At 46.0% G+C, this 127,315-nt stretch overlaps 2 protein-coding genes across 7 annotated transcripts; both read right to left on the bottom strand.

Annotated features, from left to right (window-relative positions):
* Nucleotides 1–11,166: 11,166 nt before the first annotated feature.
* Nucleotides 11,167–80,542, bottom strand: FAM107A (family with sequence similarity 107 member A). Of its 5 annotated transcripts, none has more exons than XM_053378393.1 (5): nt 80,401–80,542; nt 51,293–51,356; nt 22,670–22,844; nt 15,598–15,754; nt 11,167–13,468 (listed from the first exon to the last, which is right to left on the bottom strand). In XM_053378393.1, exons 3-5 carry the CDS (start codon nt 22,837–22,839, stop codon nt 13,361–13,363), a joined length of 435 nt encoding a protein of 144 aa, XP_053234368.1. In that variant the 5' UTR covers nt 22,840–22,844; nt 51,293–51,356; nt 80,401–80,542; the 3' UTR covers nt 11,167–13,360. The 5 variants fall into 5 exon arrangements, with proteins under 5 accessions (XP_053234368.1, XP_053234370.1, XP_053234365.1 ...); XM_053378395.1 differs by having other exon boundaries at nt 51,293–51,352; XM_053378390.1 differs by lacking the exon at nt 80,401–80,542 and adding an exon at nt 79,739–80,018.
* Nucleotides 80,543–86,316: 5,774 nt separating this feature from the next.
* Nucleotides 86,317–124,913, bottom strand: FAM3D (FAM3 metabolism regulating signaling molecule D). 2 transcript variants are annotated; one of them, XM_053378372.1, is made up of 10 exons: nt 124,773–124,913; nt 104,307–104,377; nt 101,580–101,690; nt 99,900–99,920; nt 99,354–99,477; nt 97,851–97,909; nt 91,744–91,794; nt 90,244–90,328; nt 89,422–89,548; nt 86,317–86,844 (listed from the first exon to the last, which is right to left on the bottom strand). In XM_053378372.1, exons 2-10 carry the CDS (start codon nt 104,317–104,319, stop codon nt 86,755–86,757), a joined length of 681 nt encoding a protein of 226 aa, XP_053234347.1. In that variant the 5' UTR covers nt 104,320–104,377; nt 124,773–124,913; the 3' UTR covers nt 86,317–86,754. The 2 variants fall into 2 exon arrangements, with proteins under 2 accessions (XP_053234347.1, XP_053234345.1); XM_053378370.1 differs by lacking the exons at nt 104,307–104,377; nt 124,773–124,913 and having other exon boundaries at nt 101,580–101,952.
* Nucleotides 124,914–127,315: the final 2,402 nt, after the last annotated feature.

Below are 127,315 nucleotides of genomic sequence, written 5' to 3'. Positions count from 1 at the left end.
GAAAAAAACTGGATGTACATTTCCAAAATATAAGATAAAAAACAAATAAAATAAAACCTACATACAACAACAGTGTTTTGTGTTGTGTAGGCTCCTATGATGTAATTAATAGGCCCTGCCTGCTAGCCTGCTCCCTAAAATATCACTAGTTTGCTTATTTCTGTATATAGGGTGCCTACATTCTGCATGAGCAAATGGCTTCAGATACCTGTTAGGTCCATAAATTACCATATAGCATATATTCAACACAAAAAACAGCGTCAATTTGTTGTTGACAAAGGACAGCTGGACGTACAAAGGGCCCCATTACCTTCAGTAGCTTAGGGCCTCATCAAACCTAAATCCGGCCCTGGCTCTCACCTGGGGCCACGTGTTGAGATTCCTGGACTAGTTGACCCTCGAGGGACCCTTCCAACTACAATTTTTAAATTTTTTAAATATTAAGAATACTGTACGAATAATAAAGAGACATCACCTTGCCAACAAAGGTCCTTATAGTTAAAGCTATGGTTTTCCCAGTACTGTAGTGATGTACGGAAGTGAGAGCTGGACCATAAAGAAGGCTGATCTCCGAAGAATTGATGCTTTTGAATTATGGTGCTGGAGGAGACTCTTGAGAGTCCCATGGACTGCAAGAAGATCAAACCTATCCATTCTTAAGGAAATCAGCCCTGAGTGCTCACTGGAAGGACAGATCCTGAAGCTGAGGCTCCAATACCTTGGCCACCTCATGAGAAGAGAAGACTCCCTGGAAAAGATCCTGATGTTGGGAAAGATGGAGGGCACAAGGAGAAGGGGACGACAGAGGACAAGGTGGTTGGATAGTGTTCGCGAAGCTACCAGCATGAGATTGACCAAACTGCGGGAGGCAGTGGAAGACAGGAGTGCCTGGCGTGCTCTGGTCCATGGGGTCACAAAGAGTTGGACACGACTAAACAACTAAACAACAACAACGAATAATAAGAATAATTTATTATTTATACCCTGTCCATCTGGCTGGGTTTCCCCAGCCACTCTTGCCGGCTCCCAACAGAATATCAAAAATACGAAAAAACATCAAACATTAAGAACTTTCATTACCTCCACTATTTATTATTATTATTATTAATAATAATAATCCACACCCACCTTTCCACTGCAAAAGTGGTGCTCAGGGCAGCTTGCAGCAGTTTTTTAAAAAACAAAACAAAACTTTTCCCTATATGGGAATGAGCACCACCAGGGCGACTCACGAGACCCAGAAGGTAATAGAAGGACTTGCAGAGAAAGGCACATTTGATGAAATTCGTGGTTTCCATTTATCTCATATATAAAAAGAGGCAAAAGGATCCTCGTTGCACCTGAGGCACAAGAAGGTTTCTGGAGAGGATTTGTGAATTTGTGATTTGCTTATGCAAAACCATGGATGCATTATTGCACCAAATTAAGCTGTACCATTGCTGTTGTAATCTGCAGACTGGAGTCTAGTTCTGTTTTCCTATTAAACCCCTTTTTACTGAAAAACACATTTTTTAAAAAAAATTAAAAATTACGCGTTGCTGAAGAGTTTCTTTTTAAATCAGTCTCCTGTTGGATTCATCCGTGTTTTTTTTTAAAAAAGTGGTTTTTATTGGGTTTGTGTGTGCGTTTGGATTCATCCATTCTCTGCTCACTTCAAAAGACGAGAGGGTGATGTTCCTTTGAGGTTTTAAGTTGCACTATGAAAACAATATAGCATCAACAGCGGTTCAAAACATATACCTCAGCAGCTGCAGTGTGTGAAATTGCACCTTAGGTTATTGTCCTTGGGGAAAAGACTATATAGCTCAGTGATTTACCACTGTTTTTCACAGAACTGCCCCGCCACCGCCCCAAATCAACTGCTGGCTTCTTCGAGTTGGGCTGGAAACAGATTGGCCAGATTTTTCTTTTAAAAGGAGTTATATTCCAAGCATCAAGGAAGAAGACTGCCCACATAAATTACAGCTCCTCTACAGCACAAAAAAGTACAACAGCAATCCTAAGATTCCATCGTACAATGGGAGGAAATTTCATTCCTGCTACAATTAAACTATTTGTTGCAAAACCAACAGCACAAATACTATACGGCGCACCACTCGTCTCCCTCTCTAATCTAGACCCATATGAAAAGATACAATCAGGTTTCCTTAGATCACTCCTGCAAACACCTAAATGCGTCCCAAACGCCGCCCTACGACTGGAAGCGGGCTTATACAGCATCAAAGCCAAAGTATGGATAAGAACCTTATGCACTTGGCTAAGACTTAACAACTCGCCAGTTGGACTACTTTCCCTGATGCTTCTTGACAAATTCCAATCTAGTTGGTTGAAGGGCACTCTCAGAAAACTGGCCACATATGGTCTCTCCCCAGAGTATTTATTAAGTTTAGAAAGGGGAAGGGCCAAGAACATAATCAAAGAAAGACTCAGGGACATTGAAGCCCAAAATGACTTTAATCAACTTCCGATAACTTATAAACTTCTATACAACCCCCAAAGGCCCCATCTAGCAAACTATCTCAAAGTTCTAGACAACGCTAAACACCGATGGGCATTTTCCAGGGCCCACTTTAACGCTCTCCCTTCAGCTCTTCTAGAGGGAAGATACAATAAAATACCGATCGAACAAAGATTATGCCCCTGTAACAGCAATGAAATCGAAACCATTGGGCATGTCATCTTATACTGCCCATTATATCGAGACTCAAGAAAAGAGCTGATCGAACCGATTCTGAGGAAAATACCTCGTAGTACAGACGACACCTATATCAGACACCTCTTAGCTGACAAAGAGCCTGAAATTAACAGGTCCGTGGCAAAGTACTGTTACATTGCAACAAGAATAAGACAAGCAATGATGTCAACAACAGAGTTCAAATTGTAAACATCGAAGGAACGATAATAAACAGTAGCGACACCTGAATTGAATTTTTAAAACTCTAATAGTCGAAACCTGGTCATAAATATAAGCACCAATCCTGTGAATTGGCCATATTTCTACTGTTATTTGTAGCACAATACTACTTTTAATGTCATATTTTTATAAATTGCTTCCTGGTCACTGACCGTATTAAAGATATTTGATTTTAAAAGGGCCAAGGATCTTTCACCTAATAGGTGCTGAATAGGAATGGGGAATGCTTTTCATCCCGAGGGCCTCATTCCTATGTAGGCAATGTCTGGAAGGCCATATGAGCAGAGCCAGAATCAAAATATTTCCTTCAAAGGCTGGACTAGGTTACTTTTAAGGTCCCTTCCGACTCTAGGATTGATCAACATGAGGAGCAGGTAAAGTATTTGGACTGTTCCGCAATTGCATCCCACCAGAATCTTGGAAGAACTAGGCCTTCAATTATTATAGGGTGGGCACCAGGCAAATATTCTTGGCGAGGGCATTCTGCAATAAGAGAAAGCCCTGTCCTCTAGTGGCCTCCCATCTCATATCTGAAATGCGGCCTTCGCTGCTGCTGCTGCTGCTGATAATAATAATTGTAATAGTAATTGTAATAATTTTATTATTTATACCCCGTCCATCTGGCTAGGTTTTCCCAGCCACTCTGGGGGGCTCCCAACAGAACACTAAGAACAGAATAAAACTTCAAACATTAAAAACTTCCCTAAACAGGGCTGCCTTCAGATGTCTTCTAAAAGTCAGATAGTTGTTTATTTCCTTGACATCTGATGGGAGGGCTTATTGCATCCCCATGTTAGGAAAAAGATGCACTGATTTTTTTGCCTGTCGTGCAGTTGCTCCAGAGACTCAGCTCGGGGAGAGAGGGGGTTAAAGAAAGGTAATAACAGTTTTGGACTTTGGGCATGTGGCTGCTTTATCAGCCCCGAAACTGGAACAGCAGCATTGTGCTGAAGTTCCTTAACAGCGTGGAGGTTTATTGCTGGGTAGCTCAGTCAGAAGAGCATGAGGAACTTAATCTCAGGGTCATGGGTTCAAGCATTGCAGGGGGTTGGACTAGATGACCCTCGGGTCCCTCCCAACCCTACAATTCTCTGATTCAGTTTCACATTGATATACCTGCCACATTTTCTTCTCAAGGAGCTCAAAGTGGCGTACATGATTCTCCTGCTCCCCATTTCATCCTTGCAACAACCGGGTGAGGCAGGTTAGGCCGAGAGAGGTATGTATGGCCCAACATTCCCCGGTGATCTTCATAGCTGAGTGAGGATTCGAACCCAGGTTTCCCAACACTCTAATCACTACACCACACTGGCTGACAAAGGAAGGCTGACAAACACTGTAAATTCCTGCTAGTTTCCCTAAGACCGGTTTATACAAATTTGATGGCCCTTCAGCGACACCCACTTTCGCAAGGCCTTCGTTTCCCCTTAGGCACAGTTTCAACACAAAGGGAAGGGGAACATTCCTCCTTTCTTGAGACAATTTTTTTCTACACGGGTAATCTAACCCACTTCATAAGAAGGCAAAGGATTGATCCTGTTTTATAACTGGATTTGGATGAAGGCAAGTGGAAACAAATGCCCTTTAATTATCAGGCTCAGCAAGGACAGAAAGCGTGGTTAATAGTTTCTGAACTCTTCTCTGCTCATAGCACCATAACTTTCACCTGTTAAAAACCTGCTATAAAATCTTTATGAACCAGCTTAAATGGAAGTTGCTTCTAGGCAAGTGGTTTCCAAACTACCCCCACCAGGATGACTTGAAGATCGCTAAGGGTCTTGCTAGACCACTTAGCAATTCTTCTGCCTGCTGTAGCCACTATAATGCACGGTGCTAGTTGCCACATGATTTTTAATGGCATTTTTATTGCTTCTTTTATTATATCTTGCATTTCATTGTAGAATTCAAATTGCAATACAATGTAAGAAATAAAAGAAGCAATAAAAACACAGTTAAAAACCAATACACATATTTAATGTGATGGATGTGCCATCAACCTGCCTTCAACTGCAAATCCAGAAACACGCTGCACTGGCCAATAATCAATAATCAGCATCTGCGGATTTTCTTGGGTGTGTGTTGTACTGGGGATAGATACTGGGTTAGACGCAGAAATCGTTTGACGTGGACTGTATTTTTAAAACACCGTGATGCCGTACTACTTTAATATCCTTCTCCTCCTCCACCATCAACACCTTAATGCTGAGATTAAGGTAAATCCTTTATTGTGTTTTCTGCAAGGATTGTCCAGGTGTTTCTCAGATTAGGCTGAAGACATTCCATCTCTCCACCCTCTTAAGCTGGTTGCAGGAATTGCAGTTTCCCAAGCAAAATGACAGTTCACTTCTGAGTTATGCAGGCCAAATATATTGGGGTATGCATAGCAACACTCAACTTCCCTGGCCATTGGCCATGCTCGCTGGAGCAGGTGGGAGGTGTGGTTCACCGACATCTGGAGGGCCAAAGGTTCCCCATACCTGGACCGGGGATGAATTTACATGCGTATTTTGGAGCAAGGGTGGGAAACATGCCACCCTTGGGATACTGATGGACTACAATGCCCATCATCCATGCTCACTGGCCACACTGGCAATAGGACAGTAGACCGACAACATATGTAGGCCCGCAGGTTTCTCAACCCTGAGCTAGAGTAATCTTTGAACTACTTCTTCTCAGAATATTGTATAAAAGCACCCCCCAGTGGTGAAATTATGTTTCTGAGCCTGCAGTAGGTAGATATTGGATGTAAGTTAACATATTTACTAGTACCGTATTTTTTGCTCTACAAGACTCACTTTTTCCCTCCTAAAAAGTGGGGGGAAATGTGTGTGCGTCTTATGGAGCGAATGCAGGCTGCGCAGCTATCCCAGAAGCCAGAACAGCAAGAGGGATTGCTGCTTTCACTGCGCAGCGATCTCTCTTGCTGTTCTGGCTTCTGAGATTCAGAATATTTTTTTTCTTGTTTCCCTCCTGCAAAAACTAGGTGCGTTTTGTGGTCTGGTGTGTCTTATACTTATAGAGCGAAAAATACGGTATATTCTGTGCCATTTTTGAGCATGGTGCTTTGCAGGGCACCAGAGCAGCAGAGGGTAAATGACTGGGTTGAGAGTTAATTAAAAAAGATTTGATTGGGGGGGGGGCAGGCTGCACCCTAACCCTTTGGGAATCTTTCTTTCTCTTTTTTGGTATTACTCTCTATGGCATGGGTCATAAACCACTTTGAGGTGTTTGTTTGTTTTACAATCAAGCAGTGTATAAATTTTAGGTAAAGGTAAAGGGACCCCTGACCATTAGGTCCAGTCACGGACGACTCTGGGGTTGCGGCGCTCATCTCGCTTTATTAGCCGAGGGAGCCGGCGTACAGCTTCCGGGTCATGTGGGCAGCATGACTAAGCCGCTTCTGGTGAACCAGAGCAGCGCACGGAAATGCCATTTACCTTCCCGCTGGAGCGGTATCTATTTATTTACTTGCACTTTGACGTGCTTTCGAACTGCTAGGTTGGCAGGAGCTGGGACCGAGCAACGGGAGCTCACCCCGTCGCAGGGATTCGAACCGCCGACCTTCTGATTGGCAAGCCCTAGGCTCAGTGGTTTAACCCACAGCGCCACCCGGAAACAATAAAACAACAAATAGGGGAGCAGCTGTCTTGTATTGTTGTCTATGACAGATTTCCAAATGTGATTGTAGGTCCGAAGAATAAGGGTATTTTTGGGTCAAGTCAAGAAGTTAGGACAGGGAAGTTAAGAGAGCTGGGAATTGTGTGCATGTGTGAACTGGTGGTCGGGTGGGAAGTTATAGTTCATTGAGATTAGTGCAGTGAATATATATATAAAGTTACTCAGTCCCTTCGAGCTAATGGGATCTGCTTGTGAAATAATTGAAACATCCCAGTGCCATTATAAAGTTGAGGGGGGTGGTAGGAGCAAACTGACAACTGAAGTAAGGATGAGGTAATTTTGAGGGCTGAGGCGGTTAGGCTCAGAGAGATCACTGATGAAGGAGGGGAAGAATATTGCAATATTGTGCAGGCTTAACTTAGAAGTAAGCCTTTCAGAAGGAAGGGAGTCAGGTAAGTTATGTGTCTGTGTCTGTTTCTCAGACTCATTCAACAGGGTGGAAATATTGTAGGGCTATTTTATCACTACTGCACCAGAGCTAGCCTGAACACCAGCTAGTGCCACAAAGTGTAAACAGAAGGTGGGAGAATCTTGTGGGGTTTTTTTAGCCAATCCAGACAGAGAGAGAGAGCAGGAAATCCTGACAAGGGGAATACTTTTGTCCATTATTGATCCTGGCTCCTACCTTTGGAAGATGGCTCCCAGTTCCGGACCAGATTTGTCTATGCCTGTAAATTATATATAATGGGATTTAAATTCCTCCTCCCTTAGAAAATGATAGGTTATTTCTGGCAGCATCATAGCTGTCAAATTACAGATTTGAAAATAAGGGACCAGCAGCCTCGAAAATAAGGGATCAGCAGCCAAAATAAGGGATTTTAGACAACCAGCTGAAATACGAAGTTAAAAGGGACCAGATAATTTTGGAGAGCAGCGCCGGTTTTTAGCCCTTCGTTTCCAGAGGTTGCTGCTCAAGACACCAGCTGATGAAACACTGCAATTAAATAACTACAAGCAGCAACCACTTTTCGCGCAAAACGAAGTCCAAGCTACGGAGATGCTGCTGCAGTTCTGTATCTTTTCTCTCGTGCTCCATCTGAAGCTCTCAGTTCCATCAGGCGGGGCGGGAGGAAGAGGGGGGGGGGAAATAGCGCCTGAAGTAAACCCGCAGATCAGAAAACCATCTATGCTATTCTACCACTACAGATCTATGGGAGAAGCGCTTGCGGTCCTTCCTCCGCTTTCCCCCTCTATGGTTAGCCCTTGGAACACCTGCCCGCGCCTCTGCCTCCTCCTTGTCCTCCTCTCTCTGAACTGCTTTCTCTATGGTTGCCCTCGCTCTCCTCTCAAGGCTCCTTAGCAATTCATAGGCCGCGCCAGGCTTCCCATCTCATCCTGGTCCTTCGGCGGCGCAGCTGCAGTACAGCCTAGTGGGAGCGGTGGTGGGCAGAGGGGAGGCCCCAGCAGAGATGCTCAGTTCGGCGGCTGCGAGGAGTTATGACGACCGCAGTGCCTGGAGACAGCCAGCCAGGACGTTTATCTGCAGCGGTGACCAAGGGAGGAGTGCAGAGAGAAGGAACACCATGGTGCATCTGCAGCACCACAACCGGACGCCTTCATCTGCCCCAGCTGCAACAAAATATGTCTCTCCCTTATCGATCTTTATAGCCACAGCAGACGTTGCAACCTTCCAACGGTTCAACTCACCCCTCCATTGTCTCCCGGGACAGATGGATGCAAACCAATGTGTTTAGTGGTTTAAACATTTTTGTCAGGCTCAGTCTAGATCAAAGCCTTGTGCAACTTCATGCTGAAGCGCTGCGAATGTAACTATACATGTATTAACTGTTATGTACTGAAGTTCTCACCCTGGGCCAGCAGGGTGATACTGTAGATAGTTTTCACTCAGGTCCACATATGCAAATAAGGGATTGAAAGTGACGTTCAGTGATTGGATAGTTACGGGAAATGGTTACTGTTGCGTTGTAGTGGAGCTCTATATAAGCAGGCTGGCTGAACCCTTCAGTTCAGTTCTGTTCTGGCCTGTGAATAACTTAACATTAACTACAGCTGCACTTGCTGTGAATAACTTAACATTAACTACAGCTGCACTTGCTATAGCCACTAGAAGACAGTAGACCCGAAGCAGTTCTGGCAGCAGCGACACTAGAACTTGTCCTTGGTGCAAGAGTGCAAAACAAACCATGATCCTGGGTTTGGATGCTGTGCTAAGCTAGTTCCTTTGTGGTTCATTTATCTGCTCATGTGAAGGTGGGTTGAAGTGGGAGGGCTTGGGCTGTGGGCATCGATATGCAACTCGTACACAGGGCAGGCTTGCCTGGGGATGTCGAAACCTCTTTGCTCCAGGGCAGGATTTGCTTTTGTCTTCTTTGCTGACACAAGGTGTTCTATGGATAATTGGCATCCTTGCCAAATGGCTGTTATGAAATGAGGCCGGATGGAGCAAGGATCGCCAACGCTCCCAGGTGTTCATGGGACCCCGTATTTTTCGCTCTATAAGACGCACCAGACCACAAGACGCACCTAGTTTTTGGAGGAGGAAAACAAGAAAAAAAATATTCTGAATCTCAGAAGCCAGAACAGCAAGAGGGATCGCTGCGCAGTGAAAGCAGCAATCCCTCTTGCTGTTCTGGCTTCTGGGATAGCTGCGCAGCCTGCATTCGCTCCATAAGAGGCACACACATTTCTCCTTACTTTTTAGGAGGGAAAAAGTGAGTCTTATGGAGCAAAAAATACGGTAAGTATCTCAGCCACAGGGGGAATATTGTGAACAACGAACGGGTGAGACACATCAAAGGATTTGCCCTCCCAAAATTAATAATGGGGAACTGAATCTCACGACCTTATTCTCCTTTTGAGATTCTGCATCGTTCAAAGATTCTAAATATCACCAGCATCATTATTAATGCATTTGTATCCTATCTTGCTTCTGAAAAGCAAGGTGGAAGCACCCAGGCACTCTTTTATCCAGATGTTGGCCAAACCCAGACCTGCTGCTGCGTTCCAGACAGCTGGCTGCATTATACATCCTTGGATTGTGAAGCGCTCTAATAGATTTCACGATTTCCACTGAAATAGCGAAGATGGCATTGCTTTGTGAATTCTTTGCAGGGCTGGGGCCTTGGAAGTAGCTTCACAATGTTGCTGACCTGAACCTCACCCATAAGTCACTAGAGGCTAGTATACCTGACCAGAGTAATGAGGGCAGCTGTTTGCCTGGGTTTAGCATCTTTCCAGTGACAGTATATGGGTTCCCTCGAGGAATGATCTTTGGGCTCAAGCTCAAGCTACATTAGTAAAAGAAAAAGAAGTTATAAATGCGTTTTAACACTTTGACACCAGATGGTGCTGTAGAGCTGAAATAAGAACTATGAAATTTTCCATTGCGAGCTTTAAAATTGTTTTCTCCAGAGCATTTTCAGAGCTTTTTTAAAAAAAGCTGTGTAGATGCAGCCTCTCTTTCTGCCTCACACACAGAAACAGAAAGGGAATTAGACAAAGGCTGCTTTTACACCACACATTGAAAGCCACTTTCCAAGCAAAATTCAAAGTGTTGGTGCTGACCTTTAAAGCCCTAAACGGCCTCAGTCCAGTACACCGGAAGGAGTGTCTCCACCCCCATCGTTCAGCCCGGACACTGAAGTCCAGTGCCGAGGGCCTTCTGGTGGTTCCCTCACTGCGAGAAGCCAAGTTACAGGGAACCAGGAAGAGGGTCTTCTTGGTAGTGGCACCTGCCCTGTGGAACGCCCTCCCACCAGATGTCAAAGAGAAAAACAACTACCAGACTTTTAGAAGGCATCTGAAGGCAGCCCTGCTTAGGGAAGCTTTTAATGTTTAATAGGCTATTGTATTTTAATATGTTGCTGGAAGCCGCCCAGAGTGGCTGGGGAAACCCAGCCAGATGGGCGGGGTATAAATTATTATTATTATTATTACTATTATTACTTTTTAAAAAATTGTGGCTTTTCCGCACAGAATTCTGGGAGCTGTAGTTTGTTAAGCTGTTGTTGGTTAGAGTTGGTTAGGAGCCCCTCTTCCCCTCACAGAGGCTACAGTTCTCAGATTTCCTCTTGAAGATGCATTGATTATTAAACCACTCCAGTAATTGCAGCTCTGTGAGGGGCACAGGGGCCCTGCTGCATAGAAACTAGCCAACTATATGAAGATAAAAGCTACATTTTTGCTCTGTCCACTTTCTTTTCTGATTGTGTCCACTGCCAGCAGAACATTGCCCAGAGAGGAATGTGGCTCCTGGTCTCCCTCTCTATGCTTTCTTTCTCCCTAGATGGGTCCTGGGTGGAGATCCCAGTGTGCAACTCTTAATTAAAAGGTGGTCACCTGGGGGGAAGACCACGAAAGTTGAAGCACCCGCCTTGATTAAGCCTGAAGTTGTAGATTTAAAAAATCATCCGTTCCTTAGAAAAACGAAATCAGTTTATTTTGGCTGCCGGCTGTTTTCATTCATAGAATATCTAGCAAAATATACAATTACTCATCAATTCAGGTTTTGTTCTGGTTTTTTTTTCTTGATAAAATGTTCTCTCCCCAAGAAAGCAATGGTGGCAGTTAAGTTGTTAATATGAACATGTGCGATAATATACACGCAGCAGGTACACAGATATCACTATGTTTATATAGCACAGTATACCTAAGTAGGGTACAGAATGAGTTTCTTTGGGGTAAAAATAAGAACAATATGCGCTTTCGAGGAAAAGTAACAGACATTTTGGGAAGCACAATTTCCAGTACCTCTGTATAGGCTGAATTCTGACTCGTATAGTACAAGATCCCTAGGTGCTGTTAAAACACCGCCCAAGAAAGATCTCTGCATAGCCTTCAGACATGGTTCCCCTGGCTAGTTCCAGAACATTTGGAATGGCGAGCCCCAGTGTTCACACACGCAAATTCCTAATATCTACCAGGAGGTTGTATTATGGATTAATTGGTCCCAAGCCAAGCCTTCCTGTGTGAAGGCACTTTGAGGCTCTCTTTGAACCAACTTCTCATTACTATTCTAAATTTTTCCGTGGGGGAAATATTTCTCAACTTTTGTTTCTTGCTTTAAGAAGAATTCCCCACCCAATTCACGTTGTACCACTGAGGGGGAAAGGAACTCCGATCTGACAGCTGGAAGGGACCTACTTTTTTAAAACAAAGAAATAAAGATAAGGGAATTACTTTTATGTGCAATAGAACTGCTCCTTCTTCATGCAGTGCAGTTAAGCCATGAAGCTCCCTCACACGGGAGTCAGCAACAGCCACTAACTCAGAAGCTTTTAAAAGAGGATCCAGCAGATTCATGGTGAAGGCTACAAGCCACAATAGCTATCTGTCTCCACGGTCTGAGGCAGTACGGCTCCTGAAAATCTGTGGTGGGGAAACCACAGGAGAGGAGAGCGCTCTTGAACTCGGGTCCTGCATCTGGTTGGCCACTGTGAGAACAGGGCGCTGGACTAGGTAGGGCAGACATGGCTAAACTTGGCCCTCCAGCTGTTTTGGGACTACAAATCCCATCATCCGTAGCTAACAGGACCAATGGTCAGGGATGATGGGAACTGTAGTCCCCAAACAGCTGGAGGGCCAAGTTTGGCCATGCCTGAGTTAGGCCATTGACCTGAGTCCACACACAAGCCTCTGTGTGGCCCCATCACCCTCTCTATGCAGCTGATGTGATTCTTATTAGGCCACCACTTCCTGTCTCTCTGAGACCGCCATTTTCTTCCTCCATATACTGAAAGCAACGCATTTGTAGGCATGGTTTCTTATTGCTTCCACACAGCTCCTAAAGGCCCCTTCTGGAATACGATCCCTGCTCCCCATGTCAGAGCACGAGGGTTGAGAAGTTTTTGCATCCGACCGCATGATATAACCCAGGCCTCCTCTTTCCGTAGTAACATGTTAAGTTGCAGAAAGAAACGCGAGTGCTATTTTACGACTGAATCTAAGAGACGACCAATACGTCCTCATAGACACAAAGAGACACCACATGCCCCCCCCCGCCCCATCTCAGTGGTGCAATACATAGGAGGCTTGCCTTATCGTGAGTCAGACCATTGGCTTGTCACTCAGTACTGTCAACACAGGCCAGCCGTGGCTTTCTGAGGTTTCAAGTGGGGGGTTTGACCTCGGAGCTTTTCACGAACTTCAAGTGAAGTACGGAAACTCACACGCTTATTGACATGGTTGCGTTTTCTGGGCGGGTGTTGCTTCGACACAGCAGAAAGCGACAAAAGCGTAGCTGAGTGAGCTCTAGCGGTTAGCTGGCACTGATAGCCTCTTCCCTTTTTCGTTTCTTTCGTTTTTGGCCCCGTTCTCTGGGTTTCCAACAAGCTACTCCAAAAATTAGCTTGACCGAGCCTGAAATTTATTACAACCATTAGTTTCTGCTGCTGAGCGTCTTGAAGCCCTGGCATTGATATGGCGGCCTAGTCTTCATAGACCATCGCCCACACATTGCATCTCCAAGGTTTAAGCCCAGAGCTAACAAGGGATGGGATAGGGCATCAACATTGCCTGTTTACTCGAGAGGAAGGCTCAGGCCATTATTATTACTCCCCACCCAAACGCTTCTACTAGCATAGCATCACAAACTTTCCCAGCCCCCCCCACACCGATGTTATTCCTTCCTAGATGTACAGCAAAAGCCCATGGTGGGGAGTTTCTAAAGGAGCAAGCGTTAATAAACAGTAAGCAGCCCCAAAGACGTAACTGTGAATGTCCACCATATAAGAAGATGTCAGCATGTAGGTATTCAAGCGAGCAGAGAAGGTCCTCCTCTTCCATTCTGGTCTCAGCTGCTCCCATCTGCTAGGCGACCTTCTCCGCCCCAGTTAGCGTTGATGTCCTCCTCAGGTTCTCTTTTACTTTAATAAACTCTGGCGCGTTTTCTTCTTGCTTCTCTTGTTCCCTCTCCAACTGATGGGAGAAGAAAGGAAGGATATATACATGAATAAAACTGTGTACGTGTTTGTGTGTGGAGAGAGGGGGGGGAGGGGAGGGGAGGGAGACCTCAGGCTGGGATGGTGGAAATGCAGCCCTCCATGTCTCTCCATCAGGCCCCCAGCACTCTCTCTATTATTATCTATTTAAAGATATTTTAATCCTACTCTTCATCCGAAAAAGATTTGCAGATCAGCATACCTTAAAAAGCAGAGACATCACCTTGCTGACAAAGGTCCGTATAGTTAAAGCTATGGTTTTCCCAGTAGTGATGTATGGAAGTGAGAACTGGACCATAAAGAAGGCTGTTCGCTGAAGAATGGATGCTTTTGAATTATGGCGCTGGTGTAGACTCTTGAGAGTCCCATGGATTGCAAGAAGATCAAACCTATCCATTCTGAAGGAAATCAGCCCTGAGTGCTCACTGGAAAGATTGAGGGAACAAGGAGAAGGGGACGACAGAGGACGAGATGGTTGGACAGTGTTCTTGAAGCGACCAACATGAGTTTGACCAAACTGTGGGAGGCAGTGGAAGTCAGGAGTGCCTGGCGTGCTCTGGTCCACGGGGTCACTGTACAAGCAGGCTACATTCCAGTGGAGGTTTCTACAAACAGGAGGTTCATTGGTGGGGAGTGGGGGATGGTTTTGCAGGGGTGGCCCTCCTTGCCACCCTATGCCAAAATAATCCCCTTCTCTGGTTTGAGAAAGGCAGGATGTAGAATGAGAAGGAAGGCTAATTAGCAGCACGAACCTCCTTGGAATGTTGCCACACTTTTAGCGGGGGAAACATAGGAAGTCTCCTTAAACGGACTCAGACCCATTGGTCCACCTTGCTTAGTACTGTATACGCTCACTGGCAGCCCCTCTCCAGCCCAGCGGTCAGACTAGGGTCTCTTTCTGCCCTACCTGGAGATGCCAGGGACTGACCATTGGACCTTCTGCAAGTATAGCAGATGCTGTACCGCTAAGGTACGGGGAGAATGCATTTTGATCTCCTCCCATTCAAAGTCCTGCTGTTGCACCATCTACCCCCCCCCTTTTCTAATGAAAGGCAGCTGCGAAAAGCTTTAAGTGGAGGGGGAAAAAGGGATGCTCGGATCATGTATTTTGCCTGTCTAGCAAATAGCTTTAATCGCAAATAAGCCAGAATAATTAGGAAATTGCTGAAATCAGGTTGAGTTGAGACAATAGTAATTAATAATCATAATAACCAGGAGGCTTTAAAATAAAATAAAAGGAGTTAAGAACTCTTAATTAAATGCTTGAGGAGGAGAGTGTTTCGTTTAAATTGTATTGGGGTATGTTTTTTTTTAAAAAACACACACAAAAAAAGCGCTTAATTACAGCAGATTTCCAGCTAAGCTCACGCTACGCGTCTTCTAGGCCGTGGAACATCCACTAAGCGATGTCTGCAATTACCAGCTAGCGTGAGAGAAGGGAGCAGCCTGTGTTAATGAAAACAAGAAGGATGAACATGGCAGCATGTTGATAATTGTGCCTTCAAGAGATGTGTGTGGCGCTCTGCCGAAAATTTAATTAAGATCTCTATCCGGTAAGAGTGCAACGCGCAATGTTTTGGTTGCTTTCCCTGTTTCGCCAGGCTGGTTGAAAAATTTTGAAATCCTGAACTGGTGTTTACAAGCTTAGAGCTCTCAGTGACTTCAAGGGGATTGAAGAGCTTGTAAGTGGTGTTAAAATCTGGGGATTAAACCAGGATAGAAAAACAGCTGCTCTGCTGCTGGGGCAGGAGGCTTAGGCGGCCTGGTGGCTGCAATCCCATTACGGACGGCAGAACCTGGATCAAAAGGGTTTATCCAGATCATCAGGTGAAAGCTTGAGGCATATTCCTGTGAGTTTTGAGCAAAGGTAAATTGCATGATGTCAAGTCAAGGACTGGGGAGTAGGGGTGCCCTTTGCCAATGGTATGAAGCTCGACAGCAGCGCTGCGCATAAAAACTCACAGATCTTTCCCCTAACCTACCAATGCAGAGTTGTTTGTGAAAAGACTGAAGAGCACCATGTGACTGTTAAGAATAAGTACAGGGTGGATTTCTCTGCACTTCTGATGTGGTTTATTGCAACAAGATTTCAGAACTGAGTCCTACCTGGTCCAGCTTCTGTTGCCTCTTCAGGAGCTCTTGCTCGAAGGGAGATTTCAACTTCTTCGCCTCTTCCTCTTCTTTCCTCTGCCTGATCAGCTGGTTCCGCCGCCGATGCTCCAGAACTCGCTGCAGTTCTGGTTTGCTCTCGACTCCCAAGCCTCTGTGAAATGAGGAGGGAAAAGGGCCAGGTTAATTAAGGCTGAGCTGCCAAGTGCATATGATTGTATCCTGTGGGGAAACAAACAGGGCAACCCTGCTCAAAAGTAATCCCCAGAATTCAATGGTGCTTGCTACGAGAAAAGTGGCCAAAGAATTGCATCCTTGTGTTGCAATCCTATACATGTCTACTGCTAATAAGGACATCCCAGTGAGTTGAATGGGACTTACTCCCAGGTAGGTGTGTAAAGGACTGCCTTTTGAAAAACTACTTAGGTATAGTGATTATGGACAAAGGTGCCCCAGCTATGGAATCATTTCCATAAAGAGAGTCGCCTGATGCCCACATTGCTGCCCTTCAGGTGCCGAACTAACATTTTTATTTACCCAGAAATTTAAGAAAACATTTCTTCCCTTTGCTGATTATGCAGCTGTCTCCAACCTGCTGCTTTAGTTCAGGTCTGTGTTTTATTATACAGAGGTACCTTGGGTTAAGTACTTAATTTGTTCTGGAGGTCCGTTCTTAACCTGAAACTGTTCTTAACCTGAAGCACCACTTTAGCTAATGGGGCCTCCTGCTGCTGCTGCGCCGCCAGAGCATGATTACTGTTCTCATCCTGAAGCAAAGTTCTTAACCTGAGGTACTATTTCTGGGTTAGCAGAGTCTGTAATCTGAAGCGTATGTAACCTGAGGTACCACTGTATTTTCTTTTGTGCAGCACGCGGTCTGAAATCGAAGATGATGAGAGGCAACTTATCTATCTGTGTCTTAGAATTTCAACAGGTGTTGCTTAAAGGTGCTACAAAAACCTGTCCTTTTTACCATTTGGCCACCCTAAAAAAATAAGAGGGGGGAGGAATGGTGGCAGGTTAGTGGTGTGGTCAACCATGTGCTGTGCCTTCCTCTCAGCCAAGGATATGACAGGAGGTGTCTGGTGGCGTCTTCCTGAGTAGCCAAGTCAGGCTGACTGGGCACAGGAACAGTTCCATTGGCCAGAAAGAAAGTGATGGGAATTTGTGGTGCTGGCAGGGCAGGGGGTTAAGACTGAAGGTACCATTTCCCCACCAAGTGGAATAAGCAGGAGCCCCCACCCCCAAGACAGAGGAGGGCTGGCTTGCCACTTTTTAGAGTAAGCAAGGCAATGCACATGGCAATCTAAAGGGCATCCCCCAACCCCATAAGACTGCTAAATTCATAGTCTAAAAATGACCCAGCTGCAGCATGGATGGGAAGGAGAAGGGGACTCTGTGTTGGCCACCAGGCAAGGGCTTTTTCCACCTGCCTTGCCCCACACTTCAGCCCTCAGAGATTTCAGAAGGAAGTTGCTACCACAACCATTATGTGAATCTGCTTTTTGATGAACTGAGTAGAAGACTATGAGTCATAGGGAGGTGGGGGGAGAGAGAGGGAGAGGGAGAGAGAGAGAGTGAATTCAGCAGTGCTTAATTTGTTTTTTGCTTGTTTGGTTGCTAATATTGTTGTTAGTATTGTTAATACAGTGGCACCTCGGGTTACAGATGCTTCAGGTTACAGACTCCGCTAACCCAGAAATAGTACCTCGGCTTAAGAACTTTGCTTCAGGATGAGAACAGAAATCGCGGGGTGCCAGCGCAGTGGCAGCAGGAGGCCCCATTAGCTAAAGTGCTACCTCAGGTTAAGACCAGTTTCAGGTTAAGAACGGACCTCCAGAACGAATTAAGTTCTTAACCCGAGGTACCACTGTACTGTTTTGTGGATTGTAAGCACTTTGTGAACTTTATAATATGGCTTTTCTCGTGGTTGGGTTGTTATCTATTTTTTAAAAGTTGTTTTGTTAATGTTTTATAGGAGGTGGCCACTTTATTGATGACTTGGTAATTTGTATATCATCTGTGTTGCAATTGTGATGTTCTGCTATTTTGTTATTTATCGTATGTAAGCTGCTTTGGGACTCATGAGAGTTAAAAGCGGCATAGAAATATAAGAAATGAATGAATGGGAAAAGGAAAGTTACAGACTCCTGGAGGTCCCACTTTATGACAATGAAAAATATTTGAGAATATTTGATCAGTGAGGCAACTTTATGTATGACAAATCATGCATCAGCGCAAAAGCTTTATCCAAAATTATTCCCTGCCCCGCTGCTCTCTGTGATCAACTGGGTGTACCCTTAAAATTGTATGGAAAAAGTGTAAAAAGAAAATGTTTTAATTAAGCATAACATTTCAAAGTTTGACCAACTTTAAAAAATAATAATAAATCTCAGCCACTGCTTTACCATCCACCAGCAGGGGGAGTAATTCAACCAATAATCTTACACTAGAATACCTCTGGCAGTTTTTGCTGCAAATAGTTCCTGCACAAATTGATCTGCCCTTAAGTTCAGTACTGTAAGCAGTGGCCATTGCCCACCATACTGACTTGAGCAAAGTTGGGTCAGGATTCAGTGGCTGTTAATGTGGCATAAGAGTGCTATAATTGCATGGTGCGGATGTGTGGCCTTAGTCAGTGTGGTGTGTTTGAATGGGTTTTTTTCCCCTCTAATGCTACTGTTTACATTCTTTGACCTTTTGGTCACCCTGTTCAGATGACGTCCCTTGCAGCTTATCAAGATCTTGACTGTTTTTAACAACAACAACAAACATCAAATGAATTGGCAGAGAGCTTGGAGAACATGGTCAATCATGTCTGGACTGGATGGACCAATGGTCTCTCTGTATAAGGCAACATCTGCACCCTATAGTTGTGCCTCCTCCCCACTCCACAACTAACCCTGGGGATTGTGGTTTGTTCCCTAGGAATATGAGTTGACTGTTAAACCACTGCAACTCTGTGAGGCAAACAGGCAAACTCCCAGCACCCTTAACAAACGACAGATGCCAGGATTTTTCGGAGGAAGCCCTGACTGATATGATACGGTTTTAAAAGTATAGTGTAGATGGGAGTCTTAGAGAGACCCCCTTCTATGTCCAAGCTTGTGAAATAAATATATACAGTGGTACCTTGGTTTTCAAACGCCTTGGTACTCAAATGCCTTGGTTCTCAAACACAAAAAACTCGGAAGTAAGTGTTCTGGTTTTTGAACATTTTTTGGAAGCCAAACGTCTGATGCGGCTGTTGTTTCTGGGGCACCTGCACCAGTCAGAAGCTGTGCCTTGGTTTTTGAACATTTTGGACGTCAAACGGACTTCCGGAATGGATTAAGTTTGGTGCTTTTGTTTTTGCTATTTATTTTGCGTTTTTGTTTTTGAGGCTTTTTCGGTTAATTTGTTTTTGTGACTGTGTGGAACCCAGTTCAGCTACCGTTTGACTGATTGTGTGACTGTGGAAATGGATAAAAGCCCCCCCATCCAAACAGTGACTACCATCAGTACAGGTAAGGGGGGGAAATTGTAATTTTTATCATCTACAATACTGTCTTATTTATTTTATAGTACAGCACATTGATTATGGCTTTCATTTTATGGATCAATGGTCTCGCTAGATAGTAAAATTCATGTTAAATTGCTGTTTTAGGGGTTGTTTTTAAAAGTCTGGAATGGATTAATCCGCTTTGCATTACTTTCTATGGAAAGCGCGCCTTGGTTTTGGAACGCTTCGGTTTTGGAACGGACTTCCGGAACGGATTAAGTTTGAGAACCAAGGTACCACTGTACAGCTAAAAGCAAGTGCTGAGGACCCACAGAAGAGGAGAGCAAAAATCTGGTCCTAAGTAGAGGGCACTCAATAACTTAATTTGGATTTTCAACCTGGAGATAGGGATCAGATCCTGGAGCAGGGGGACCAGGACCTGCAAATTCCTTCAGAACTGGTATGTTGCCTGCTGAGGCAACTGCAGATCTCCAAGATCTCTGCTGTATTTAGATGGGCACTAAACATGCTTCAGGCCTGAGACTGTTTCGAAGATGTTGCGACAATTAAACTGGTATTAAAACCAATACACTTCCAGCACAGGTAGGTATTAAGATTGTGAAGGTGATGAATTCTGTGCCAGATCCTAATCTTATCAGATGGATACACACAGCAGGAGACACACAGCATGGAATAAAAGGAGCTCCCAGCTCCACAGGTAAGCATGCTGGTTGTTAACTGCTGCCATTATTATCTGGTTTGGGGGGCTGTCTTAAATGTATCTACAGAGGAACATAGGAAGCTTCCTTAAACTGAGCCAGGCCATTGGTCCATCATCTACAGGGCTGTCTTAAGCATATGCGGTGCCGGGGTGCAAAGATCCACCTGGCACCCCCCCCCCAAGTTCCCCAGTCCCAGGCACGCAGGAGGGTGGAGCCGGCCGGCCGCCTCAGTATCTCGCTGGCTCGGTTGCCCCCGAACTCGTGGTGCAGAGTTTGAGCCCACCGCTGTGCTCCAACCGACGGGCGGGCTCTTCCCTGGACTCAACTTTTGGGCCCTGGACTCTCAGCCTGGTGCCCCTGAGACATAGCTGTCAACCGTCCCTTATTTGGCGGGAAAGTCCCTTATCCCAGTGCCATGTCCCGCTGCTGTCCCTGATTGATGATGTCCCTTAAATTTCCTGGGTTTCAAAGGAAGCAGCTCCTCTCCCTCCCTCCATGCGGCCAGGGAGGCTCCAACTGTGTTGCTTGGCTGCGTTGCTCACCCAATAAGGAGTCTAAGAATGACTGTGGGGGGTGGAGCTTGCATGCCTTGTGCTGATCAAATCGGCCTCGTTGCCTGGGGACTCGCCTTTGCTCAGCACTTCCCAGCGGAGAGGTGACGGTGGTTTTCCTTGCTGCATCCCCTTTGCCGGGTTGCTGCGCTGTGGGAACCACCGCTTCAGGCTTCGTTTGGCTGCCAGCTGAGCTTTTTGCCTTTGGCTTGGAGGGGCTCAGAAGTTGAACATACCTGTGCCCTGAAAATCCCTTATTTTGGCTGCTGATCCCTTAGTTTCGAGGCTGCTGGTCCCTTATTTTCAAATCTGTAAGTTGACAGCTATGCCTTGAGAGTCCGGCGCCCGGGTGCCCTGCACCCCTAGTGCCTATGGGTAAGACGGCCCTGATAATCTAGCTCAATACTTTGCCTACATTGACTGCCAGCAGCTCTCCAGAGTTTTAGGCAGGAATGTCAGGGACCGAACCAGGAATCTTCTGCATTCAAAGCAGACCCACTATCTCTGAGCTACAGCTCTTTTCTAGCCACCCACCACAAATGATTGTTCTTGTTATAAGCCAGCTAGGGAAGGTGGTATTGTTTTTTTGCCCTGAAAGGTGGAATACAAATTTATAAATGGACGAATGCATGCATAAATACATATGCTAATGATCCAATCTGAACAGCTCACTCCATAGCCTAACTGCCCCCTGCCTGCCCTTTTCAAACAAGATTCATGCTTCATAAAACAAACAATGCTAGTGGATGTGGCTTGGAAGCGGACAGGATATTTACCAGCTCTTCTGCTTCCTTTTATCTAGGAGGACCTTTACAAGCAACCCTGTCTTCCTTTCATCTATAAATATATGTACCTCTTCGGAGAGTTTGGGGAAATCTCGGGCGGGAGCTGACGTTCTTCTGGCTCTATTGACGCTGCAAGAACCCAAGGCGAGATTATGAAATGTGACCTGAATCGTGTGCAAGCTTCTCCTCTGGTGTAGGAGTGCGTGTCCACTCAGGCTTTATGATTTTAAATAATGATTTATTTATTTTTTTAAAAGAGAAACAAAAGAGCTACGGACATTGTAGTACGATGGACCAGCAGGTGAATGTTAAAAGGGGGGGAACGAAAGAGTAAAGATGGATAAATTTTAAAAGGAAAGGCCTGCCTGTGCTAATCGGAATAGTTGTGGAGACATTCACATTGATTCCAGGGCTAGAATTCCAGAATCTGGCATGGATTATCAGAAGCCTGGCCGGTCCATCAATTTCCCCATCGTGCTCCATGACTAGCAGGGGCAGACCAGGGTCTGTGGAGGAGCCACTTGCTACCTGATCCTTTAAAGTGGGGGAGCCAGGGAATTTCTTCATATAAACATTATAAAGCACATGCCCTACTGCTCAGCTATGGTCTACTACCCTAATTGCTCCCGATATACCTGAAGGAGCTTCCCCACCCCCATCGTTCTGCCCAGACGCTGAGTTCCAGCACCGAGGGCCTTCTGGCGGTTCCCTCATTGCGAGAAGTGAGGTTACAGGGAACCAGACAGAGGGCCTTCTCGGTAGTGGCACCCACCCTGTGGAACGCCCTCCCATCAGATGTCAAAGAGATAAACAACTACCTGACATTTAGAAGACGTCTGAAGGCAGCCCTGTTCAGGGAAGTTTTTAATGTGTGACATTTTAATGTATTTTTAATCTTTGTTGGAAGCCACCCAGAGTGGCTGGGGAGACCCAGCCAGACGGGCGGGGTACAAATTATTATTATTATTATTAATAATAATAATAATAATAATAATAATAACTGTTCAAAATGACTATATAGCTCTGTTCTAGCACGGATGTGGGTGCGTGGAGGCTTCTGTGCTTAAAATGTCAGCTTTCTTTTTCATTCAACAGAGCAACTTCCTAGTCATCATGGCTTGTGGGGGAAAAAGCTACAAAAGGTGCCATTTCCCAATGAGGCTCATGCTAATTAGAGGGAAGGATCTATTTGCTTCACACCAATCCCTGCCCTTTATTATGACTCCTGGCCTCTATTCTGCAATTGTTATTTTTTTACAAAAAAAATTAAGGCTCTAAGAAGGACTCTTAAAATCTATTCCCCTACCCCAACCCCCAGCTCACAGGCCAAAGGCCTGGAGGGGGAAAAAATCCATAGTCTGGGATGTGGAAGGACATGGCATATTCCAGTTTTCACAAGTGGAATAAACTATGCAGGTCAGCGGTACAATTGTGCATAGACACGGGACCTGCTTCTTCTTCCTAGTTCATAATTCTACTCACTTTGAGGTTAGGGTGCAGTAAACAGCTGTGCTGGATCTTTTTCCTCACCTCTTGTGATTCATAAGCAGCTCCCTGTGAAGTTCTTGATGGCTTTTCGAGGCCCTTACAGGGTTGAGCAGCTTTTTAGGTTTGATAATGTCAGGGTTTCCGTCAATGTAATCTGGATGAGTCATGATATTCCCAATATCTGGCCTCTCTCTCTGTATTTCAGTATACATAGATGCTAGGAGGGGGAAAGAGGGGGAGAAGAGAAAGAAAGAAAGAAGGCCTCTGGATTATTATTATTTTTTCTTCTTCCAGATATATACCGTATATATGAATCATCTCAAGTCTGTGCCCTTCCGGATTACAAAGACTACCTGAGCAATGTCATTTCATGACAGTAAGTAGGCAGTTTGCACTGGACCTCTTGCATGGCGTTTGAGCTGAGCTCTCTAAGCTTTTGGAGGACTAACTCATGTTTTGACTCTGTGTGTGGAGAGTTCCACACAGATCCCCTCACCTCTTGAAAGAATGTGCCGGAACTCACTACAAACGCCTCCCTTGTTCTCTTATAATGGCAATGGCGTCCACCTGAGAGGTGCCAGAACTGAGTTCTGGCTGAAAAAAAAAGCTCTCTCTCTTTCTCCCTCTGTTTGTGTGTGTGTGATTTATAATTGCTGTGTATCCTGGCATTGCAGGGATGTGGGTGGTGCTGTGGTCTAAACCAGTGTTTCCCAACCTTGGGCCTCCAGCTGTTTTTGGACTACAACTCCCATCATCCCTTGCTAGCAAGACCAGTGGTCAGGGATGATGGGAATTGTAGTTCAAAAACAGCTGGAGGCCCAAGGTTGGGAAACACTGGTCTAAACCACTGAGCCTAGGGCTTGCCGATCAGAAGGTCGGCGGTTTGAATCCCTGCAATGGGGTCAGCTCCCGTTGCTCGGTCCCTGCTCCTGCCAACCTAGCAGTTCGAAAGCCGCCAGTGTGAGTAGATAAATAGGTACCGCTCCGGCGGGAAGGTAAACGGCGTTTTCATGCGCTGCTCTGGTTCGCCAGAAGTGGTTTAGTCATGCTGGCCACATGACCCGGAAGCTGTACGCCGGCTCCCTCGGCCAATAAAGCAAGATGAGCGCCCCAACCCCAGAGTCGGCCACAACTGGACCTAATGGTCAGGGGTCCCTTTACCTTTATCCTGGCATTGCACACATGAGCCACACTGCTCACCAACCATCCCTGCGCATAGAGCTCCACAACCCCCGCCCCCATACAAGGGGGATGGGAATCCTGATTGGTCCAGGATTCCCCCTTGCATGGAAGAGATTCATCCGTGGCTACTAGCCATGATGGCTATGTTCCACTGTCAGAGGTAATGCACTGGGCCCCACATCCCTAGAGCTGGTCGGCAATGTGGGTGCTGCAGGAGTGGGTCTGGCAGGCTCAACGCCACTCTCTTCCTCAATGCATGAGTGGTGGTCCTTTGAGTGACCCTCCAGCAAGGTAGGCAACGATATGGTACCCTGCAAATGCCGGGGCTACAACTCCTAGGGTTGCCTTCTTTCAAAAAGTAAAAAACCAGGACACCCTGAAAGTTGTTGAGCTCTTCATTAGTAAGACCCCAGAATTGTTGAGCTTAAAACACCCCGAAATTGTTGAGCTTTCTGGAAATTCCCCCTGGATGTCACTTCCGCCTTTGAAATCTTGGCAATGTCTGGAAAAATCCGGATGTATTTCAGCCCCAACGACTCCCATCATCCTTGACCATTGGGCCGTGCTGCCTAAAATATTCAGCTTGAACTCCATTTCCCCCCACCTTTCTGCCCCATTCCTCCACTTCTGTGACTGTCTACGCCCTGCATGCCAGAGTGATATTGCCGGACTTGTACCAAACACTGAAAATATCAGAGTTTGAGCAGAGAGGAAGAAGCAGGGCAGCGTTAAGTGAATTACGACCTGATAAAACCCATATACGTAAAAAACAGAATTCACAGTGTTGAAGCGGCTTCCTGCTGCATTGCATGCTAACTGGGCTAGTGTCCCACCGGGGTGGGGCAGGGGGGGGGTCAAGGGAAGGGGAGAAAAACAGATCACAACTGATTACATCAGCATAATTGGGGCGAAAAGTTCAATGCTGCAATTAAACGCTGCAGGGTAGCGGATCCAGCCGCTCCGTGCACCAAATTGTTTTGCAGCAGTCACAAACCCCATTCGGCTAGCAGGGAAAGAGAGGCTGGCTAGTTTTGTCTAGCTTGGCCACCGTTGTTGAGACAAAGACCTGCGGCTCACCCCGACCTCTTACGAAACAAGAAACACCTGCTACACTCAGGAAAGTGCAGCTCCCTATCTAAGAATGATCCTTGTTGGAACAGTTCCTTCCTTTGTACAACTTTTTCAGTAAAAGTGTGTGTGGTTTTTAAATGCTTCTTCCACAGCTTTGGAAGCAAGAATCTTAGGGTGCTTCCAGAATCCAGACTGTCACTATTTTCAGGTGGGGTTCAGTCACACGTCAGCAAATTTGGGTTGACTGGGAGGTTTTTGCACAGCAAACTAATTTCCCCAAAAGGCTGGGTTACGTTTCATTTTTGCGATAAGCAAAGCGATGGGGAAATGAACTTGCTTTGGTGCAGCGGTGTCTAACATCTCCACCAGTAAGTCAGAATGGATGCTCAATGAATAGCCAACTTCATCTGAACTCCATGCCAAAACAGTTCAGGATGAATGTTCAATGAACAGGTCACCTGGAAGCTTCCTTGCAGGCTATATGGCAATACTACAAGCCAGGTAGTGGAGGGAGAGCTGTGGGGCCAGGACATAGGAGATCCTTGAGCGAGACCTACATTGGCTCCCAGTATGTTTCTGAGCACAATTCAAAATGTTGGTGCTGACCTTTAAAGCCCTAAACCAGGCTTCCTCAACCTCGGCCCTCCAGATGTTTGGAGACTACAATTCACATCATCCCTGACCACTGGTCCTACTAGCTAGGGACCATGGGACTTGTAGGCCAAAAACATCTGGAGGAAGCCTGCCCTAAACAGCCTCGGCCCAGTATACCTGCAGGAGCGTCTCCATCACCATCGTTCTGCCCAAACACTGAGATCCAGTGCCAAGGGCCTTCTGGTGGTTCCCTCACTGTGAGAAGCGAAGTTACCGGGAACGAGGCAGAGGGCTTTCTTCGTGGTGGCGCCCGCCCTGTGGAACGCCCTCCCATCAGATGTCAATGAAATAAACAACTACCTGACTTTGAGAAGACATCTGAAGTCAGCACTGTATAGGGAAGTTTTTAATGTTTGATGTTGTATGGTGTTTTTAATATTCTGTTGGGAGCCGCTCAGAGTGGCTGGCGAAACTCAGCCAGATGGGTGGGGTATAAATAATAAATTATTATTATTAACGAGACCTTGCTTTCTCCATTATGTTGCTATCTCCAGCCTGAGTTTCTCATCTGTAAGATGGTCATAAGATTGACCTGTTGGGTGTTTGCAGTTTAGTAGCGCAGAGAGCTTGCTGGGGAGACCATGCATTAAAAAAAATAAAGGACTCAAAAATAACTTAAACTAGATTTTAATAAGAAAAACAAAAACTCCTTTTACACTAAATACATTAACAACCAAACCAGACCCAACCACCAACCCATCCCCCAGGGTAATGGGAGAGCTAGGTGCTGCTCCTTATATACTACACCCAAATGCTGACACACCTTAATCAAATACAACTCAGCAGCACCTGCTATGCTTCACAGCTGTAAAGCTGGGTCTCGTTATCTTACTCTGGCCCTTGCTCTGGCCCCTTAAAGACATACACATCGGGTGCAACAATGATGAACCTTTACATTTAAATAAACCATTCAACATTTCCCCTGCGGTTCATCATTGTGGAACAAAAACATAAAGCATATTTTGTACATGTCTTTCATGTGTAACCTTTGGAAGTGCTTTAGTAAAAATGTCCGCAATTTGATTGTCACCTGGAACATATTCAAATACAATCATTTCGTCAGCAATTAGTTTCTTTACAAACTGTAAACGTAACCTTAAGACTCTAGTGCGCTGCGTATTGGTCTCTGAACACAGGATAGCAAGTCCGCTCTGGGAATCAAGGTAAACTTTTACTGGTAGTGTTACTTGCATCTGTAGGTCTGCAAATACTTGCAGATACCATTCTACATCACGAGTGGCCTGAACGCATGCACATAATTCACTCTCTGTTGTGGAGAGACAAATAATGGTTTGTGTCTGGGACTTCCATTCAAATGGACAACCGTTATAACAAAACACCATACCAGACACACCCCTGCAATTATTTTGTTCCACTGCATGAGATGCATCGCAGAAAATTTCAAAACCTTTGTCAATACATGTTGTAAACTGCAACCTATAGTGTTTGGTGTGTTTAAGGTACATTACCACTCTCTTAAGAGCAGAGAAACATTGCATAGTGGACTCTTCCACATTGTGATGCATCTTTTAACAAAAGCTTAACTGTTTCATATTTTACGCTTGGTGAGTAACACAAATCATAATCTTCACCTGGAATTTGTTGAAAACCCCTAGCAACTAGTCTTGCTTTGTACCTTACAACTTCATTTTTGTCATTCATTTTAACTCTATAAACCCATTTTGAATCAATAAGTCTCATATCTGGGGTTTGTGGTACAAGAGACCAAGTGTTATGCTCTTTTAAAGAAGCTATCTCAGAGTTCATAGCTTTATACCAATTTGCAGCTTGTTGCTTAGGTAATTTCTGAACATCATTGTAGCTTTTTGGCTCAAAAACTGCCTTATTGGCATACACAGTATTAAAATGTTCATCTGCAAAACGTTGTGGCTTCTGCCTCTTTCTATCTGAACGTCTCAGTCCGGAAGGAGAGTCAGACTCCTCAGACTTAATGGGACTAAGTGAACCACTAGTTTCAGGTTGTAAATCATTGTCAGATTGAAGAGATGCCTGTAGGCTAAGCTCACGGTCAGAAAACTCAAGAGAATCTAACCTCCCCTCGGGCCCCTTTAACTTTAAATCATCAAACAAATCAGATTCAACAGACTTTTTGTCTTTTTCCATTAATTCAGAAGCACCATTTCCTGCTGCTGCTGCTGCTTCTTCCTCTTCTTCCTCAGTATTATCTATACCATCAGTATCTTGGAAGACAGCAACTCCATTCCAATTTACAGTTTGTATCATGCTTCTGGTAATATGAAATTTGCCAGTTGCTGGTATGTAAATTCTGTACGCCCCCTGCTGGTAGCCCATTAATTTTCCCTGGACACTACGTTCACCCAATTTCTGCTTAGCGGGATAATGCATAATTACATCTGAACCCCAAATGCGTAGGTATTTCAGATTAGGGCGTTTTTTAAACAGCTTCTCATAGGGGGTGACATCTAAACCAGAATGATAACTGCGATTTCTAACATAACAAAACGCATTAAGCGCTTCAGCCCAAAAGTCTTTGGGCAGATTAGCATCGTGCAGATACGTTTTAACCCCTGCCTGTTGGTCACGCTGCACAACTTCAACAAGCCCATTTTGCCATGGACTTCGGGGGCAAGATAACTCATGAGTAGTCCCCTGCGCTTCCAGGAATTTCTCAAAATCCTCAGAAACAAATTCCCCGCCCCGGTCAGAAAACAGGTTCTTAATTGATTTGTTAAAGTGCGTTTTTACCCAGTTGCAAAAAACTTTGTACTTCTCAAATGCTTGGGACTTCTCAGCTATTGCATAAGTCCAACAATATCTACTATACTGGTCTATCAGAGTAAGCCAGTACTTAGAACCTCCTAATGATGGTGGGAGTGGCCCAACTAAATCACAATGTACACGCTCAAATGGCTCAGTTACTTTCCTATCTGAGCATCTACCCTTGCGTGCAACCTTAATCTTATTCTTGCAACACGATAGACATTGCATAAAGAATTTACATGGTTTTAAGTTGAGGCCATTAACAATATTCTTTGTCTTAATTACATCAGCAAAATTCAGGTGTCCCAGAATTCTGTGTGCCTCATGGACACACCCGGAATGAGGCCTTACATTCCTCAACCCCTGGCTTGACTGTGCTGCTCTGCAGTTTATAGGCAATTGTGAGTAGGTGCGAAAATACAGTCTATATAAACCATCAGATTCCCGGGCATACAATAGACGTTTGTTCCCATCGAAAAACTCACACATTGACTTTAAGAAACGCACAGTTATGCCTTGACGAGCAAAACACCTTACTGATAATAAATTGTCCACTGACGGGCAGTAAATGCAGTTCGCTATCGTAATGTTTAAAGAGTCAAGTTTAACAGTACCCCTGCCAAGCGACTGCAAGACTTGTGAATTGGCTAAATGTACATTACCAATTTCCTCTTCGAAAGAAATAAACAAGCTTCGATCATTGCAAACGTGCTGAGATGCTCCTGAGTCCACAACAAAAGACTTCCACTTGGCACGTTTAAGTCTTTTACGATCTGTTGTCCTAGCATGGAAAACTTGCGGCTCGTTTCTGTCTCTACTATACAATGTCGGCTGCTGGGCTGACGACCGTGACTGACGAACAGAAACAGGCTTGGGAGTACTTTGCTTTCTTTTGGATCTGCAGTCCTTTGCAAAATGTCCTTGTTTATTGCAGAACCAACAACGCTTTGCAGCTTTAAATGCAGTTGTATCACCACAGGTTTGCATATGGCGTTCCTCATTCTTTCTGGAAATAGGAGTGCTTATGGCACAAGCCTCCCTTCTGTCCAACTCGCCCATTAATCTTGCCGTCACCCCTTCCACAGTTAATTGTGCTGGTGGAATGGCAGATATCTGGCTAGCTATACCATCAAAGTCCTCATTAAGGGAACATAGAATGATAAAAACAAACTGAATATCAGGTATGTCCATGTCCCTTCGAATTAATTCGCCGCGTATTGCCTCCAGACGTCTCAAGTGTGCTGCCAAATCACCACCAGGCTGCAACTTCGTCTGGTACAACTGCTTGAAAAACGTCAATGCAGATGCTGACTCTTTTCTAACATGCACTGCTGCAAGACTGTCCCACATTTCTTTGGCAGTTTTCTTATTTCTTATATGGACTACTTGCTGGTCGCTGACTGCCAAATTAATTATCGCCCTGGCTTTTGCATCTCCTTTCGACCAAGCATTAGTCACAGGGTCAGGAGGGTCATCAGTTACATAGGTCCATACTTCTCTAGAGGTCAAAAGCGCCTCCACCCGAAAAGACCATAAACTATAGTTCTCATCTGTTAGCTGTGGGAAGACCAGAGCCTTCTCAGCTTCAGGAACCCGGTCAACCATTCTGGAACTCTTCCAGACCCACAGAACTACGCTAACAGGAGAAGGAGTTTTCAAACCTTTCTCAGAGTCCAAAAATATGCAGTCATCCACTCAGCAGCTGGGCCCATAACCAAAGATGTTGGGTGTTTGCAGTTTAGTAGCGCAGAGAGCTTGCTGGGGAGACCATGCATTAAAAAAAATAAAGGACTCAAAAATAACTTAAACTAGGTTTTAATAAGAAAAACAAAAACTCCTTTTACACTAAATACATTAACAACCAAACCAGACCCAACCACCAACCCATCCCCCAGGGTAATGGGAGAGCTAGGTGCTGCTCCTTATATACTACACCCAAATGCTGACACACCTTAATCAAATACAACTCAGCAGCACCTGCTATGCTTCACAGCTGTAAAGCTGGGTCTCGTTATCTTACTCTGGCCCTTGCTCTGGCCCCTTAAAGACATACACATCGGGTGCAACAATGATGAACCTTTACATTTAAATAAACCATTCAACATGACCTACCCCACAAGTTTTGATAATGATTGCAAAATGACTACCAACTTGCCAGCAATGGTCCTGGATGGTTAGAGTGTGGTGCTGATAATGTCAAAGTTGCTGGTTCAATTCCACATAAAGGGAATATTCCTGCATTGCAGAGGTTTGGACTAGATGATCCTCAGAGTCGCTTCCAACTCTATGATTCTAAGGGAAGGATATTTCCATCATGGGTGAGGTGAGATCAAGCAGCTCAGTCCCACTTTCTTCACTCAGAGGATTTTGTTGGGAGCTGCTACAAAACCAGGGAAGAACCTAGAGCCTGTTCATTGCCAGATTGATACAGTGGTACCTCGGGTTACAGACACTTCAGGTTACAGACTCCGCTAACCCAGAAATAGTACCTCGGGTTAAGAACTTTACCTCAGGATGAGAACAGAAATCATGCGGCGGCAGCGGGAGGCCCCATTAGCTGAAGTGGTGCCTCAGGTTAAGAACAGTTTCAGGTTCAGAACGGACCTCCAGAACGAATTAAGTATCACTGTATGTGGTTAAAACATTTATATCCCACCTTTGTTTCAAGGAAAAGGTGACACACATGGTCAGAGCATCAGCAAAAGGTCCCAGGTCTAGTCCTTGGCACCTCCAGGTGGGGTTGAGAGAGACACCTGTCTGCAACCCTGCAGAGCCTCTGCCAGCCAGTGTAGACAATACTGGGGTAGGTGGACTAATGGTCTGACTCAGCATAAGGCAGCTCCCTATGTTCCCAAGTCTCTCCCCCCTCACTTCCATCCTCATGCCCACCCTGAGGTAGATTGGGTTGAGATGTGTGATAGGCCCAAAGTCGTTCAGTGAGCTTCATGGCTGAGTAGGGATCTGGACCAAGTTTCTGCCAGTCAGAAACTACACCACACTGCCTCTCTAGTTTATGAAAGTTCCTTTGCCACATAAAATGCTCTTGCTGAAGTCATACACTGGCTTTGATATCCAATGGTTGTTGACTCCCCCCAAAAACTCTCCACTTGTCACATTGAAATGAATTTTTTGAAACGTTGGAGGCAGGGGAAGAAAGAAACAACCTTGAAAACCTATTTAATTTGCCCTCTAAAGTAAAGGAAAATGAGAAGCTGGAGAGCCTTTTGTTTTGCGATCCCTCGGCCTTTGTGACAAACAAGTGTTCCCACTTGGATATTTGAGTGTAAAATGAGAGGAGCAGGGAGACGCCAGTTCCTGGGCAATCTGTCAGGAGAAAGGAACAGCCTCTGGTTGTTATTCATCCCTCTCACTCTTACGTAAACCCTGAGCTCCTCACTGAAGAGGACTGGACTTTGTTATTGCAACGAGAGGCTGAATTAATTTGACGACATCCCAGAATGTTCGAAACCAAAGAAATCGATGGCAATGAGTGGACAGGAAGGTATCTCAAGACTGGGGTCGGGAGCTCCTCCTTGCTCTGGCCAAAAACGGAAACAAAAGACTTGTTCACACGTTACACTGAACGCAGGCACAAGCCGTCTGTACACATGTACAAGGGCTTGTGTGAAAGAGTGCACACTTTTCAACACTTGCTGAAAGCAACTCCTGTGCTCTTTGCATGCTGCTTCCCAAACATCTGACAGACGGCTGGCAAATCTCCTTGGTCTATGGTTCGTAAGTGCCCGAAAACCAAGGCACTGCCAGGCACTTGGGAAGAGCCGAGCAAGGGGCTTTGATGGGACAATCACCTGCCAATATCGTGATGACATCAAGTGATTGACAGGTGGATTGTCCTGCCCATCTGCCAGAGTTGGCCTATGGGGGGTGGGGCAGATAAGGATCAGGCTTGCTGGACTAAAGAAGTTTCCCACCCCGGCCTATGAGAATAACAGTGGCTTTTGTCTTGTGCAGCAGTACCAAGGCTGGCTCAAGACATTTTGCCGCCTGTGGCCAAAGGCAAGATGGCGGCCTTCCTCCTATTCCATGTGCAGAAGCTGACTGGACGGCCGGTTGAATCTTATTTCAATGCTGGTAACAGGACAGCATATCTCCCACCATACCTGAGGGCAGCAGGCTGGCTTAGAGGGTGCAGACAGTCTGCGTGGGAAACACAGACCTGTCCCCCAACACCCTCCACACTGCCCTGCTCCCCAACATCTGCTGCCTGAGTAGCCACCTCATCCTGCCCAATAGTAGGGCCGGGACTGAGCAGCACGCAGAGCACGGTGCACTTGCAAACATTACCAGGTGCCTGGCTTGACAGAGAGCAGAATCTTGACCCGGAGACAGCTCAGAAGGATTGCCAGAAAGATTGTATGGATCAGTGCAGAGCACAGAGTGACTGAAGCATGAACATACTTCAACACGCCGAGTGAGTTTCAGACAAATATTTACAAAAAGGAGAGGTATAGCAGGTTTTTGCTGGACCTCACCTTGCAGAAACATGAACTTCGTAAGGAAGGTTCTCTCTGGAAACAAAGGGAACAGTTTCTGAAAATTGACGTGGCAAAGCTAACAGGACACATAGTACTCAATAACTAGGATCTTGGCATTTTTTTGTAGTCATCAACATTTTGAATCTTACACCTGGATCCGGAACTTCCTCCGGATAGCTTCTGCCCTTAACCACAAGGCAACATCATTAGGCCATGGAGTAGTGGGGCGTTTTGAAGTGCAGAAGCTCATTATGACGTCCCCAAGGAGAGTCCAGAAATGCCGCCAGCTCTGTAGGTCTACTGTATGTATATGTACACACATACACCAAAGAGTAGCAGTACACAATAATACCCCATTTATTAGGATCAGCGTGGCTGTAATCCTATGCACAACTCCCTTGAAGTCAGCTTCACTGATTTCAGTGACAGTTCAGCTTGCAAACATACTGAGCTTCGGCACACGACCTTCGGGCTGATAAAATGCAACGTTTAGCTTTAGAATGCAAATGATCTTGCAAAGAAACAGTTAGCATGAAGTAGGAACGCCCAACAAAGAAAAGGGAAGCTGCGTCCAATCTCTGCTTGATTATTTTCCTCTTTCTCTGATTTCCCCTCTTCTGATCACTTACCGACAAACTTGAAAACCTTGTTGTTCCCTCGTTCACTTTTGCTTTTCAAAAGGAGCAACGTTATTCCTGCTACAGAACTTTTCAGCGTACAAAGCATTCTGCAGTTTTGGGTGGAATCTACACACACGTTAAAAACATTGTGAAAATGCTTTTTTTTTTAATAAAAAAAACCATTTTGAAAAATTAATTGAATTTGCTATAGCTCACATTCGTCATCTGGTGTCACAATTGTATATTGCACTTTACGACGCATTCAAAACGTTTCATTTGCAGCTGTATAGCCGAGTCCCTTATTTCCTAATATAACAGCACTACCATCCTTTTCACCAATGAATGTTAAGTCCAATAACAGATATATCAGTGATCATGGTCTCTTGGACCAAGATGGCAGCAACACCTTCTTGTTACACACCTGTCTCCTAAGAGCAAAATCAGGGCAGCTGGCGATGCTGATCTCTATGCCGAAAGATGGCCAAGCCCATTGCAGTTCAAACTAGTCTTAAGACCACATCTGACAGAATTAGATTAGTCACACTGGCAATCATTTACAATCTGTTTGGGGTATTTGGTAATGTTTTAGACTCCATGGCAACTGGAGGAGAAGCGGGGGTGGGGTGGGAAGCATTTTAAAATGGGAACGATCTCTGCTAGGGAAGGAATATCTGAGAAGGAGGGTCAGACTAATACAGATTGATGCAGGTCGATACAGGGGTAGGTGATCTTTTAGGTAACCTGGTCCCAAAGCTGTTCAGGGCTTTTTATTTGTTAGCAACAAGGCCTGGAAAATGGCCCAATAGCTGATTGGCAGCCAATGCAGTTCTCTCAGCACATGTGCACATCCAAGTGCTCTGGTCAAGAACCACTCAGTGTGCCCAAGTCTTTGGGGAAATCCAACCTGTGCTGAGTTTTCAGCAAAATCAGACCATGGCAAGGCAGTTGAACACTGCCTATATAGGTAAAAATGGTAAAAGACGCCTGGATGGTTAAATCCAATCAAAGGCAACTATGGGGTTGTGGCGTTCATCTTGCTTTTCAGGCCGAGGGAGCTGGTGTTTGTCCACAGACAGCTTTCCAGGTCATGTGGCCAGCAGGACTAAACCGCTTCTGACACAATGGAACACTGTGACAGAAACCAGAGTGCATAGAAACGCCGTTTATCATCCCGCCACAGTGGTACCTACGTATCTACTTGCACTGGTGTGCTTTCAAACTGCTAGGTTGGCAGGAGCTGGGACAGAGCAAAGGGAGCTCACTCCGTCGCAGGGATTTGAACTGCCGACCTTGCGATCAGCAAGCCCAAGAGGCTCAGTGGTTTAGACCACAGTGCCACCCACGTCCCGACATATTTATATACTGAGGCATTAGAAGGGTTGTGCTCAAACCCAACGCACGAGTGATGATGTCACAGGAACTGCTTCTCCACAGTTGTGAGGAACAGCCCAGGATGCTATGCTGCTAATGGCAGACTGGCAGTACATAATTAATTTTTTTTAAAAAAAATTAAAAAATCAGAACCTATTTTTTTCCAGCCTTCTAAAAAGAAGCATCACGCTAAAAAGGCCACTTCCATGTTTTGTGGCAAGATAAAAATAGGCTGCATAAAGAAGCATTGTCATTTGCTAAAAGCTGTTGCCTATTAATTCTATTAAGTGAGCGCAAGTTCTTGCGCTTTGACAGAGGATGAAAAATGTTCCCTAAGCAAATTTTCTACATCATTCTTTTTTTAAAGGAATAAATACAATTTTTATTAAATTTTCTGTTTTACAATTTCAGATAAATTTTTTACATACTTAAGATATCAATGACCTCGCTTCTTCTCTTTCCATGGTTCATTTTGCATATCTTATATCCTTGGATATTTTACAAAAACTATACCAATTGGTTTTCCATTATTACACAGCTTATTTACACTGTTGAATTTATTTTAATGCTGCCAGCGTTTTCAGCTGTACACAATTATTTCCCATATATTCAATAAACGTTTTCCAATCTTCTTTAAACGTATGCTCTTCTTGTTCTCTTATTCTGCAAGTTGTGCGTATTCTGTCAACTTGAAGTTGCCATTCTTCTTTAGTTGGGACCTCGCTCATTTTCCATTTGGGGGCTACTGAAACACGGGCCGCAGTTGTTGCATACATAAATAACCTTTTTCTGATACCTGGGAATTTAATTCTTGATCTCCTAACTCTTTCATATCCATCAATAGATGTTTTTTATCCAAGCTAAAAGCACCACTTCTTTAAATCTTTCTTAATTAGGAGGACGATCAATTCCTCTGATACTTTCAGCTATTAAACCATACCGCCTACAGCTCTGCTAATATCTTTAGAAATGTGTTGCTGACCAGGATTTTGCACTGTGGTACGAAGGTAGCTTCAACACTAACCTTTTCTCTGGAAGTGCTATACTTACTCAACTTTTTTTACGGAGAATCCAGAACACATCATGGCTGTCAAATTGCATTTCCACTGCTTTAGGAGCACAGGATGCTGTCTTATGTCATACTGCCGTTTTCACCATTTCATCCATTGTCTCTCATGCTGACATTTTTTAGGGAAGACTTTTCTTTAGTTAAAAGCTTGGTTTCTGCTCCTTTAATTGTTTCCTGTTCAGCATAGCTGGGCGATAAGTGACTAATTGCTCCTTAATGAGGCAGGTTCTGTTCACTGCATGGAGAAGCTTTAACTGCTGGCTTTCTTTTATTACATTTTGTTTTCTTTCTTTTGTAGCAAAATTATATTGTTTTAGCTACCTAAGAAAAGGGGAAAATGGAAGATGATGTAGTCAAAGCTCTACCGCAGTGGAGGAGCTTATTAATTAAGAGGTACTTAATCATTATTCCTCACAGTCATACTGAACAAGAAGCTACGGAATGGCAAGAAGCTACAAAGAGGAAGCTATTAATTAATTTTTCAGGGGACCTTGGCTGAACAGAGCTGATTTGTGACTGAACAATACTGAAGGGTTTTGGCCACAGCGCAGGGTGTTGCTGGGTAACTCAGCGCTATATGCTGTGTTGCCTGAAGCCACTATTTAAATTAGCGCTAAACTAAAGTAATTGGACAGTGGTTTTTTTATGCCTTCAGGAGGGCGCAGCAAAAGTAGCCCTCAAAGGCGAAATTCTAACGTTGGAGGGAGTGAATTACCATATTGGAGAGAGTGGATTTACCACATCAGATGAAGCAACAGACTATTTCACAGTTTTTCTTACTTAAAAAAAAGCTGCAACCAAAATAAGTAGCCAGGGCTGTGGTACTCCTCATTGCCTAGTGCAAACAGTGCTATGATAGAGCATCTTCCTCATTATTTGTAAGAAGAGAAAGAAAGGGAAAAGGACTTCCCCGCTGAGAGGCGATACACCACCACTGGACAAAAATCAAGACCATTTTATTTGATTTAACTTAAATTGGAAGTTGGTCCCCTTAATATCTTGTTGCACAACCTTGTCAATGAACTTCTTGAATGCAGTCCGTTAATTTTTAGTTTATTTTCATGTTTCCAGTAGTCCCTGTCCCTCCACTGATATCCTGTATACTAGGGATGGGGAACCGTCATCCCACAGGCTGGTCCTGACCCAAGAATAGGTCCAATTTTGCCTGCAAGGCCATCTCCCCCAAACCACACCCACCTGACCACCAGCTGACATCACTGGTCAGTTTATGGGTGGGAGGTCAGGGTTAGTCCTGCATTAGCTGCATACCATGTTCCCAGCAGGAAACAGCCAAGGCAGCAGAATTTCACCCCTACTCATTGGCGTTAAAGCTCTTTGCAAAAGCACTCTTTGAAACAGTTCTGCTTTAAGCAAGTGGGTAGGTGGGTGACAAGAGAGAAGAAAGGAGCCTTCTCTCCCCCACCATCAGTACCTGCCTGCTCTCTTAAAGGAGAAGCCTGGGGCTGCTTCAAATACCATTTTTGCTAAGGCCTTTAAGACAACTCCCCATGCTCCTGTTTCAGTCTCTGGAGGCTGAAAAGGGCATGCGGATGCTGTTGTAAAGCCCTTTGCAATAGTGCTTTCTGAAACAGCCGCCCCAGTTCTCCTTTAACAGCAAACTGAAGCTCTCAGGTTACTTTCCAGAGAAAGGGGCATTACTTCAAGTACAGAGACAATATACGTCCCCGAGAAGTGAGACTTGGAATCTTTTCTCCTTGACTAACACAGTTGGTGTTTCCAAGAAGCTGACATTACAGTGGGCTATTAAACAAAAGTAGCATTTTGCCTGCCAAAGTACAGATATTAAATACAAAAGGGTTTCCATGCCAACTTGAACTCTCCCTCCTCCTTTTCAAGGTTTCGGTGACCAAATCTGATATTTTCCGAACTCTGTCAAAAAAGCCTTGTCCAAATAAAATGGATTTTAGAAATAATGCCTTAAAAAGAGAGAGAAAGAGAGAGAGAATGAAGGACAGTGCCTCACCTCCTCTTGAAAAGCAGGAATACCAAGCACTGTGGAGATTTTGAAGGTGTAGAAGAATATCCCTATTTTACAAGTCTGCTGAAGCCCAACTCAGTTACAGTACAATTGGGAATGGCTGACTTACAGCACAATCCTAAGTAACCATGTATACTTAGAAGTAAATCCCATTGAATTCAATGGAGCTTATTCCTAATTGGTTTAGTTAGCAGCTCAGTCTCACACTCCATGGTATGGGTAGATCAGGATCTACTGATTGATCTCTAAAGGATTTGCAGCAGATTAGCAAATTGGATTGTCTAAATATCAACCACCTCGGGCCCTATCAGGAGAGGCCCTCTTGGTGGTGGTGCCTCAAGTTACGGCCTGGATGGATTTCCTCTGCGACAGGGTCTTCTTGGCAGTGGCTCCAAGTGGTTTTTAAAAACATTCCTGTTTACCCAGGCATCTGACGGCTGATAGACACAGGCCATGGCAACCGTGAAATTCGTAACGGTGGGGGTATGTGATTGTTTCTAAACGTTCATAGATGTTCTAAATATTTTAAATATGTTTTATTTTAACTATACACTGTTTTAATTGCCTTCAGCTCTGAAGTTTGCCAGCCTGGGATCCTTTGACGGAAATTTAATGAATGAATAAAGGAAGATGGCCAAAATGAAAAAGGGCAGCTCCCCCCCCCCTTTTTAAATTAAGATGGTGAGGATTTCATTCTGGTCCGTCACCCAAGCCTTGCCCTCTCTGGCCAATGATTGGCAAACCTGAATTCCAGTTGATGGCGGGCTGTCCTGCCCTCCTTTGTGGCCGGTTGGGGGAATTCCCAAACAGACAGGCCTAGGATGGAGAGGCCTTTTCCCCCAAGGAGCCAAGGCCCTTACATAACGGGCTGCAACTGGGTATGAGGCCAGTTTGATAGTAAAATCAAATTTTGAGTATGTGGTCAGAGGTGGGACCCTGGTCCTTAATTCTACATTTTGTGGTCAGGTAAGTGGGTTACTGGGGGGGGGGGGCTGGTGATAAAAACCCATATGATTTTGTGGGCACCAAGTGCATCTGTACTCTTATGACATGTTTTCAAGTCTGCAAACAGGATACACATTCCACTGTGTCAAAAAGCCAAATGCCAAGAGATAGTTTTCATGCGGCTGAGGAGTGGCTGATAATTTATTTCATTTCCATTCCGCAAGCTGACACAAAAGAGGCAAAACTTCACAGCACACAATCCCCCCCATTGTTTCTGAAGGTTCTGCTTTGCAGTTTCCACAGTGCAAGCCAATGTGCTTTGTACAATGGGGCCTACGGCCTAGTAAAACGTGTTTAGGATTGCAGCCTTATTGTATTCGCAGATCAGCAAAGAAGAGAGTCGGATTTCTGAAAGATTAGGGCTACGGTGGTTTGCCAGATGAAGAGTCGATTAATCCCCTTGCTTTTAAAGTTACCATAATGCCCAAACCTCAAGATTAATGCCTTTTTGAGAATACTGAAGGCGAGAAATGTGAAATATCCTGCAATCTAGGCAACCTCCCGCCCAGCCTCATTGTTAGATTGAACCTGGGTACGAACCATACTTTTAAGCACATTTAAAGCGCATCTCCACAAAGTATCCTGGGAACTGTAGTTTTTTAAGGGTGTTGGGAATTATAGCTCCGGGAGGACTACAGTTCCCAGTATTTTTTGGGGAGAGACCATGTGCTCTAAAGGTAGGGTGTGTATGCCGCCAGAGACATACTTTACGTTCTGTGCTTGATTTAGTGCCTCAGTAACACACCTGTCTTAGGCATGCTAATAGAAATGCACCACAGCCTTCTTCAAACTGGTACCCTCCAGATTTCGTTGAACTTCAACTCCCATCCAGAGCCGTCTTAAGCATATGCGGCGCCGGGGCGCAAAGATCTGCCCGGCGCCCCTAGGTTGCTATTCGCCTGCTGCTCCCCACCCCCCCGCTGCATGGCGGTTGTTTCGGCTACAAACACAGCGCCCGGAGCGTCATGTAACGTTGTGGGCACTGCGCGACACATCCTGTTGCGTGCGCCAAGCTGCGGGTTCCTTTGCTGGCTTTTCCGCTGTCTGCGCATGCTCCCAGCGCCACCCAACGTGGGATGCCAGCGCAGAATGCAAGTGGCAGTGGAGGAAAGATCTCTGGACGGGATCCGCATGCTCCTATTCATTGGGATTTTTTGCTGCCGTCGGCACTGTTGGCGTGCGGCAGATCCTGTCTGGAGATGTTTCCTCTGCTGCCACTTGCATTCTCACGCTGGCACCCCACATTGGGTGGCGCTGGGAGAGTGTGCCGACAGCGGAAAAGCCAGGAAGGAACCCACAGCTTGGCGCATGCAACAGGATGCATCACACAGTGCCCAGAACGTTACACAGTGCTCCGGGCGCGGCGTTTAAACAGTTAGCTGCCATGCAGCTGGGGCAAGAGCCAAGCAGAGCCCGTCGGAGTGCCGCAGGCTCTTCTGCTGTGGGAGGCTCGACGTGAGTTCAGGGGCAAGTGTTGGAGTCCAGGAAAGAGCCGCCTGCAGCAGAAGAGCCTGCGGTGCTCTGACGGGCTCAGCTCCACTCGGCCGTGGGCAGCTTTTCCCTGGACTCCAACACTCGGCCCCGGACTCTCAGCCTGGCGCCTGGATGCCGTGCACCCCTAGCACCAACGGTTAAGACGCCCCTGCTCCCAGCATGGCCAATGCTCAGGAATGATAGGAATTGTAGTCCCTGGAGGGCACCAGTGGACCTTTTAAAGCAAAGGCTGAAGATAAGTAACAGCTTTTCTTTACCTCAGACGGCGAATGTGCTGGACAGTGGAACTAACGCACACCACAGGCCAAGACATTCTGCTGCAGCCTCCTTTCCTTGACCCTGTTCTTCCCCCACTTCTGCTTATCACCACATTATCTGATTAGGGCTGCCACCTGAAGGTCTTAACATGATCTTAACATACAGAGGAAAAGGGACAATTTCCCCACATCATTAAAAGTAGTAAAACAAACAAACAAAGACAATAAAAGCCCCATCCCTGGGGTGACCTGGCAGATATCCCTTGATCTGCATGGCGAGCCACTTATACCTGAAGAAGCATCTCCACCCCCATTGTTCATCCCAGAGACTGAGGTCCAGCTCTGAGGGCCTTCTGGCGGTTCCCTCACTATGAGAGAAGCAAAGCTACAGGGAACCAGGCAGAGGGCCTTCTTGGTAGTGGCACCCGCCTTGTGGAACACCCTCCCATCAGATGTCAAGGAAATAAACAACTATCTGACTTTTAGAAGACATTTGAAGGCAGCCCTGTTTAGGGAAGTTTTTAATGTGTGACATTTTAATGTATTTTTAATCTTTGTTGGAAGCTGCCCAGAGTGGCTGGGGAATCCCAGCCAGATGGATGGGGTACCAATAAATTATTATTACTATTATTATTATTATTAACGTGGAAATATTTTATACAGACTGTGTGGCTCAGTGGTACAGCATTTGCCTTGCATGAAAAAGGTTCAGTCCCTGGCATCTCCAGGTGAGGAAGTCTGGGGAAATCCTGGCTGGATCCCTGGAAAGCTGCCAAATAATAATAATAATAATAATAATAATAATAATAATAATAATAATAATTTATTGGTACCCCGTCCATCTGGCTGAGTTTCCCCAGCCACTCTGGGCAGCTTCCAATCAAGTGTTAAAAACAATACAGCATTAAATATTAAAAACTTCCCTAAACAGGGCTGCCTTCAGATGTCTTTTAAAGAGAAGATAGCTGTTTATTTCCTTCACATCTGAAGGGAGGGTGTTCCACAGGGCGGGTGACTACCGAGAAGGCCCTCTGCCTGGTTCCCTGTAACCTCACTTCTTGCAGCGAGGGAACCGCCAGGAGGCCCTCGGCGCTGGACCTCAGTGTCCAGGCTGAATGTTGGGGGTGGAGACGCTCCTTCAGGTATGCCCACTGCCAGTCAGCGTGGGCAATACTGAGCTATAAGGCAACATCCAACGTTGCCCTGTTTCCTTCAAATTAATGTACGGAATTTGCTGCTGGTGGTGACTAGCTTGGATGGCTATAAAGGGGGATAAGACACATGAGTGGTGGTAGAGGAGGAAGATGGGTCTATCGGTGGTTGTCAGTCGCGGCGGCAAAATGGAACCTCCATTTTCAGAGTTAGTATATCACTCAGTGGGAAGCAACGGCCGGCAAGAGCTTGAGCGCTTCCCAGCGGTATCTAATTGGCAACCGTGTGGGGAACTGTACGGTGGAATTGATGGGCCTTTCGTATGATCCAGAAATGGGGCCCTTTTCAGTCTCTTAATTAGGCTGCCTGCAATGGACGCAACCTTTGCAACCAGACCTCTGGCAGCTGGATGTCCTGTGGTCCTGTTTTGGAAACGGAGATATAGAAGATCGCAGGGCTGTGCTGGAGAGAGGCAGGGAGCTGGTAGGAGGTTTGGAACATGGGTGGGGAACCGTTGTATTCTGCGAGCACAAGAACCTGTGAACACGGAGGAGTTTGCAAATGCTCAAAAGTTACGAAAAGTTAGGCATCAGGTGAAAATACTGCTTTTCATGCAGGGCCTTGGCTGGTTAAATCATATATGGCCTTTTAAATGTGTTTGTGGGTGGGGGTTCTTGTTATTATGCTATGCATTTTGTATATTTGTTTTTTATGTTGTAAACTGTCCTGTGATCTTCAGAAGAAAGGCGGTATACGAATTTAATAAATAATAATGATGATGATGAACAGAGTTGCAACATGGAGTTTTTGTCCCCAGTAAATTTTGCAAATTAAGAACACTTGCATAAATTTACTTCTTTTGTTTACTTACCTTGTTGCACAGCCAACATTTTGAGCTTTTTTATTTATTTTGAAAAGCAATGGGATGACTGGATGGGGACTGAGGTAATTTGCCACTATAACATATGGGGAGAGTTTGTAAAGGGTGCTCGGAGCTGTAGCTCTGCAAGGGATAAACTACAGCTCCCATGATTCTTTGAAGGGGGGAGATACATGTGCTTTAAATGTACCTTGTATACTCAGCCTGATAAAGGACTAGGAGAAACAGTTAATGCCTTGTCTCCTAAGGTACATTCCTACTCTAGTTTTGGAGTATTTGCTAATCAAATACAGTTGGTACCTCGGGTTACATACGCTTCAGGTTACATATGCTTCAGGTTACAGACTCCACTAACCCAGAAATAGTACCTCGGGTTAAGAACTTTGCTTCAGGATGAGAACAGAAATCGCGCGGCGGCAGCAGGAGGCCCCATTAGCTAAAGTGGTGCTTCAGGTTAAGAACAGTTTCAGGTTAAGAACGGACCTCCGGAACGAATTAAGTACTTAACCCGAGGTACCACTGTACCATGCACAACATTTCTTTGCAGTCATTGAGGTCTAGGACCTTGATTCTTTTTCTTTAAAAAATAAATAAAACCAAAGCTTTGATTTTCAGGACAGATACTGAATGAGGAACCAGATTCCACGCTTGTGAACTGAGCTACATGGACTCCAGGCCAAAGCTTTACGTGCTTTTCAGTGTGTACAGAAGAGTTCCTACATGCATAGGTTTCCCTGACCACTTCAATTCTAGGGCAGCCCTGTGCAAGTACATTCACTCCTCTTCCTAATTCCCTGAATAAGGAATTTCTTGTAGGCATGGAGTCGCATGAGTTTGGGGATTAGGTAGGCTGATGCAAACCTTGGTGACCCTTAATTCTTTTCAACCAATTGTCTCTGCAATTAATTGCCTATCCAATCATCTCCAAACTTCTCGCACGATATGCCCATTTAAGCCAACAGTGACTCTGAGCTATTCCTTTAATCACAGAGCTTTTGCTTCAGCAGCTTGTGGGAGTTTGGCTAGCGCAGAGATTCCCACACCATGGCTGTTATCTGCCAGCAAAAAAACTGAGCATAACTTTTGACGGGACACCATTTGCTCTCCCGTCACTCACCCGAATGTCAGGCGATGCCCTTTTTTTTCAGGAACAAAAGCTCCCGAAGGAAGGGCCGAGCCCCCTTTGTGTGGTCCGCATGTGAAACATTAAATAATTAACCACATCTAATTTGCCCGTATTCATAATGCAGCAAGGCGTCTGGAAGCTGAGGCTGACTTCATCTTGGGTCATCGTCCTTACTTCTTATCAGATCTCGAGGTAAAGGAAGATTAAACCCTATTGCACACGCACCTGGCTAAACCAGGTTTTGCACATGGGAACCCACCCTTAGCTAATACAGGTGCAATCCAACTTCCTATTTCTCTGGGAAAAGAAAGGTCTAAAAGACTGCAGTCATATAAACACGCCAAGTTACATATTTCTCCTTCCCCTGATGAGTTAACACAGCGAATCATTTTAAATGCCTCTCTGAAATGTCAAGCATGCTACTGTTCACCAAAACCACTCCAGTAGCCAGCAATATTTTTCTAAAAATATAATTGCAAAGAAGCAGTGCAGCAATATTGATTCCCCACCTCTAAAGAGTATAAAACGAATCTCTCCAGTCCTGCTGATACGATATACTCAAGATGAAGAAATACTATGTAATCTTAATGATCAAAACAACTATTTACTTTTGCTAAGCAGCAACGGGTGTCCGGGAACAATACAAAAACTACCGATTTGCATCACCACGTCATCGTTAATTAGATAATTAACTAGACACCTCGCAGAAACAGGGTTCACTCCCTCAGCCCCAGCTGAACGCAGAGCAAATTGTCACAGAAAGTTCAGCAAGGGTTTATTTGCTGGAAATCTTCCAGAAAGAAAGAAAGAAAGAAAGAAAGAAAGAAAGAAAGAAAGAAAATATCTTTCTAAATGCAATTAGCCTGATAAGTTTTCAAGTTGTGTAATGCTACAACTATGCACAGTGAAATCTTCTGCAGCTGAGAAAGATTTAAAAGAATCTGCCACCAAAATCGGACATCTCAGGATAGCAAAATTCAGTGGACGACGAGAAACAAAAGGGGGACCCATTCGTAGACAAGAGGGATTCTGCAATCCAAGAGAGAAATTCCTAGGCAGTGTGAGAGCTACAATCCCTGTTGTCAAAGAAAATAGGTGTGGGTGTGTGCCTGCTCTGCTACAAACCCAGTGTCATATAGATATCTTGCACTGTGCTGCTCAGAAAGCACCCTCATGTTTGCACTTACCTGACTTGACTAGCATTGCTCTGTAAAGTCCAGTCGCCCCAGGTGGGATCCTCACCTGGTCTTCCATCCTCTGGCTCATTATTCAGGTCTTGGTCGCTCTCTCTCCCTCAGCTCCCTGGCACTGCCTTAAGCCTCTCCCTCTTTCCCGCACCTCGGCATGTTTCTAAGCGTGCATGACTTTTTGGCAGTATACTGCTAAGCTCTTTCACTTCTGCAAAGACCTTTTCAGAGGCAACGAGAATAAGCGGTCACGTGACCCTGCGAGCGGCTCTATAGTTGCGGCCCTCCCCTGCTGACAAGCACATTCTGCTCTAACAAAAACCATTTCCCTCAGATCCTGTGATATATTACATTACTTACTGTGCAAAAAAAGAGAAAGCACATCAGCCCACACCTCTTAAGACTCCCCTTTGCACTATGTTTGTTGTCCATGCTGTGAACTTTGTCAGTGCCTTCAGTGCTAAAAAAAAATATTTTGTGTTTATTATTTCAGGAAATACACGCACATATTGGGAGATGGAAAGTAAATTAGCAAGTGGGCAGCGTGGTGCGAAACAATGAGTTATAGAAGCCAGCTTTCAAGGAGCTGAGGAGTTGCTAGAATGGCAATTTAGACAGGAACGTTGGCAACTTTCCTCCTACGCCTGGAATAGCAGATGCCAGTGTCAGAATTAGCACCCAGGTCACAGAGGAGAGAGAGAGAGAGAGAGAGAGAGAGAGAGAGAGAGAGAGAGATCAAGTTGTTGGGTAAAGCCATAGGAGCACATGAAGTTTACCTCATCCTGACTCAGGCCACTGACCCATCTAAACTCACTATTGTCTACACTGAGTGACAGCGGCTGTGTAGGGCTCCAAATAGTGGGAGCTGCTCCCAGCCCAACCTGGAGATGCTGGGGTATAAATAAATAAGGGACATTCTGCACGCAAAACAGGTGCTTTGGCATTGAACCGCAGTCCTTTCCAGCGTTTCTCAAACCCCAACTATGGTTGGACTACCACTCCCATCATCCCTAGCTAGCAGGGCCAGCAGTCAGGGATGATGGGAGTTGTAGCTCCACAACTGCTAGGGACCCAGTTTGAGAAACACTGGAAGCTGATGGTTCCCTACAGTCCTCAGTCAAAATACTAAGTGATGATGAGTCCTTGTTTATGGGTCACAGCCCGCTCACCACTGAGGAGGAGTGCTGCTAGGTGCTTAAAAGAGTTTGGGTATACACAGGACCTTAACACAATGTGACACGTGATAATTTATATTTATATGTGCAAATATATAAATGGGGGAGGGACAAACTCTGGCTGCCAAGGCTTACTGTGAATTATTATGTGCTGACAGAATTTTCCAGGTCTGGTGTCCTGGATTGGGCCCTCTGCTCTACATGCAACCCTTTGGCAAGAACTGCTGCCTCATGTGCCCATTAAAGATAAAACAAGTGCCTCTGGGCATATTAAGATGGCATTGTGTAGCGTGTCTGGTCCCCCATAAGCAAAGTTCATTATTTTTTAAAAAAAAAAACTTAACTTTTCTGGTTATTCTTTTCTGCAAGCTGCTCTGGGTACTTTATAGGAGAAGGGCAGGGTATAAATGCTAATTAATGACCAAGAACAATAACAACAGGTGAGGAAAGTGGTGGGCTGATGCTAGGTCCCAATCACTGAGGTAATTGGGCAGGGTAGGGCCTTTCCTTATGTAAAGGTAAAGGGACCCCTGACCATTAGGTCCAGTCGTGACCGACTCTGGGGTTGCGGCGCTCATCTCGCTTTACTGGCTGAGGGAGCCGGCGTACAGCTTCCGGGTCATGTGGCCAGCATGACTAAGCCGCTTCTGGCGAACCAGAGCAGCACACGGAAACGCCGTTTACCTTTCCGCCAGAGCGGTACCTATTTATCTACTTGCACTTTGACGTGCTTTCGAACTGCTAGGTTGGCAGGAGCAGGGACCAAGCAACGGGAGCTCACCCTGTCGCGGGGATTCAAACCGCCAACCTTCTGATCAGCAAGTCCTAGGCTCTGTGGTTTAACCCAAAGTGCCACCCACGTCCCAGGGCCTTTCCTTAGGGTTGCCATAAATCCAGGTTTTCCCAGACATGGCCTCTTTTGGGGGCCCATCATGCCCCTCTGGGCGGATTTTTGTATTTTACGTTAAATAACATTTTTTATTTTTGGGGCAACGCTGGGTCTGGTGATGACTCCGCGGGCCTCCAGGCCTTGCACGGGCCTCTGGCCTCCGATCGTCTGGAGACGCAGTGTCTCATGAGCAGGAGAGCAAAGACAGCAAAGGTAAGAGAGGGGAGGAGGGGGCAAGCAGGCAGGCGAGGAAGGGGTCAGAGGCAGGGAGGGGGCAAGCGACGGAGATGCAGGATGGTGGGGTGTGTGCGTGCCCCAGATGTGTCCAGGTTTTTGCGCCTTGGAATATGGCAACCCCGCTTTTCTGCCTTAGCTCCTGTTGGGTCACATGTTGTACAGGGTACATATTCCAGGTTCCTCCCAAACTTTCACCGTTTAGTAGCAATAGTAAGCAATGTAACTTACAACTAGGGATGGATTAATCGATCGATTTTGGTTTCTCTCAGTTTCCTATTTCTCCTGTTTTTTAAGTTCCAATCACCACATTTCCACACCCGTCTGCATTTTGTTTGTTCCTTACGGTCCACGTGAAAATTCATCAGCATCTTGTGTGGATTTCTCCTAGTACACATTTTTTGAGTGGTGTCTTTAGGATTCATGGTTTATTTATTTATATATGGTTTATATGCAACATGAGGCTACAATGGAGGGGCTTGCAGCACTAACACCCCAAGAAGGCTTTGCTTCTCCCATAGCCATATGTGCCAGTTTGTGAGGTCACACATGTTCAATGGGTCTCCCCAATGTTGGGCGCAACCTTGTGCCTCCGGGTGCTAGCAATGACTTACATAGCCCTCTGTATCTTCCTGTGTTGCTTCTTAGCTTGAACAGTAGCTTAGCATCATGGTCTGGACCAATGACTACCCTCCACTTAACCTGAAAAGAAGTGTGTTAACAGCTGCTGCAAAGGTGCTGCATTGCAGAGTGGAAGTGAGATGAGCTGAATAAGGATCTTTTTATCATGTTCTCTGTTAATTTACGCCTACGAGTGAAGATGACGCTTTGCAATACCTCACATGCCATGTGAATGGCCAAGGGACATTTAAAGATCAGCTCCTACACGGAAGCATCCTTCATTCCCCCTTCACTGACAAAAACATTTGGAAGCTGCAACTGGCACAAAGTTTAGCTGCCATCGTTCTTACGAGAGTGAAGCCATCGTTCCCCAGCTGGTGGCCTCCAGATATTGCTGGACTACAGTGCATCATCCATTACTGTATTATTATTATTATTATTATTATTATTATACCCCGCCCATCTGGCTGGGTTTCCCCAGCCACTCTGGGCGGCTCCCAACCGAAAATTAAAAACACAATACAGCATTAAACATTAAAAACTAGGGCTGCCTTCAGATGTTTTTTAAAAGTAAGATAGTTGCTTATTGCCGTGACATCTGATGGGAGGGCATTCCACAGGGCGGGTGCCACTACCAGGAAGGCCCTCTGCATGGTTCCCTGTAACCTTACTTCTCGCAGCAAGGGAACCACCAGAAGGCCCTCGGCGCTGGACCTCAGTGCCCGGGCTGAACAATGGGGGTGGAGACACTCATTCAGGTATACTGGGCTGAGGCCATTTAGGGCTTTAAAGGTCAGCACCAACACTTGGAATTGTGCTCGGAAACGTACTGGGAGGCAATGTAGGTCTTTCAGGACCGGTGTTATATGGTCTCAGCGGCTGCTCCCAGTCACCAGTTGCAGTTTCCGAGTCACCTTCAAAGGTAGCTCCATGTAGAGCGCATTGAAGTAGTCCAAGCGGGAGATAACTAGAGAACAAACCACTCTGGCGAGTCAGCCTGTTGGTCATGTTGGCTGGGGCTTTTCCAGGGTCTTCTCTTCTCATGAGGTGGCCAAAGTATTGGAGCCTCAGCTTCAGGATCTGTCCTTTCAGGGAGTACTCAGGGCTGATTTCCTTCAGAATGGATAGGTTTGATCTTCTTGCAGTCCATGGGACTCTCAAGTGTCTCCTCCAGCACCATAATTCAAAAGCATCAATTATTCAGCGATCAACCTTCTTTATGGTCCAGCTCTCACTTCCATACATCACTACTGGGAAAACCATAGCTTTAAATATACGGACCTTTGTTGGCAAGGTGATGTCTCTGCTTTTTACGATGCTGTCTAGGTTTGTCATTGCTAGTCCCAAAGCCTAGTTAGTGCTTTCCCAGCTTTGAAAAGGAGATGTGAGGGCTCTAGGGCCCCACCAGAGCCTTATACCTCCTACCCAATGCTAGGTGCCGTGCTTAGATGGCTTTGGGAAGGCAGTTCCAGGGCTGGGGGCGGCGTGTCAAATTTTGCCCTCGCTCCCACCCACTGCACAACAAGGCAGGCTTCAGCCTGCGGGTTCTGTGTTAAAGTATTCTTGTGGCCTACTTGATATGAAAAGTTGGGCTTCCCTGTTCTAGAAAACACTGAACACCATTTGTATTTCAAGTTTTGTTTTTTTGAAAAAAGATAAAATGTGGATTTCTTACTGTGGCTTTATTGTTGTTGACATTACTTTTATGTGTGTGTGCAAGCCTCATTGATCATTCCAAGAAAAGCAGTGAAATGTCTTAAAATAAACAGAAGCATTTGTTGGCAGAGTGAGGTCATGATACTACAAGGTTCAAGAAACTCCCCAATGGACTTCCAGCACCAGAGCTCAACATTTAATGTTCCGCAGCGAAAGTCAGTAGTTGCCTATGAAGAGATGACACCGTCTTTTCCAAGTTGGACCAATGTTCCATTGCATGCTCTGACATGCAGCAGCTCCAGGGTTTCAGGCAGTTCACAGCACCTGAGACCTGAGAACTTTTCCAGGGAACCTGGGACCTTCTGCATGCAGCCAGCCTTTTCAGATAGAATGCGAGTTTATTCTCGCACTAATTGGCGGTGAGGCACTTCTGTATCGATCAGCTTGTTGCATCACTGGGGATTAAACCACTGCCGGCGTTTCTGTGTTTGCCTCTACGTTGAAAGAAACAGAAAATGAAAATGTTGCCTATCATACATCATGGAGGACTTTGACTTCGGAAAGGTTGCTCTGCTGCGGTTGCTTGCACTCTGCCCTGAAGCCGAACGCCAGAAGATTCAGTGCAGATAAAAGACAGCACATCTTCATGCACAGCACCTAGTTAAACTATGGAACTTGTTTCCACAGGAGGCAATGATAGCCACCAACCTAAGGTAAAGGCACCCCTGACCATTAGGTCCAGTCGCGGACGACTCTGGGGTTGCGGCGCTCATCTCGCTTTATTGGCCGAGGGAGCCGGTGTACAGCTTCTGGGTCATGTGGCCAGCATGACTAAGCCGCTTCTGGCGAACCAGAGCAGCTCATGGAAACACCGTTTACCTTCCCACTTTGTATGGATCACTGGTATAAGAAAGGAAGGGCAAATGGGTGGGTCTCCCTCCCTCGCCTGGCTGGTAGTGAGAAAGACAAAAGGCAGTGTGAAAGAGACAGCTGAACTGGAAGCAGGCCGCAGGCAGAAGCGTAAGAAGGGAGACATGCTTGATTGTTGCTTGAATCCAAGATTGTGGCTATGGGAGAAGCAGGGTCTTCTTGGGGTGTTAATGCTGTGAGCCCCTCCACTGTAGGCTCAGGTTCTGTTATGTACTAACCTTGGATCCTAGAACAATAGGCAAGTAAGGCAAGTAAGATCCTAGAATGCAACAAGCTTAAGTTAACCAGCCTATTAGGCTGGTAGGATCGTAGAATGCAACATCCGATTGGCCTGCACGAAAAGACCAATCAGGCTCCAGGAGGGAAGCAGAATCAGCCAATCGGACGGGACTCATTGTGTAAATAATGTATATAAAAGCCTGAGGTTTAGGGGGCAATTCAATCACTGTTTTACAAGCTGCAATAAAGAGCATGAAATCACTACAGGACTCCGAGTATATTTCAGGTTGCATATAGGTATAAATAAACCAGATATTCCAAAGACACCACAGTCTCTGCTGTCCCTCATTCCAAGGAGACCAATCCCTGGGTACACGTCTGGAACCCCCGGAATCTTGCACCGTTAGGAGATTGGGGTGGCGTTCAGCATTATGTTCTCAAACCTTGGCAAGGCCGCTCCTAGTCAGGGTTGACAATGCTCAGCTAGATGGAACAATGGTCTGGCTCAGTATAACACTACATCCAAAGTTCTGGAGGGGGCGGGACACTTAATGTGAAGAAAAAGTCTCAGAAATTTTGGCCGAGCTACAGAAGCAGTCCCCATCACCTGGGCTCATAGCTATCTCAAACACTCACCTGAGCCATTGATAACATGATTCCCGTTTTCCTTGTGACACTTGGGCTGGAGGGAGTATTCTTTCTAGGAAAAAGGGAAAGAATTTGTTTATTGTTTAAGTTACATTTATTTAAACCTTTGAATTGTAGCCTACTCCTTGTATTGTTATGGTAAGAGCTTGATCCAAATGTTATAGGATGTTCTTGCTAGATCTAAGAATTTTGGGGGGATGTAATGGGGAGGTGGGGAAAAGAAAGCTACCTAAAAGACCATATCCCTTCAAATGAGTTTGCCTTGGTAGGCACACTTGGCAGGGACAAGGAACAGGGCCTTCTCGGTGGCTGCTCGCAGATTTAGAACTCCCTCCCTAGAGATGCTAGACTGGCTCCCTCCTTGTTGCCCTTGCACCAGGCTTTTGAGAACTAGCTGCTTTTAATGAAAGGACTGGTGCCATGCTGTTTTGTATGGTTTTAATGTTTTTTATGGTTTTAAACTATATGTATATAGTTTTAAGTTTATCAATGTTTAATTGTTTTTTTAATGATTGCTTTTTTGTGTTTTATTATTCTAAATCAGGCTCTAACATCTGCAGGGCCATGTAGGGCTTTACAGGGCTTTCATTCAAGTAAATCAAAAGTTGAAACCCTAATTCAGGAGTAGTGAGTATAGTGATCTCCAGCTGTTGGACTTCTACTCTCAACAGCCCCAGCTAGCATTACTGATGCTGGCAGAGGCTGATGGGAACTGTGGTTCAACAACATCTGGAGATCACAACACTGATTATCCCTGCCCTAAGGTATACAAATGATGTATCTGCTCTGCTAAGTGTGAATTCCGAGTTGTGAATAGAAGTTATGCACCTGAGTTAAAGTGCACTAGTAAACATGTTGACTCAGAGGTTGCACTCTGGTCGGTGAGGTTTAGTCTCCTATGGGTGAGTTGAGAATCACAGCTTCATAGTGCAATCCTATGCATGTTTGCTCAGAAGTACATCTTGCAGCGTTCAACGGGGCTTGCTGCCTAGCAGGTTTGTTTAGGACTGCAGCTTTTATTTTTGCAAAAATTCCCTGGCATGGAACCAAAATATTAGGGAGAAGCTTGCAGCTGGTTTGCCGTCATGTATACCGACAACAAACTCATTTCCCATGTGCGTTTCATTTTTTTTTACTTAAAAGTCTTCATATACCTCTTAATATTCTTTTTTTAAAAAACAAACAGCTAAGCAAGCAATTTACTAGTGAAAAACAAAACTGAAAACCAGTAAAACAGCAATATAGATACACATTTGAAATATATAAAAGTCAGAGGAATCAAACATGTACAGAAACATCTAACCTTAAGGGGCAGGGAAAGCCTGGGCCCAATGAGATGGCCAAAACAACACCATCCACACACAAGAAAAGTATTTGGGAATTAGAGAAATCTTGGGAGGAAAGAAAATTCAAGGGGGGAACTTTCCCAACAGCCCAATGGGGAATCAGCATGTCCAGAAGTCACAGAACATGTGTGTGTCTCTGTGGAGGAAGAGGAACAGAAAACAGGGATGGTGGAATAGCAGAATGGAATGGAGTGATCTGAAAAAAGGGACTGAGCTGGCTGAGAGGAAACAAACAGGCATACTCCACACTGCAGTATTTTGTTGTAGGCCCAACTTCTTGTACTAAGAAGTCTTTGCTTAACCCAAAACTAGTGTACTATCAAATGGAGGGCTTTCTATTTATAATGTGTGTGGTGGTGTGTGTGTGTGTCCCCCTGTAAATGTGATTATTGGGGTGTGGAGATGGCGTGAACAATATCTGTATCTCACCAGATGTGTTGGTCACCCACAGCCCCCGTCAGTAACATGAGAAAGAGGAAGCTTTAATTCTCATCCTTCCATACACTGGATTAATTCTACTTATTTACACGGGATAACCACTTCAAAGCGAGGAATGTTACCTCGACCCATTTAACCCCGAGCAGAGAGTTTAACAGGGGTGGGTTCCACCAGTTTTTTTTTCAGAAGTTGTGCGAGCTAAGACCCCAATTTGGCACCTAAATTAGGAAAATAATCCCAACCTATGCTCTTAAAGGCTTCTGCACAAAAAGCCTTTGTGTTTCTCCAGGGCTCCCTGAAGGTTACTGTGTGTCAGCGCTGCTGGTTGCTAGGTGATATTTATCTGGTGCTGCTCCTTCGGACAATGCTTTTCATAGTCAGAGGACTTCTCCTTCCTGCGATAGCACTTGAGAGACTGGGATTCTTGCACTTGATATCTTGAGACGCTGTAACATGAATACTGCTTGGTCCCAAGATGGCAGCCGCAGCAACCTTGGCCAAACTCCCCTCCACCCTTTCTCCTTGCTGATTTGCCAGGCATGGAACGTTCCATAAAAGTTTCTTTTCAAATCGGAGGAATTATGTGAGCTAACGTCACAGGCGCAGAGTGCTCTTCTTATCTGGTGATACGAAGGGAACTCATAGGTAACTTCCGCGTGAGGGAACACACAACGGAAAGGCAGTGTGGTGCATTGGTTAAGAGCAGGGGTAGGCAACCTAAGGCCTGTGGGCTGGATGCGGCCCAATCACCTCCTCAATCTGGCCCACGGATGGTCGGGGAATCAGCATGTTTTTACATGAGCAGAATGTGTCCTTTTATTTAAAATGCACCTCTGGGTTATTTGTGGGGCCTGCCTGGTGTTTTTACATGAGCAGAATATGTGCTTTTATTTAAAATGCATCTCTGGGTTATTTGTGGGGCACAGGAATTCGTTCAATTATTTTTTTCAAAATATAGTCCGGCCCACCACATGGTCTGAGGGACAGTGGACTGGCCCACAGCTGAAAAAGGTTGCTGACCCCTGGTTAAGAGTGTCAGACTGGGACCTGGGTTCAAATCCCCACTCAGGGACCTTGTGCCAGTCACTCTCTCTTAGCCAAACCTACCTCACGCAGGGTTGTTGTGAGGACAAAATGGGGGGGGAGAACCATTTACACTACCCTGAGCTACTTGGAGGACAAATGTGGTGTTATAAATGTGATAAGCAAATGGGTAGGCCTGGTCCTCGACAGTTGCGGAGCTCTGGAAGACAGTTCCTAGCTTGTTTCAACACTCGACCACCTCCTCTCTCCCTCTTTATTCCCCCCCATACTTTCTCACTGCTCCTTCAAGCCTGAGGCCTCTCCTTCTGAGGCTGGATTAAGTACGGCTGGAACTAACTGCACGGCCTGGGAATATACCCCCTGCCCACCGGAAACACCTGTAAAAGGAACTAGAAAGCAGAGGTTGGCATTTGGGCGATGCCCACCTATGCACTGCCATAAAATAACTCTCTTTTTCTGATGCTTCGCTAAAAACTGAGAGCCCCAATTTGCGTAAATTCTGTGTGTGCTAGTATAGAATTAAATGTAGAAATTATTACTATAATTCAAATCAAAATGCAGTGTATGTCACCATAGTGGGGAAGACTAGGTGACTGCGCTGACCGCTGTCCAGGTGCTAAGTGGTAATTGGTTGCTTTAGCATCTCTGTCTTCCTTCTTATGGTCCTTTGATTGATATTTGGACTAGACAGAGCTTCAAATAGAGGACTCCCCTCTCTAACGTAGGCTCATGGCCATCCTAGGTCAGACACTCTGCTATTGCAGAGTGGCATTATATTCCACTCCACTATTCTTACGAGGAACTTAAGGTCTATTCTTTTTAATCTAGTAAGTTTCATGGTAGAGGGGAGGTTTCAACTTGGGCTCCCCATTCCTAGTCCAACACTCTAACCACTATGCTACCTTGTCTCTATATAAGGTATAATGCTGAATCTGCCCAGATTGTTTTCTCCATGGTTTTGCCTTGCTCCTGCCTCTTCTGTGAGCTCCTTCTTGATCCTGCAATTCCTTTGTGTCTTTACTTGCTCCCTGCCTGTTTGCTTCTACTTAGTTAGTTAAAACATTCCTATCCAATCCCTTTCAATTCAAAATTTCCAGGGTCAGTAACTATTTTTTTGTCAGAGTGGTATTTTGAGAAGGACGTGGATGCTGATGGGCCAACACCCCAAGTCTCACTCACTCCTGCAGAGTTTATTATCCATAGCTGTCAACTTTTCCCTTTCCTTGCGAGGAATCCTATTCGGAATAAGGGGATTTCCCTTAAAAAAAGGGAAACGTTGACAGCTATGTTATTATCTACTCTCCTCCTGACAGTCCCAGGACGGAAGCACATGTACATCAAAATAAAAATTAAAAATCAAGCGAGTACCATTGTAAAAATCTGCAATGAAACACCAGATTATTAAAACACCACAAGGCCAACTGCATCAGAAGTAGTGGTTAAGAGTGGTGGACTCGTAATCTGGTGAACTGGGTTCACGTCTCCGCTCCTCCACATGCAGCTGCTGGGTGACCTTGGGCTAGTCACACTTCTCTGAAGTCTCACAGCCTCACTCATCTCACAGAGTGTTTGTTGTGGGAGAGGAAGGGAAAGGAGATTGTGAACCGCTTTGAGATTCTTTCGGGTAGTGATAAAGTGGGATATCAAATCCAAACTCTTCAAACAATACACTCTCATTCCATCCGTGCACCTGAACCCTCCCCAAAGGCCTGGGCAGAAAGGTGTGTCCTCATTTGTAGGTGAAGCAGAAGCAGTGTTGTGGTAAGACACATCTCAGAAGACACATCCATTGCTACACTGCCTCTACTTCAATATCCCCTCTTTTGTTTTTAATGACAGCCAGTGCTTTTTTTCTGGGGGTACGCATGCCCCTAAACATTTTATGAATCTAAGTTTGGCTTCATTGAGGGGCAGTATTTCAATATGAGTAGGAAAATGAGAATACCCCTAAACATTTGATTTTTTTAAGGAAAAACAGCACTGATGACAGCAACTGGAGTCGATGCAGCAACACTTAGTGGGTAGGGGGTGGATTTGGCCCCAAGGTCTCCTAGTTCCTGACTAGGGATATTTGTGATATAAAAAACGAACTCCAAATACTGTGACAAAGCAGATGCACGCTTTCCCTTCGTTCAGACTTTATCTTTCTGCCCACAAGTAGAATGCAGGGTCTCACTTAGCTCGTTGAATAATGCTTGTTGGCTAAAAGGCACACTGCGTCCTGCTTCTGTCCCTGTATCTATATTAAATATCTCAGCACAATGAGAACAGCTGCTTCCGTGGAGGAGGAGATCTCACGACCGTTTCCTTATTATCTGTTTCAGACCACATATTGAAAGGAAATATACACATTGCTTGCAAAAAGCACACACACAAACGCCTTTCTGCAACATAGAAACTGATCTTGTTTATGTAAATGAAGGTCACATCCACACCATTAACACTTCCCCCAAAGAACTTTGGGAACCACTAGCATATCCTCCAACATTTCTTCAATGAAAATTTGTTGTCGCTTTGTCATGTCTGACTCTTCGTGACCTCATGGACCAGAGCACGCCAGGCACTGCTGTCTTCCACTGCTTTCCGCAGTTTGGTCAAACTCATGCTGGTAGCTTTGAGAACACTGTCCAACTATCTCGTCCTCTGTCGTCCCCTTCTTGTGCCCTCCATCTTTCCCAACATCAAGGTCTTTTCCAGGGAGTCTTCTCTTCTCATGAGGTGGCCAAAGTATTGGAGCCTCAGCTTCAGGATCTATCCTTCCAGTGAGCACTCAGGGCTGATTTCCTTAAGAATGGATAGGTTTGATCTTCTTGCAGTCCATGGGACCCTCAAGAGTCTCCTCCAGCACCATAATTCAAAAGCATCAATTCTTCGGCAATCAGCCTTCTTTATGGTCCAGCTCTCACTTCCATACATCACTACTGGGGAAACCATGGCTTTAACAATACGGACCTTTGTCAGCAAGGTGATGTATCTGCTCTTTAAGATGCTGTCAATGAAAATAGGGATGTTCTGTTGAACAACGACAATTTTATTATTCAAACCCCACCCATCTGACTGGGTTGCCCAAACCACTCTGGGCGACTTCCAACATACTAAAAAAAAAAAAAACCAAACAAAACCCCATCAAACATTTCCCCACACAGGGTTGCCTTCAGATGTATTCTAATGGTTGTACTTCATCTCCTTGGCTCAGGGGTCACATAACTCCACACCCTCCAACATTTCTCCAATGAAAATAGGGACGTCCTAAGGAAAAGCGGGACATTCTGGGGATTTCAACTAAAACTCCATCTCTTAGACAAATCGAAAGGGAGCCCCATCCTTGTTTACATCTGGTTATAGATCCATTTTTATTCTGCAATTAAGTAATCAGTTAATTATCCAAACTAATTAAACCAATTGGTATTTACATCTCTGGTATGTATTACTGCAAAGCTAGGACTAATAGGTGGAATCGTATCTTACCAATTCTTAAACAGCTGGTTACTAAAGTGGCCGTGTGTGGCCTACTTAGGAGATTCTTCTGTTTGAAGGGCTGCCTGGTCCAATTCTGGTTTAAAGGCAAAATAAACACCAGAAGTGAAGTTGCCCATCAACAGTTATGCACCAGGGCAACTGAGCAGGCACACAGGCCATTCAGTCACAGTCTTCCCCACTATAGTGGAATATACTGAACTGGTATCTGAATTACTGTATGACGAGGTTTGTGTTCAGTATTCGGCAAAAACTACACAATGGAGGTGCCAGCTGTGGGGAGGGAACTGCTACCTCAGACCTACTGAAATTAATAGACACGACAAACTAAGATTCATCAGTTTTAGTGGGTTTACTCTGAGTAGGAGTGAGCTCAATACAACCCTGGGAGTATAGGATTGCTAGCCATTCTAGGGGGAAAGATGTTCTGCTGAGTCCTCCTGCTCAATGCCCCTGCCTTTGCCTTGTGGTCAAAGAAATGAAATATAAACCAAATCCACCCCCCTCACACACACACTGCTGCAAGCTTGCTTGGGAGGTATGGATGGCTTGCTTGGCTTCCTGAGAGAGAGAAGATACCACGACAAAGGACCTTTCAAACAAAGGCTTTCTGGTTGATTTAATAATTTGTATGTAGAAAAATGAGGGGGGCAGAGAATATTTAGGAGGAGCTAGGCCCCCTAGCTCCCCTGTGAAGGCGCTTCTCTGAGTGCTCCTGCTGCCACAAGTGAGGTGGGTGATATCTGAGGAAAGGGACTTCTTAGTTTTGGCGCCCTGTTAATGAAATTCTGCCCCCTGGAAGACTTGCCTGATGCAGGTGAAGGTCTTACTTTATCAGGCTTTTAAACTGTTAAAACTAATGATTTTATTGCTGCAAATTACCGTATTTTTCGCTCTGTAAGATGCACCCAACCATAAAATGCACCTAGTTTTAGAGGAGGAGAACAAGAAAAAAAATATTCTCTCCCTCTCTGCGCATCGCCTCTCCAGCAAAGCGGGAGGAGAAATGGAAGGGGCCCCTTCCATTTCTCCCCCCGCTTTGCGCAGCCCCTTCAGTGAAGGACCTAAGTGTGGCTATCCCGCTGCGATCAAGAGGCTTTGCGTGGCTGTCGCAGCTTCAGAGATAGCTGCGCAGCCTGCATTCGCTCCATAAGACACACACACATTCCCCCTTACTTTTTAGGAGGAGAAAAGTGTGTCTTATAGAGAGAAAAATACGGTGGTGGTAGTAGTAGTAGTAGTACCCTGACCATCTCACTGGGTTGGCCCAGCCACTCTGGGTGGCTTCCAACAAATATAAAAGCATCTATCTATCTATCATCTATCTATCTATCATCTATCTATCTATCTATCATCTATCTATCTATCTATCTATCTATCTATCTATCTATCTATCTATCTATCTATCTATCATCTATCTATCTATCTATCTATCTATCTATCTATCTATCTATCTATCTATCTATCTATCTATCTATCTATCATCTATCATCTATCTATCTATCATCTATCTATCTATATATCATCTATCTATATCTATCTATCTATCTATCATCTATCATCTATCTATCTATCTATCATCTATCTATCTATCTATCTATCTATCATCTATCTATCTATCTATCTATCTATCTATCTATCTATCTATCTATCTATCTATATCTATATCTATCTATCTATCTAATCTATCTATCTATCTATCTATCTATCTATCTATCTATCTATCTATCATCTATCTATCTATCATCTATCTATCATCTATCTATCTATCTATCTATCTATCTATCTATCTATCTATCATCTATCTATCTATATCTGTCTGTCTGTCTGTCTGTCTGTCTGTCTGTGTATCTATCATCTATCTATCTAATCTCTATTTTTTATCTTGTGTGCCGCATAAATGTGGAAGGGTGGCATAGATTTTTTAAAAAATACTAACAGGGCTGACCTATGGCAGAGCTACTAAAGCACAGGGAAAATGGTGTGTGCAGGGAGCACTTGGCCATTTTATGATTCACTTCTATCAAATCGATCTTGCGACTTGTTTTTCTGAGAGCTAACATTTCAAATTTCCTGTGGAGAGAAATACAGCATGACGTGAGGTGGCGTGACACCACCGAGTCATCTGGTTAAAACCGTTGCACTGAATCATAGCCGGCTCGTCTTTCTCAGGAGCAAGTTAATTAACTAGCATCAAATCAGGATATTACACTGAATCTAATAAAATATACTCCTAGGATATGTGTGTTCTGCGCGTGTGAAAGTGTATTGAATGTATTTCCTGCTAAGGGGAGATGAACAAGATCTTATGTTTGAGGTAGATATTTTAACCTCCCAGCTTTTGTGCTTGGAAATTGACTTATTATATAATGGTAACCATTGGAGCATTTTATTAGAGGTGAGCCTCTTCCTACTTTAATGGTTAGTGAACTCTTTCCAGGCTTAATTCAAGATTACGGGGTGGTTTTTTTTACAGCACGATCCTGTCCACGTTTACTCTGAAATTGTACCTAAATGGCAGAATTACTCCTTAGTCAGTGTGCTTCGGATCCACGACCCTAAGTAATCTGGGACCAAATATATAAGCCTGCCTGTCCAACTGTTGAGGCTTAGTGTTTTGTCTCCCTGCCACCTGCAATGTGGCAAGTGTGCATGAAAGACAGGGCCAGCCCTACATTTAGGCAGAGTGAGGCAACTGCCTCAGGCAGCAGATGCCAGGGGAGGTAGCCGTATCCCTACCATTTCTCCTGTATAGCTCAGTGGTAGAACACCTGCTTCATAGAATCAAAGAATCACAAAGGTCACCTAATCCAGCCCCTTGCAATGCAGGAATCTCAACTAAAGTATCCATGAGAGATGGCCACCCAACCTTTGCTTAAAATCCTCCAAGGAAGGAAAGTACACAACCTCCTGAGGGAGTCCATTCCACTCTCAAACAGCTCGTACTATCAGAAAGTCCTTCCTGATGTTTAGTCAGAATCTCCTTTTTTTGGTAACTTGAAGCCATTGGTTCGAGTCCAAGCAAGCTTGCTCAATCTTCCATGTGACAGCTCTTAAGATACTTGAAGATGGCTATCACATCTCCTGTGAGTCTCCTCTTATGAAAGCTAAACATACCCAGCTCCTTCAGCCGTTCCTCATAAGGCTTGGTTTTCCAGACCCTTGATCATATTGGTTGACCTCCTCTGCACACGGGAGGAGGCAGAGGGTCCCATATTCAATTTCCAGGTGTGGCTGGGAATTTCCCCTGTCTGAAATAATGAAGAGCCGCAGCCAATCAGTGTTGACAATACTGAGTTAGGAGGTCCAATGGTCTGACTTGGTATAATACAGCTTCCTAAGTTCCTATCAGGTGTAAGGAATATTGTACCAGCAAACTTTTCAGTAGCTCATGTTCCTTTGCCAGCAAATTGTGTGTATGCGTCTCTCTCTCTCTCTCTCTCTCTCTCTCTCTCTCTCTCTCTCTGTGTGTGTGTGTGTTTTGAGAGTTTTATAAGCATCTCTAGATTTGTTTTTGCTTTCTGAAATTTGCTGAAATTTCATTTCAGTTCTGTTTTGGTAGTGGATCAGCAGAAGCACACGCTTGGCAACATTTCTCTCCATGTGTCTTTTCCCTGCCACTACATTTTTGCCAGTGGCAATATGTGCATTCCACACAGGTTCCTTGCTTTATGGCTCTCCTGAAAGAGAGCATGCCATGCCATTGTCAAAGCTTTATGCCTGCTCTGCTCTCCTACGCTAAGTATTAATCATATGGTAATTGTCCCACACCTGGCTAGCGTAGAGTCACCTTTCAACGGAATGAATGCCACCAGTAATCTCTGGTTGCATTCTTGCTTTGATTGAGGCGGTTTCGATGAAGCCAGCTGCCAGCCCGCACATAATCTAAGTACCAATAATGCGAACTTAATTGCTCCATGGCAGGAGTGCCTCTGAATAGATCCAGGTCTGCATAAAATAATGTTGCCATCACTCTGTATATTATGCTGTTCCAAATCTGATCTCATGAACTGGGGCGAGACTGCAGTGATTAAGAAATCTTAAGATGTATAAACACAGCAATCCTATACATGCCTACAGTGGTACCTCGGGTTACATACGTTTCAGGTTACATATGCTTCAGGTTACACACTCCGCTAACCCAGAAATAGTGCTTCAGGTTAAGAACTTTGCTTCAGGATAAGAACAGAAATCGGGCTCCGGCGGCGCGGCAGCAGCAGGAGGCCCCGTTAGCTAAAGTGGTGCTTCAGATTAAGAACAGTTTCAGGTTAAGAACAGACCTCCGGAACGAATTAAGTACTTAACCCGAGGTACCACTGTACTAAGTAAGTCCTATTTTGTTCAATAGGACTTATTTCTGGATTGGTGGGTGTAGGATTGCACCTTAAATTACCAGTCAGAAAGAGATTTAAGATACAATCCTAAATTAAGGTTACCAGACGTCCCCGTTTCCCGGGGACAGTCCCCGGATTTACACATCAGTCCCCATACAAAATCCATTGAAATTGAAAAGTGTCCCTGATTCATTGAAAAAAATCTGGTAACCTTATCCTAAATCCACATACCTTGAAGAAAGCCCAATTGAATTCAATAGGATTTATGAGTAAACATGACTGGGATTGCACTGCAAAGGTTGCAATCCTTTGCATACTTACATGGGCGGAAGACTCTTTAAACTCAGTGGCACTTACTCCTAAGTAGACCTCTACAGGATTACTCCACATCGTGGACTATTTCTGCGAGCAGCAAAATCATTAATAGTGGGGCATTTAGCTGAATACTCTTGGGTGAGGAGGTGGAATTTTCCAACAGCTTTTCCTCAGAAAAAACCTCTTTTGAAAAAAATTCAGCTCACTTAACACTGAATGAAATTCTAATGTTGGTTCATGCTGGTTGATTGAAAGAAGGAGTGGGAGGAGGGGCTGGAAACTGGTAGGAGCAGTGGGGACAAACCCATTGCTTCCTTCAATGATTTAAAAATAATATTGAACATTACTAAAAACTGGATCCTCATTGTGTCCAAAATTAATGGATGAAGAAATGTGGAAAGCCATTTTGCAGAATATAGTGAGAACAGGATGTTGGGTCTGATCCAAGAGAGCTCTTATGTTCCCACCCCCTTATATTCTCCTGGGCAGGACTTGAATTTTCCTTCAGCAGCAACTCGACAAAAGTTCCACCACCCTCAGAAGTACAGCCTGGGAGACAGACAGCTTTCTCTGTGGCACCCCATAAATTGTGGCATTCCCTCCTCACAGATCCACATCTAGCATTTTCACTGCACAGCTTCTGCCACATGCTGAAGACACACCTCTTTACCCTGACCTTTGGCAGTTAAAATATTTTGAGTTTCTTCTGGGGACCCATTAATTTTGCTGTATTTACAATGTTCCGTTTTGGTAGGAACACACCGCACTTGTTTTCGTAACTATGTATTATATCACTGGGACCTTATGGTGAAGGGCCAGCGAGAAAGCTTATAAATAAATAAAAGGGAACACTCTTTTCCAAAAATTTGTCAGAAAATATATCCTGATTAATTTTGGCTTAGTCGGATTTGAAAGAAATCAAGGATGTTTCTCTCTCGATATCAGGTCTTGGATGATTTCCCAGAATGCACTGCTAGACAGGGCCACAGAGGAGACAAGCGTCTCATGGGTGTCAGGCTAAGAACATGTGAAGTCCGTTACGTGAGTCTCCTCACCCGAGAATTGGCAAGCGGCTCTGAAGCACTCTAAAATACAAGGGCTATTATGCTGCTGTCACTGGCTTCAAAGGAGGTCATTTTTGGTGGCGATTTTTAAGCCAGAGGAGCCATCAGTCTTTGGCAGCAAGATCTGTCAGCTGGTGCTTAGCCAAAAGGCTAAGATCATTGACTGCTGTCTCTCACTCAGCTTCTTTAAGTTCCCTTCAGCTTTATAAAGAATGGCAAGCGAATGGTTTCATGTCACAGCAAAGATAAGGATGAGGCATCCTGAGCACACAGGATGGGGGTGGCAAAAGAAGAGAGATGAGAACGATGCTAATGGAAAGGAAGGCAGCTCAAAGCATAGAAAGCAAAGAAGGGCAGGCAACAGCCTTGGCTTCCCAGCAGGGCTCACTGTTTCTAGGGTGTGCTGTCCACAGTGAGCTAGGCCCCAAACTAGACAACACAATAAAGCAGAGTCTTTAACCTCCCCATCCCCAAGTGCTACAGGTTGTTTGGGTACCAGCTCCAAAATGGATTCCCATCAAATTGTGTTAAATGTAAGACTAAGAGTCTTGCTGGATCAGACCTGCATCCTGCTCCCAAAGTGGTCACCCAGATGTCTTTAGGAAACCCACAAGCAGGACCTGAATGCTATAGGTCCTGTATACCTGAAGGAGCGTCTCCACCCCCATCGCTCAGCCCGGACACTGAGATCCAGCGCCAAGGGCCTCCTGGCAGTTCCCTCATTGCGAGAAGTGAGGTTACAGGGAACCAGACAGAGGGCCTTCTCGGTACAGTGGTACCTCAGATTAAGTACTTAATTCGTTCCGGAGGTCCGTACTTAACCTGAAACTGTTCTTAACCTGAACCAACTTAAGGCCTTTATATCTGTTGCCATCAAGCAGAGAGGATTCTTTAAGATGGAGATACAGTGGTACCTCGGGTTAAGAACTTAATTTGTTCTGGAGGTCCATTCTTAACCTGAAACTGTTCTTAACCTGAGGTTCCACTTTAGCTAATGGGGCCTCCCACTACCACCACACCACCACCGCACAATTTCTGTTCTCATCCTGAAGCAAAGTTCTTAACCTGAAGCACTATTTCTGGGTTAGCGGAGTCTGCAACCTGAAGCGTATGTAACCTGAGGTAACACTGTAGCGGCGCCCACCCTGTGGAACACCCTCCCTTCAGATGTGAAGGAAATAAGCAGCTATCCTATCTTTAAAAGACATCTGAAGGCAACCCTGTTCAGGGAAGTTTTTAATATTTAATGCTGTACTGTTTTTAACATTTGATTGGGAGCCGCCCAGATTTTTTATTATTATTATTATTATTATTATTATTATTATTATTGGAAGCTGCCCTACAACAGTTTCTGGCAACTGGAGTTCAGAATCATGCTGTGTTGAGCAATGGCAGTAGACCCTAGCCATTGTGACAAGTAGCCATTGATAGCCTTTTCCATGAATTTCTCTAATCCAAGTGGATGGCCATCAGCACCTTTAAAGTATGCTTGTTTTTTCGGTTTCTGGTTTTAAGGTATTCATTCTAGACGAGAGGTTGCCATTTGTGGCACCTTGAATACAATGGCATCTTTGAGATCTTCCCCCTGGTGCCCACAAAGCCAATATTATCATTATCATCACCATCACTGAAGGCAAAATAAAAGTGGTTGGTTTTCTGCCCCTTCCAGTCCTTGTCTTTAGGCCCATGGCTTTCTTCCTTCACCATAAGGACATCAGAAGAGGCTGTTGGATGAGGCCAATGGCCCATCTGGTCCAGCATCATGTTCTCACGGTTGCTGGTAGGAACCAGATGCCTGTGAGAAACCCGCAAGCGGGAACTGAGCACAAGAGCCCTCTCCACCATAGTCCAGCAACTAGTATTCAGAAGTTTTACTTCTTTCGACTGTGGAGGCAAAGCACAGCATGTTCTTATCCTTTACTAGACTGGTGACTGGGAGTGGCCGCTGAGACCATATTACACCGATCCTGGAAGACCTACATTGGCTCCAAGTATGTTTCCGAGCACAATTCAAAGTGCTGGTGCTGACCTTTAAAGCCCTAAACAGCCTTGGCCCAGTATACCTGAAGGAGCATCTCCACCTCCATCGTTCAGCCCAGACACTGAGGTCCAGCTCCGAGGGCCTTCTGGCAGTTCCCTCACTGTGAGAAGTGAGGTTACAGGGAACCAGGCAGAGGGCCTTCTCAGTAGTGGCGCCGGCCCTGTGGAACACCCTCCCATCAGATATCAAGGAAATAAACAACCACCTGACTTTTAGAAGACATCAGAAGGCAGCCCTGTTTAGGGAAGTTTTTAATGTTTGATGTTTTATTGTGTTTTTAATATTCTGTTGGGAGCCACCCAAAGGGGCTAGGGAAACCCAGCCAGATGGATGGGGTATAAATAAATAAAATCATCATCATCATCATCATCATCATCATCATCTTATCACAGAGTTTAATTCAATATGAAAAGTAATTTTGCAGAGTACAGTTCTCTGAGAAAACGGTAGGAAAGTTTCACCTTCCCCACAATAATTTGCAGTGAAACCCATCTACCCCCCCAGCCCCCATTTCACTGTCCTGCATGTAGCATGAAGAGTTTGGGGGGGGACCGGTTTTGCTCTTCCATGTATTGTCTTAGTTTTCTTCACATTGACTTATAGCCCCAGAACTCAAAGATTTTTCTGCTCATCCCTTTGTCAGCTTGCCAAAGTGTCTTCTGTTTTGTCCTTCCTGTCTCCAGCTTCGCAGGCAAAGAAGTGTAAAGTGAGGCATCTGCTTATTTTTTGAGTAAGACAGAAATATTATATTACCTTTATTCCCTGACCTCAACACACAATAGTTTTCAACTAGTATCATATGACACAATGCTCTTCAGAGCCATGAGTGCTTGTTGTTGTAATGTTGCATTATCTATCTTTGAGAGAAAGAAAAAATTCCTAATTTCTATGCTGGGAAGTAACTGGACAAGTTCAAGAGAGGACAAGCTGGGAATAGTCCTACAAAGTTTCTGGCTGAGCTTTGCAAAATGAACAACAACCCTGATGGGTTTTTAATAGCAGGGAAGTTATGATTTCATATTGACACCAGGCACAATGCCTCATTAACAGGCTTTATCACAGTGTCCTGTTACCATGGTGTCATGGCAGGCTCCATGACAAACGGCCAAGTGGTCCCATCGCCAGTTTATCCTCTTTCGCTGTTCATGTTGGTTGCCAGACCAGCAGAATACAAGTATTTGGGGTGTTAGTTTGGCAAAAGTTGACTAAAGCACACTGCACAGTGAAAGAAAAGGGGTATATCTGCCCATGGTCTGTGGTTTGTATAAACATCACCTGGAAAAGAAGAGGCTGAGAGGAGATATGAGAGCCAACTTCAAAGATCTGAAGGGCTGTCACATGGAAGATGGAGCAAGCACTCCCTGGTCTCTGTTTCAGCCAGTTGCATTACAGTGGTACCTTGGGTTAAGTACTTAATTCGTTCTGGAGGTCTGTTCTTAACCTGAAACTGTTCTTAACCTGAAGCACCACTTTAGCTAATGGGGCTTCCTGCTGCCACCGTGCCGCCGCTGCATGATTTCTGTTCTCACGCTGAAGCAAAGTTCTTAACCCGAGGTAATATTTCTAGGTTAGCAGAGTCTGTAACCTGAAGCGTATGTAACCTGAGGTACCACTGTATTTGCAAGCATGCCTTACTACAATCAGTGGGACTTGCTCCCATCCATGTAAATGTGTATAGGATCACAGCTTAAGAGTATACATTCTTGCTTTGTGAATTTAAAACATGCTTGTGTGTCACATGGGACGTGTTTCTCGATACCTGTATCCTTCTGGTCACGGCCAGACCCGAAGGCCGGGATAGTCTTCAGACTAAACTTCCCTCCTTGGTAATGACATGGTGTAACTCCTCCTCCTGACTGGGATTACTGGGATTCCATCTTGCACAGACCCAAGGATTCCTCTGGGATGGGGCACCAACACCTTTTATCATGTTAACAGCCTCTATCCCAGCTGAGGCCCTGGCCTGGAAAGGGAGCTTAGCCTGCGTTTTTCCACTGGCCTGGAATCTTCCCTCCAATATGCCAAATGCTATCTAAATACTACTGTTCATTAAGGTCTACTGTTCGCTAACGGACTTTGGTACCCTAGATCTATAACAACATTACTATTATTATTTATTGCATTCCGATACTGCCCTCCATCTAAGGATCGCAGGGCACTTTACAATATGCGTAGGGTATAAAGGCCTAGCTAATCAGTGACCCCGAGAATGTGCTCTTGCTCCAAACAGTAAACAGACCAAAGTCCATCAATCCAACATTCTTTGCAAGGACCCCAGCACACTAGGTTGGCTGCTGCTCACCTCTGATATATGGCTTGTTAATTACTGCTTTTGCCTATCAGGGCACTCCTATTTAAGCTTCAGGGGGAGGGAAAAGTGAAAGAGGTCCTCTTTGCCTGCTTGACGCTTCAGCAGTTTAGTTGTTAATAACCTGATCTACAGGTAGGTGTAGAAATGTGCAACAGCTGCACATTTCACAATAGGACGTCCCTATTTTCATTGGAGAAATGTTGGAATGTATAACACTGCCATTTGGGCTACCTCTTTGGCCTACAAAGGTTCCCTCAGAATTATAGTTCCAGATAACTGCCGTACAAAGTAAGCGTATTTCTGTCAGTTTGGGGGGCTTATGTGTGACTCCAGAAAGTCCCATAAGGCTCTCTTCTGTTTCTATACCTGAGGGATTCCCAGCTAGTTGACACGTTTTACAGCATGGGTCTGCAAACTAAGGCCCGTGGGCCGGATCAGTCCCAAATGCCTTCTGGATCCAGCCTGTGGACGGTCTGGGAATCTCCGCGTGGATTGCCAGCGTGCACGCTCTTTCCCTCTCCCTCTCACGGCAGTGGCGCCAGTGCTTCCTCCCTTCCTCCTCCTGGCTTCTCCCCGCCCTGCCTAGAGGAGGAAGGGGACTGGGCTTTGTTGGTGCCAACAGCAGCAGTGCTCGAGCGGCCACCATTTTAAGCGGCCGCACTCCGGAGCCCTTTTGTGCACCGCTCACTGTCCCGCCGCCACCGCCAGCCCCTGCCGCTTGCAAGACACAGGTAAGCAGCCACCAGGGCTCGTGGTGCTCTTGCATCACCCCCCCCAAATATAGTCCGGCCCCCCACAAAGTCTGAGGGACAGTGGACCGGCCCCCTGCTGAAAAAGTTTGCTGACCCCTGTTTTACAGCCTCTGCAGCTGGCCACACCAGTGGACATATAGAAACAATAACATTATTGCACTGCCACCTGCTGGTCACACAGCCAGCCAGCTGGCCCTCAGAAGTAGCAGTGGATAAATGATTAAACTTTTTGTTTCATGCCTGCCATAGAGACCATTAGTGGAGCTGGGCTCGCACAGTGAGGCTTTTGTCTCTCCTTTTCCCCACAGCAGGACTTTGTGCACCCTGAATAGCAATTCTGGAGGAACTGGGAACCCTCTGGAACTGCAAGGGGCTACTTCTACAGGGAAGGGGGATCAGCAGAAATCTGAGATACATTATTCAAAATGGGAAATGTAAGCAGCTTGGATTTATTTGCGTATGAGAAACCACAGGGTGAAGTCAAACTGCTACAATAGCAGTGCTGGAGTGACCTCCCTGGGGCACAAGCCTGGGCACTGTGTATGGAGGTCCTGGGCTGCCCAGCTGACAAGACCCTCCTGTCAGCCTCATTGACGTGGTCCGAAGGAAAGCAGAGAAACACATTTGGCACCTGCTTGGCTTCAGGAATTGCCGGTAGGAGGTGTACACAGTGGCGTAGCGTGGGTTGTCAGCACCCGGGGCAAGGCAAGTAATTTGCGCCCCCTAACCCGTGGATTTGCGCCCCCTAACCCTACAAATCTATGCCTATGAATGATGGTCCCTCTCTCTCTCTCTCTTTCTCATATTCCAATTGATTCCCATTTCCGCCGATCGATCCCCGAAGCTCTCACCCAGCGAAATTCGTGCGTAATTACGCTTCGCCATCCCTAATCTTGCCGCTTCCACCGGGAAATCATGATGGTGCGTTTCTCCTCTCCAAACTTTCCCCGGCCCTTTGCCGGCCGGCACAGCCCTTTTCGCTACGAGCTCCCCTCCTTCTCTGCCCGCTTCCAACCCCACCTCCCCGTCCAGCCTCCCTACCTCCTGAAAAAAGGTGCCGGCGCCGAGCAGGACACCCCCAGCGGCCATCGGAGAGAGGCGGGGCCGAGGGAGGCGAGCCAATGGGCGAGGCGGGGCAGGTGGCCACGGGGGCGGGCGCTGCCGCAGTCCTCGGGTGGGCAAGGTAGGAGCAGGCGGAGGCTGGCCGGCCGCTCTGACAATAGGGGCGGGCCGAGGGCACGACGCGGCTGGGCCCTCTGGACTCGCGCCCCCCCAGATGTTGCGCCCGGTGCGGCCGGCACCCCTGGCACCCCCCACGCTACGCCACTGGGTGTACAAGGTGCTATTTGACCGTCTTAGGGATTCCACTCTGGATTTGTGTAGGGCTTACTGTACTCCTTAGCAGGACTGTCTTAAGCATATCCGGCGCCATGGTTCAAATATCCCCCCCCCCCATTTCCCAGAGTTGTCGACCTTTCCCCAAGCCTCTGTGGGGATCGCTCTCCTCGCACGGAGGCATGGGAAGGAAGCTGCACGCCTGCCAGCCATATAGTTGGCAGGGCGCAGCTTCTATCCTAAGCCTCTACCAGGAGCGCTCTCCTCTCACGGAGGCTTGGGAGGCAAGCTGCATACCCGCCAGCCATATGGTTGACGGGGCACAGCTGGCGGGTGTGCAGGGAAAGGGGAGGCTGCCGGCAAAGCCATGCAGCTCCCCTACTCGCTGGGGCGCCCCTGAGAAGCCAGCACCCCGGCGCAATGCGTCAGTAAGCCCAATAGGAAAGACGGCTCTGCTCCTTAGCCCTTTCTCCTTCTGAAGACATCCCACAATGCAGCAGAGGTTTAAGAGCAGAGTTTCCCTTCTCCTAGATGGGCTACCTTCCCACAGTGATGAGCCCCATCTGCCCCTCACTTCCATCTAAAAACACGTGCAGAAACTGCCTTCTAGGACCCACTCTTGGTCTCGTCTGCTCAGTCCACCTGAAACTGTCTTCGTAAGGAAGGGAAGCCCACTTGTTGTTCTTTAGTCATTTAGTCGTGTCCGACTCTCCGTGACCCCATGGACCAGAGCACGCCAGGCACTCTTGTCGTCCACTGCCTCCCGCAGTTTGGTCAAACTCATGCTGGTAGCTTCGAGAACACTATCCAACCATCTCGTCCTCTGTCGTCCCCTTCTCCTTGCACCCTCCATCTTTTCTGGTCTTTTCCAGGGAGTCTTCTCTTCTCATGAGGTGGCCAAAGTATTGGAGCCTCAGCTTCACGATCTGTCCTTCCAGTGAGCACTCAGGGCTGATTTCCATCAGAATGGATAGGTTTGATCTTGTTGCAGTCCATGGGACTCTCAAGAGTCTCCTCCAGCACCAGAATTCAAAAGCATCAATTCTTCGGCGATCAGCCTTCTTTATGGTCCAGCTCTCACTTCCATACATCACTACTGGGAAAACATCACTAGGTAAAGGTAAAGGGACCCCTGACCATTAGGTCCAGTCGTGACCGACTCTGGGGTTGCGGCGCTCATCTCGCTTTATTGGCCAAGGGAGCCGGCATACAGCTTCCAGGTCATGTGGCCAGCATGACTAAGCCGCTTCTGGCGAACCAGAGCAGCGCACGAAAATGCCGTTTACCTTCCCACCGGAGCAGTACCTATTTATCTACTTGCACTTTTTGGTGTGCTTTCGAACTCCTAGGTTGGCAGGAGCAGGGATCGAGCAATGGGAGCTCACCCCATCGTGGGGATTTGAACCGCCGACCTTCTGATTGGCAAGTCCTAAGCTCTGTGGTTTAACCCACAGCGCCACCCGCGTCCCTACTAGTGCACTATTATTGTGTTACAGTATCCACCCATGACCCCTGCCCCTACAAAGTTACCACTCCGGAGCGGTCCTAAGTCCATGCCAGCATTCATTAAACAGTGCCACACAGAACTTCCAAGTGATACACCATGTGTGCCTCTCTTCTCCTATAACTTTCTAGAGGAAAACACAAAATGGAGCTCTCACTCTGGCTGGCAGCAAGTACTGGACCAGGCCCCTTTGCAGCCTAAAACCTCTGGGCGCATGCCCACATTGCCCAGCTCCTGGTTCAGCCTCTAACAGTTGCTATGCCACAGCAATAATATCTCCACCGTGCCAAATGCTCCTCAGAAACCAAGCAGGTCTGCACAAGTTGAAAATCAGTTCTGAGCCCACCTTCCTGCCCCACTGGCAGAGCTCTTTCCCCATTGTTCGCCTTTGCTTTCCACATGAGAAATGTATAAAAGTAAGTTAAGAGAAGGGCATGTGAATGGCTTAGCCTTTTAAGCGACGGCACCTCTGTCCCTTTCTCTTTAAAGTAGATGCCGTCCCAGGCCCTGGAACTCTGGCACAAACACATGACCCAGCTGCCTAAGTAGCTGGCATTACATGCTAATCCCCTGGAAACATTGAGGGTTCTCCTTTGCCTGCTCCTCTGAATGAAAAGAGGCCTTTCCCTTTCATGCTCTAAAGCTGCCCTCTGTTTGGCAGGCCACAAACACTGATCTCTTGTCTGCTTTTCCTACCCCTACCTACTTCTTTTTACCCATTACAAATTGAGGAACATGCATTCTTGTAGTTGGGATGAAAAATGTTCAACTAGGGTTGCCATATTTCAAAAAGGACTCCCCGAAAGTTGTTGAGTTTTGTTTTTTTACAAAAACGCAAAAAACAAAACAAAAACATTTCCGTCTTTTGGAAATTCCTCCCAGACTCATTTAGGGTGACCAATTCCCCCGCTCCCACAATTAAATATGATGTTCAGAAATGATAAAGAGGAACAGCAGATCTTCCAAGTGAAGTGTCTCTATTTTCCAGTCAAAGTCCCAGATTTACAGAAGCTGTCCTGATTTCTGATTTGTTCCCAGAATGTCCCCCTTTTCCTTAGGACATCCCTATTTTCATCTGCGAAATGTTAGTGGATATGGAAAGCTAAAGGTAAAGGACCCCTGACAGTTAAGTCCAGTTGCAAACAACTCTGGGGTTGCGGTGCTCATCTCGCTTTACTGGCCAAGGGAGCCGACATTTGTCCACAGACTATTTTTCGGGGTCATGTGGCCAGCATGACTAAGCCGCTCCTGGCGAAACCAGAGCAGTGCACGGAAATGCCGTTTACCTTCCCGCAACAGCGGTACCTATTTATCTGCTTGCACTTTGATGTGCTTTCGAACTGCTAGGTTGGCAGGAGCAGGGACCGAGCAACGGGAGCTCACCCCATCGCAGGGAATCGAACCGCCAACCTTCTGATCGGCCAGCCCTAGGCTCAGTGGTTTACACCACAGCGCCACCCGCATCCCTAGTGGATATGGTTGTTGTTTAGTCGTTTAGTCGTGTCCGACTCTTCGTGACCCCATGGACCAGAGCACACCAGGCACTCCTGTCTTCCACTGCCTCCCACTGTTTGGTCAGTGGATATGGTAGGATGTCCCTATTTTCATTTGATAAACGTTGAAAAGTATTGAGTTATGAGACCCACAAGCCATATGAAGGCTGTATAGGAAAGTTTTAAAATGTTTAATGTTTAATCATGTTTTTATATATGTCTTATATATATGTTTTATATATGCATGTATATGTATATGTTTTATACATCCCTATTTTCATCAGAGAAATGTTGGAGGGTATGGGATAGGGTGCTGTATGACCGAGAATAAGCAGGAGAAATGAAGCACAAAATCCCACCGCCTCTGACCATTGTGCTAAACCAGCTGGGGATGATGGGAGTTGTAGTCTGACAACATCTAGGGACCCAAGGGTGAAGAACACTGACTTCAAGAAAATAGCACTGGAGTGAGTGTGGTGAAAGAAGTTAGGGTTGGATGAATCTGTTAGGGCTTACTCCCAAGTAAGTGTGCATAGGATTGCATTTTAAGATACATAGATATGAGAGAGTTTAGTGTGCTGTGCTATCTTAAATGGCTAATGCAGCATCTAATTCTCTGTTATTGATCCCCAGATCCATACCCTACTCCACAAATTATATAGTTCTCCGTGGAAGGGGAGAATGACTACAAAACAGTTTCAGTATGTATGAGGGTGAAACTTGTGGATATTGCTACACGCACCACAATCTCAGAGCAGTGATATGTTTCTGGGGTTCCAGCATCTACCATGGAACTGATTTTATTATAAAGTCACTGGTGACTGAAGTTACTGCACAGTTCCAGAAAAGAAGCATCATCTGCTTATTAACAATGCTTCCTTGACAACATGCTGATATGTCTAGATTAAGCTGGTAAAGTTGATCCAGAAAACAAAATATTAGTTAAATAACAATATTAAAGATGAGAGTTACAAATTGCAATATAAATAAGAATATAATAAACATAAGAAATGACAAACACTGGTGGAGGGAAGTAGGTGTAACATTTATGTTTGTATTTTTGTGTTGTCGGTATTTGAATGGTTGTAGTTGTAATGTTGTGTGTGCATTGTATATAATAAAATATTTTTAAAAAACAAAACAATGCTTCCTTGATCTCCTGCCCAGTGGCCACATGAACTGCAGAGCATGACGATAGCCTTAGATTTTTATGTATAGGGGAAGAAATGTTGCACACACCCAGCAAGAATATCTCCCTCCCCCTTCCCTTCAGCAGCAGTGTTCAACACCTTGCAAGCCTCTTCTTCAGGGGTTGAAGCCTACATATTCCATTTCACCTGTGCAAGAGTGAACATCTGCCCCCCTTAAAGCAAACAAACCGAAAAGGAGTGAGAAGCAGTACAAATATTACCCGAGTCTCTTCTCCATAGTCTTCCCTCTATCCCAATCAGCTTATATGTCAATTGTAATTGAAAAAAGAATTTGCAGGGACTTCGCACAAGGGCTAAGGCACTTGATGCACTGAGAGAACATGAAGGTCCTTGACAGGTAAACAGTATTAAGAAAGAACGAAGACACCAGACAATGGGATTAGGTCAGATCGGGATGGCAGGCCGTCCTAATAGGCTTTTGTTTAAAATAACTCTCTCCTTCAAAGTGAAAAAAGGAGGGAAGCTGAATAAAGATAAGGGACTAGTAAGAGATTTTTTAACACAGAGAGATCAAAGGCATTCTCAATCCATGTGGAGCTGCACCCAGGATACATCACTATTCAGGGAAGGTAATAATAATAATAATAATAATAATAATAATAATAATAATAATAATAAATTTTATTTATATCCCGCCCTCCCCAGCCGAAGCTGGGCTCAGGGCGGCTAACAACAATAAAACAATACAAAAGTACAACACAAACAACACTCTAAAATCATTCATTATAAATTAATTAAATTCAAGCCACTGGCCACCATTGGGCCAGAGCTCCGCGAAGATTGCCGAGGGAGGCAGTCAGGCTGTGCCCTGGCCAAAGGCCTGGCGGAACAGCTCTGTCTTGCAGGCCCTGCGGAAAGATGTCAAGTCCCGCAGGGCCCTAGTCTCTTGTGACAGAGTGTTCCACCAGGTCGGAGCCACAGCCGAAAAAGCCCTGGCTCTAGTTGAGGCCAGCCTAACTTCTCTGTGGCCTGGGACCTTCAAGATGTTTTTATTTGAAGACCGTAAGTTTCTCTGTGGGGCATACCAGGAGAGGCGGTCCCGTAGGTACGAGGGTCCTAGGCCGTATAGGGCTTTAAAGGTTAAAACCAGCACCTTAAACCTGATCCTGTACTCCACCGGGAGCCAGTGCAGTTGATATAGCACCGGATGAATGTGATCTCGCAGCGAAGACCCCGTAAGGAGTCTCGCTGCAGCATTCTGCACCCGCTGGAGTTTCTGGGTCAGTCTTAAGGGCAGCCCCACGTAGAGCGAGTTACAATAATCCAGTCTGGAGGTGACCGTCGCGTGGATCACAGTGGCTAGGTCAGGGCGAGAGAGGTAAGGAGCCAACTGCTTAGCTTAGCGGAGATGGAAAAATGCCGCCTTTGTTATAGCTGCAATCTGCGCCTCCATGGAAAGGGAGGTGTCGAAGATTACACCCAAACTCTTAACGGACAGTGCTGGCACTAACTGCGCCCCCGCAAGAGATGGGAGTTGCCCCCCCAATCCCATATCGTCCCGTCCCAGCCACAGGACCTCTGTCTTCGAAGGATTTAGCTTCAACCGGCTCCCACGTAACCATCCAGCCACAGCTTCCAGACATCTGGTCAGTGTGTCTGGGGCCGAGTCAGGATGGCCATCCATCAACAGATAGAGTTGGGTGTCATCGGCATACTGATGGCAACCCAGCCCAAAACTCCGGACAAGCTGGGCGAGGGGGCGCATAAAGATGTTGAAAAGCATTGGGGAGAGTATCGCACCCTGAGGTACTCCACACACCAAGGAGTGGCGCGATGACAATTCCCCCCTAAGCACCACCCTCTGTCCCCGACCAGAGAGAAACGAGCGCAGCCATTGAAGGACTGTGCCCTGGATCCCCACGTCGGCAAGGCGGTGGTCCAGAAGTTCATGATCGACCATGTCAAAAGCTGCTGACAGATCTAGAAGAATCAGCAGCCCCGACCCGCCTCGATCCAGCTGTCTACGAAGATCATCTGTTAGGGCAACCAGAGCTGTCTCGGTCCCATGACCAGCGCGGAAGCCAGACTGGAATGGATCCAGAGCCGATGTTTCATCCAGAAACCCACCAAGCTGTTCAGCAACCGCTCTCTCAATCACCTTACCCAGAAACGGAAGATTCGAAACCGGGCGGTAATTGGATAGATCTAAAGGATCTAATGATGTTTTCTTTAAGAGCGGGCGCACCACTGCCTCCTTCAGTTCCCCTGGGAATGTCCCCGTGCCAAGGGACAAATTGATGATATCCCCCAGGAGGGCCCGCACCTCGTCTGGACACGCTCTAATCAGCCAAGACGGGCACGGGTCAAGAGGACAGGTGGTGGGCTTTCCAGCTCGGAGGAGTCTGTCCACATCGGCTGGGGATATCCAGTCAAAGTGGTCCAATACTGGACCCGAGGACAGTCGAGGGGCCTCCAGTTCCTTTATTGTATCCAAATTGGCAGGGAGGTCATGGCGGAGCAACAAGACCTTCTCCGCAAAAAAGCTCGCAAATGCCTCACAGCCGTGTGTCAAATTGTTATTTAAATTTGGCTGTCCTTCAAGGGACGTTAAAGACCTGATTATACTAAATAATTGCGCCGGGCGAGAGCTAGCGGATGCAATGGAGGCCGAGAAGTAAGACTTCTTAGCAGCCTTCACCGCCAAGGTAAAGGTAAAGGGACCCCTGATCGTTAGGTCCAGTCGTGGCCGACTCTGGGGTTGCAGCGCTCATCTCGCTTTATTGGCCGAGGGAGCCAGTGTACAGCTTCTGGGTCATGAGGCCAGCATGACTAAGCCGCTTCTGGCAAACCAGAGCAGCGCATGGAAACGCCGTTTACCTTCCTGCCACAGCGGTACCTATTTATCTACTTGCACTTTGACGTGCTTTCGAACTGCTAGGTTGGCGGGAGCAGGGACCGAGCAACGGGAGCTCACCCCCTTGTGGGGATTCGAACCGCTGACCTTCTGATTGGCAAGTTCTAGGCTCTGTGGTTTAACCCACAGCACCACCTGGAAGTGGTGAGCAAATAGCAATACAGTACTCACTGGCGGACGAAGGTTGGGGCAGGGGGAGTGGTCCGCCCTGGGTGCCATGCCTTGGTGGGTTTTTTGACAAAATCCTCCCGGGGCAGATTGGCGTAGTGGCACTCATACCCCTGGCGCTGGCTGTCGGGGATGCACCCCCCCAGTGGGTGGCATTCGTACCCACCTGGTGGGCGGCGCTCGCATCCCCAGCTTCCAGTGCCTCACTCCGGGCGTATTTGTGCGATCGGCGGGCGGTGCTGGCACCCCCGGGATGATCAGCGCGCCGCAGATGGCACCCCCGGGAGGATCAGTGTACCCCCCTGGGTGGATTGCCCTGCCTCTGTGGGTGGTCGCCCTGCCCCCAGGTGTACATCATATTTGCCGCTCCGGGTGCCCCAGCGGCTTCCTCCACCACTGACAGTACTTAAAAAGAGAGAGGAAATAGCAAGGTCCTGTCCATTGGCTTGACCGGGACTAATTTGCTTGTTGCTCCACTGTTCCTGGAATTATCTCCATTAGCAGCTATTTCATCAGGCTGGGCAGAGAGAGTAGTGAGACTGGAAAAACCTCTCTTCCTGTGCTTGGCCAGTGCCAATGGCCAATTGGCTCTTCCTCTCCTGAAGTGCCTCCATCAGCGGCCAGGGAACCTGGCTGTCCCTTATTTCCCTTCCCATCACTTTCCCTCTTTTATCTTGTGTAACTGACACTATTTCTTCTTTCTTTCTTTCTTTCTTTCTTTCTTTCTTTCTTTCTTTCTTTCTTTCTTTTTGTCATAAAGATACGTACAAACTAACAGCCATGTAAACATTAGCAGAGCCATACACAGAACATATTCAGTATAGCTAATGTAGGCACTATTTTAAACTATGAGTGCATTAGCAGAAAAAGTAGTAATAATGAAATAATAAATCCAAATAATAATTGTAAGTGAGGGATGAGAGACCTGTGGCCCTCCAGCTGTGGTTGACTCCAACTCCCATCAGCCCAGTAAGCCAATGTTCAGGGATGATGGGAGTTGTAGTTCAACAGTGTCTGGCAAGCACAATGAAAGTAAACACACATTTCTATTTCAGGCAGTTGAGTTCAGTATTCCCCCCCCTGCCCGCCCTCCTGAAACTAATTCCCATTTGATTAAACTTAACCAAAAAGAATTCCATGAGACTAAAATTAATGGGAAACCATTTGTGAGTATGTTATTTAGGTGTTGTTGTTGTTTGTGTTTAAATGTGTTGCTGTTGTTGTTTGGATGAAAGTATTCATGGGAATACCCCTGGGACCATCTTTTAAATATGACCCCAATACTTGCAGCATTCCAGATTAGCCAATGAAGTCCTGCTCTCTTCGTTGGCTTTGTGAATCATAGAATCATGGCTCCCAGTACGTTTCCGAGCCCTAAACAGCCTCGGTCCAGTATAATAGGTTATTGTATTTTAGTGTTTTGTTGGAAGCCGCCCAGAGTGGCTGGGGAAACCCAGCCAGATGGGCAGGGTATAAATAATAAATTATTATTATTATTATTATCATAGAACTGTAGAGTTGGAAGGGACCACAAGGGTCTGCCCCCTGCAGTGCAGGAACTTTTGCCCAATGTGGGGTTTGAACCCATGGCCGTGAGATTAAGAGTCTCATGCTCTACTGACTGAACTATCACAGCTACTCCCCGCCCCCTGAAAGATGGATGTTTTATCTATCTGATTAATTGCAAGGGGTTGCCCATGTATTTTGGAACAGGTTATGGATGCAGAATATAAATTAGTGGTGGGTTCATACTTGATCATCCACACATCATTCCCTGTTACGGTATTAGTTGTTCTGTGATGCTTCCCCAATGTTGTACCACTATTGCCATCTGGAGGGCACTCTGTAGCGCAGCAATCGTGGGACAATAAATAAACTGGAACATCAACTGTGGTATGCAAAATTGCAGAACTTCAGAAGGAAGTTATGGAACGTGCACAAACTGGAAGCAAAGCAGTATATCTTCCCCAAATCTTTTGATGGCACAAGTAGCATTGAAAGCAGGATCACGTACAACTGCCCCGATCCCATCATGAGCACAAATAATCATGGATGTACAATAAAAACAATGTCCGGAGTGGTCCTAGGTGGAACCAGATTCCACAGAGTGGCTTCTTCTTAAGGCCGCGCTACATGTTACACTAACTGTGTACTGCTCACTTACAGTCTGGATAGCTCAATTGGTTAGAGCATGGCACTGACAATGCCAAGGTTTCAGGTTCGATCCCCATGTTGGTGCCCTTCCAACTCTATGATTCTATGAGCTGTGCCTTTTCTTTAAGTACATGTGTGGATCGGGGATGCTATCAGGACAGGACTGCAGCACCCAGGGAGGGGAACTTTATCCTGACCTCCTCCAACCATGATCCAGACAAAATCCCCCCTCCAGGACCAGATGTCTTGGGGGAAGGAATGCTCCCTTTGGTGCAAATGGGAGCTTTCACCCTAAGCTTCATAGTTGTGCTGTGTGGGGCAGGTGCAGGGAGGGATATTCATCTGGGTCACTGTTGCGGAGGAGAGGGAAGGGACAAACCTCTCCTCCTCATGAACCTGATGACAGCCACCTCCTTTGCAGCTGCAATTATTATTATTATTATTATTAACCCCTCTTCTGTGCAATCAAAGTAACACCCAGTTTGGCACTTAAGCCACCCCGATACATCCATCTCAGCTGGTTAATTCCAGTAATGGCTAGCTAGGCAGTGCCTTCTCATCCAAAGCGGAAACACATAGCGAAAAAGCATTACCTTTTTCCCATGAGCAGCTCCCATGATTTTAAGGACTTCAGTGCCGTTCCCTGCAGTGGTTTCGATTTAACTCTCCTGGCTTTGGCAATGCGTGTCAGAGAAAAGGCACAACACTGGCCCCTTTTAGAGAAACGGATCTTTCTTATTCTGCCCCGCTGTGCATGCCCCTATGTGCGGACAGACGCCTTCTGCACCATGCACTGGAGAAAGGGCTGGTGGCGTGCAACTCCTTGCACTCCCATTCTATTCGCCGAGTAAGAGGGGCAGAGGAGCATCGGGGACAGCAGGCTCTTCAAGGTGATGAGCAGAAGTTTTCCCTTGATGGCTTCCCCTGGCATGTAAAGAATTCATTCCCCCCTTCCCTCTCCCCCTAATATACCTAACGACTGCCAGGGGCTACACACAAAGGCAGCTTTCATGCTGTCCGTGCCCAGCTTCTAAGCAGAGTCCCTTCTTGTGGTGCTGGGGGGAAAGCCTGTAGAAGATTAGAGTAATCAGACTTGACACAGCAAGATGTCACAGAACGCAGAGCCAAGCTGAGAAAGAATTCAACCTGCGCAGCACAGCTGGGCCTCAGCACTCTGAGCTCCTTCCTTGCCTAGAGGTTTTGTGTCACCCGGTCTTCTTCTCTTCCTCTATCCGTATCCCCACGGCCTTCTTACCTCAATGAAGCTTTGGTGAGAGAGCTTTGGGAAAGGAGCACACGGAGACCCGCTTCTGGAGGAACAAGGTGGCGGGTTCCTGCTGGGATCAAGCCTTCTGCGCCACTGAGATCAGGAACAGCCAGGCGGTCCCTGAACTCTCTCCCCATCCCGCACCCCCCAAATTCTTGCTGCTGCCCACAGAGAAGAAGCTTAAACCATGACGTTGCATAACGTGAAGGCAGCAAGCCATAACCAGGGAGCAAATCAGCCCTGAGCGGACAGGCACAGCCCTCTACTTAATGTGGTTCCGTGCTGTTTCAATGGGACAGTCCTATGCATTGTCTTTGGTACAGCTAACACAGTGCTTTGACTTGACCCCAGAAGGCGCACTCCATTGTCCTCAAGACGGACAGAGGCCAACAGTGCCTATCATTCCCAGCTGCTGTGGCTAATGGTCAGAAAGGATGGGAGGAACCTCATTGGCTACCCCTAATCTATTTTTTTGAATGCTAGTTTTAAAAACATGTATATCTGAACTTCAAGGGACGCGGGTGGTGCTGTGGGTTAAACCACAGAGCCTAGGACTTCCCAGTCAGAAGGTTGGCGGTTCGAGTCCCCGCTATGGGGTGAGCTCCCATTGCTCAGTCCCTGCTCCTGCCAACCTAGCAGTTCAAAAGCATGTCAAAGTGCAAGTAGATAAATAGGTACCGCTCCGGCAGGAAGGTAAATGGTGTTTCCGTGCGTTGCTCTGCTTTGCCAGAAGGGGCTTAGTCATGCTGGCCACATGACGCGGAAGCTGTACCACATGACGCGGAAGCTGTACCACATGACGCGGAAGCTGTTATTGGCTCCCTCGGCCAATAAAGCGAGATGAGCGCCGCAACCCCAGAGTCGGCCACGACTGGACCTAGTGGTCAGGGGTCCCTTTACCTATATCTGAATTTCATGGTACAGAAGGAGCACCAAAGGTGGATTAATTGCAATTTTGCAGAAACAACGATGCCAAAATCAGGGAGCCAAGAACAGCACCGAAAAAAACATTATCGGTTACATACAATGAAAGCCTGCCAGAATAAAATGGTCTTTAGCAACTGAGGGAATAGGCTGATGGTAATTCATGGGGCAAAGGGATTCCATAACTCAGGTGCAGCCACAGGAAGCGCTTTTCTCTTGTCCCAATCAAAACAAGAGGCCCAGCAAATGGCCTCCCCTTCAGAAGTAGGCTGCGTGTTATTGAAGGAGGCAGTGAAACTAAAACCACACTATAGAGGATCCAAAGAAACTTGGAGACTGTAGTTTACTCCTCACAGGGCTTCAATTCCCCAAACTCTTTTGAATGAGCTTCTGTTCTTTAGCCTTCTGTCTTGGGCAAGAAGGCTAGTGACTTTTTTTAATTTTTAAGAGAAGTTTCTATTCACCAATGACAGGGCCTAACATTTTTTCTGCTCCTATTCCTTTATAAAGGAAAGATTTCCACCTGCTGGTTAGAAGATAAAACTGTGTCGTCGTTGAACGATTGCCACCACAGCGTAGTAGAATTCTTTTTATCTTCGGTGCGGAGGATAGGAATATTTGTCACAGAGCATTCAATCCAGTTCCAAGTCGCTTTAGTTATTTCCACAGAAGCAGTCTATGGCTGTGAGGCAGAAGTAGGTGTACAGCCGGAGCTTTGTTTGATGCTGCTGTCTCAAGGAAAACTCGCAGAAATGAACACCTGCAATAGCTCAAACCTTTGCCAAAATATATTTCAGGCGCACCCACGTCAACAAACACGAGGAATAGGTCTACCTTGTCAGCAAAAGGCACAAACGGAACTGGAGTGGGATTCAATGTAGCACCAAGTGGGGTATATGTGTGAGGACTGCACAGTGGGGCTTCCCCCTTCTTTTCCTCCTGTACCCCCATGTTCCCCCCAAACAGTCCTGAGGTTTCCGTCAACATCCCAGAGCAAATGTAGAAGGCTGCCAGTGCGGGGTTGGGGCAGGGAAATTCCTGTTGCACACAAGGCCTCATTTTGTGCTCATAGCAACTTAGTTTATTTATTTTTTTAAATGATATTTATTCAAAATTTCATGGATACATAAACACGAAAAAAGAAACAAGAAAAACAGAAAAATACAACAAAAAATGAAACAAAAAGAAAAAACCAAAAAAAGAAAAAAATACAAATCTCAAATTACAACTTTTCATTTGCTTATTTCTTGAACCTCCTCACACCTCCCTTTTTGTATTCTGATTTAATTCGTTATTCCAGCAAATTCTTCCCATATTTCTCAATTTTAATTTAAAATAATTAATCTTAACAATCTATCTTATTTGTTAATTCAACATATCCTTTCCATCTTTTAATATAATCTGTTATTCAATTTACCTTAATCTCTTTAACCTTTTCTTATCTTAAAAATCTTAAGATTTCAAAATTTAAATCATATTCATACATATCTCCTTAACTCATTTTGTACTAAAGCCAATTTAGTTCCTTTCCAACATATTCCCTAATATTTCATTAATATTGCACTAATTCCAAAATTAAAAAGAAATTTTCCTTGATATTTCTAAATTTTTATCCAACGTCCCTTCTTCCTGGTTTCGGGTTATGTCAGTCCTTTCTGTCCATTACATCCAGTCCATCAATCTGGTGTTCTTATGTCCGAGGCCCTTAAGTCTCTTCTAGGCCCCTTCTGCAGATTTTCTTGATCTTGTTTGTGCTTACGCACTTCTTTGTCTATTGTTGGTTTCTTGAGGAGTGGGCCTCTGGAGGATTCCATCCGGTAATAGTTTCCATTTTCCTTTGTCAAACTGGCCCATTCCCCCCACTCCCACTCCCCGTCATCATCTTTGTAATCCAAAAAATATTTATCCAAAAGATAATTGTCCTCCTGTTTCATGGTCCCCCTAGAGTTAGGAGATCCTTGACTTCAAACACTTCCAAACACTCTCCAAGTTCAATCTTCCAACACAATAGCTTTTGTTCCTGCAGGACTTTGAATCTCTCCATTTGTGTTGTTGGAGGAGTAATCACAGCCTCTTCCTTCCTCATCTGCCCTTGGACTTGCCTTGTCAAACCAGATTCCTGAATTGGTCGCTGTATAACTTCTTTATCCTTATTTCCTGTTAAATCAAGTTCACTGGATATAGCATTCATCAAGTCCAACTTTTCATGCATCAAGTTCATTTTCTCATGCAGCTGCTCCAGCAAAGTATTAGGGCAGACACCAAACCTTCCTTCCAACACATTTCTGTTCAAGGTCAAACGGCTGGTCCCACGATCCCAATCTCGCAGCTGTAGAGTCTCCAAGTAAACTGCAACAACAAACTGACAGGCTCCCTCTAGGGGACATAATTTCTATTTGTATCCATTTTTAAAATGTATCCAACAAAGGAGATTACTTTCGATTTCAAATACTTTCAATTTTCAGATACTTTGTTTCTTTAAAATACAGAAATGCAGAAAGTAGCGTTGAAGTTAATTTATTTCTCTTTTTTTGACTATCTGTCAAAATGCTCCACTTTCAATCAATGGATGTCTCAAACAATTTCTGTCCCGACACCCCGTCCCCAGGTTTGGGACGAAGGAAACTTAAATTCCTTTACTCTCCTCCTGCAGGATTAAACAGTCAAGTCCCCCCCCCTTTTCTCCTGCTTCCAAGGGGGTTTTATTGGTTGTGGATGCAGGAAATTTCCAACTTTAAAGCAATTTTCCAGGCTATTAGGTTGCAAGGTCTTTGCTTCAGTCTATATACAAAAAGCGGAAGGCGGACTTCCTGTTTAAACCTTCCCGCTTCGTGCCTAATTCCCAAATTTTGCAGATTTCTTGATCCAATTCTCCGTTTTTACTCACGGGTACTTGATTTAGAGTCCAAATGTCATCAGGAAAAAGTCAGCGCTCTCCGGCGATGGCTGTGCGGCTTCCCTCCATGGAAATAGCGATCGGTTCGCAGCACTGCGCTGCTCACCCCACTTCACTCCGGAGCCCCGGAAAGGGGTTTCCTCGTGAGTAGGGGAGGCACTTTTGGTGCTCTGCCGAACCCCACGTTCCCAGGCTTCTCCGCCTGGGATTTCTAGCGGGTCCCCGCCTTCGCCGCGGCGGGAAGACCCAATTTCCACAGAGCCCGTTCCTCCAGTCGGAGGAACTCCGCCATTCGTCTTTGGCGCTAACCCGGAAGTTCCCATAGCAACTTAGTTTAATCCCACCCCTGGTTTCAAACCTATTCTCGCTGTCATTGCTGGATCCAATTTTCAAAGGTCTTTGGGGGTAAGATGCTCCCATTTCTCCCCTGCCTCCCGTTGGAGTGCCAGCAATTCTTCCTCTTCCTTATTTTTTGCTTTATTTATTTCATAAAATGTATTGACCACTTGATATACTTTTTTAGGTCTTCAAAGCGGTTGCTATGATGGCCACTGCCTATTTGCTCGACTCAGCATCACTGCCAGAGGCAGAAGCCAAAGGATGCACAGGCTATTCTTCCTTGTCCTTGCCTAAAATTATAAAAAGGACTTACTTTTGTTGTTAAGCAACAACCCAAAAATTGGAGTGATTTAACCGTATAAGGAAAGAACTACATGAAGACTGAAGACACACATACCATACAGAGAGCTCAGTCTTCTCAGATCCCCATTTTTATATAATATCTGGCAATATGGCCTATCAGGGAACCAAATGCTGATAAGACAGCCTTCTCCCTTCCCTGCTCACTTACCCACACAGTATTGTATCTAATACAAGTCTTACCTTCAGAGTAGATTCACTGAGATTAATAGACCCAAATTAATCATGTACATTAATTTCATTGGGCCTGCTTTGAGTGGGACTCACATTGGACACAACCCAGTATCACTGAGGCTTTGCTGGTTGTGCTGCCATTGGAGGCTGCCTGGTTGGCGCTGACCCATGGCAGGGCCCTTTCGGTGGTGACTCCCCGGTTGTGGAATGCCCTCGCTAGTGAGGTACACCTGTTTTCATCACTATTAACTTGAATTTGAAACTCCTGTTTGCTCAGGAGTTGGGTGTCTGAAGAACACTCTTCCTGGCAACTTGGGTGGAAGTATGTCTTTAATCACAACTGCTTTTAGAATGTTTTAAATTGTAATTTGTGTGTGTTTTAATATTGTTTCAAAACATTTTCCTTAAAAAAAAAGATTGTGTATCTGTTGCTGTCCTGGGCTCATTGTGGAGAAACAGTGGGATATTCAATAAATAAAAAATAAATAAATCACTGCCTCCTCCCCTGGCTTTGAAACAAAGGAACCTATGCCCAGGGGGCTGTGGTGGAAGATGCGTGACCATGCCGTTGTGTGTGGGGTGTGTGTGCTTTGTTTCTGAGCCAAAGAAATGACAGCAGCAGCAACAGCAACAGCGACTGGCAGGGCAAAAGCTCCATGTCTGAGGGAGCCCTCAGCCAAGTGCCTTTTAAGGCTCACCTGGCTGCGGGCTGTGGCAGCAGCAGTCGCACTTGGCTCCTTGGTGGGCAGCTGCCAATTCCATATCCCACACTGCCCCTGGTGTTGTGCTGCTTTGGGGCACTATGGGAAAACAAAATGGCCGCCACCTGACACTGACTGGATTAGCCGTTTTAAAAGGGGGGGCTAGGGACAGGCTTTAGTGAGAAGCCCTGCCAGGGAGTTAAGGGCCCTGGCAGCTGCCCATGGGTGCTGTTTTCTGGCGCCATGCATTGAGAGACCTATCCAACTTTTGATTTGCTGCAATGGTAGAGGTAGATAGGGCTGAAATATGTCCAAGTTTTGAATTTGCAAAACGTCTGGGGAAAGCCGGATGTATGGCAAGTAGGGTGGTTCTTTTTTCAATGCTTTAAAGATCCAAAAAAGCCCCAAAACTTTATTTTTTGGGGGGAGATGTCCCCCCCCCAAAAAAGTTCAACAGCTGCACCCCCCCAATAAAAAAAACTCAACAACTTTGCCAGGATTTTCACTCTAGAGGTAGAACTTAATATCAAAACAGGCCTCACAGCATATCCACAGTGCAGAGGACTCTCTCTCTCTAAATATACATACTTGTGTGTAAATATTATGTGGGTCTTCAGTTCAAACAACTCTTCTAAAGCTGTTTGCTGTTGCTGTTTGAGGGTCCTGGCTTCCCACCTGTTTCCAAAGGCATTACATAAACCGATTGCTGAATACCTTTCACAGATCCACTTCTTCACCTCTGTAGAATCTATTATTAATACAACACAACAGTGCACTGAAATCCTGCTGGCCCTGTGCTGAAATGAAGGATGGCAGAGAGCACTCTGTGTTCAAAACCTCACAGGGCAGAGGGTTGAGTCTGTTCAAATTGGTTCCACCATATCTGAGGCAAAGTGAAAAGTCTGTCAGCTGGGGGCCACCGGTAGCTGTTCTGAATTTAGCTCATTGTCATTCCATCTTCTTAGGTACACAGCCCTCCATTTCCAGAAGCTCAGGCCAGCCGTCATACTTGTTTGTCTCCTTATCATTTTTTAGGTGCTGTGGAAAGTAAAATGGAGAGAGACCGTCAACTATATGCAATGAGTTTGGTGCATAAGAATTCCCCTTTACGCTTTTTGCATATGATTGTCAACTGCTGGAGAGCTGCACATATGGCTGTGCCTTATACTGAATCGAACCATTGGTCCCTCAACCTCCATACAGTGGTACCTTGGTTTACGAACTTAATCCGTTCCAGAAGTCTGTTCTTAAACCAAAGCGTTCTTAAACCAAGGCGTGCTTTCCCATAGCAGCGGGGGACTCAATTTACAAATGGAACACACTCAACAGGAAGTGGAACATGTTCTGCTTCCATGGCAAAGTTCATAAACCAAAACACCTACTTCCGGGTTTGCAGCGTTCTTAATCCAAGTTGTTCGTAAACTAAGCTGTTCTTAAACCAAGGTACTACTGTGTTTCATTTCTATTCTCACTTCCCCATTCCGGCTTCCCAAAAAGATCCTTTAACTGGAGATGTTGAGGGTTAAACCTGGGACTTTCAGGGCACTTCCAAGCTGCTGTTTGTGCAATTTAACATTAATCTAGGAATATGGGAAATAGAACCTGCCAAAGAGAGGTGCGAAGTTGTGTAGGTTCTGTGCAATAGACTTGTGTTCTCGACTGTCACTTGCAGTGACCCAACCCCATCCTCCCCAGCCTGCTCCAAACTACTGCCTGAGGCAGTCTGCCCAACTGCCCAAGTGTTCATACTGTCAAGGAAGCTTATCCTTATGTATTGCCAAAACCCGTATCCCTGTAATTTCCACCCTAACTTAAGAGAAAGGGAGTAGCATTTGGCCACCATTCTCCCTGTAGGCTCCATCCTTCATGTCCACTATATTTTTCCTTGCATCACAAGTTGACTTGTGACTAAGTATAGGCAAATCAGCCAGTCTGGGTTTCTCTCAGTTTCTTGTTTCTCCAAACTCAAATTCAGTCCTTCACATCTCTGCATCAATTTGTGATTATTATCATGATTTAAAAGAAATCCTCATGAAATTTCACCAGCATTTAGTGCTAATTTCTCTTAATAAAAACATTTTTTGGTATGTAGTCTCAATATATATATATATATATCTGATTGCCCAGAATATGATGCATCTTTGTATGTTATTTTCACAAACATTTTTATGCACCCTTTCCCTGAAATAAATGCATTTCTGTAGGCTTTTTCTTTTTTCTTTTAATGGAGAGCTGTAATGCAAAATTCGGAGAAAGGCAAATTTTGAAGGATAGCTGTGATTCAGTTTACATATAGGTTCGAGAAGTGCAAATTAGTTAGTTTCTCATAAAAATGCAAACAAAATCAAATTTCTGCCCTATCCCTACTCACCGTATCCTAGAACAGTTTTTAACCGTGCCAGGATACGGTGAGGATGACATATGGCAGAACAGGAATGAAGACTAAATACTTGCATTATTAGCAGAGTGTGCACATGCAGAATGATTTGCCCATTTGAGTGTGTGGAATATGGAGGAGGATGGTTCAGAACACCCTCTGCTTCAGAATAAATGGCTGCCATGCTACTTGTCCAAAATGCAGCACCTCAGAGGGGCATCAATGAGAAGGTGCCAAATGGCCGCATCTCTCTCACTAGGTTTTCTCTTGAGCAGCTGCTGACCCAATCTGCTCTGCAAATAGCACATGTTCAGATTGGTGCAGTGGATGTGCAGGAGGTTATAATGACCACTGCAGTGGTACCTTGGTTCTCAAATGCCTTGGTACTCAAACAACCTGGTACCCAAACACTGCAAACCTGGAAGTAAATGTTCTGGTTTGCGAACGTTTTTTGGAAGCCGAATGTGCTCCGTTTTGAGTGTTACGCTTCCGATTTGAGTGTTACGCTGTCTGTTTTTGCTATTTATTTTGCATTTTTGTATTTTGTGGCTCTTTCTGTTTTGTTTTTGTGACTGTGTGGAAGAACCCGGTTCAGCTACTGATTGATTGATTGATTGATTGATTGACTGCAGTACATGGTTTATTGCTTTTATTTTATGGATCAATGGTCTCGTTAGATAGTAAAATTCATGTTAAATGGCTGTTTTGGGGGTTGTTTTTAAAAGTCTGGAACGGATTAATCCGTTTTGCATTACTTTCTATGGGAAAGCGCGCCTTGGTTTTGGAACGCTTTGGTTCTCATCTCATAGCTGTGCATCTGTTGCTTAGGGACAAGTGTACTGATTAGGACTGCGCACTGGGATTTGGCCGAGGCCAGAGCCAAATGGGGCATTTTTGGAGGAACTCAAGAACTGGACGAGCCAGGGAAAGACAGCCCCAGATTGGGTTGGATGGGCCAGAGTGATCTGCTGCTGTCAGGGGGCGGGGCATCAGGCAGGAAGGAGAGGCAGGCATCCTATGGGGAAACACGTGACCACCAGGAGAAGGAAGGAGCTCGCTTCCTGTACGATGCAGGTTGCTTCCCTGCAGAGAAGCCACTTGCAAAGGAGCAGGATTGCCGTGAGAGAAGGAAGGTTCACAAATGTCTGCTTAATAAACCAATCCCTAAAAGCTAAATATACAAGCAGTATAATCACAGGTGCCTTTTCGGATTGCAGCCGCTGTTCACAAGAAGGTACCTGCTCAAAGGGGCTTTTGTTTTTGAGCCCCTTCCCTCCAAGAAACACCCAGTTGTCTCGAAACCCCAGCTTGGTAGCGTGGCTGCTTCCCAGTTCAGCAAACAACTTCCGTGCTTCATCGTTCAGCCTGGAGAGACGGGGAATATTTATTCATTTGTTATACCTTGCATTCCCTTTAAAATTCCAAAGAGGTGTAAAGGTAAAGGGACCCCTGACCATTAGGTCCAGTCGTGACCGACTCTGGGGTTGCGGCGCTCATCTCGCTTTATTGGCCGAGGGAGCCGGCGTACAGCTTCCGGGTCATGTGGCCAGCATGCCTAAGCCGCTTCTGGAGAACCAGAGCAGCGCATGGAAACGCCGTTTACCTTCACGCCGGAGCGGTACCTATTTATCTACTTGAACTTTGACGTGCTTTCGAACTGCTAGGTTGGCAGGAGCTGGGACCGAACAACGGGAGCTCACCCCGTCACGGGGATTCGAACCGCCGACCTTCTGATGGGCAAGTCCTAGGCTCTGTGGTTTAACCCACAGCGCCACCCGCGTCCCTATCCAAAGAGGTGTACAAAGCTTAAAACACCTAAGACTTTTTTTGGGACAAAATAAGAATGGTGGGAGGAAAGCAGCAGCAAAATGACGGATCCAGGTGAGATGAAGAGTTACAGGCCAGTGATTTTCTGAGGCCATTGAATGGCCAGCAGGTGTGGATGTGCAGGGAGATTTGGAAACCGGGATCTCTCAGTTGAAGAGGTCGGCTGGCAGTATAGCAAGTTATACACCAAAGACCTCAGAAATCCAAGCCACACACTTCGGTAGTTCACTCACTTTGTTGCTGGGTCATCGTAGGAAGCTACGAGAACGATGGTACCTGCACTAATTGCTTTCAGGAAATCCAAGAGATGCTTGACATCTAACAGGGAAATCAAAGAGAAATTGTGAGGCTTGCTCTTTTCTTATCCTGCCATCTAGTGGTCTCTCAAGATACATGCAGAACAAGGAGACAACATTGAATAGGTAACGCCAACAAGGACTGCACATATATATGGTGCTTTCTGAGGTGATTCAGTACACACACACACACACACACACACACACACACACACACACAACACACACACACTCCAGAACCTACTGCAGATTAAGAAAGAGAGAACACTATTTTTCAGAGGTTCTTAAAGAAAAGTAAGTCCCACATAGAATCATTATCATTACCACATTTATACCCCACATTACGCCCAAGGAGCTCAAACTGGGCTCCATGGTTTTCCTTGCTGCCCCATTTAATGACTCCAACAACCCTGTAAGGTTGGTTGGGATGAGAGACCTGCAACTGGCCCATGGCTGAGTGGAGATATGAACTTGTGTCTCCTCAGTCCTAGTCCTACATTCTAACCACTATACCATGCTGCCTCCCAAACTTTAACAATTATATATATATGTGTGTGTGTGTGTGTGTGTGTGTGTGTGTGTGTGTATGTGTGTGTTATATACCATATGTCATGCAAAAAGGGTCCCTATGCTATGCTTTGGGTCACATCAGCTGCCTGAAAGGAAAAGAAAACCTGAAAAAACGGTACAGTGGTACCTCGGGTTATAGACGCTTCAGGTTACAGACGCTTCAGGTTACAGACTCCACTAACCCAGAAATAGTACCTCAGGTTAAGAACTTTGCTTCAGGATGAGAACAGAAATCGTGCGGTGGTGGTGTGGTAGTAGTGAGAGGCCCCATTAGCTAAAGTGGTACCTCAGGTTAAGAACAGTTTCAGGTTAAGAATGGACCTCCAGAACAAATTAAGTTCTTAACCTGAGGTACCACTGTATCTCCATCTTAAAGAATCCTCTCTGCTTGATGGCAACAGATATAAAGGCCTTAAGTTGGCCAGGAATGCCATGTTCCAGTGGGACCCAGGTGTCTTTCAAGTTTGGTAGTTTCAGTGCAGAGAAGGCTAGGTTTTGCTTCCATGGATTCATCAGTCAATATGCACATTTTTTTGTATGTTATTTTCACAAGCACCTGCTCTTTACACCCTAGCATACGTGCGCTGCACATTGGTTGGCTGAAGGACCACAGTGCAGAATCCTCAGCAGTGCAAATTTGGAAGAATGGCTGTGTTTCGTTGCGCATATTATTCCAAAAAGTGCAAACGAGGAAGCTTCACCTCTGAACGCAAACAGAACCTAATTTCTTCCCTTTTCCTATGAGAAAGACACAAATTCTTTCTTTCAGCTCTTTCACCCACTCAGAGCTGATCCATTCTTTCTGCCGGTTGGCACTCTGCAGTCAATATAGTCAACTCTGTGGTTGTCACTCTGTGCTTGACCTACCTCCAGAATACATGTCAAAGGCAGCTGTCTTGAGAAGATGTCCACTGCTTCCTAGATATTGGAATGGAAAAAACAGCTTTAAGGTAGCATGCTTATATACAGACATGTTGTTCTTCAGATATATTAGAGAAGTGGAATAAATAATAAAATGTTCCCTGGTTTCAATTAATTATTGCGCTTTAAAAAGAGAGAGAGATTTCTGAAACACAAACTTTTAATCTGGATTATCCTAGTATGCAGAAAACATCTAATCCAACCTGCTTCTTGATGCAAGAAAGCTACAGCAACTGTGTGTCTCACATTGATGTTGGACTACATCATCCCTGGCCTCTGGCCCCTCTAGCTAGGGCTGATGGGAGTTGTAGTCCAACAACATCTGGGGACCCAAGGTTGGGAAGGGCTGAACTAGAGCATCGCCAGCGGACGGCTGTCCAGTCTCCGATGGAAGACTTCCACATCTTGAACTCAGAAGCGGCTCACCTGACAGAGCAGAGCCCTAATACTAGCTGCCTGGCAGGTGTGTCACTACTGTTTACCAGAAAGGAGAGAGGTGAGGAGGCAGAGAAATTGGTACAATGCAGATACACCGGCTGAGGCAATCCAGAACATCCACCAGTGGAACCACCCAGCATTGGCTTCACTGCTTCACCCTCTCCCTCCCGGTAAGCAGTTGAGACACATCTGCCAGGAAGCAAGCGCCGTAGTTCTTAAGCTCCACCAGGTGAGCCTTTTCTGACCTCGAGAGCTCAGAGCCCCCACTGCTCAAAGGTAACACGCACCACTGTTTGAACTGCTCTTAGCATTAGACGTTCCTCTTAACGTTCACTTTACCACTTCGGCTGTCACAGCTTTGCCCAAAGAATCCAGGAAACAATGGTTTGCTAAGAGTGCTGAGAACCATAGCTCTGGGTAAACAAAGTGCTCCCAGGATTCTTTGGGGGTCGCCATGCACGGTTTGCACGCAGCCAATGTCAGCGTGGCAATCTTCAAAGACACTGCTTTACTGTGCTCTCATCCTCCCCTCTTCCCTGTGATATGGGCTATTTTGCAACCTCAAAGCACCAAACAAAGGACCTTCTGTCTCCAGTCCAATCTTCAAGAGCAAATAGTGTTTTATTTTTTAAGTTTACTGGCTGCTTGACAGGAGGCTTTGACCTTTCTTCGACTGACTACTTGGTGTTTCGTCTTTGTTGCTGTTGTTGCACGGCTTTAACATACTGTTTGTTTGATGCGATATTGAGACACTGTTGTGTTGCTTTATTAAACTGTCAAGAGGACTTGTTGACCTATAATGCATTAAATGGCTCAGGACCGCAATATCTCAAGGACCACCTCTTTCCATATGAACCTACCTGGACCCTGAGATTGTCTTCTGAGGCCCTCCTTCGTGTGCCTCCTCCTTGAGAGGTCCAGAGAGTGGCAGCACAAGAACGGGCCTTCTCTGCAGTGGCTCCCTGTCTGTGGAATGCTCTCCCCAGGGAAGTTCACCTGGCACCTTCATTATATACCTTTAGGCGCCAGGCAAAAACATTCCTCTTCAACCAGGCCTTGGTTGATTTGATTGACATCCCATGCCCTTCTAAAATGTGTTTAGTAAAAGGTAAAGGGACCCCTGACCATTAGGTTATGTTGTGACTGACTCTGGGGTTGCGGCACTCATCTCACTATATTGACCGAGGGAGCTGGCGTACAACTTCTGGGTCATGTGGCCAGCATGACTAAGCCTCTTCTGGTGAACCAGAGCAGCGCACGGAAACGCTGTTTAGCTTCCTGCCGGAGTGGTACCTATTTTTCTACTTGCACTTTGAGGTGCTTTCGAACTGCTAGGTTGGCAGGAGCTGGGACCAAACAACGGGAGCTCACCCCGTTGCGGGGATTTGAACCGCCGACCTTCTGATTGGCAAGTCCTAGGCTCTGTGGTTTAACCCACAGCGCCACCCGCGTCCCACCAAAATGTGTTTAGGGGGGAGTTATTGGGTTGTTGTTTTTATTTTGATCATGTGCTTTGAGGTTTTATATTCTATGATCCACCCTCAGACCTGCAGGTATAGGGCAGTATATAAATTCAATTACGCTAATCATCATCATCATCACCATCACCATCCTCAATGCTGCATATCAATAAATAAATGAAACTCATGCATGAGATGACTCTCCTGTTAGCCTCTATAACAGGGTTGGGGAAACCTCTGGCCCATGGCCAGACTTAGAATAATAGAATCATAGAAGCACAGAGTTTGAACGGACTCTAAGAGTAATCTAGTCCAACCCCGGGCAATGCAGGGGGTCTGTATGTGGATCAAACTCATGACCTTAGCGCAATCAGCACCATGCTCTAACCAGCTGAGCTAGGCAGCTTGGCCCACCATGCCTCCCCATTTGGCCCACCGGGCCTTTCCCCCTAAATCATACCCACCCACCCCACAACTGATATAGTATGTGGGGTTCAGGCCTGGGGCAGGTACAAATATGACTATGAAGGAATAGTCAGGAGCTTAACATCCTGCAAAGGGACGTGGGTGGCGCTGTGGGTAAAACCTCAGTGCCTAGGACTTGCCGATCATATGGTCGGCGGTTTGAATCCCCGCGGCGGGGTGAGCTCCCGTTGTTCGGTCCCAGCTCCTGCCCACCTAGCAGTTCGAAAGCACCCCTAAGTGCAAGTAGATAAATAGGTACCGCTTTATAGTGGGAAGGTAAACGGCGTTTCCGTGTGCTGCGTGATGCTGGCTCGCCAGAGCAGCGATGTCACGCTGGCCACGTGACCCGGAAGTGTCTCCGGACAGCGCTGGCTCCCGACCTCTTAAGTGAGATGAGTGCACAACCCTAGAGTTGGACACGACTGGCCCGCACGGGCAGGGGTACCTTTACTTTACCTTTACCTTTAACATCCTGCAAGTCTCCCCATTGTTTTAGCAACGGTTTCAGTGCAAACTGCTTGGTGCTCCAGGAGCAGGGAAGCCTCTCGCGCTGCAGTTCCCAAGCGCCTGGAAAGTGTTGCGCAATGAATTTTGACATGTGGGCGAGGCAATCCACCAGTCCGGTGATTGACAGATGGGTTGTGCCACCCACCTCTCAAGGTTGCCCAAGGGCCTGCAGGATGCAGGATAGTATATACCTGCTTGACCACTTCGATCTGCAGAACCGGTACCGTTAAACACATCACCTAATGCCCCCTTTGCATTTGTAAGAAATCCATCTCTGAGGGCACATCACCCACACTTTAGAACTCCGTGCCTGTGGACATCAGGCAAGTGCCATTGCTGTATTCTTTCTGGTGCCTGTTTAAAACATTTTTGTTCAGGCAAGTGACATGTGTTTTATTTCTTTTTAGCGACCGTTGGTTTTAACCATCTTTTGAACGCTTTAAATCCTGTTTTTAAACTGGACTTTCATTGATAATTCCCCCATGTTTTCTTTTATATTACTGTAAACCATTCAGAGGGCTCCCCTTCCAAGACCATCAAGCAGCATGCATGTTTTGTCTAATAAATAAATACAGTAAGGATCTGGCCCACAGGGCAGGGCAGAGTTCCCCTGCTCTATCCTCTCAGCAGGAGGACTGCCCCGGGGGTTCTTGACTTCCCAGAAGCAGCCATTGTTAACCAGGTTCAAGGGGAGCTGTCTACTGAGACTCAATACAGTGGTACCTCGGGTTACAGACACTTCAGGTTACAGGCACTTCAGGTTACAGACTCCGCTCACCCAGAAATAGTACCTCAGGTTAAGAACTTTGCTTCAGGATGAGAACAGAAATCGTGCTCTGGTGGCATGGCAGCAGCAGGAGGCCCCATTAGCTAAAGTGGTACCTCAGGTTAAGAACACTTTCAGGTTAAGAACGGACCTCCAGAATGAATTAAGTTCTTAACCAGAAGTACCACTGTAAATGGATGAACAGGAAAGAAGTCATTATAAACCAGGACAACCCAAGGTCCAAAAACAATGGTCTAAAAAACATTCCCCTTTACATTAACAACATTTGCAGTTGCCTCTCGTGGCCTGCCTGCTGCTTTCTTTGTGCAAAGTACACAATGCCAAGTAACACACAGAAGGGTGTTTGTGTTAGCTGCAGCTCACCGAACACGTTTTCCTTCAGACCTGAACGGTGCCCACTTCCCATTGCGCCTGCCAGATGCCATACCATTTTCTCAAGGTCAAAGCACTTATCTTTAAATTTTATGAGAAGAAGGGATCGGCTCAGTTTTATTGCAGAATAAAGGAGAGGCATGCTTCCATCCGTGTTCCAATGCTCGACTTCCACATCAGCCTAGACTGGAAAAGGGTGTGTGGAGTGGAGCGTCATTGTGGACCACCCGGATGGAACACAAACCATTCACTCCAAAGTGAAATAGTTTGGACTGATTTATTTTAATTTTTTGCTCCAGGAACTGAGAACTGCAAACAAGAAGAGTTGGCTAGACTGGAGCTTCTTGAAAACCGTTTTCGCACTGAGCCGCCAGACACCAAAAACATTGTTCACCTTCTGGATACCAAACCCCACCCTATCCCAGCATCAGTTAACTGTTTGGCAGCTGAGGATGCAGAGATCCCCAGGTACAGTTACGGACTTCCCCCTACTGCATGTGCCTGCAGATCAAGCTAAAGTAACATTCAATATATTCAGCTTTTAAAATATGTGTTCTACCCCTCCCCTCAAAAAAATGTGTAAAGGAGGGTTCTTCTGAAAAGATGCAAAATGTCATTAAAAATAATAATATTGGCATGCTTTGGGCTAGAGGACAGGGCTTCCATATCAGAAAGCCAGTGGCATAGCATGGGTTGTCAGCACCCGCGGCAGGCAAGCTGCTGCCGCAGTGCCCTCTCCCCCGGAGCCAAGCGGGGCTGTGCTGTGCTGCCTGCCCACACGGGGGGAACCCACCGAGCCACTGTGGGCCTTAAAATCCTCCCAGTACCTACTGAGAGGAGCAGTGGGCCGGGCTACACTGGGGTTAGGCGTTTGCCCACCTCCCTCTGTCTGGGCCCACTCATTGTGGGCCTGTGCTGCTCTGCTGCCTTCGCCGGGCCAGGGCAGGGATCTCTGTGGGGGGGGGGGGAGCCGAGTTGCACCCCCTCAGAATTTGGTGCCCGGGGCCCCTGCCCCTCCTGGTCCCTGCCATACTATGCCACTGCATGCCTTTTAGATGGGCTGAATCCCTGGGAAATGCCCTGTTTCCTAATTAAGCCTGGACCGCCACAGTTGGTGGATGACGAGTCATTAGTAAACACCCTTGCTTTACAGCAGGAATAACGTGCTGGTGGCCCTTTAGATAACACCGGACTAGAACTCCCATCATCCCTGGTTGTTGGCTGTGCTGGTTGGGACCAACGGGAGTTGGAATCCGGCAGCGCGAGAATGGGGACATCTAAAGGGTTAGAACCTGCTGCTTTTTGCAGACAGGAAACAGACTTGGTCCTCTTATGACGCTCTAAGAGAGCCAATGACAATGTCAAGGTTTCCAGCTACATGGTGGCTCTGATGTGGAGGCACATTCAAGCAGGCAATGGTTTGAGAGGTGGTACAGCCCTACAAGGACAGTGCTGTGTGCCATTGCTAAACAGGTCTAGTCTGTAGGATCTGAATGTGCTTTGCACCACTTTAACACTTATGGATTCCATCAAAGAATCTGGAGAATTGCAATTGTGTGGAGTGCTTAGCATCCTCTGTTAAAGATCCCTACCACTCCTCTCCCTGCAAAACTACGATTTCCACTTCTGAAGTTAACAGGTATCCCAGAGAGACACCTGAGTTCCTGATACAGCAGGAAGTGTCAGGTCACATCGACACCAGGAAGTTGAAGCACTCTTCTGCCACTTTAACAGTCCTGGTTTCCCCCCAAAGAACCCTGGGAAGGGTCGTTTGTTAAGGGTGCTGGAAATTGTTAGGCGACCCGCCTCACAGAGCTGCATATCCCAGCACCCTTAACAAACTACAACTCCCAGGATTCCATGGGGGGAAGCTGGAACTGTTAAAGTGGTATAAGAGCACTTTAAATGCACGGTGCGGATGTGACCTTCGTGCAGGCAGTCACTGCAAAAGGAAACATTAAAAAGGAACCCAAAGAACAGGGGGAACTGCGTGAACAGTTGACCCCTGAAAAACAACAACTCACCATTGACAAGCGCAATGTTTAAACCCCGACCAACGTTATTTTTTATGCTGCTTAACACCCTGTAAAAGAAGAAGAAGAGGAAGAAAGGGAGGGGGAATTAGGCACATAGGGCTATACAGAAAGTCCTGCAGGGTTGCATACTCAAGGGGGCAGTAGATGGTTGATGGAGAGCCCTGGGTGGGAGACCGGGAAATGTCAGTCATCCAGGATGAGAGGCTGGGAGGAGAAAGGAAATATCCCAGGTGAGCTCCTCCCTTCTGTGGGTGGCAAGGCCTAAGAACCACCCTTAAAAGAGGACTCCACCTTCTGTTTGTTCTACCTGTATTTTTTGTAGCTCTTATCTTTTTGCAGTATGGGAAACTTTAATAAAAATCTTATTACTGGAAGAAAAGCTCTGCTGGGTCAGGTAGGTTTGCCATATTTTGAAAAGTGAAAATGCAGAGACAAAAGTTATTGCACTGTGTGTGTGTGTGGCAAAGTTGTTGAGCTTATGACTGCCGTATTCCGGCTATGCCCAGGAAATTCCGGGTGTATGGCAACCCAAGGCCAGGCCAAAGGACCATCTGGCTCAGCATCCTGCTCTCACAGTGTCCAGTGCCCATTAAAAAACCACCTGGGATTCCCATCAACTGGCATTCAGACGCATAAGAGTCATTTTGGACTCTCAGCTGTCCATGGAGGCGCAGGTTAATTCTGTGTCCAGGGCAGCTGTCTACCAGCTCCACCTGGTATGCAGGCTGAGACCCTACCTGCCCGCGGACTGTCTTGCCAGAGTGGTGCATGCTCTGGTTATCTCCCGCATGGACTACTGCAATGCGCTCTATGTGGGGTACCTTTGAAGGTCACCCGGAAACTGCAATTAATCCAGAATACGGCAGCTAGACTGGTGACTGGGAGTGGCCACTGGGACCACATAACACTAGTCCTGAGAGATCTGCATTGGCTCCCAGTACATTTCCGAGCACAATTCAAAGTGTTGGTGCTGACCTTTAAAGCCCTAAACAGCCTCGGTCCTGTATACCTGAAGGAGAGTCTCCAACCCCATCGTTCAGCCCGGACACTGAGATCTAGCGCTGAGGGCCTTCTGGTGGTTCCCTCATTGCGAGAAGTGAGGTTATAGGGAACCAGACAGAGGGCCTTCTCAGTAGTGGCGCCCGCCCTGTGGAACGCCCTCCCTTCAGAAGTGAAGGAAATAAGCAGCTATCTTATCTTTAAAAGACATCTGAAGGCAGCCGTGTTTAGGGAAGTTTTTAATATTTAATGCTGTATTGTTTTTAACACTCGATTGGGAGCTGCCCAGAGTGGCTGGGGGAAACTCAGCCAGATGTGCGGGGTATAAATAAATTATTATTATTATTATTATTATTATTATTATTATTATTATTATTCTGCCTCTCGTGGTGAGAGCAGAAGATAGCCTTCTCTTCCATGAATTTGCCCCACCCTCTTTTAAAGCCACCCAGGCCAGCACAGGCTACTTCATGAAACATGGACAGAACTTACTTAACATTGTCGAAGCACATGGAAGGTCCGACCACATTGGCTGCGCCGCTAGTGATTCTGAAGGCGAAACTATGGCTGGGGCAGGGTCTTTGGTTGCCGCATTTATGCCGGACAATGTGCTTCTCTGACAAGGAAAAAGAAAATCCAACCTGCAGTTTGCATCACAGCACTAATATCATTTTTTTAAAAAAACAACAACTATTTTTTATGTGCGTATTTAGCAGAGGAAAGGAAGGAGTGAGGAGATTACTAGAAACAAATAAAAAGGAAGAATACTAATAGTCAGGTGGAAAACACCATTAGTTCACATTGCAGACAGAGTAACTATGAGTGAATGCATCTGGAGTTAAACATATACGTAAATTAATGTAAGTCCTCAATGTCCAGCTAGGCATCCACATGAAGTTGACATCTATATGGTTATGTACTCTGCTGTACGTAGTCTTGAGACAGTTGTATATATTCACCCTTCACCCTGAGTTCCAGAGAACTGTTAATAAATATCAGGTTATACAACGGAGTTGAACACAAAGGCAGTGTACTCACTGGTCGGCTTCACTCCGCTACCTGCAGAGATGGCAAGGAAACAAAAGCAGAAGGAAAAGTCTTGGTTGTTTCATGCAGATATTTATACAAGGTAGCAACAAATGTGTGACGAGGACAGAAAAGGCCCCCCCCCAAGTCTTTCTCGCTGGTTTCCTTGAACACTCAAGTGTACTCATCATGAATTTGGCACAATAATGCTCCTGCCGTTGCTGGCTTAGCCTTGTTCTAGGAGGAGACTCTTGAGAGTCCCATGGACTGCAAGAAGATCAAACCTATCCATTCTTAAGGAAATCAGCCCTGAGTGCTCACTGGAAGGACAGATCCTGAAGCCGAGGCTCCTATACTTTGGCCACCTCATGAGAAGAGAAAACTCCCTGGAAAAGACCCTGATGTTGGGAAAGATGGAGGGCACAAGGAGAAGGGGACGACAGAGGACGAGATGGTTGGACAGTGTTATTGAAGCTACTAACATGAGTTTGACCAAACTGTGGGAGGCAGTGGAAGACAGGAGTGCCTGGCGTGCTCTGGTCCATGGGGTCACAAAGAGTCGGACACGACTAAACGACTAAACAACAACAAAAGGCCAGGTGTGGGGAAATTTTGGTCCTTGGGGTGTTCTGAACTACAACTCCCATCAGCCCCAGCAAGCATGGCCAATGGCCAGGGATGATGGGAAGTTTAGTTCAGTAATATTTGGAGGCCCAAATGTCCCCCACATCTGTTCTTGGCCCTTACACACAATCCTCTGGGGAATTATCGTATGGAAGACACACTGAAATGGATGGGACCAGGGGAAGAGCTGCAACCGGCCCCATGCATTTTAGCTAGGACCTGGTAGGACCGGGGTGGCGCATCCCGTTTCGCCACCTGAGGTGAGATGGGAAGGTGCTGCCCCACTGCCACCCCCCTTATCGGGGTCATATGGTGGTGCTTGCAAAAGTAATGACGATGTCAGCGGGTTCTGGCGAGATCTCGCAGAGTGTGTGAGATCTTGTGAGATTTCAGTGAGAGCTCAGCAGAAACGGCAGCTGCCCCAGCCTTACCTCATGGACAAGCCTGCTTTGTGTAGGACAGGGAAATATACTTGGAGTCGAGAGTGGATTTCATGCTCTTTATTCAGCTCATAGTGGTGAGGAGGAATGGAAGTTCCCCCAGAATATCTGCTTTATATACATTATTTACACAATGGGCCCCATGTGATTGGCTAATTCTGGGATTCTCCTGTAGGCCAATCAGGTTGCGGATTCACTTCCACCTGGAGCTGGATTGGGTGGCTCCTGTAGACCAATCAGACTGCTGCCTTCTGGATCCTATTGTTCTAGGACCAATCAGACTGCTGCATTTTGGATCCTATTCAACTCAGTACGTAACAGACAGCTTCCACCAATCCAGTACTCTGGCTGGGGCTGCTGGGAAGATGCCCCCAAAGACAAAAATCCCACCTGAATTCTGCTTTGTGGCTGTCAAAGGAGACCATATAAGTGGATCCTTTGGGTTGTGACCTGGCAACCCCACAGAGCTATCAGGTGAGGATCTTGGGCCTGCTTCTAATTTTGGGTGTGTGGGAAGCTGCAAGAGAGATCCTTGCCCTCTGGCTGCTCTCTCAGGTGTAAAGGAAGGAAAGCTCAGCGGGAGGAGAGAGGGGGAAAAGTTCTCTGGTTACAATCACAACTTACTCACCCAGCCAGCTCCTCAGGCTGATGGATTTCATGCCAGTGTGATTGAAATAGGTGTTGACAAAAAACCAAGTTGTTGCCAAGGTGAACAGCACGGCCAGGATTCGCAGCAAACCTGAGTCAGAAGGGAGACGGGGGGTCAGGTGAAAGGTAGGAGCAGAGCAGGTGGACAGGCTGCTGGCGGCAAGGCAGAAGAATGAGGCCGGGCGCATTCCTGAGCAAACAAGCAAAGAGCCCAACCCCAAGTCTGCAAATCAGTCCAGCTTTAAAAGCTGGATGACAGCGCAAGTCTTCATAAGATGGTAGTCATTCAGAAGGCATCGCCTACTGGACCAGCTAGTTCCCACTCTCCGGGTGGGTCTCAAAAGTTGAGACAATGAACTAAATCAAGGAGCCACCACTCACAATGAAGAGCTTGCTGGGGCACATTCCTCTTGCAGAGGAGGTTTGATTTAACGAAGGATTTATATTTGTCCATTGTGAAATCGTAAAGGGCCCTAACTAGGCAAGAAGTCACACTTCATCTGCAGCTACAGAGGCAAGAATGTTATTTGCTCAAAAACAGAAAGAAGAAGAAATCCCGACGAAAGAAGGAATGGTTACAAAAACTTTTGGAATATGCAGAAATGGCGAAACTTACCGGAAAAATAAGAAATCAAGATAACTTTTTTTAAAAAAAATAAAAGAATGGAAATGGTTTATTCAATATTTACAAACAAATTGTAAACAGATAAGAACGTTGGCAGGATTACTGTAATAACCTGCAGGTTTATAAGCGTATATATCTAAAAATGAAGAAGTGATTAAGTTAAGTTAATTTGGAATATGCAGAAAATATATTAAAAAAATAAATTTAAGGAATCGTAGAAAGAGGGGGAAGGAAGCCAAGTTTTGAGATCTTAAAATGATTATTGAAATGCATAAAATTGGAAATCATAAATACAAATTAAAAAAGAAGAAGTGATACTTTGTCCACAAGGGCACCATCAATAATAATAATAATAATTTATTCCCCACCCATCTGACTGGGTTGCCCCAGCCACTCTGGGCTTCCAACATAATATAAAACCTAAACACTATGCACAATGGGCATTTAGATCCACCACAACGCCCAGACGATGGTTTGATGGAGATTTGAAGTTTGTAGTAATGGATGGAGCGCTGACCTCTTTGGAGAGCGAAATGGTGCCTTGGCTATAAAGGCTGCATTTTCTAGAGGGTGGTGGGTTTTTTTCCCCCCTGGCCATCTGCGCATGTCCCCACGGCTAGATGTAGCTGGCTTTCAACATAAGGTAAAGGTAAAGGTACCCCTGCCCGTACGGGCCAGTCTTGCCAGACTCTAGGGTTGTGCGCTCATCTCACTCTATAGGCCGGGAGCCAGCGCTGTCCGAAGACACTTCCGGGTCACGTGGCCAGCGTGACAAGCTGCATCTGGCGAGCCAGCGCAGCACACGGAACGCTGTTTACCTTCCCGCTGGTAAGCGGTCCTTATTTATCTACTTGCACCCAGAGTTGCTTTCGAACTGCTAGGTTGGCAGGCGCTGGGACCGAACGACGGGAGCGCACCCCGCCACGGGGATTCGAACCTCCAACCATGCGATTGGCAAGTCCTAGGCGCTGAGGTTTTACCCACAGCGCCACCCGCGTCCCATGGCTTTCAACATAATAAGAACATAATAAGAATTCTGCTGGATCAGGCTAAATACCCGTCTAGTCCAGCATCTTATTCTCAAAGTGGCCAACCCAATGCCCATGGAAAGCATGCAAGCAGGCCATGAGTGGAACAGTGTTTTCCCCACTTGTGAGTACCAGCAACTGGTTTTGTGATGGTGTTTCAGAGCCTAATACAAGAGCACATCTCCCTCCTGTCGTTTCCAGCAACTGATGTTTGGAAGCATTACTGCCTCTTGACTATGGCTTTGCCTTCCTGGTTATTCTTATGTGCCATAATAATAATAATAATAATAATAATAATAATAATAATAATAATAATTTATTATTTATACCTTGCCCATCTGGCTGGGTCTCCCCAGCCACTCTGGGTGGCTTCCAACAAAACACTAAAATACAATAACTTATTAAACATTAAAAGCTTCTCTAAACAGGGCTGCCTTCAGATGTCTTCTAAAAGTTTGTTAGTTATTTTTCTCTTTGACATCTGGTGGGAGGGCGTTCCACAGGGCGGGTGCCACTACCGAGAAGGCTCTCTGCCTGGATCCCTGTAACTTGGCTTCTCGCAGGGAGGGAACTGCCAGAAGGCCCTCGGCGCTGGACCTCAGTGTCCGGGCAGAACTTTGGAGGTGGAGACGCTCCTTCAGGTATACTGGACCGAGAAGAATCATAGAAGCTTAGAGTTGGAAGGGACCCAATTCTAGTCCAACCTTCTGCAATGCAGGAATCTCTGCTAATTTGTCCAATTCTCCTTTAAAGCCATGAAAGTTATTGACCATCACTACCTCTTGCAGGAGCAGAATCTATACTTTATCTATGCACTGTGTGAAGAGATGCTTTCTTTTGTCTGCTTGTCTGTCCTAAATCTTCCAACATTTGTAGGGCTGCCCCGGGGATGGTGTTACCTGCCCCCACCCCATTTTCCTTGCTGAACTTTCTGCTATGTTGTACCTGACAACGGGTGAGAAACTGACACCAAGGTGAGGTATGTGAGAATATAAAGAAAATGTCTTGAGGCATTTTTGCCTCGGGGGTGGGGGGGAAGTGCCTCTTTTCTTACCTGTCACTCTCATCCTTTCGTTCCAACGTAACGAAATATGTCCAGAAGCTTGTCAAATGTCGCGAGCCGACCTGTTGAAAGCAAAAAAAAGGCCAGTGGTCTTGATTTAACAAGACATCTAATTGAATGATAAAAATAGCAGATGTAGAGCAGGGAGAGGGAAAGATTAAGCCACTTTGCACTTTAAAGCACATTCACACAGTTTATACTTCCTCAACCCGTGTGAACCAAACACACACCTAACCCTTTGAAATTCACATTGTGTAGTTCTCCAACAAACACATGTGACCTGAAATGCATGTATTTGTGACAATGCTGTACGAAAACTACATTATATTAGAGAAAACTGCTCGCCGAATGCATATTTTAGGCAAAATCACTCACAATACTTGCATGTAGTGGGAGAAATTTGCATGAAACTACATATGAATTTTTGTGCAGACTTTGAAAAGAACATACCGTATTTTTCGCCCTATAGGACGCACTTTTCCCCCTCCAAAAATGAAGGGGAAATGTGTGTGTGTCCTATGGGGCGAATGCAGGCTTCAGGAAGCTCCGCGCAGAGCTGCCTGCAGCCCTAGGGAGCCCGGCGCGAAGTCGCGCCGGTCTCCCGAGGGTTGCGCAGAGCTGCCTGCATTCTGAAGCCTGAGGCATGCTGAAGAGCGCGCCCGGGCTTCACGCAGCTCTCCGCAAGCCTGGGGAGACAGGCGCGACTTCCCGCCGGGCTCCCTAGGCTTGCAGATAGCAGGCTGTTCTCGGGGCTGGGGTCGGGGGAAGCTCGGGCTTCCCCCGTGCCAGCCCCGCGCCTGGGGAAAAAAAATTTCCCCCCCTTTATTTCCCCCCCCAAAAAACTAGGTGCGTCCTATGGGGTGAAAAATACGGTATAATGAAATGACGCACAAATGGGATGAGGTTGGGAAGATGAAAAATTGAGAGCTCTAGAGCTAAGTACTATAAATAAGAGGATTTTCGGTTGCTGTTTATCTTTGTGAGACAGAGACAGAGAGAAGGACATTATTTTGCTGTGTTAATGACTCTTGAGTGGCAAACAATGGGGAAGTGAGTTTATTATGATTGTATTGATTTCCCACCCTTTCTCTTAGAAGCTCAAGGTGACAGCTATAATTATCTGTTCCACTGTAATCTTCACAACAACCCAGTATGATACATTAAGCTGAGAATGAGTGACTAGTCCCAGGTTGCCCAGTGAACTTCATGGCTGAGCAGGGATTCAAATCTGGGTCTCCTGAGTCCTAGCCTGACATTCTAACCACCACACCTTTGTCTCTACAGTGCCATACTTCTCAAAACAGGATGCCTACCAAGCTAGATCTCTGCTCACAGCCGGTCAGCACCATTCCTTGTTGTTGTTTAGTCGTTTAGTCGTGTCCGACTCTTTGTGACCCCATGGACCAGAGCACGCCAGGCACTCCTGTCTTCCACTGCCTCCCGCAGTTTGGTCAAACTCATGCTGGTAGCTTCGAGAACACTGTCCAACCATCTCGTCCTGTGTCGTCCCCTTCTCCTTGTGCCCTCCATCTTTCCCAACATCAGGGTCTTTTCCAGGGAGTCTTCTCTTCTCATGAGCTGGCCAAAGTATAGGAGCCTCAGCTTCAGGATCTGTCCTTCCAGTGAGCACTCAGGGCTGATTTCCTTCAGAATGGAGAGGTTTGATCTTCTTGCAGTCCATGGGACTCTCAAGAGTCTCCCCCAGCACCAGAATTCAAAAGCATCAATTCTTCGGCCTTCTTTATGGTCCAGCTCTCACTTCCGTACATTAGACAAAGGTGACTGCCTCAGGCAGCCAGTTTTGAGGGGTCACGAAAGGGACAGCAAAAGGTTTTTTATTTTAAATTTATTATTGCTGAACTTTTACTCCCAAGGAGTGACACTTGTGGGATTTTCTGTCTCAGGTTGCGAAATAACGTGGTCATGCTGGGTGTGGTGTGTTTATTATTCTTTTTAATAATTCAATTGCACATAATCCCATGGTTTCTCATTTATTGATTTATTTAAACGTCTTATTAAATGCAAAACAGCCGAGGGCTAGATTCCTCTCTCTGCAGGTATATAAATGTTATATAAAGATTAAAGTACATTCAACATTAGTTGTGAAATACATTCCCCCCTCTTGCCATCTCCAGAAGCAGAGCCTTCCTCTGCTATCGTACCATTCCAAAACAGGAGCACTTGGCTATCCTTAATTTTTTTTAAAAAAATATGATTTTGAAACTTGATTTTAAATTAACCTGTCTTTAAAATGCATCAGCAAGGGTATCCTGCATTGCCTTGCTGCTTTGTAATCTGTCTGATCTTCCTCTCTTTCCCCTGGAAAGCTGTGTGTTCCTCCCTCCTCCTCCTCCTCCTCCTCCTCCTCCTTCTTCTTCTTTCACTCGTAGCCAAGTAAGATTGTCTTCCATGAACACGGTTTTAACAGTAAGTCCATAAGTGACTGTGGAGGCCAATTCTGGATCCACACGTCCTTCCACAGTGAGGACATAAGCCTTCTTCTTAGCATGTTTCTCCCTTTCGTACTTAGTTCTCAAACTGGAGTACTCCCAGGCCAGTATTTCCCAGTTGTCAGTGTTTATACTACATTTTCAAAGCTTTGCCTTGAGAGAGTCTTTAAACCTCTTTGTGTTCCTCCCAAAAACAGTAGAAGAGCCCTGCTGGATCACTCCAAAGGTCGATCTAATCCAGATCCCATTTTTCTCTACAGGGCCCAAACAGCACTTAATCCTCCCCAGCACTAAACCACATCACTGCCCTCTTTCTCTTGCAAAGGCGCAAACAGTAATGTGGTTTTCCGCTCGCACAGCGAGGCCCGTCTTCGTCCCGTCCGTTGCTTAGTACAGTGTTGTCATGGCTAAGCTGAGAATCCGGAAGCCCTCAATTCAAGAAAGGTCACCTCTATCAGAAACTCAGGAGGTGATCTTAACAGATGCCACTGTTTTCTCAGCTTCACTCGACCCACAATCTCCCGCAAACAATTTTACAGTCAGCAAGGGGGTGAAGAGAAGAGGGAGGTGGCAGAGCAGTCGTCGGCCACCTCATAATGAAAGCACAGGCAACTACCAATTACGTTCCAAGTCACCACACTGTTAAGTGAAATGGCATATACAGTGGTACCTCGGGTTACATACGCTTCAGGTTACATACGCTTCAGGTTACACACTCCGCTAACCCACAAATATTACCTCAGGTTAAGAACTTTGCTTCAGGATGAGAACAGAAATTGTGCTCCAGCGGCGCAGCAGCAGCAGGAGGCCCCATTTGCTAAAGTGGTGCTTCAGGTTAAGAACAGTTTCAGGTTAAGAACGGGCCTCCGGAACGAATTAAGTACTTAACCCGAGGTATCACTGTATTTTAAACACCATTGAAAAAGCCTGCAAACGCCCCATTCTGCCCATGCCCCACCCCCCTTTTCTGTGACATTGTTGGGCCACTTCCGGGTTCAGCGCAACGTGCATGTGTGCGGTTGCGCACCCATCAGATGTGCCTGATATGGTCACTGCCTGTAAAAGTTGTTCTCCTTCTTTTACAGCACCGGAACTTGTAGACATCTAATGTGAATGGTGTAAGATTCAGGACACAGACACCCTTTATGCAGAGCATAGTTAATCTATGGAACTCCCTCCTGCAGGGATAGCCACTTACTTGGATGGCTTCAAAAGAGGATTAGGCGAGGATTAGGCTTCAAAAGAGGATTAGGCGAGGATAAAGCTACTAGCCATGGCACCTGTGCTCTGCCTCCTAATAATAATAATAATAATAATAATAATAGTTTATTCATACCCCGCCCATCTGGCTGGGTTTCCCCAGCCACTCTGGGCAGCTCCCAACTGAACACGATAAAGCATCAAACATTAAAAACTTCCCTAAACAGGACTCCCTTCAGATGTCTTTTAAAAGTCAGATAGTTGTTTATTTCCTTGACATCTGATGGGAGGGCGTTCCACAGGGAAGGCGCCACTACTGGGAAGGCCCTCCAGTTGGAGGCAACAATGATTGTGAAGACAGTGGTACCTCTAGTTATGAACTTAATTCATTCCAGAGGTCCGTTCTTAACCTGAAACTGTTCTTAACTAGAGGCGTGCTTTTGCTAATGGGGCCTCTTGCTGCCGCTGTGCCGCCGGCACACAATTTCCATTCTCATCCTGGGGCAAAGTTCTCAACTCGAGGTAACTCTTCCAGGTTAGCAGAGTTTGTAACCTGAAGCGTTTGTAACCTGAGGCATTTGTAACTCGAGGGGCCACTCGTGGAAACCACAGGGAGGGAGAGTGCTCTTATGCGTGAATCTTGCTGGTGGGGAGGTGATAGTTTTGGGGGGTAACTGCACCTATTATTTTGGTCCTAATAGTATCTCTGTAAAGGTAAAGGGACCCCTGACCATATGGTCCAGTCGCAGACGACTTTGGGGTTGTGTGCTCATCTCGCTCTATAGACCGAGGGAGCTGGTGTACAGCTTCCGGGTCATGTGGCCAGCATGACTAAGCTGCTTCTGGCGAACCACAGCAGCACACAGAAATGCCGTTTAACTCCCGCCGGAGCGGTACCTATTTATCTACTTGCACTTTGATGTGCTTTCGAACTGCTAGGTTGGCAGGAGCAGGGACTGAGCAACGGGAGCTCACCCCATCTCAGGGGTTTGAACCGCCGACCTTCTGATAGGCAAGCCCTAGGCTCAGTGGTTTAGACCACAGCGCCACCTGTGTCCCATAATGGTATCTCTGTAGCTGCCCCATATTCTTCTGTAAAGGTACAAACAGTAGTACAGTGGTACCTCAGGTTACGTACGCTTCAGGTTACAGATGCTTCAGGTTGCAGACTCTGCTAACCCAGTAATAGTACCTCGGGTTAAGAACTTTGCTGCAGGATGAGAACAGAAATTGTGCTGTTAAGAACACTTTCAGGTTAAGAACGGACCTCCAGAATGAATTACCGTATTTTTTGCACCATAACACTCACTTTTTTCCTCCTAGAAAGTAAGGGGAAATGTCTCTGCGTGTTATGGAGGGAATTCCTACAGGTGGCATGCCTACGGATTTTCCTCCTCTAAAAACTATGTGCGTGTTATGGTCGGGTACGTGTTATAGAGCGAAAAATACAGTAAGTTCTTAACCCAAGGTACCACTGTACAATGCTTCTTTCGCACAGCTGGATGGTCTTCATTGCATCCATTCCATACAAGCTTAGTGTTGCAGAGACTAACAGGCAAAAACCAGCCTTTCCCAATCTAGCGCTGCACTGATGTTTTGGACCACAACATCCCATTAGCCCAAAGCATCATGAACAATGGCCAGAGATGGCAGAAATACACTCCAAAACATTTGCAGAGCACCCAGGATTGTTTGGGGGAATCCATGTGTGTTTGAGGTGGCATGATACTGCTTTAAATGTACATAGCAGACAGGATACTGATACACATTTATTATCTGATTATTAGCATTTTTTAAAAATTAAGAAAATAGTTTAATACTGTAGAAGTCAGACCCTGATTACAGTTTCCAGTTCTACCTAAGACAGAATTCAGTTTTGAAAAAAAGAATTACCTATGCGGGTATATTCTTCTTTTTCCTCCCGGGCAGTTCATACCACATGCAAATCCCTTGAACAAACAAAGCACTGAAAGGTGACATTAAACGTTGTCATGGAACGCTTGGGTTTGGCATTCACACAATAGGTAGAAGAGTCTTTCTGTTTCCTTGCTTCCTGCTTAGGAATGTGCAAAGATCCAAAGTCCATGGCTTGGGGCCAAATCAAGCATGATGCTGGAGACCTGCGACTTGTCTCCGCACCGCTGTGGAAATTAAAATTTAGCTTTGAGGGGCTGCACATTTGATCAGAGGAGTGGCGCACACTCCCCACCCACTGCCCCAATCAAAATCCAACAGTGGAGGCAAACCATGGCCGCTGATCATCTCATCTCATCTCATCCTGATCTCTAGCTCTCTTTTTAAAGCCATCCAAGTTGGCAGCCATCGCTAGGGGAGTGGTTTCCATAGCTGAACTCTGCGCGGCGCCTTGAATCTTCCAACACACAGCTTCATTGGATGTCAACGGGTTCTAGTGTTATGAATCACAGAATCGTAGAGGGAATCTCAACTAAATCATCCATGGCAGATGGCTATCCAACTTCTTAAACACACACACACACACACATGATAGATGATAGATATAGATAGATAGATGATAGATAGATAGATAGAAAAGAGAAAAGAAAAAGAGACAGAAACAAAGAAAAAAAGTGTTAAAGTTCCATCCACATGTCTTGCACATTCATGTATCGAGATTGATCTGAATCTCCTGACTTGCCCCCATCCCATTAATGGGTGCTCTTACTTCTGTTTTCATCTGCGTATCAATACTTCCCCCAAATTTTCATCTTCCTAAGTTATCTGTAATTTCTAGTACATTAAAAGTGCATTTAAAATCCTGCTGATGTTTCAACCTGTTTACAATAATTTTGTATATACATTACAGTGGTACCTTGGGTTAAGTACTTAATTCATTCCGGAGGTCCGTTCTTAAGCTGAAACTGTTCTTAACCTGGAACACCACTTTAGCTAATGGGGCCTCCTGCTGCCACTGTGCTGCCAGAGCACGATTTCTGTTCTCATCCTGAAGCAATGTTCTTAACCTGAGGCACTATTCCTGGGTGAGCGGAGTCTGTAACTTGAAGCGTATGTAACCTGAAGCGTATGTAACCCGAGGTACCACTGTATAAACATTTCCAATTCTTTCTTTTTTTAAAAATTTCTTGTCTTCTTGGTTCCTGAGCTTGCCAGTTAATTTTGCCATTTCGGCATAGTCCATCAACCTGCTCTGCCATTCTGGCTATCCAACCTCTTTCCATCCAAGGAGAGAGGGAGAAAAACTTATCTCTATCCACTTTCTCTATGCCATGCATAACTTTATAAACTTCTATCATGTAGCCTCTCACTCCTGTCCCCACCCCTCACTAGTCCTAAACACCCCAACCTTTGTTCATAGGAGAGCCATTCCATCTCTTCAGTCATATTTTTTGTCCTTTCCTGAGCCCCTCTGAACTCTGCAATATCCTTTTTGAGGTGAGGCGGCCAGAAATGCACTCAGTGTTCCAAATTCGGTTGCATAAAGAACCTGACGGGGGAGACAGGCAGCGTCTTGAAGTTGTCAATCGACGGCGACAACCTGAGCAGCAGGCTGAGCAGGCAAAGAGGGTCTCCTGGTCACAGTCTTCCCAGCTACAGCAAGATGAGCTTCACTTCTATTTAAATTATAGTAATTATTTCTAAAAGTGCACCTCGACATAGAAATCGGCACATTCTAATTCTCTGCAAACTTGCATCTTCTTGTTTAGTGATGCATAAGTGTAATAAGTGTATAAGACAGGGGGCGGTGGGTGTGGAGGACTCCCTGGTCCTGAATGGGGTAACTGTGCCCCTGAAGGACCAGGTGCACAGCCTGGGAGTCATTTTGGACTCACAGCTGTCCATGGAGGCACAGGTCAAATCCGTGTCCAGGGCAGCTGTTTACCAGCTCCATCTGGTATGCAGGCTGAGACCCTATCTGCCTGCGGACTGCCTCGCCAGAGTGGTGCATGCTCTAGTTATCTCCCACTTGGACTACTGCAATGCGCTCTACGTGGGGCTACCTATGAAGGTGACCTGGAAACTACAACTAATCCAGAATGCGGCAGCTAGACTGGTGACTGGGAGTGGCCGCCGGGACCACATAACACCGGTTCTGAGAGATCTGCATTGGCTCCCAGTACGTTTCCGAGCACAATTCAAAGTGTTGGTGCTGACCTTTAAAGCCCTAAACGACCTCGGTACAGTATACCTGAAGGAGTGTCTCCATCCCCATCGTTCAGCCCGGACACTGAGATCCAGCACAGAGAGCCTTCTGGTGGTTCCCTCATTGCAACAAGTGAGGTTACAGGGAACCAGACAGAGGGCTTTCTCGGTAGTGGCACCCGTCCTGTGGAACGCCCTCCCTTCAGAAGTGAAGGAAATAAGTAGCTATCTTCTTTTTAAAAGACATCTGAAGACAGCCCTGTTTAGGGAAGTTTTTAATATTTAATGCTGTATTGCTTTTAACATTTGATTGGAAGGCACCCAGAGTGGCTGGGGAAACTCAGCCAGATGGGCGGGGTATAAATAATAATAATAATAATAATAATAATAATAATAATAATAATAATAATTTGTCAACATGCAGGCCTGAATGGTTCTCCATTAGATACAGGGCTCCCCCCCCCAACCGGAACTCACTGGAACTCAGTTCTGATACCTCTCAGGTGGGCGTCATTGCCATTCGAAGAAAACAAGGAACGTGTTCATGGTGAGTTCCGGCATCTATTTTTCTAGAAACTTAGCACTGATTCTCTCTCTCTCTCTCTCTCTCTCTCTCTCTCTCTCTCTCTCTCTCTCTCCACACACACCCACACACACACACACACGTAAAATGGGAGAAAAATCACAATTTTTTAAAGCCGGCTTTAATTTTCCTTGAGGAGGAGTTTAGGGGGAGGCAGAGGCATAGGAAACACTAAGCATGTGAAACTGCAGTCTGAAATGGTACAACTCAGACATACCTTTATTGTTTTTTGTTTTATTTTATCTTTTCATTTTTGAAATGTCTGTCCTGCCTTTTGACAGCCAGGTGGCTCTGAGGCAGGTCAGAACAATTTAAAACAATTTGTGCAGTAAGATATGATGATAAATAGTTAGTGGCTAAAGGCAGACATTTAAAACTATGCATTGCACAAGAGCAGTGGGAAAGCAGTAATTATAACAAGCCAAAAGCCTGGTGACAGAGTAATGTCTTCAGTGCTCCCCTGAAGGCAAAAAACCAGGGAGTCAGCCAAACTTCCTGAGGGAACGCATTCCACAAGTTTACACCTTGCCTCATATATCTCTGCCTGGCAACTCCTTTTCTAAGTGGTTACAGACGGACTGTTTAATTATCTGTTCTAGGACCTTTCCTGGTATTTATGCCAAGCTCACCGGTTAGTAGCTACCTGGATCTCCCACTGCCCTTTTTGAAGATGGGGACATTTACCCGCCTCCAGTCTTCAGGAAAGGGACATGGGTGGTGCTGTGGGTTAAACCACAGAGCCTAGGGCTTGCCGATCAGAAGATTGGTGGTTCGAATCCCCGCGACGGGGTGACCTCCCATTGCTCGGTCCCAGCTCCTGCCAACCTAGCAGTTTAAAAGCACGTCAAAGTGCAAGTAGATAAATAGGTACCGCTCCAGCGGGAAGGTAAATGGCGTTTTTGTGCGCTGCTCTGGTTCGCCAGAAGCGGCTTAGTCATGCTGGCCACATGACCCGGAAGCTGTACGCTGGCTCTTTTGGCCAGTAAACAGAGTCGGTCATGACTGGACCTAATGGTCAGGGGTCCCTTTACCTTTAGTCTTCAGGAACCTCACCTGTCCTCCAAGATTTCTCAACGATTATAGACAGAGGCTCTGAGATTACATCCACAAGCTCCTTTAGTTCCCTTGGGTGCAGGGAGGTTACCAGGCCCTGGAGATATGAATTCATTATTTTCCTGTCTTGGGCTACAGCTCCCTCCTTACACCATTTATTCTGTCATCACCAGGTTGCACACTGTTTTCCTTTTGAGTGAAGACAGATGCAAAGTAGGTGTTGAGCAGTTCCGCCTCCTCTCTGACATCTGCTAACATTTCCCCATCTTTTCCACACAGAGGACCTTCCTCTTGCTTCGAAAGTAGCCGAAGAAACCTTTCTTAAGATTAATTTTAACCTCTCTTGCAAGCCTGAGCTCACTCTGCCTGACATTCACCCTGCAACTGTTGGCTACTGGTGTATATTCCTTTGTGATTTCCCCTTTCTTCCATTTCTTATACATGCCCTTCTTAAATCGCAGCTCATCTGTAAGCTCCTTATGCAGCCATATTGGTTTCTTTAGGTGCCTTCCACTTTTCTTTCTTGAAGAAATTGTCTGCAATTGTGCCTTCAATATTTCACCTGTAAGAAACTCCCATCCATCTTGGACTCCCTTCTCTTTGAGTATTACAGACTGCGGGATCGCCCCCAGTAGTTCCTTAAATGTTTTGAAATCAGCCTTCATAAAGTCCATAGTGCAGGTCTAACTACATTCAGCTTTCCCTTGCTTCTGTACCATGAAACCCAGGGGGACATGATCACTTCCTCCCAAGTTTCCCAGTGCTTCTAATTTGTCAATGAGTTCCTCTCTGTTGGTGAGGACCAAGCCCAAGTTGATGATCTCCCTGTTGCTTCTTCCACCTTCTGGGAAATGAAAATGTCAGCGAGGCAATGGAGGAATTTGTTGGAACTTACATACTTACATACAAAGTTCTTCATGGCTTGGGACCAGTTTGACCACTTTCAGCTGTGGACCTTGCACTTTTACAAGTGCCACATAATGTTCATTCTGCATTTGCAAGGATTCTGTCTTTTATTGCGCTGTGAATCTCTCTGCCTACTAACATTAGGCAGGTGCTCTCACTAGATGCCTGCTGAAAACCTTATATTAGTGAAGATATCATAAAAAAACCACATTGTAGTAGGGGGGATTGTTTTGCAGGAATGCATTATATTAAGCAAAACTGCACACACAAATGTGTATAGTAGGAAAAATTCACACGAAAACGCGGATGAGTTTTCACGAGGACTTTTTTTAAAAAATGTTGAAATCTTGAAAGCTGAACTTAAAGTTAGGAAAATGACAAACTGAAATTGACATACATACTGAACACATTGCAATACAAGCCCATGTGCTTTTATTCAGAAGTAAAAATGCATATAGACTGTTCAATGGCGCTTACTTCCAGGTAAATGTGCACATGATAGGATTTCAACTGCAGTGTAGAAGCACAGCAGAACTACCTTAAACTCAAAATGGAGACACACAGAGAGCATTGCATTGTGCTTTACTCTGTTTTTTAATGACGCTTTCGTTTTTTTACTTAATTTATCTCATGGCGTATAAATGAGTTTTTGTCATATTAGTGTGCCCCTTTCCCAGAGTCTTGAGCATGCCTGATTTGGAATAACAGAATTACGCCCTAAGATATATCTTAATATATATGCGCACACAATGGATAAGCACATACCTAAATGCAAATATCAATTCATCTTATTCCAATTATGTACATCCAGAAATAAAATTAATGGGCCATATCTCTAATGTGCAAGCCAATGCAACTATGTACATTTCCTGGGGATGAATGTTTGGCTCGCTGCCTTTTTGCTGAATAGGAAAATATATGTTTGCTTGAAAACTATTATAGCTGTTGTGCTCAAGATGGAGATTAAAAATGCAATGTCGGCTGCTGGCTTCAAAAACAGCCACCTATTAATAGGAATGAATAGGAAAATTATCCTGTGCTCAGCTTCCCCATTGTTGGAATGACAGGCTGAAACAGGATGGATTCTCTACTATCTACTTCCCATTAAGCAAAGGAAACACTGCATAAAGATGAGCTGGAGCCAATCTTTTTCTCTCTTTTTTTAGCGTTTAAAGAAGGTAATTTGATAGAGACACCGTTCCTTGATGCATCCACCCTTTTGTTTGTTCTGCTATTCTGTTCTGGAGAAACAGGTTTTGCTTGTACTTCTCTGTCTTCGTTTTAAAAGAAAAAAACCCAAATCTTGATTACATGGGTGGGGGACCTCGGGACAAGGGGTCAAATGTGGTCCCCTTTAAGACTTTGTCTGACTCTCAGAACATTCCCCAGGACACACCCCCTTCTCGGCCACACCCCCTTTTCAAAAAGCACTGCTTCAGATCCACCTTGAGTCCTTTGGCCTGGCTGGAATGCATCCCTGAGCTCTGTTATTAGAGTTATTAGAACTCTGTTCAATAATAGGGAGCATAAGGTAAAGGGTAAAGGCACCCCTAACCATTAGGTCCAGTTGTGACCGACTCTGGGCTTGCGGCGCTCATCTCGCTTTATTGGCTGAGGGAGCCGGCGTACAGCTTCCGGGTCATGTGGCCAGCATGACTAAGCTGCTTCTGGCGAACCAGAGCAGCACACGGAAACACCATTTGCCTTCCCGCCGGAGCGGTACCTATTTATCTACTTGCACTGTGTGCTTTCGAACTGCTAGGTTGGCAGGCGCTGGGACCGAGCAATGGGAACTCACTCTGTTGCGGGGATTCGAATTGCCGACCTTCTGATCGGCAAGTCCTAGGCTCTGTTTAACGAACAGCACCACTTGTGTCCCTAATAGGGAGCATAGGGTCTTGTTAAATGTTAACACAGTTAATAAATGCTTTTAAATAAAAATAAATTAGAGAAGGATGTGTTTGTGTTGTGTGTGCAGAAACTAGGCAAAATTTACACACACACACCCCGCTTCACACACTTGTGCCTCTGGCTCTGTCTGCCCCTGGCATGTGGCCCTTAGTAGGCTGCCCAGATGCGGTTACGGCCCTCAGCCTGTAATAGTTTCCCCACTCCTGCTCTAGAAGCAGAGGATTTTGGGATCTTAGATCTAAGACCTAAGTATCCCATGGAATTAATTTGGAAGACAACACTTAATTTCTACCTAGCAGCCCTTTATTTTCCTGCAACCCTTTGTTGCCATTATGGGATGGGAAGCCTGTGGCGCTCTGGTTGCAAGTGCTGCTCTCATCATCTCTGGGCATTGGCCATGCTGGCTGGGGCTGATGGGAGTTGGAGTCCAGCAACATCTGGAGGGCCACCAGTTCTCTGTTCCCAATATTGAGACCTTCTATCCTCACCAAATCGTGCTAAGTGGCAAATTACCATGCCATGTTAGTTTGAGCATGAGCTTCAAAAGTCAATGGTTGCAACACCCGGTGAAGACATCAGAGGTGCATTGGGTTGTCTCCAACTAAGTTAGCCTAAAAGCAAAAGTAGAGCCTCCTGGATGAGGCCAGTGGCCTGTCTCGTCCAATATTTTGTTGTCACAGTAGCCACCAGATGCCTGTGGGAAACCTCATGCAGGACCTGAGCACAAGAGCACTCTCCTTTCCTGTGGTTCCCAGCGATTGAGCTACAGAAACATTAGTGCCTCCAACCATGGAAGGCAGAACAAAGCTTCCATCTTGGCTAGTAGCCATTGACCACCATAGTGTCCACAAGTCTGACTACTCCTGTTTTAAAGCCATCCAAGTTGGTGGCAACCACTGCCTTCTATGAGAGCCTGTCCCACAATTTAATTACCTGTTGCATGGACTACTCTGCAGTTTACTCAGAGTTCTCTACCCACTGAAACAATGAACCTAAGTTAGTCATGCCCCATAACTTCAATGAATCTGCTCTGAGCTAGATTAGCATTGAATTCAATCCATGCCTTTGAAACCCCCTCTAAGGAATTGCTGGCGCTTTTTTCTAGCCTAGATTTGGTGTGTGGTTAACCTTAGTCTCTCCTAGCCCTTTAGCTGCCGGACAGCTCAGTCGGTAGAGTATGAGGACTCTGAATCTCATGGTTGTGGGTTGGGCAGAAGATTCCTGCATTGCAGGGCTTAGACCCTGGTGATCCCTCCCAACTCTGCAGTTCTAGGATTCCTCTTTGATTCTACAATTCCCTCCTAAGTAAAGGTAAAGGGACCCCTGACCGTTAGGTCCAGTCGTGACCAACTCTGGGGTTGTGGCGCTCATCTCGCTTTATTGGCCAAGGGAGCCGGCGTACAGCTTCCGGGTCATGTGGCCAGCATGACTAAGCCGCTTCTGGCGAACCAGAGCAGCGCACGGAAACGCTGTTTACCTTCCTGCTGGAGCGGTACCTATTTATCTACTTGCAGTTTGTGCTTTCGAACTGCTAGGTTGAGGTGCTTTCGAACTGCTAGGTTGGCAGGAGCAGGGAGCTCACCCCATCGCAGGGATTCGAACCGCCAACCTTCTGATCGGCAAGTCCTAGGCTCTGTGGTTTATCCCACAGTGCCACGATTCCCTCCTACCCGAGACCATTTAACCAGATCTGCCAGAGACAGAATCTGGGATCTAACACAGCTAAAGCACACACTCTTCCTCTCTTCCACTGAGCTGTGGCCCTCTACCAGCATATATTTGGTTCCTTCCTGCTGTAAGAGAGAGTTAGAGGTGTTCTCAAGCTTCCACCAAGAATAGGTGCTGCTACTGCTTACTAATAAGAATGTAAGAAAAGGCCGGCTGGATCAGGCCACTGGGCCATCTGTTCCAGCACCCTGTACTTACAGTGGCCAACCAGATGTCTATGAGAAGTCCTAAATCAGGCCTGAGCACAACAGCTTCTCCCTCTACTCGTGATTCCCAGCAACTTGGTATCCAAAGGAATACTGCCCACGATAGTAGAGGTAGACGCAGCCTTTGCTTGACATTTTATGATGTTTTTATATGTGCTGGAAGCCGATAGCTTTATCCCCCACAAATCAATACCAATGGACTGTAACTATTTTAACACAGCACACAACTGAGACCCAGAGCTTCTAACAACACTCAGTCAACTTACCAATAACCCAAGAAACAACCAGAGTGCAATATTCAATGATCCAAATCAATGTGAGCCAGCATGGTGTAGTGGTTAAGAGCGGTAGTCTCGTAATCTGGTGAACCGGGTTCGCGTCTCTGCTCCTCCACAAGCAGCTGCTGGGTGACCTTGGGCTAGTCACACTTCTCTGAAGTCTCTCAGCCCCACTCACCTCACAGAGTGTTTCTTGGGGGGGGGGAAGGGAAAGGAGAATGTTAGCCGCTTTGAGACTCCTTCGGGTAGTGATAAAGCGGGATATCAAATCCAAACTCCTCCATTCCTTGATCCAAACCAGGATTCCAGAATGCTCCAGGTTTAAGCATAGACCAGTCCACTAGACCAATGGTTCCCAATTAGCTAAGTACTGCAGACCCCCTGTTTTTCAAATGCCAAGCCATGGATCCCTCACCTTTTGAAAAATTTGATATCTCTGGGGTAGGTTTTGTTATCCAAATGGTGCTCCAGATTTCCTGGGTGGGTTATGCAGAGCCCCCAGGGCCCATGGACCCCCAGTTAGGGATGACTGCACTAGATGGGTGGGGCAGGGGATTCCAGAAGACAGAACACCACCAGTCTGCATGAGGCTGTAAGCAAGGAAGGAACGCTAATCGTTTTTTCTTTCTATGCTGCTTCTGGAAGGCAGGTGCCAGCTCTTCGCTCTGTGGCAGGCACTCCCCCCCCCCACATCTTTTCCTTTGTCCATCCTGGGGCCCCTGCCACTCAGGAAGCTGATAACAATCTCCCAAGAGTACAGTGCGGTGAGTGGTTTCCCAGGATGTCCGGCTGAATTACGACAAATTCATGATTATCTTTGGTAAACAGGCACTCAAGGAACTGGGGCCAGAATTAAATGCAGCCTTACTGACCGCAAGTCTGGGGCACTTACCCTGTCCAAACAAGGATGCTGGAATGTTAGGAACCACTGAATAATGTTGGTATAATTTAACAGCGTTCAGTCAAATAACTTTATTTATGATCCATCTGCACAATTTAGCTAAAGCAACTTCATGCAGCTTTAGGCAGTCTTAGCTTCCCCCAAAGAACCTGGGAACTGTCGTTTGTTAAGGGGGGTGAGAGGTGTTAGGAGACCCCACTACACAACATATTTTTAGAACGGGTGGAGAACCTGTGGCCCTTCACATGCTGTGAGACTTTTGTTGTTTAGTCGTTTAGTCGTGTCCGACTCTTCGTGACCCCATGGACCAGAGCACGCCAGGCACTCCTGTCTTCCACTGCCTCCCACAGTTTGGTCAAACTCATGCTGGTAGCTTCGCGAACACTATCCAACCATCTCGTCCTCTGTCGTCCCCTTCTCCTTGTGCCCTCCATCTTTCCCAACATCAGGGTCTTTTCCAGGGAGTCTTCTCTTCTCATGAGGTGGCCAAAGTATTAGAGTCTCAGCTTCAGGATCTGTCCTTCCAGTGAGCACTCAGGGCTGATTTCCTTCAGAATGGATAGGTTTGATCTTCTTGCAGTCCATGGGACTCTCAAGAGTCTCCTCCAGCACCGTAATTCAAAAGCATCAATTCCTCGGCAATCAGCCTTCTTTATGGTCCAGCTCTCACTTCCATACATCACTAGTGGTGAGACTACAACTGCCATTATCCTTGTACATCAGCAATGATGGCTGGGGCTGATGGGAGCTGTAGTCCAACAGCCTCTGAAAGACCACAGGTTCCCCATCCCTGCCTTGGACTATATCCTAGGAGTTGTGTCCTTCCCACCTTGCCTAAAACCATCTAGGAGATTCATGGATGAGACATGATTCAAAGCTGATATTTCCCAGCGCACAAATCATTTTTCTTAAGTATCATATCACAGCCGCCTAGTTATTTGGAACAGATACAAACAGAGATAAGAGTCAAGAATAAGTGACAGGCACCTAAACCTGCGTCACACTCTCAGAATCTAAGGGTATTTAGATACTAACTTCTGTGAAAAGGACAAATTTCATTTTAGGGAACATTATTGCAAGTAAAGATACCAATATCATAATGCCAATATACAAATGTATGGCACAGACGGTTTTGGAGTACAGTGGTACTTCTACTTATGTCCGCCTCTGGTTACATATCCTTCTGGATACGTAAGCGGCAAACCTGGAAGTATTTTTCTGGGTTTTGCCCCACGCACATGTGCAGAAGCACTCTACGCATGTGCAGAAGCAGTCCCACTGGTTGTGGAAAACTCGGGATCTGACAGGAGCTCCGGAACGGATCCTGTCCGCAACCGGAGGTACCACTGTATTGTGTACAGTCCTGGTTGCCTCACCTAACAAAGGGCTAGAAACGTTTCCATAAACAGCAATCAAAATGGCCAAGGAGCTGGAGCATCTCACAATGAGGAAAGATTTATGTTCTTCTTCTGCTGGTCTATTAAGCTCACAGTCTTTTCTCCATCATAGACACAGCACATAAATGGTCCATATAGACAGCAGGCCCCCCAAACAAGAAGACAAAGTTTTCCTTTATTTTAAACTCCATTGATATTGTTGTTGTTGTTGTTGTTGTTGTTGTTGTTAAAAATAGTATGAGGGATTGGATGGTGCAAGTGTCATCCAATAACAGCTACTTATTTTAAGTGCCCAGTTTAAATTGGAGATTTAATTTTTTCAGGATGCAAGATGTAAGCCAATTTCCTACAGAAATCCAACCTCCATCAGGATTTTAATGGGATCCCTTTGGCTTTCACATCAGTTGTGGTTCCCCTCACCCAAAGCCCAAGGACAGTCAATTAAGCTAACGGGGCTCTTCAAACAAGGAACAGCTATCTTGGAATCTCTTTGAAGCTGGTTGCACAGCCATTAATTAGGAGAGGTGCTTGGAGAACAGTGGAGCCAAGCAATGGCCATACCAACTTAGCAAAGCTAAACCTCAAATGAGTAATAAAGGAAAGGGGAAATGTCCAGTTAATGTGGTTTAAATCCAAGTTCACCTGCAGCGGAATGCTTAGGTACCATGTTGATGGGAAAGACCCGTACCAGGAACCCAGCGAAGTGGAATGCTAGAAGATTCAAAGCAAGAGGAATACCTCTTTGCGCAATGCAAAGTCACACTGTGGAATTTTCTGCTATAAAAGGTGGTGATGGGCAACAAACAGCTTTAAAGAAGGATCAGACAAATTTGCAGAAGATAAGGCTATGCCTCCTAGTCATCACATTACCACCCAGGAGTTTCTGAAACCATGTCCCTGGTGAAGAACAGCAGCAGAGAGCTTTTGCACCCAAGCTATAGTTGGAGAGCTTCCCATAAGAATCTGGTTGGATGTTGGACTGTTTGCCCCAATCTAGCAGGTCTCTTATTATGTCCTTGGGGGCAGTCAGAATAGACAAGCCTACCTCAACCTGGTGCTTACTAGAGGTTGTCGGATTACAACTTCCATCTGCCCCAGTCAGCGTAACCAATGATGTGGGAGATTATGGGAATTGTAGTGGGAAACATCTGGAAGACACAGGGCTGGGGAAGACAATATTTGGCTAGATGGATCAATGGTGTGACTCAGCATGAAGCAGCATGAGATATCATGTTCTTTTAGAGCAGCGGTTTTCAACCTCTGGGTCCCCAGATGTTGTTTGACTACAACTCCCATCATCCCTGAGCTCTGGCCTTGCTAGCTAGGAGTGATGGGAGCTGTAGTTCAACAGCATCTGGGGTCCCACAGGTTGAGAAAGGCTGCTTTAGAGGCTTCCTTCCTATTGCAGCTGTATGGAAGATTTGATATGGAATAAGCTTTGTATATCTTCTTGCAGCACTGGACCACCATGCTCCCTGGCAAACGCATTGTCTGTTGATTTCTCATCGCTTTGTCAAAGGCTTAAGAGCCTCTGTCCACCTCAAGGAGGCCTGGCAACAATCTTAGCTGTGTTGCAAACACCAGTGGGGTTGTGTATACAGCATGGCTCTATTCCGGTGGGTCCTGGGGCTTCTCCCATGGCAGAGGGACCTTTTCCCAGTGGAAAGGATTTAACGCCCATTGTTCATTATGAAAGAATCCAATAAAAAGAGAACCCTCCTGGCCTGCTGCAGTTATTGTCCTTCTACAGATGTATTTCGTAGCACACGAGGGATATGCCTGCTTCAGCAAAGGGAATGTTTTCTAATAATGCAATGCTTTACAGTAACAGGAAAAAAAGGAGTGGCTTACAGATCCCATAAAACACACACGCACACACACCATTTTTAAACAACCTGTTATGAGCAAATGCATTCACAGAGGGTTAGCGGAACTGAGGAAGTGGGGCGGGGAGGAGAGAACAGGAATTTTCACTTGAGGAGCAACTCAACTATAGTCCAGAAAAGCTACAACTTCCTCCTTATTGATAATAAGGTTGCTTTGTAGCTAAGAAATTAAGCAGAAGCCCCAGGGCAGGGCCTGCCCAGCCCATGATATTTTGCCACTTGAGGCAAAACAGAAAAAGGTGTCCCCCGCCCTTCCACCTCCTTATCCACTGTGACCTGTGGTGACTGGAGGTAACCTGGGGAAGTCCTGGCGTGCTGACGGTGTCAGAGGAGAAGAAAGGAGGATGGAGAGGAGCTGGCGGTGCTGGGGGTCAGTGCTGGGGGTGGCGGCAGCAGAGGAGGAGGCGGGTGCAGGCGCCAAGAAGAAGAAGAAGAGTTTGGATTTGATATCCCGCTTTATCACTACCCGAAGGAGTCTCAAAGTGGCTCACAATCTCCTTTCCCTTCCTCCCCCACAACAAACACTCTGTGAGGTGAGTGAGGCTGAGAGACTTCAGAGAAGTGTGACTGGCCCAAGGTCACCCAGCAGCTGCATGTGGAGGAGCGGAGACGCGAACCCGGTTCACCAGATTACGAGTCTATCGCTCTTAACCACTACACCACACTGGCACACCAAGCGCAGAATGTGGCAAGTGGCACTCTCCTCCTCCCTGCTGTCCCCAGCCTGCCACCTGAGGCAATTGCCTCACTAAGCCTCATAAGCCAGCCGGCTGGCCCTGCCTCAGGGACACCAAAAGGCTGTGGGAAAGGAAGGCACTAATAATGTTCAACAGCAGCAATCCTTACATCTGAGAGACTAAGTGATCTTCAAAACATGAAGATTATTCACAGTAGTTTAGGGGGGAAATGGAGCGAAGGACATCTATCATTTACAGTTACACAAGTTTAAATAAATCTCTTCTGGCTTTTGCTCAAAGTACCACAGCTGTTCTGCTTCTGAGGGGAGCATTCCTTGCTTTTGACTTTTAAAGGTAAAAAGGTAAAGGTAAAGGACCCCTGACCGTTAGGTCCAGTCGCAGATGACTCTGGGGTTGTGGCACTCATCTCGCTTTACAGGCTGAGGGAGCCGACGTTTGTCCGTAGACAGTTTTTCCGGGTCAAGTGGCCAGCTTGACTAAGTCGCTTCTGGCGCAATGGAGCACCGAAACCAGAGCAGCTCATGGAAACGCCATCTACCTTCCCGCCGGAGTGGTACCTATTTATCTACTAGCACTTTTTGGCATGCTTTCGAACTGCTAGGTTGGCAGGAGCAGGGAGCTCACCCCGTCGCGGGGATTCGAACCGCCGACATTCTGATCGGCAAACTCAAGAGGCTCAGTGGTTTAGACTTTTACATGACTTTTATTCAGACAAAACAAGTTCTGAAGCCTCAGCAACAGAGGTTGGACCCGTAAAAAATGCAGCTCTGCTCTTAAAAGCAGCTTGTCAGGCAGGAGTCAGCAGGTGAACATGTCCTCAGCAAGTAGATAAATGTTATTCTGCCACTGCAAATCGTGGTGCAGCAACACAGGCCGGTTGAAAGGTTGGCAAACCCTTTGCCTTGCTCAGCGCCTGCAGCCTCAGACCATACCTTGCATGTGAGAAACAGCCAATCGCAGATCAGACATCGAAATGGAGAACTGACATTGCCTCAAAAGCAAAATGCTGTCAAATATCACATGCATGTGGGGATCAATGCCCTTAGATTAAAGCAGAGAGCACCCAAGGGAAATCAGTAAGTTTGAACTGGCATATAGCCATGTGCCAAACATTATTTTGCCCCACCACCCAGAATTCTACCTGCTTTTCTGTGTCCTTGCTCTTCCGTCCCCTCAGTCTGGAGTCTCCTATAAGGGCAAACGCCCTACAGGTGTCTTTCTTCCTTGGCAGTTGTTGCCAAATGGAGCACAGTTATCTGAGAGTGAGAGAGTAAAGCGAAGCAGAAGGGAGGGGCTGGACAATTTTATGACTAAGCCACAAATCCAGTGAAATAGAAGGTTAAATCCATTGCCAAACCCAGCCTCTCTGTCTCTCTGAGTCACAGGCCAAACAAACACCTCCCAGCCCCACAGCTTGTGCAGCTGCCCTTGCAAATGTTAAACAAACCAAGTTGTGCTTATATTAGAATGAGGAAGCATTATTGCAGCTGCCCAGAAAGAAGCCCAGCTCAGCTCTCAACAAGGGCCTTCGCATCAGTAGCAAATGCTCAAATCAACTTCAGAAATAAACAAAGCTGTCAGTCCATTGGCTCAATATGGTCAGCATTGATTGAAAGTGGCTTTCCAGGGTTTCAGAAAGGGACCTCTTTTGCAGGCATAGGATCATTGAGTTGGAACATTTAGACCAACCCCCTGCAATGCAGGAATCTCAACTAAAGCATCCACAAGACATGGCTATCCAACCTCTGCTTCAAAACCTCCCATGAAGGAGAGTCCACCACCTCTCGTGGGAGTTTGTTCCACTAGCGGCTCTTACAGCCAGAAAGTTGTCCCTGATGTTTAGTCAGAATCTCCTTTCTTGCAACTTGAATCCATTGTTTCGAGTTTAATAATAATAATAATAATAATAATAATAATAATAATAATAATTTATTATTTGTACCCCACCCATCTGGTTTCCCCAGCCACTCTAGGCGGCTTCCAACAAAGATTAAAAATACATTAAAACGTCACACATTAAAAACTTCCCTGAACAGGGCTGCCTTCAGATGTCTTCTAAATGTCAGGCAGTTGTTTATCTCTTTGACATCTGGTGGGAGGGTGTTTCACAGGGTGGGTGCCACTACTAAGAAGGCCCTCTGCCTGGTTTCCTGTAAATTGGCTTCTCACAGCAAGGGAACAGCCAGAAGGGCCTCGGAGCTGGACCTCAGTGTCTGGGCTGAATGATGGGGGTGGAGACGCTCCTTCAGGGATACTGGGCCGAGGCCGTTTATGGCTTTAAAGGTCAACACCAACACTTTGAATTGTGCTCAGAAATGTACTACCCTCCAAAGCAGAAGAAAACAAGCTTGCTCCATCTTCCATGTGACTGCCCTTAAGATATTTGAAGATGGCTATAATTCTTCCTCTCAGTCTCTTCCTCTTTTCCATGCTAAACTCACCCAGCTCCTTCAACCATTCCTCATAAGGCTTGGTTTCCAGACCCTTGATCATCTTGGTTGTCTTCCTCTGCACACATTCCAGCTTGTCAACATCCTTCTTAAATTGTGGTACCCAGAACTTGACCCAGTATTCCAGGTGTGGCCTGACCAAGGCGGAGCAGAGTAGTATAGAATCCTAACTGGAAATGCTGGAAACCAAAGCTGGGAGAACCTTCTGCATTCAATTCAGATGTTCTGCCACTGGACTAAAGCGTTTTCTTTCTCACACATCAGCCATTCTCCATTCTATGTATGATCTATTCTCTGTTTTGCTTCCTTCTCTCGCTTTTCTCTCTTTTTTTAGCCAGGAGCATGTGTTGATTTTCTTGGCGTTTCAACCACCTGTTCCCCCTCTTTGCTTTCAAAAAAAGACTTGACACTGTAGCACAAGGTAGGTACACAATGCGTAAGTACTGCAAAGTAAACCAATTCAGCTTCCTTTTGGTAAAGAACACTGGCGTATGGTAAACAGTGACAAGTGAGCTATTGTGAGCTCTTAGAGATAAAGTGACATTTGAAGTCCCGCAAGCACAGGTGCCAACAGGATTTCCTGGGATTAACAATATATTAATAAGTAGTAGACCAGCGATGACAAAACTGTAGCATGTGGGACATGGAAAATGGGTGTGTGGCACTGCAATATCAATTCCCCCCCGCTCTGCAGAAGTAAAAAGGAAACCTCATTTGTTTCGAGAGAGTTAAAGGTAAAGGTAAAGGGACCCCTGACCATTAGGTCCATTCGTGGCCGACTCTGGTTGCGGTGCTCATCTCGCTTTACAGCTTTCAGGTCATGTGGCCAGCATGACTAAGCCGCTTCTGGCGAACCAGAGCAGCGCACAGAAACGCCGTTTACTTTCCCGCCAGAGCGGTACCTATTTATCTACTTGCACTTTGACATGCTTTCAAACTGCTAGGTTGGCAGGAGCAGGGACCGAGCAACGGGAGCTCACCCTGTTGTAGGGATTCGAACTGCCAACCTTCTGATCGGCAAGTCCTAGGCTCTGTGGTTTAACCCACAGCGCTACCCGCGTCCCTTCGAGAGTTACTTCCAGTCAAATGTGCTTTATTCTGTAAAGGCAACACATTTGGGGAGTGAATGAAATCATGTGGACATAAGGAAAGTGCTGTAACAAACGTCCCCCAATATCCTCCTCCATCCACCTTTCCCTGTTTTTTTTAATACTGCTCTCGGAGGCCGGCCTCC

The sequence above is a fragment of the Podarcis raffonei genome, chromosome 2 (genome assembly GCF_027172205.1).
Source record: "Podarcis raffonei isolate rPodRaf1 chromosome 2, rPodRaf1.pri, whole genome shotgun sequence".
Lineage (NCBI taxonomy): Eukaryota > Metazoa > Chordata > Lepidosauria > Squamata > Lacertidae > Podarcis > Podarcis raffonei.
This window is presented reverse-complemented; position numbering and strand designations above follow the sequence as displayed.

Coding starts and splice junctions, on each gene's coding strand:
- FAM107A (XM_053378390.1), bottom strand. CDS start 79,762: ATGGGAGCTGCTCATGGGAAAAAG. Junction 22,845..51,292: donor TCATGTTATCAATGGCTCAG/GTGAGTGTTTGA, acceptor TCCCCCTCCTAG/CATCTATGTATACTGAAATA. Junction 15,755..22,669: donor CTGCTTATGAATCACAAGAG/GTGAGGAAAAAG, acceptor CTCATTTCACAG/AGGCTTGGGAGTCGAGAGCA.
- FAM3D (XM_053378370.1), bottom strand. CDS start 101,787: ATGCGCCCGGCCTCATTCTTCTGCCTTGCCGCCAGCAGCCTGTCCACC. Junction 91,795..97,850: donor AAACATTGCGCTTGTCAATG/GTGAGTTGTTGT, acceptor TCCAATATCTAG/GAAGCAGTGGACATCTTCTC. Junction 86,845..89,421: donor ACAAAAGCCCCTTTGAGCAG/GTACCTTCTTGT, acceptor TACTTTCCACAG/CACCTAAAAAATGATAAGGA.